We start from the raw sequence: 134,670 nt of genomic DNA, 5'->3' as shown, positions 1-134,670 counted from the left end.
CTGGATACTTTAAACACGAGTCATGGGGGTCCGCACAGGGCTTAAATTCCTGCGGGCCTGGCATCACCCTCCCCCGGAGGGGAAAGGAACGTTAATACTAAAACACCTACCTACGTAAGTGCGCCACAGACCACAACTGCGCTGGGCTGCGACATCAGAGAGACAAGGCGCTCCAGCTGTGTCACGGGCGGCAAGAGGGACCGGAGGGAGGGGAGGCCGGCGGGGGCACATTCACCATTGCGTCGGCGCCACTCCAAGGGGCTCCCTGCTGGCCTGACGGATCCCGCCGGGGAATCCGGGCGCACGTGCACATCTAATTCAAACACACGTGGGCAAGCATCCGAAGAAGAATTCTTCGTACAAAAAACAAACAAAAACAAACAATTCTTCACAAACACCCTTGGCTAGACAAAGCACAGAAATGTGAATTGTGAGCTGGCACAGAAAGCACCGCAACGTGTCACCGTGTTAGCACATCTTTTCCAAAAAACCATCGTTTTTCAACACAAATATATTAGGGGCGGGGCCCCGCTCTCCAGCCACGCCCCCTCCCCCAGGATAGACAACCCCAGCTGCTGGGTAAGACCAGGCTGAGGTGTGGCATTCCTGGCCTGCCCCAGCTCTCTCCCCTGGACGATGCCCCTCCTCCCCCCACCCCCACTATCAGAGGGTTGCGCCAGGCCACAGCCGGCCCAGCTCTCTCCCTCCACATGCCGGACGCCAGTGGGGTCATGCCGGGCCAGGGCAAGGACCGCGGCTCTCTTCCTCCGGACGCCGGTGGGGTCGTGCCGAGCCGGGGCCGCAGCTGGCCCTGCTCTCTCCCTCCGGATGCCGGTGGGGTCGTGTCCGGACGCCAGTGGGGTCGTGCCGGGCCGGGGCCAGGACCGCGGCTCGCTCCCTCCGGACGCCGGTGGGGTCGTGCCGGGCCGGGGCCAGGACCGCGGCTCGCTCCCTCCGGACGCCGGTGGGGTCGTGCCGGGCTGGGGCCAGGACCGCGGCTCGCTCCCTCCGGACGCCGGTGGGGTCGTGCCGGGCCGGGGCCAGGACCGCGGCTCGCTCCCTCCGGACGCCGGTGGGGTCGTGCCGGGCCGGGGCCAGGACCGCGGCTCGCTCCCTCCGGACGCCGGTGGGGTCGTGTCCGGACGCCAGTGGGGTTGTGCCGGGCTGGGGCCAGGACCGCGGCTCGCTCCATCCGGACGCCGGTGGGGTCGGGCCAGCAGCTGGGCGGGAGAGGAAGGGGGAAGAGCTGGAGCTGGCGTGGCCTCGGAGGGACTACCTACCCCCAGAGAGAGGAGGGCTGGCGAGTGTAGCGAGCAGGAGGCGCAGCCCCCTACTTATTCCTAAATAATGACAAAAAAGCTGCCATGGATCTAAACTGAAGCTCTCTGCCAAGTCCTGGCCCTCAGTGGCCGTTGCCAGCCCTCTTCCGAAACTAAACCCCTTCCCCTTCCCAGTGGCAAAGTGCCGGCCGCACTCCTGGGTCTGGAGCGAATCCCAAGGCCAATGTACAATCACTCCTAGGTACTCTTCAGAGCGATCTAGCGGGGGGATTATTTTGGGGAGGGTCTGTGGCCTGTGCGATCCATCTAGATCAGCGCTCCCCAACGTGTGCTGTGGGCCCACCTAACGGGTCTGCAGCCACAAAGCCTCGCAGCTGCCGTGTCGGCCAAGAGGAGCTGCGGGAGGCGGCGTGGCCCAGGCCGCCGGACCTAGCAGTGAAATCGCAGCCCACGCTGAGCAACACTGATCAGGAGGATCACAGTGACCCCTCGTGGCCTGATTCCTTGGGCCTGTCCTGGTTCCCTATTTCGGAAGGGAAACGAGGCTGCCTTTGAACTGTCTGCGATGCGCAGTGGGTCACAGAACGGCCCAGAGCAGAAAGTGCCCTGCAGTGGGGACACCTGAGGCTCTGCCCTAGGGCCCCCAACACGGAGGGGGGGGTCGAGCCCAGCCTGGCTGGGGAGACAAGGACTGGCACCCAGGATAGTGGGAGCAAGGTCTCGGACCCTTTCCTTCCCCCATTTCGTGGGCTGGCACGGAAGCCGGAGAGCTCGCCGCCTGCCCAGGACCACTGGCCCACTTCGCTAGGTAACTAGTCTCACTTGTTCTGAGCACAATGGCTCATGCCCCCGCACAGGCAGGCGGCCCAGAGCATTCTGGGAATCTACGAGAGTTGCTTTGCTTGCCTGCTGAGCGCTGGCTGCACCCCGAAGGGTCAGCCATGGCTGGGAGACGTGGTCCCGTCCCCAGGCTAACACTTCGTACTATTCACAGCAATTGCTTAAAGAGCGGCACCAAATCCATAGCTGGGCAAATGACGGGCCAGCCTGACGCGGGCGTTTCCTGCCCACTCTGCTCTCTGCTGCGTATCGACAGAAACTCGGCCCCCGCCCCACCTTGTTCTCCCGAGCGCCGGGCCGGGCCGCTCCCTGCTGCAGTGACACGTACCTTGGCGAGGCTGTCCCTTGGCTGTGGCAACGGCAGGCGATCCTGGTGCAGGCCTACGGCCATCACGGCGACGCCGGCGCCCGCGGGGACGTGCGGGGCCCGCTCGCCTCGGGTGGCTTCCGCGCGGGGCTGGGAACGCGGCCGCTGAAGAACACAAACATACAGAGGTGAAAGCTGCCCTGGCCCCTTCCCACGTTATTGGAGTCTAAAGCTCACTGCTGCGCCCATGGGGGGGGGTTGCCCCCAAAGTCTGTACAAAGGGGCCACGTGAGGTGACCCATGAAAGCTTCTGTTTACTGACGCTGTGTGTGCTACTCACAGGCTTGTACAGTATCTGTGTGTGGAGTGATACAGACGCACTCCGGGCTGGTGCTGGGGAATTCTGTCTGAGGCTGCGGGGGGCATGTGCACAGGAGAGCAGCCCCAGCTCCTCCCAGCAGGAGGCGCTGAAGGGAGGCCGGGGGGGGGGCGCCGCGCACAGGAGAGCAGCCCCAGCTTCTCCCAGCAGGAGGCGCTGAAGGGAGGCCGGGGGGGGGCGCCGCGCACAGGAGAGCAGCCCCAGCTCCTCCCAGCAGGAGGCGCTGAAGGGAGGCCGGGGGGGGGGGGGGCGCTGCGCACAGGAGAGCAGCCCCAGCTTCTCCCAGCAGGAGGCGCTGAAGGGAGGCCGGGGGGGGGCGCCGCGCACAGGAGAGCAGCCCCAGCTCCTCCCAGCAGGAGGCGCTGAAGGGAGGCCGGGGGGGGGGGGGGCGCCGCGCACAGGAGAGCAGCCCCAGCTCCTCCCAGCAGGAGGCGCTGAAGGGAGGCCGGGGGGGGGGGGGGGGGGCGCGCTGCGCACAGGAGAGCAGCCCCAGCTTCTCCCAGCAGGAGGCGCTGAAGGGAGGCCGGGAGGGGGGGGGGGGGGGGGGGGCGCCGCGCACAGGAGAGCAGCCCCAGCTCCTCCCAGCAGGAGGCGCTGAAGAGAGGCCGGGGGGGGGGGGGGGGGGGGGCACCGCGCACAGGAGAGCAGCCCCAGCTCCTCCCAGCAGGAGGCGCAGAAGGGAGGCCGGGGGGGGGGGGGGGGGGGGCACCGCGCACAGGAGAGCAGCCCCAGCTCCTCCCAGCAGGAGGCGCTGAAGGGAGGCCGGGGGGGGGGACACACCGCGCACAGGAGAGCAGCCCCAGCTACACCAGTCCCAGCCTACGGATAAAGGGAAGCAGCGCGCTCCGAGTCTCGTTTGTCCAGGACAGGCCGTGGCAGGGCGCTGCATGCGCCCCACCCCCTGCATGGGTTACCAAGAGGCGAGTAAATCTTGAAGGTCACCAGACACCAATGCCATTAAAAGAGTTACCGTGTCGCATCCCTAATGAGGGGCCGGAGACGGAAGCGGCGCTAGAATCATTAGAGTGCCAGACACTGGAGACTGCAGCCAGGAAAGTGCTGCACAAGGCTTTTCGCCTCAGTCCCCCTCCGCCCTGCGCACCCTTGGCAGAAAGCTCTCCTGCTGTAAATCAGTCCTTCCGAGTCTCAGATTGCAGGGAAAATCCCTTCAGCCAGCATCTTCCAGGGATGGCAGGGAGCGGTGCGGCAGCGCCTGTCCCCTCTGCGGGCGGCTGAGAGGCTGCTCGGAGCTGTACCACAAAGGTGAGACTGGACTCCAGGGAGCGCCCTAAAGCCCCACGTAGATCAGCATGGCCTTACGTAGACAGCCTGCCTTGTAAGGACTCGGGACAGAACACAAATCTGCCCCAAAGAACTTCTCTAACCACATATGTATATCACCTATCAGGCCCACCCAGGAGGGGGAGATGGGCTCATCGCCTCCGGGCCCAGAGACTGCAGCAGCAGTGGCAGCTGGAGCTGAGGGCCCTTTAAATCACCCCACATGGCACATGCTGGGTGGCAGAGGGCTGGGGAGAGGGGGGCAGTGCAGCATGGTCTAGGTGGCACTAAGAGCTGGCTGCTCCCAGCATCCTTGTTAAAGTCCTGGCCTTCACATCCTCTGGCAAGGAGTTCCACAGGTTGACTGCACTGTGTGAAAAATACTTCCTTTTGTTTTAAACCTGCTACCTACTCATTTCATTTAGTGACCCCTAGTTCTTGTGTTATGGGAACAAGTCGATAACTTTTCCTTAGTCACTTTCTCCACACCCATCATGATTTTATGGACCTCTATTCTAGCCCCTCCATGGACTCCTCTTTTCTACGCTGAACATTCACAGTTTTATTCAACTCACCTCCTACAGCAGCCATTCCAAACCCCGTTTCTGAACAATCCCGAGATCTCTTTTTTGAGCTATCCCAGCATAGGCACTTTTATGCAGGAGTAATATCGCCCCTTGGGGTGGGGTGTGTACGGCTTTCACCATACTGGGCCACAATGACAACACTTAATCCGTGCCTTCGATGCAACCCATGGAATTACTGAACACACCTCACAAGCCCCTGCTTCATCTTTAAACAGGGCGCTTGGCTGCGGAAGCACCAACATCTACAGAGTTGCGGGGTTTTTAAAGCAGCGCCCAGCCCTTGCAATAGCGAAGACAACCCTGCAAACATGGACAGACTGCAGCCCATCCGTGGTGTTTTGCTGAGTCAGCAGACAGCTTCAGTGCCTTTGCAGTTGCTCAGACTGTGTCAAGCTGCAGCCGAGGGACGAGAGGAGCCCCAGCCCTCGGCAAACGTCTCGTTTGACGGATTTCACTGAATGCAGACAAGCACTTCTTGGGCACTTTCTCCTGCAATATTTCACCAACTACTTTGGCCAGATACTCAGCACAGATTTTGTTCAAACACCACGGATGCAGTGCGTCCAACCGTTCCATAGACAGCTTCCAGCCACGTGGCCAGCCCTAGGGACAGGTTACACTTTTCAAATGCATTAACCAGAGCAGGTAGTGCCACAAGCAGCACCCACACTCTGCAGCTAGGCCGTGGATGTGCGGAGGTTTTAAATACAGTCATTATGACAACGAACAGTGCCTTCGTTCACTCACCCCACGTTCTCCGCTCCCGAGGAGCTGCACAGACCTGCCCCGACGACACGCGACAGCGCTAACGGCGCTGAGACCTGGGAGGGGGAGGAGGACGCTTGGGGCTGTAGAGGCTTTCTGCAGACTCAACTCTGCAGCAGCAGCTCCACTCCCTCACATTCCCAAGGGCACCCTTGCCACCATGAGAGCTAGAGGAGAAGTACATTAGCTGGTGCCTCCACACAAATACAGCTTGGACCGCCCTGGTCCGGCACTGAAATAATTACCAAGTAGGCTATTTCAGAATCAACCCCACGACGAGACGAGCGGGAGCTCACATCTGTGCAACTCTTGTGTCAGGCTCTCTGCAGACTCAACACCGCTGCAGCAGCTCCACTCTCTCACATTCCCAAGGGCACCCTTGCCACCCGAGAGCTAGACACACAGACAGGCAATGAAAGTGGAGATCCCGGGGCAAAGGACTGACTTGGAAACAAACCCTGCAGCTGTGGAATCGCAGGCCCTTACCAATGCCTCGTGATTACACACAGTGCACAACCGCTCCACTCCTGCCAACGGAAAGGGCTGAGGGAGGAGAACGCAGCACAGGTATCTGTCACTATTCAAGCCCTATTTTTATCAAGGGAAAAAGTGGGGCGTGCGCCCCGTTTGGTTCCTTTAAGACGTTTAAAGAACACGTGAAAGGAGGTTCCGTATACATTTTTCTGCTTGTTTTTTGAGACAATGCAAAAGTATCTTATACCTTCAAAATAGCAGGAATATCAAGTTTCATCCTCCTTGTTTTCACTAAAGGATTCCATTGATGACTCAGCATGCCTCGGTTCGACTTCCTCGGGCAATGTTTCACCGCTGCGGGATCTATGCTGTCGTACGTCTGCTAGTCCTCTCCTCGGCCGTCCAGTCCCATGGCAAGGCCTGCATTTCTAATGGAGAAAAGACACTTGTTTTTAATCGGTCATGCTTTAACAACAAAAGGAGCCCAGCATGTTTTCCTTTCCCATGAGCTGTGTCTGCAGCTCCCAGCGCACCTAACCACAGTGGGCCTTCATCAAGAGACAGGCGCTCCACAAAACTCAGCCAGCCAGCTGCTCCCTCCACGCGTGGCAGCTCCAGACAAGAGCATGGCCTGCTGGGATCATCTGTCTGTGTCCCTCACTCCTCCGTACTAAAGACGATGGGCAACTGCAATTGGTTTCACTTCATGCGTGTCTGCAGAGGCTCTTGGACACTGTGGGCACAACTGACTTCATTAGTCTAGCGCACGATTGCATAAGAACATGAGAACGGCCGTACTGGGTCAGACCAAAGGTCCATCCAGCCCAGTATCCTGTCTGCCCACAGTGGCCAGCACCAGGTGCCCCAGAGAGGGTGGACTGAAGACAATGATCAAGCGATTTGTCTCCTGCCATCCCTCTCCAGCCTCTGACAAACAGAGGCCAAGGACACCATTTTATCCCCTGGCTAAAAGCCTTTTATGGACCTAACCTCCGTGAAATTATCTAGCTTCTCTTTAAACTCTGTTCTAGTCCTAGCCTTCACAGTCTCCTCCGGCGAGGAGTTCCACAGGTTGACAACACGCTGTGTGAAGAAGAACTTTCTTTTATTAGTTTTAAACCTGCCACCCATTCATTTCATTTGGTGTCCTCTAGTTCTTCTATTATGGGAACTAATAAATAACTTTTCTTTATCCGCCCTCTCCACACCACTCATGATTTTATAGACCTCTTATCATATCCCCCCTCAGTCTCCTCATCTGTGACGTAGTGGGGGTACCTTGCTGGTTGCTATGCTGGGCAGTGAGCTGTGGGTGACCTCCACTGGCTGCTGGCTGTAGCACGGCCCAGCAGGGCAGGGGATGAGTCATTATGCAAAGGGGTCAAGTATCAGAGGGGTAGCCGTGTTAGTCTGAATCTGCAAAAGCGACGAGGAGTCCTGTGGCACCTTATAGACTAACTGAAGTGTAGGAGCATAAGCTTTCGTGGGCAAAGACACATGCATCTGACGAAGTGGGTCTTTGCCCACGAAAGCTTATGCTCCTACACTTCAGTTAGTCTATAAGGTGCCACAGGACTCTTCGTCGCTTATGCAAAGGAGGTCTCTCAACCTGTCAGACCAGCTACCCCCAGGGAGAGGAACAAAGGAAGGTGGAATGCTGCCCTGGCTGGGGGGCAAGGCTGGAAGAGAGTTGGTTAGTTTCTGTCTGGGAGCATGGAGGAGACAGCCTAGGGAAAGGGGCTGGAATTTAGGGGCCCAGTCTCCCCCATCTCAAAGGGGACTGAGGCATCCTGGGGTACAGGAGACGGGAAAACCCGATGCGCCGTCACAGCATCTCCAGCAGGACTGGCAAAAGACACCCCCAAAATGAAAATCACCACCGAATAAACGCAAGCAAATAACCTGCAGCTGCTCAGTTAATGCCTCACACACCTAAGCAGCGCTCCCGCTGCTGTACGACATGGCCAGATCCGAGGCAGTGACTAAGCAGCAGCTGGTGTGCACGCAGCTACTCCCTGTGTGCTGCAGTCACTGCTCCCGCTAAGTCCGGGGACAGCAACCTCTGGCTCTCAATTCTGCAGCTCGAGCTCAGCACCTCGTTGCTTCCCCCCACAGCAGGTAACTCGCGCTGGTGCTCGAGCCTCGCAGCCCCTCACAAGATTCAAGAGCCAAAACGAGGTTCCTGGGGGGGGAAGGAAGAAGGCAGAAAGCCCTGAGCCCCCCGCCGGATCCGGCTCGCAGGGAAGAAAGGGCCGTGTGCTGCAGCTTTCCTTTCCCCTCCCTCAGCTGGGGGAACAACAGTGCAGACACGCACTTCATGGAGGCTTGTCCTGCCGTTCCCACTGGTCGGAATCCAGCCAATGGGAGCAGCAGGAGGCCGTGCCAGGGATGCCAGGCACGTGAAACCAAGTGCCCTGAGGCTAAGACCCTGCACCCCCCAGCCCACTCACTAACGGCCCTGCCGAGACCCGACACCCCCCAGCCCACCTCATCAACGCCCTGCCGAGACCCGACACTCCCCAGCCCCCCTCACTCACCGCCCTGCCGAGACCCCCCCAGCCCCCCTCACTCACTGCCCTGCCGAGACCCGACACCTCCCAGCCTCTCTCACTCACCGCCCTGCCGAGACCCGACACCCCAGCCCCCCTCGCTCACCGCCCTGCCGAGACCCGACACCCCAGCCCACCGCATCAACGCCCTGCCGAGACCCGACACCCCAGCCCACCGCATCAACGCCCTGCCGAGACCCGACACCCCAGCCCCCCTCACTCACCGCCCTGCTGAGACCCATCACCTCCAACTCGCCTCACTCACCGCCCTGCCGAGACCCTACATCCCAGCTCCCTTACTCACACCCCCGAAGCCGAGACCCACACCCCCAACTCTCTCTCACACACTGGGGATGTTAAATTTTGATTCATTAACTACTCAAATAGTTCATGGGATTCCCCTCGACTATTCAGTTAGTCCCACGTTTCTCAAACTGTGGGTCCCAACCCTCCAGGGGGTTGCGAGCAACTTAGAGGGGGGTCGTGGTATCACAAAGTTTGAGAACCTCTGAATTAGTCAATAAGGACTAGCACAGCGTTCTGCCTTGAAATGTACCAGACCCCCCAGCAGGAACTCTTGTACATTCCAAAGCTGGAATACCAGGGCTGCACCCCTGCCCTCTCCCACAGAGCTGAAGCTGATAGAGGCAGCAAGGAGGGGGAAGCAACTAGTCGATTAGTGTGTCAACTATCGGATAAGCTTTTGCTTACTGGATAGTGGACTAATCAGTCTGGGGGGGCCCCACAAAATCCACTAACCCACGAACCCCAGAAGAGTCAATTTGGCCTGAGGCCTTGAACATCAGACCACCCAGCACAGGGGAGTGAGGTGTTTCAGTTGGGGGGGGGGGGCACATTAGTGAGGGTTGGGGGTTTTTCCTTTTGCTTCTCACTTGTGTGGTCCCCAAACCTGCCATAAAGACAGTTGAAACCTTCTGTGTTGGGCATAAGATTTTACTTTGAAGCCTGGCCACAACACTCCTGCCCCCCCCGCACGTCCCTGCCCTGAGCTCCCCACCCCCCAGCACCCCCCACCCTCCTGCCACAACACTCCTGCCCCCCCCGCACGTCCCTGCCCTGAGCTCCCCGCCCCCCAGCACCCCCCACCCTCCTGCCACAACACTCCTGCCCCCCCCCGCACGTCCCTGCCCTGAGCTCCCCGCCCCCCAGCACCCCCCACCCTCCTGCCACAACACTCCTGCCCCCCCCGCACGTCCCTGCCCTGAGCTCCCCGCCCCCCAGCACCCCCCACCCTCCTGCCACAACACTCCTGCCCCCCCGCACGTCCCTGCCCTGAGCTCCCCGCCCCCCAGCACCCCCCACCCTCCTGCCACAACACTCCTGCCCCCCCCCGCACGTCCCTGCCCTGAGCTCCCCGCCCCCCAGCACCCCCCACCCTCCTGCCACAACACTCCTGCCCCCCCCCGCACGTCCCTGCCCTGAGCTCCCCGCCCCCCAGCACCCCCCACCCTCCTGCCACAACACTCCTGCCCCCCCCGCACGTCCCTGCCCTGAGCTCCCCGCCCCCAGCACCCCCCACCCTCCTGCCACAACACTCCTGCCCCCCCCGCACGTCCCTGCCCTGAGCTCCCCGCCCCCCAGCACCCCCCACCCTCCTGCCACAACACTCCTGCCCCCCCCGCACGTCCCTGCCCTGAGCTCCCCGCCCCCCAGCACCCCCCACCCTCCTGCCACAACACTCCTGCCCCCCCCGCACGTCCCTGCCCTGAGCTCCCCGCCCCCCAGCACCCCCCACCCTCCTGCCACAACACTCCTGCCCCCCCCCCGCACGTCCCTGCCCTGAGCTCCCCGCCCCCCAGCACCCCCCACCCTCCTGCCACAACACTCCTGCCCCCCCCCCGCACGTCCCTGCCCTGAGCTCCCCGCCCCCCAGCACCCCCCACCCTCCTGCCACAACACTCCTGCCCCCCCCCGCACGTCCCTGCCCTGAGCTCCCCGCCCCCCAGCACCCCCCACCCTCCTGCCACAACACTCCTGCCCCCCCCGCACGTCCCTGCCCTGAGCTCCCCGCCCCCCAGCACCCCCCACCCTCCTGCCACAACACTCCTGCCCCCCCCGCACGTCCCTGCCCTGAGCTCCCCGCCCCCCAGCACCCCCCACCCTCCTGCCACAACACTCCTGCCCCCCCCCGCACGTCCCTGCCCTGAGCTCCCCGCCCCCCAGCACCCCCCACCCTCCTGCCACAACACTCCTGCCCCCCCCGCACGTCCCTGCCCTGAGCTCCCCGCCCCCCAGCACCCCCCACCCTCCTGCCACAACACTCCTGCCCCCCCCCACGTCCCTGCCCTGAGCTCCCCGCCCCCCAGCACCCCCCACCCTCCTGCCACAACACTCCTGCCCCCCCGCACGTCCCTGCCCTGAGCTCCCCGCCCCCCAGCACCCCCCACCCTCCTGCCACAACACTCCTGCCCCCCCCGCACGTCCCTGCCCTGAGCTCCCCGCCCCCCAGCACCCCCCACCCTCCTGCCACAACACTCCTGCCCCCCCCGCACGTCCCTGCCCTGAGCTCCCCGCCCCCCAGCACCCCCCACCCTCCTGCCACAACACTCCTGCCCCCCCGCACGTCCCTGCCCTGAGCTCCCCGCCCCCCTGCCACAACACTCCTGCGCCCCGCACGCGCCGGCCCAACCGCCGCCCAGGAGCCGTTGGCGCCACTAACGGTCTCCGCGCGGACCGCTTACCAGCGCTGCCTGCAGCGCGCGGAGATATCCCAGCATGCCCTACGGCACGTCTCCCAGCATGCACCGGGCGCCTCCGGGCTCGCTCGGGCGGCTTCGGCAACGCTCGGTCCTTTCCGCCTCCTCCCCTCGGGCGGCTTCGGCAACGCTCGGTCCTTTCCGCCTCCTCCCCTCGGGCGGCTTCGGCAACGCTCGGCCCTTTCCGCCCCCTCCCCTCTGGAGGCTTCGGCAACGCTCGGCCCTTTCCGACCCCTCCCCTCGGGCGGTTTCGGCAACGCTCGGCCCTTTCCGACCCCTCCCATCTGGAGGCTTCGGCAACGCTCGGCCCTTTCCGCCTCCTCCCCTCTGGAGGCTTCGGCAACGCTCGGCCCTTTCCGACCCCTCCCATCTGGAGGCTTCGGCAACGCTCGGCCCTTTCCGCCCCCTCCCCTCTGGAGGCTTCGGCAACGCTCGGCCCTTTCCGACCCCTCCCCTCGGGCGGTTTCGGCAACGCTCGGCCCTTTCCGACCCCTCCCCTCGGGCGGCTTCGGCAACGCTCGGCCCTTTCCGCCTCGCTCGGGTCAGAGAGGCTCAAAACAGCCTTGGGAGCTTCGGCAAGTTCCGGCTGCACGCGGAGCAGTCCGGCTGCTCATGGGGCCATCCAGACTGAGCCAGGCCCGTCCATGGGGCCTGCGGGGGCAAGTTGGCAAGGTCCAGGCAGAAGTGGCCCCCCAGGAGGAGGCTAAGGGGCTGTGAAAGAGTGAGAGTGGGGACCCAGGAGAGGACTCTTGACTTCTTCCCAGCACACAAGAACCAGGGTCACCCAATGACATTCATGGGCAGCAGGTTTTAAACAAACCAAGGGGAGTTTTTCGTCACTCAGCGCGCAGCCAACCTGTGGAACTCCTCGCCAGAGGATGTGGTGAAGACCAAGACCTTAGCAGAGCTCAAAAAAGAGCTAGATAAATTCATGGAGGTTAGGTCCATCAATGGCTATAGGCCAGGGTGGGTAGGAAGCGTGTCCCTGGCCTCTGTTTGTCTTGAGGTGGGTGGCAGGGGAGGGATCACGTGAGGGTGTCCCTGTTCTGTTCCCTCCCTCTGGGACACCTGGCCTTGGCCACTGTGGGCAGACGGGACACTGGGCTGGACGGACCTTTGGTCTGACCCAGTCTGGCCATTCCTATATTCACATCCCAGGTCCCCCTTAGCCCCAGCCCCCAAACTCCACACCCGTTTCCCACCTAGTCCCAGAGCCCCAAAGCCCAATGCCAGGCCCAAGACCCCCAGCCTCCCATCTAATCCCAGCCTCAGCTCCCAACACAGGCTGGGTTGGACTGTACTGATTAGGTCTTACACAGCAGCTGGACAAAGGATTATGCCCTTCTCAGTGCAGGCCAGCCCCTAGGCTGCTCCATTCTCCACCAGCATTTCCTGCACAAGGTTGAGCATAGGCAGCGTGCCCTGACTTGTGTGGATTAACCCGCCCCCCTACCCCCACGCTCAGCCAGAGCCCCTGTCCCATTCACAACCCCTGCACTGCAGAGCCACGGGCCTCCCAGCCACCAGCCCGCACCCCCCCCAGCGCACTGCAGAGCCACGGGCCTCCCAGCCACCAGCCAACACCCCCCCTGCACACTGCAGAGCCACGGGCCTCCCAGCCACCAGCCCGCACCCCCCCCTGCGCACTGCAGAGCCACAGGCCTCCCAGCCACCAGCCAACACCCCCCCTGCACACTGCAGAGCCACGGGCCTCCCAGCCACCAGCCAACACCCCCCCTGTGCACTGCAGAGCCACGGGCCTCCCAGCCACCAGCCCGCACCCCCCCCAGCGCACTGCAGAGCCACGGGCCTCCCAGCCACCAGCCAACACCCCCCCTGCACACTGCAGAGCCACGGGCCTCCCAGCCACCAGCCCGCACCCCCCCCTGCGCACTGCAGAGCCACGGGCCTCCCAGCCACCAGCCAACACCCCCCCTGCACACTGCAGAGCCACGGGCCTCCCAGCCACCAGCCAACACCCCCCCTGTGCACTGCAGAGCCACGAGCCTCCCAGCCACCAGCCCGCACCCCCCCCCTGCGCACTGCAGAGCCACAGGCCTCCCAGCCACCAGCCAACACCCCCCCTGCGCACTGCAGAGCCACGAGCCTCCCAGCCACCAGCCCGCACCCCCCCCCGCGCACTGCAGAGCCACGAGCCTCCCAGCCACCAGCCAACACCCCCCCTGTGCACTGCAGAGCCACGGGCCTCCCAGCCACCAGCCAACACCCCCCCTGTGCACTGCAGAGCCACGAGCCTCCCAGCCACCAGCCAACACCCCCCCTGTGCACTGCAGAGCCACGGGCCTCCCAGCCACCAGCCAACACCCCCCCTGCGCACTGCAGAGCCACGGGCCTCCCAGCCACCAGCCAACACCCCCCCTGCACACTGCAGAGCCACGGGCCTCCCAGCCACCAGCCCGCACCCCCCCCAGCGCACTGCAGAGCCACGGGCCTCCCAGCCACCAGCCAACACCCCCCCTGCATACTGCAGAGCCACGAGCCTCCCAGCCACCAGCCCGCACCCCCCCCCCTGCGCACTGCAGAGCCACGGGCCTCCCAGCCACCAGCCAACACCCCCCCTGCGCACTGCAGAGCCACGGGCCTCCCAGCCACCAGCCAACACCCCCCCTGCACACTGCAGAGCCACGGGCCTCCCAGCCACCAGCCCGCACCCCCCCCCAGCGCACTGCAGAGCCACGGGCCTCCCAGCCACCAGCCAACACCCCCCCTGCACACTGCAGAGCCACGAGCCTCCCAGCCACCAGCCAACACCCCCCCTGCACACTGCAGAGCCACGGGCCTCCCAGCCACCAGCCAACACCCCCCCTGCGCACTGCAGAGCCACGGGCCTCCCAGCCACCAGCCAACACCCCCCCTGCACACTGCAGAGCCACGGGCCTCCCAGCCACCAGCCCGCACCCCCCCCAGCGCACTGCAGAGCCACGGGCCTCCCAGCCACCAGCCCGCACCCCCCCCCAGCGCACTGCAGAGCCACGAGCCTCCCAGCCACCAGCCCGCACCCCCCCCCTGCGCACTGCAGAGCCACGGGCCTCCCAGCCACCAGCCAACACCCCCCCTGCGCACTGCAGAGCCACGGGCCTCCCAGCCACCAGCCAACACCCCCCCTGCACACTGCAGAGCCACGGGCCTCCCAGCCACCAGCCCGCACCCCCCCCCAGCGCACTGCAGAGCCACGGGCCTCCCAGCCACCAGCCAACACCCCCCCTGCACACTGCAGAGCCACGGGCCTCCCAGCCACCAGCCCGCACCCCCCCCAGCGCACTGCAGAGCCACGGGCCTCCCAGCCACCAGCCAACACCCCCCCCCCGCGCACTGCAGAGCCACGAGCCTCCCAGCCACCAGCCAACACCCCCCCTGTGCACTGCAGAGCCACGGGCCTCCCAGCCACCAGCCAACACCCCCCCCCGCGCACTGCAGAGCCACGAGCCTCCCAGCCACCAGCCCGCACCCCCCCCCTGTGCACTGCAGAGCCACGGGCCTCCCAGCCACCAGCCAACACCCCCCCCCGCGCACTGCAGAGCCACGAGCCTCCCAGCCACCAGCCCGCACCCCCCCCCTGTGCACTGCAGAGCCACGGGCCTCCCAGCCACCAGCCCGCACCCCCCCCCAGCGCACTGCAGAGCCATGGGCCTCCCAGCCACCAGCCAACACCCCCCCTGTGCACTGCAGAGCCACGGGCCTCCCAGCCACCAGCCCGCACCCCCCCCCCCGCGCACTGCAGAGCCACGGGCCTCCCAGCCACCAGCCAACACCCCCCCCCTGCGCACTGCAGAGCCACGAGCCTCCCAGCCACCAGCCCGCACCCCCCCCTGTGCACTGCAGAGCCACAGGCCTCCCAGCCACCAGCCCGCACCCCCCCCCCCGCGCACTGCAGAGCCACGGGCCTCCCAGCCACCAGCCAACACCCCCCCCCTGCGCACTGCAGAGTCACGGGCCTCCCAACCTGCCTCTTGTCAAAGGGGTTTTCCCTCCCAGCCGCACCCTGCTCCCTCCCCCGCAGCAGCGCCAGACCAGCCTGGCAGGTTGGACGCTCCTGGCCCGGCTCTCTAGGGCCTGGTCCGAGATGTGCTGAGCGAGTGCAGCTGCCATTGGCTTCTGCTGGGGTCTGGCCCGGGGCCCCTGTGCTGGGGGGGGGGGGGCACAGCGCCTGCTCCGGACTGGGCCGCAGGCAGGAGGGGCGGGGCCAGGGGCAGCTAGCCCAGAGCGCACCGCCCGGAGCCAGGGCGCTCCCCAGCCCTTGGCACCGCCTGCAGCAGCGCAGGGCTCCGGCTTGGCCCGTCGGCGCTTCCGCCCAGCAGCCGGGGGTCTAGGGAAAGGCTGGCTCCTGTTCGGCTGGGCTGGGTCAAACCAACGCCAGAGTCTTACGCTGCCGCTCCGTGTCCCGGGAATGGGCCCCGGCCCCGGCCCCGGGGACACTTGTGTCTGAGCAGGACGCTGCTGCGAGCCAGGGCGGGGGCTGGAGAGGAGGCCTGGCCGCAGCGAGCGGGCTCTGCGCTCTGGGCCAGAACCAGGCCAGCGCCCAGAGCCCCTGCCTGGCGGGGACCGGGGCTCCCCGGGCTCTCGGGCCAGAGTGAACCGCCGCCTCGCTCGCCAGGCGCTGCAGCGCGGGGCTGGGCAAACTCCCCTCGCCTGGGGACGGCCCAACGCGCTTCTCCGGGGCCCGCGGGAATCCCCACCCAGGGGCCCGCCAAACCAGCGCTGACCTCGGCCGCCCCGCCCCGGGACTGAACCAAGCAGCCCGGCCCCGAGCCCCCCCGGCCCGCCAGAGCCCCCGGCGCTGCCTTTCCACGGCCCCCTCCACCCCACCTCCCCCGAACCCTCGGCACCGCCCCGACCCCTAGAGCCCCCCCCCCCCCGCAGAGTTCCCAGCGCCTCCCCGACCCCCAGAGCCCCCGGCCACCCCGACCCTCCACCAGAGCCCCCGGCGCAGCCCTGCCCTGGCGCTCGGCTGCGGCTCAGCCCGGCTGTGAGGGCTGCACGAGCCCCGACAGCCCCCCCCCCCCAATCCCTGTCCCTGGGGCTGAAAGCGGCCGCTGGCCGTGGGTCCAGCCGCGGGCGGGGTAGAAATGCAGAGCCGGGCGCTGGGGCGGACCGAGGGAGGCTGCCCCTGGCCCGGGCCACGCCTGAGTCTTTCCCTAGGGCTGCTGAGTCCCAGCGCCCCTCTGCGGCAGCTCCCGCCGGCTCCGGGGTGCGCGGAGTTTGCGAGTCCTCGGGCCTGCCGCGCGTCCCCGCGGGGTGACCCCGGAGCGGCCGCAGCCCCCCGGTCCATTTGCGCTGCGCCCAGGGAGCCGGGGGGAAGGAGGGTGCGTCACACTCCGGGGCCACGGGAGGGAACCCGGCGGGGGCAGGCTCACACCCCTGCAGAGCCGGGGCACTGGCCAGGAGTCGCACCCGGGAGGAGGAGCGGCCCCTCCCCTGCCCGTCCCTATATAAGCGGCGGCTCCGCGCCGCTGCCGCAGTGCCTGGCCCGCCCGCCCGCGCCATGCTGAGCTACAGCGCCGAGGCGCTCCTGGGCGCCAGCGCCCTGCGCAAGGAGCGCGCCCCGCGCTCGGCCGCCTCCAGCGGCTTCCACTCGCAGGCCGGCTCCTGGCTGCGCTCGGCCGCCGGCTCCCCGCTGCGGCGCGGCTACAGCGCGGGGCTGGGCTCGCGGGCCGAGAGCCTGGAGTCGCTGGAGGCCGAGCCGCGGACGCGCTCGGAGCGCGAGGTGCTGCAGGCGCTCAACGAGCGCTTCGCCGGCTACATCGACCGGGTGCGGCAGCTGGAGGCGCGCAACCGGCAGCTGGAGGAGGAGGCGGCGGCGCTGCGGCGGCAGCAGGAGGGGCGCGCCGCGCTGGGCGAGCTCTGCGAGCGGGAGCTGGGCGAGCTGCGCGCCGGGGCGCTGCGCCTGGGCAGCGAGCGCGGGCAGCTGCAGCTGGAGCTGGAGCGGCTGGAGGAGGACACCCAGCACCTGCGGCAGCGGCTGGAGGACGAGGCGCGGCAGCGGCAGGAGACCGAGGCGGCCGCCCGCGCCCTGGGCCGCTACGCGGAGGAGGCGAGCCGGGCCAAGGGCGAGCTGGAGAAGAAGGCGCAGGCGCTGCAGGACGAGGCGCTCTTCCTCCGCCGAGCGCACGAGGAGGAGCTGAGCGAGCTGCTGCTGCAGATCCAGGGCAGCCCGGCCTCGCCCGAGTTCCGCCAGGCCAAGCCCGACGTCACAGCGGCCCTCAGGGAGATCCGAGCCCAGCTGGAGGGGCACACGGCGCAGAACGTGCTGCAGTCCGAGGAGTGGTTCCGAGGTGAGACCCGCTGCGCTGTGGGCACGGGGGGAGGGTATCCCCGATCCCTAGCCGGCAGGGAGGAGTGGGCTGGGGAGACCCCGCTGCGCTGTGGTCACGGGGGGGGGGTATCCCCGATCCCTAGCCGGCAGGGAGGAGTGGGCTGGGGAGACCCCGCTGCGCTGCGGGCACGGGGAGGGCGGTATCCCCGATCCCTAGCCGGCAGGGAGGAGTGGGCTGGGGAGACCCCGCTGCGCTGTGGTCACGGGGGGGGGGTATCCCCGATCCCTAGCCGGCAGGGAGGAGTGGGCTGGGGAGACCCCGCTGCGCTGCGGGCACGGGGGGGGCGGTATCCCCGATCCCTAGCCGGCAGGGAGGAGTGGGCTGGGGAGACCCCGCTGCGCTGTGGTCACGGGGGGGGGGTATCCCCGATCCCTAGCCGGCAGGGAGGAGTGGGCTGGGGAGACCCCGCTGCGCTGTGGTCACGGGGGGGGGGTATCCCCGATCCCTAGCCGGCAGGGAGGAGTGGGCTGGGGAGACCCCGCTGCGCTGCGGGCACGGGGGGGGCGGTATCCCCGATCCCTAGCCGGCAGGGAGGAGTGGGCTGGGGAGACCCCGCTGCGCTGTGGTCACGGGGGGGGGTATCCCCGATCCCTAGCCGGCAGGGAGGAGTGGGCTGGGGAGACCCCGCTGCGCTGTGGTCACGGGGGGGGTATCCCCGATCCCTAGCCGGCAGGGAGGAGTGGGCTGGGGAGACCCCGCTGCGCTGTGGTCACGGGGGGGGGGGGTATCCCCGATCCCTAGCCGGCAGGGAGGAGTGGGCTGGGGAGACCCCGCTGCGCTGTGGGCACGGGGGGAGGGTATCCCCGATCCCTAGCCGGCAGGGAGGAGTGGGCTGGGGAGACCCCGCTGCGCTGCGGGCACGGGGGGGGCGGTATCCCCGATCCCTAGCCGGCAGGGAGGAGTGGGCTGGGGAGACCCCGCTGCGCTGCGGGCACGGGGGGGGCGGTATCCCCGATCCCTAGCCGGCAGGGAGGAGTGGGCTGGGGAGACCCCGCTGCGCTGTGGTCACGGGGGGGGGTATCCCCGATCCCTAGCCGGCAGGGAGGAGTGGGCTGGGGAGACCCCGCTGCGCTGTGGGCACGGGGGGAGGGTATCCCCGATCCCTAGCCGGCAGGGAGGAGTGGGCTGGGGAGACCCCGCTGCACTGTGGGCACGGGGGGAGGGTATCCCCGATCCCTAGCCGGCAGGGAGGAGTGGGCTGGGGAGACCCCGCTGCGCTGTGGGCAGGGGGGGGGGGGGCGGTATCCCCGGCTCTCCAGGAAGGAGGAACGTGGGGCACTGCCTGGAGGGAAGGGGTCGGGGCTTTGGGAGAATGGAGCATGCAGAACGGCATTCCCATTGCTCTGCGGGGCTGGGGTGCTGCTCCGCCAATCGCTTGCAGGAGGCTGGGGCGCCCGGTTCCCTGCAGCAGAGCGCGGAGAGGCCGGGGCGGGGGAGCAGCCTCCGTAGTCGGTGCTGAGTCAAGACAGTCCTTTCTCAAGCTCAGCCCCGCAGCGCCCCGGCCTGTCCGCCGCCCGCCCACCAGCGGAGCCCGGCTGGGGCGGGGCCAGAGAAAGGGCGGCTCGCGCCGACCCTGCACGGACCATCTGGTCCGGCCCCCGCCCGGTTGCAGGGAGCCTGCCCGACTCCTCCCTGGCCCAGGCGCTCCCGGACGAAGCCAGAACCCTGCAAGGCGAGTCCATGGCCATAAGGCAGCAGCGCTCAGACCCGCCCCCACCACGCAGCCTCCCCGTACCGGCCCTGAGCTGCCGAGGGCCCGCATGGCGGAGCAGTCCCACCCCTCCCGGCAACCCTGGCCAGCACCTTGGCCTTCAGCACCCTGGCCAGCGCCTCCCGCCCCAGTGTCTCAGCACCCTGACCAGCGCCTCCCGCTGCCAGTGGCTCAGCCTTCAGCACCCTGGCCAGCGCCTCCCGCCCCCAGTGGCTCAGCACCCTGACCAGCGCCTCCCGCTGCCAGTGGCTCTGCCTTCAGCACCCTGGCCAGCGCCTCCCGCTGCCAGTGGCTCTGCCTTCAGCACCCTGGCCAGCGCCTCCCGCTGCCAGTGGCTCAGCCTTCTGCACCCTGGCCAGCGCCTCCCGCTGCCAGTGGCTCAGCCTTCAGCACCCTGGCCAGCGGCTCCCGCTGCCAGTGGCTCAGCCTTCAGCACCCTGGCCAGCGCCTCCCGCTGCCAGTGGCTCAGCCTTCAGCACCCTGGCCAGCGCCTCCTGCCCCCAGTGGCTCAGCACCCTGGCCAGCGCCTCCCACTGCCAGTGGCTCGGCCTTCAGCACCCTGGCCAGCGCCTCCCGCCCCCAGTGGCTCAGCACCCTGGCTAACGCCTCCCGCTCCTCCCAGCACCAATGGCTCAGCACTCAGCCCCTCCCACCCCCAGTGGCTCTGTGCTCAGCATCTTGGCCAGTGCCTCCCGCCCCACCAGCACAGCCCTAGCTCAGCCTGCCGTGCATGGGGCCGGGGCCAGTGCCAGACCCTGTCTGGGTTGCAGGTCGTGCTGGGGGACTCCAGACCCTGTGGCTGTGGCTGCTTTCCCACTGCCCAGGGCCTGAATGTGGCACGCCCGGCCCCAGGAGAGCAGCCCCCCTGGAGAGTCTCCCCCTCTCCCCGCTTCACCTCTTTCCACCACCGGCAGTGAGGCTGGACAAGCTGTCCGAAGCGGCCGCGGTGAACACGGACGCCATCCGCTCGGCCCAGGAGGAGATCTCGGAATACCGCCGGCAGCTCCATGCCAAGCTCACAGAGTGGGAAGCCCTGCAGGGGACCAAGGAGTCCTTGGAGAGGCAGAGAGCAGACACAGAAGACCGTCATCATGCTACCATCTTGTCCTATCAGGTAAGGGGCAGCAGAGGCCACCCACCAGGTGACACTGCCCACGGAGCAGGCCCGGCAGCCTCGCTGGGGGAAGGCAGAGCTACCTCCAGGCTTGGCCCAGAGCACACAGGCAGGGGGGAGCCAAGCCCACCCCTTTCCTTGGCACTTGGCACCAGATGCCCCCCAACTCTAATCTTCTTCCCTGGCTTGGCTGCTTCTAAGCCTGTCCTTGCAGAACAGCCTCCGGCGGCCCAGCCCCCCTTGGGTTTCACTCTGGGGCTAAGCACTGGACAGCGGAACAGCCCCAGGGGCCCCAGCTGAAATAAGCTGCCTCGCACAGGTTTGCTTCTGTGCTTGGGGACCCTGCACCTTGACTTACCCCACAGGGCAGCTGCGGCTCCGAGTGGGGGAGACTTCGTTCCCCGCCTGCTGTTTCCCCTAGACTCACAAACCCAGTCCCGCCCAGCGCCCCACATGCGTGAGGCTAAGCGGGAGAGCACGCAAAGACGGGAGTCTCAGCCCCGGGAGAGGCCGAGGCAGGAACGAGCCGCCGGCATGTGGCGCCCCGAGCGAGCTAGCACGGCAGCAATACCCGCACCCTGGGCACCTCTGCAGCTACTGCTGCCTTGCTCAGGGAAGCAGGGAGCCGGGGCCGCCCTGACCATGTTTCTGCCCCAGGAAACCATCCAGCAGCTGGACAACGAGCTGAGGAACACCAAGTGGGAGATGGCAGCCCAGCTCCGGGAGTACCAGGACCTGCTGAACGTCAAGATGGCCCTGGACATCGAAATTGCTGCTTACAGGTATGTGGGCCCAGTGCTTGAGATCAAGGAGGCAGCTCCCAGCACAGTCCAAGGAGCTAGGCAAAGCCAAGCCTGCCAAATAGACACCAGGTCCCCCCACCCTCCAATCCATGTCTTCCTGCTCTCAGCCCCAGCCCCCCGCCTCTCCCGGGCAGTCCTGCCAGGTGCCTCCACGCCCCCGGGCCTGGCTCAGGGAGACTTGGAAGCAGGGCTCAGCCGGGGGCTGGATCTCAGGCGGGGTTGTCTTTGCATGGCTGACTCAAGGCCCTGCCTGTGCTGCTGGGACCATTCTGCCTCCCCGGGCTGGCAGTCGCCCCTCCGGCTGCAGGGCTGATGCAGCTTGGGCAGGAGGGAGCCCAGAACTTGAGCCCAGGAGCCACACAGACGTGGTGCTCAAGTTCAGCGCCAGTGGGCATACGGAGGCTGGACACCAAGCTGCTCCACCCAGCTCCCTTGGGGCAATCCTGCAACAGTCCTGGTGCTGGAGGGGCCCAGAGAGAGCAGGGCCCCGGGGCAGCCCTTAGCCCATGGTGACTACCTGCGCCCGGGGCTCAGACCCGAGAGCCACAAAAGCAAAGGGAAGATTCCCCATCCTGTTGCCAGGGCTGCACGGTGGACTCTGACTTGCTTGCTCTGTCTCTCGCCCACACCAGAAAGCTGCTGGAAGGCGAGGAGTGCCGCATCGGGTTTGGAATCGGCCCTTTCCCCTTCCCCGAGCCTCCCCCGAAGCCCCCCAGCATTCCCACCCGTGTAAAGGTGAAACGTGAGGAGAAAGGCCAAGTGGTGGAGAAGTCCGATAAGGAAACCGTGATTGTGGAGAAGCAGACAGAGGAAATCCAGGTGACTGAAGAGGTAACTGAGGAAGAGGAGGCCGAGAAGAGAGAGGAAGCGGACGGGGAGGAAGAAAAGGCCAAGTCCCCAGAAAAGGAGAGGGCAGCGTCTCCAGAGAAGGAGGAAGCCAAATCTCCAGAGGAGGCCAAGTCTCCTGGGAAGGATGAGGCCAAGCGACCAGACAGAGAACCTGCCCCCCCAAAAGAAACCAAGGCAGCTGTAAAAGAAGAGCGACCCGCAGAGGGTGGGGAGAGAGCCCCAGGCAAACCACAAGTGGAGACAGAAGAAAGCAAGAAAGAGGAGGGGCCGAAAAAGGAAACCCCAGCCAAGGAGCCCCACAAACCAGAGCCAAAGGCAGAAGAGGAGAAAGCTGCCACGCCTGAGCCCCCTGCCCCCGAGAAGGAGCCTGCCAAACCAGCCCCCAAGCCTGCCAAAGAGCAGGGGGAGGAGGAAGCTGCCAAGCAGAAGCCTGAGCTGAAGCCTCAGGTAAAGGAAGGCAAAGCCAAGGAGCCTGAGAAGCCAAAGCCTGAGGAAAAGGAAGAACCTAAAAAGGAGACGGCTGAGCCCCACGTGGAGGAGACACCCAAAGCCGAAGCTAAACCCAAAGAGGCGCCCAAGGCTGCCAAGCCAGAGCCCAAGGAGACCCCCAAGGCGGAAGAACCCAAAGAGGCGCCCAAGGCTGCCAAGCCAGAGCCCAAGGAGACCCCCAAGGCGGAGACACCCAAAGAGGCGCCCAAGGCTGCCAAGCCAGAGCCCAAGGAGACCCCCAAGGCGGAGACACCCAAAGAGGCGCCCAAGGCTGCCAAGCCAGAGCCCAAGGAGACCCCCAAGGCGGAAGAACCCAAAGAGGTGCCCAAGGCTGCCAAGCCAGAGCCCAAGGAGACCCCCAAGGCGGAGACACCCAAAGAGGCGCCCAAGGCTGCCAAGCCAGAGCCCAAGGAGACCCCCAAGGCGGAGACACCCAAAGAGGCACCCAAGGCTGCCAAGCCAGAGCCCAAGGAGACCCCCAAGGCGGAGACACCCAAAGAGGCGCCCAAGGCTGCCAAGCCAGAGCCCAAGGAGACCCCCAAGGCGGAGACACCCAAAGAGGCGCCCAAGGCTGCCAAGCCAGAGCCCAAGGAGACCCCCAAGGCGGAGACACCCAAAGAGCCGCCCAAGGCTGCCAAGCCAGAGCCCAAGGAGACCCCCAAGGCGGAGACACCCAAAGAGGCGCCCAAGGCTGCCAAGCCAGAGCCCAAGGACACCAAGGAGACCCCCAAGGCGGAAGAACCCAAAGAGGCGCCCAAGGCTGCCAAGCCAGAGCCCAAAGACACCAAGGAGACCCCCAAGGCGGAGACACCCAAAGAGGCACCCAAGGCTGCCAAGCCAGAGCCCAAGGAGACCCCCAAGGCGGAAGAACCCAAAGAGGCGCCCAAGGCTGCCAAGCCAGAGCCCAAAGACACCAAGGAGACCCCCAAGGCGGAGACACCCAAAGAGGCACCCAAGGCTGCCAAGCCAGAGCCCAAGGAGACCCCCAAGGCGGAAGAACCCAAAGAGGCGCCCAAGGCTGCCAAGCCAGAGCCCAAAGACACCAAGGAGACCCCCAAGGCGGAGACACCCAAAGAGGCACCCAAGGCTGCCAAGCCAGAGCCCAAGGAGACCCCCAAGGCGGAAGAACCCAAAGAGGCGCCCAAGGCTGCCAAGCCAGAGCCCAAGGAGACCCCCAAGGCGGAGACACCCAAAGAGGCGCCCAAGGCTGCTCAGACCAAGGCAGAGAAGGTGGAGAAGTCCTCCGGCACAGACTCGAAAGAGGGCAAACCTGCGGAGAAGGCTGCTGCGGCAGGCAAACCCGAGAAGTGAAGAGACCGCTGGAGCTTGGCCACCAGAGAACCTGTGGTGCTCCCTGCCAGGCGGCCCACTGTCTTTGTTCCCCAAGGTGAGACTTGGCCTCGTTGCGGGTGCCTCCCCGCTGAGCCCCGGCTCAGAGGTTAGCAATACGTGCAGCGCCCGGCCGAGCCGTGGCTGTTATGATAGCTTCAGTAGCAGAATACAATATATGCAGAATGCCACATTTAAGCACCCGAATGATTAAGCACCCCCCCCAGTAAGAGCAGACATTCCCTGTCTGCAGCCGACGGATGGCAGTGCAGGGAGGTAGAAAGGCGGAGCTGACACAGCCACGGGCGAACCCCCGCGTAGCCCAGCCCGCTGCGGCTGCCAGCAGAGGGAAGCAGGCCTGACACGCTGAAATACAAAGTGCACTGTAGGGACTCAAGGCCACGTTCCACTGCTTCTGTGCAATCAGAAATAAACAGCTTATAGACAATGGCCTCGGCTCCTTCCGCTCGCCACGCACGAGGGAGGGGGTCCTGGAACGGTGCCCCGGTCAACGAGGGCCTTAGGCACCTAACTGCCATTGAACCAACGGGCGCTAGGCACCTCACTGCCCACGAGAACCTTGGCCTTCCTCTAAAGGAGGCGGCTCTGTGGGCGGATTAAAGGCCGTCCCCGCCCCAGCAGGGTCCAGCCAGCTCCAGCACTCCTGTGGCGTTACTCGTCCCCAATGCCAAGGCAATTCCCCGCGACAGCTGGCAAAGAGCGGGGCAAGTCGCTCTGTGCCGGCCGGCGGCCAGGGAGGAAGCCACCGGTGGGAGCGGTGCAGGCTGCTGAGGACCGCGGATGTTGCTAATCGAGGAGTTGCCGCGCCATGTAGCGACTGCCCGATCAGCTGCTAAGGGGAGGCATCCCGCAGAGCCACAGCAGGGCTGGCTCCCGGAGCTGCAGCGAGCCGGGGCTGAGCCGTTGCAGCTCACGCCGGCTCCGGGACTGCTGCACCTCTGCAGCCAAACGCAGGCGAGCCCAGCGGCTGTGACATTTCTAATGCAGCGGCGCAGAGCTCCCGGCTTGGGCCGGGGCCAGCCGCGAACTCGGACAGAGGGTAGGCGCTGCTGTGGGGCCGGCCGCAGGGAGAGGGAGGAATTGCTAGCAGCGAGACTCCAGGGCCGCACCGGCAGCAGCACAGCCCCACTGCAATGCAGAGCTGCTGCCCTGCCCCGGAGGTGATGCGGCGGATGCGGGGAGAAGCGAGAGCGGCCTGGGCCTGGGGGCGGGCGCAGGGCTGGCAGGCTCTTGCCATCTGCCTCACAGGCCACGTGGAGCAGAACAGAGAGCGGCTGGGGCTGCTGCTCCTGGCGGCGGCCAGAGACGGGGGAAGTGGAGGCGCTAGGCCCCTCCGCAGGTGGCCAGCCCTTCAGCAACAGGGGCGAGTCCTTCCAGGCAGCACTCGGGGTGGGCCCTGCCCAGAGCCACCCTGCCCCACTAACCATCTCCAAAGGCGGCTCAGAGCCATTCAACCCTCTTCCCCTGCACAGCTTACACATGGGGAAACTGAGGCCTGGAGCAATCCTGTCACTTGCCCAAGGTGCCAGCTGGCAGAAAAGGACAGGACCCGGGACTCCTGCTGCCCAGCCCTGAGCTGCTGTGACCACTGCTCCTTGCTCCCAGCGGCCAGGCGGCCGGCAGTGCAGACAGAGCTGGCCGGGGCACAGCTTCTCTCTCAAGAGGTTCAATGCACCATCTGCCTTCAACAGTGGACTGGGCGGTGCCCAGCTCTTGCGGGGGGCAGGCCACGGCACTGGAAAGCCAGCCGCCCGCCCAACCCCGCTCCCTGGGGGGTCAGACAGCGCCAGGCTGCTCTGTGGTCCCGGCCCTGGGCAGGGCCGCCAGCCACCTTGTGCCAGCTGCTCGCAGCCAGGACGGGGAACGCGCCGCCCCGGCGATACCAGCCTTCCCCAGCCCCTGCCCCTGCCTCGCTGGCTCCTCCCCTGGCCGCAGCCTTCCCCTGCCCCTGCCTGGCTGGCTCCTCCCCTGCCCCGCTGGCTCCTCCCCTGGCCGCAGCCTGCCCCAGGGCCCTCCTTGCAACAGCTCCTCTCACCCCCTGCAGCGCTCCCGTCCCTAAGCAGGCCAACCGGGGAGCCCCCTGCCCGGGCCAGCACCCTGAGCAGGTAACGGCAGCCCCGTGAGGAGTCAGGCCAGTCTCAGCCCAGGGCCGCAGAATTCTCTGGGCACAGAGCTGGGCAGAGCCGGCCTGAGAGCCGGGAAGGGCGGCGTGGGGGGCGACAGGCCCCGACTGCAGCAGAAGCAGCGTCTGGCGAGCAGCAGGCAGCACGGCCCACGCCTGCCGCACGTGTCTGGGAGGACGCAGCAGGACGGGCCCGGCTCCGAGTCCCGCCGCAGGCACACGGAGGCTGCCCCGCTCTCGGCCCAGGCCTCCCCCCACTGCGAGGGGGAGCAGCAGTGGTGCAGCGTGGGGCAGGGCCGGAGGGACAGGGCCGGCTGCTCTCACGCCCGTGGGAAAGGAGAGAGCTACGGGGCGATTCACCAGCCCAGCTGTGAGCGCTCCGGGAGCGCAGGCTCCACGTGCCAGGCCGGGGGAAGGCCAGCCGCAGGCCTCCTGCCCCGCCGCGGCCACGATCCCCTTTGCCTCCCTGGGCTGGGGGGCAGGCAGCGCTGCTCACTGGCAAGTCCCCAAGGACTCCGGAAGTGAGTTCAGACCCCCCCTTCCCCCGCCTGGCTACGAGGCTGAGACAGCGCCACGAAGGGCCCTAAACCCGGGGCGGGGTGGCCACGCCCGACCCGCCATCACACACTGGCCGCTCCCCGAGCTGCTGGGGCCTGGCCTGGCCCAGCCCGAAGACACCGGCGCAGGAGAGGGGGGGGCCCAGCTGGCCAAGGACACCAGGCACAGGCCGGTCACCGGCAGCACCGGGGCAGTGGCTTGGCGGGTGTCTAAGTGGCACTGAGCCCTCCCCCTCCCACTGTGGGAAGTGCCCAGTGCAGGCTGCACCCAAACTGAGCTGCACAGGCTATTTTTAGCCTCCGTCTCAATCGTGATCAGCGCAGGCGGTGAGGAGGGGAAGGACAGAGACAGAGGGCAGGCGAGACAGGCGGCGGGGAGGGGAAGGACAGAGAGACAGAGGGCAGGCGAGACAGGCGGCGGGGAGGGGAAGGACAGAGACAGAGGGCAGGCGAGACAGGCGGCGGGGAGGGAAGGACAGAGACAGAGGGCAGGCGAGACAGGCGGCGGGGAGGGGAAGGACAGAGACAGAGGGCAGGCGAGACAGGCGGCGGGGAAGGGAAGGACAGAGAGACAGAGGGCAGGCGAGACAGGCGGCGGGGAGGGGAAGGACAGAGACAGAGGGCAGGCGAGACAGGCGGCGGGGAGGGGAAGGACAGAGACAGAGGGCAGGCGAGACAGGCGGCGGGGAAGGGAAGGACAGAGAGACAGAGGGCAGGCGAGACAGGCGGCGGGGAGGGGAAGGACAGAGAGACAGAGGGCAGGCGAGACAGGCGGCGGGGAGGGGAAGGACAGAGAGACAGAGGGCAGGCGAGACAGGCGGCGGGGAGGGGAAGGACAGAGAGACAGAGGGCAGGCGAGACAGGCGGCGGGGAGGGGAAGGACAGAGAGACAGAGGGCAGGCGAGACAGGCGGCGGGGAGGGGAAGGACAGAGACAGAGGGCAGGCGAGACAGGCGGCGGGGAGAGAAGGACAGAGAGACAGAGGGCAGGCGAGACAGGCGGCGGGGAGGGGAAGGACAGAGAGACAGAGGGCAGGCGAGACAGGCGGCGGGGAGGGGAAGGACAGAGACAGAGGGCAGGCGAGACAGGCGGCGGGGAGGGAAGGACAGAGACAGAGAGCAGGCGAGACAGGCGGCGGGGAGGGGAGGACAGAGAGACAGAGGGCAGGCGAGACAGGCGGCGGGGAGGGGAAGGACAGAGAGACAGAGGGCAGGCGAGACAGGCGGCGGGGAGGGGAAGGACAGAGACAGAGGGCAGGCGAGACAGGCGGCGGGGAGGGGAAGGACAGAGACAGAGGGCAGGCGAGACAGGCGGCGGGGAGGGGAAGGACAGAGACAGAGGGCAGGCGAGACAGGCGGCGGGGAGGGGAAGGACAGAGACAGAGGGCAGGCGAGACAGGCGGCGGGGAGGGGAAGGACAGGGAGACAGAGGGCAGGCGAGACAGGCGGCGGGGAGGGGAAGGACAGAGAGACAGAGGGCAGGCGAGACAGGCGGCGGGGAGGGAAAGGACAGAGACAGAGGGCAGGCGAGACAGGCGGCGGGGAGGGGAAGGACAGAGAGACAGAGGGCAGGCGAGACAGGCGGCGGGGAGGGGAAGGACAGAGAGACAGAGGGCAGGCGAGACAGGCGGCGGGGAGGGGAAGGACAGAGAGACAGAGGGCAGGCGAGACAGGCGGCGGAGAGGGAAAGCACAGAGAGACAGAGGGCAGGCGAGACAGGCGGCGGGGAGAGAAGGACAGAGAGACAGAGGGCAGGCGAGACAGGCGGCGGGGAGGGGAAGGACAGAGAGACAGAGGGCAGGCGAGACAGGCGGCGGGGAGGGAAGGACAGAGAGACAGAGGGCAGGCGAGACAGGCGGCGGGGAGGGGAAGGACAGAGAGACAGAGGGCAGGCGAGACAGGCGGCGGGGAGGGGAGGACAGAGAGACAGAGGGCAGGCGAGACAGGCGGCGGGGAGGGGAAGGACAGAGAGACAGAGGGCAGGCGAGACAGGCGGCGGGGAGGGGAAGGACAGAGAGACAGAGGGCAGGCGAGACAGGCGGTGGGGAGGGGAAGGACAGGGAGACAGAGGGCAGGCGAGACAGGCGGCGGGGAGAGGAAGGACAGGGAGACAGAGGGCAGGCGAGACAGGCGGCGGGGAGGGGAAGGACAGAGAGACAGAGGGCAGGCGAGACAGGCGGCGGGGAGGGAAGGACAGAGACAGAGGGCAGGCGAGACAGGCGGCGGGGAGGGGAAGGACAGAGAGACAGAGGGCAGGCGAGACAGGCGGCGGGGAGGGGAAGGACAGAGAGACAGAGGGCAGGCGAGACAGGCGGCGGGGAGGGGAAGGACAGAGAGACAGAGGGCAGGCGAGACAGGCGGCGGGGAGGGGAAGGACAGAGAGACAGAGGGCAGGCGAGACAGGCGGCGGGGAGGGGAAGGACAGAGAGACAGAGGGCAGGCGAGACAGGCGGCGGGGAGGGGAAGGACAGAGAGACAGAGGGCAGGCGAGACAGGCGGCGGGGAGGGGAAGGACAGAGAGACAGAGGGCAGGCGAGACAGGCGGCGGGGAGGGGAAGGACAGAGAGACAGAGGGCAGGCGAGACAGGCGGCGGAGAGGGGAAGGACAGAGAGACAGAGGGGAGGCGAGACAGGCGGCGGGGAGGGGAAGGACAGAGACAGAGGGCAGGCGAGACAGGCGGCGGGGAGGGGAAGGACAGAGAGACAGAGGGCAGGCGAGACAGGCGGCGGGGAGGGGAAGGACAGAGAGACAGAGGGCAGGCGAGACAGGCGGCGGGGAGGGGAAGGACAGAGAGACAGAGGGCAGGCGAGACAGGCGGCGGGGAGGGGAAGGACAGAGAGACAGAGGGCAGGCGAGACAGGCGGCGGGGAGGGGAAGGACAGAGACAGAGGGCAGGCGAGACAGGCGGCAGGGAGGGGAAGGACAGAGACAGAGGGCAGGCGAGACAGGCGGCGGGGAGGGAAGGACAGAGAGACAGAGGGCAGGCGAGACAGGCGGCGGGGAGGGGAAGGACAGAGAGACAGAGGGCAGGCGAGACAGGCGGCGGGGAGGGAAGGACAGAGAGACAGAGGGCAGGCGAGACAGGCGGCGGGGAGGGGAAGGACAGATAGACAGAGGGCAGGCGAGACAGGCGGCGGGGAGGGGAAGGACAGAGAGACAGAGGGGCAGGCGAGACAGGCGGCGGGGAGGGGAAGGACAGAGAGACAGAGGGCAGGCGAGACAGGCGGCGGGGAGGGGAAGGACAGAGAGACAGAGGGCAGGCGAGACAGGCGGCGGGGAGGGGAAGGACAGAGAGACAGAGGGCAGACGAGACAGGCGGCGGGGAGGGGAAGGACAGAGAGACAGAGGGCAGGCGAGACAGGCGGCGGGGAGGGGAAGGACAGAGAGACAGAGGGCAGGCGAGACAGGCGGCGAGGAGGGGAAGGACAGAGAGACAGAGGGCAGGCGAGACAGGCGGCGGGGAGGGAAGGACAGAGACAGAGGGCAGGCGAGGGAGGCGGCGGGGAGGGAAGGACAGAGACAGAGGGCAGGCGAGACAGGCGGCGGGGAGGGGAAGGACAGAGAGACAGAGGGCAGGCGAGACAGGCGGCGGGGAGGGAAGGACAGAGAGAGAGGGCAGGCGAGACAGGCGGCGGGGAGGGGAAGGACAGAGAGAGAGGGCAGGCGAGACAGGCGGCGGGGAGGGGAGGACAGAGACAGAGGGCAGGCGAGACAGGCGGCGGGGAGGGGAAGGACAGAGACAAAGGGCAGGCGAGACAGGCGGCGGGGAGGGGAAGGACAGAGAGACAGAGGGCAGGCGAGACAGGCGGCGGGGAGGGGAAGGACAGAGACACAGGGGAGGCGAGACAGGCGGCGGGGAGGGGAAGGACAGAGAGACAGAGGGCAGGCGAGACAGGCGGGGAGGAGAAGGACAGAGAGACAGAGGGCAGGCGAGACAGGCGGCGGGGAGGGGAAGGACAGAGGGCAGGCGAGACAGGCGGCGGGGAGGGGAAGGACAGAGAGACAGAGGGCAGGCGAGACAGGCGGCGGGGAGGGAAGGACAGAGAGACAGAGGGCAGGCGAGACAGGCGGCGGGGAGGGGAAGGACAGAGAGACAGAGGGCAGGCGAGACAGGCGGCGGGGAGGGGAAGGACAGAGAGACAGAGGGCAGGCGAGACAGGCGGCGGGGAGGGGAAGGACAGAGAGACAGAGGGCAGGCGAGACAGGCGGCGGGGAGGGAAGGACAGAGAGACAGAGGGCAGGCGAGACAGGCGGCGGGGAGGGGAAGGACAGAGACAGAGGGCAGGCGAGACAGGCGGCAGGGAGGGGAAGGACAGAGACAGAGGGCAGGCGAGACAGGCGGCGGGGAGGGAAGGACAGAGAGACAGAGGGCAGGCAAGACAGGCGGCGGGGAGGGAAGGACAGAGACAGAGGGCAGGCGAGACAGGCGGCGGGGAGGGGAAGGACAGAGAGACAGAGGGCAGGCGAGACAGGCGGCGGGGAGGGGAAGGACAGAGAGACAGAGAGCAGGCGAGACAGGCGGCGGGGAGGGGAGGACAGAGACAGAGGGCAGGCGAGACAGGCGGCGGGGAGGGGAAGGACAGAGACAGAGGGCAGGCGAGACAGGCGGCGGGGAGGGGAAGGACAGAGAGACAGAGGGCAGGCGAGACAGGCGGCGGGGAGGGGAGGACAGAGACAGAGGGCAGGCGAGACAGGCGGCGGGGAGGGGAAGGACAGAGACAGAGGGCAGGCGAGACAGGCGGCGGGGAGGGGAAGGACAGAGAGACAGAGGGCAGGCGAGACAGGCGGCGGGGAGGGGAAGGACAGAGACAGAGGGCAGGTGAGACAGGCGGCGGGGAGGGGAAGGACAGAGAGACAGAGGGCAGGCGAGACAGGCGGCGGGGAGGAGAAGGACAGAGAGACAGAGGGCAGGCGAGACAGGCGGCGGGGAGGGGAAGGACAGAGAGACAGAGGGCAGGCGAGACAGGCGGCGGGGAGGGGAAGGACAGAGACAGAGGGCAGGCGAGACAGGCGGCGGGGAGGGGAAGGACAGAGAGACAGAGGGCAGGCGAGACAGGCGGCGGGGAGGGGAGGACAGAGACAGAGGGCAGGCGAGACAGGCGGCGGGGAGGGGAGGACAGAGACAGAGGGCAGGCGAGACAGGCGGCGGGGAGGGGAAGGACAGAGACAGAGGGCAGGCGAGACAGGCGGCGGGGAGGGGAAGGACAGAGACAGAGGGCAGGCGAGACAGGCGGCGGGGAGGGGAAGGACAGAGAGACAGAGGGCAGGCGAGACAGGCGGCGGGGAGGGGAAGGACAGAGACAGAGGGCAGGTGAGACAGGCGGCGGGGAGGGGAAGGACAGAGAGACAGAGGGCAGGCGAGACAGGCGGCGGGGAGGAGAAGGACAGAGAGACAGAGGGCAGGCGAGACAGGCGGCGGGGAGGGGAAGGACAGAGAGACAGAGGGCAGGCGAGACAGGCGGCGGGGAGGGGAAGGACAGAGACAGAGGGCAGGCGAGACAGGCGGCGGGGAGGGGAAGGACAGAGAGACAGAGGGCAGGCGAGACAGGCGGCGGGGAGGGGAGGACAGAGACAGAGGGCAGGCGAGACAGGCGGCGGGGAGGGGAAGGACAGAGACAGAGGGCAGGCGAGACAGGCGGCGGGGAGGGGAAGGACAGAGAGACAGAGGGCAGGCGAGACAGGCGGCGGGGAGGGGAAGGACAGAGACAGAGGGCAGGCGAGACAGGCGGCGGGGAGGGGAAGGACAGAGAGACAGAGGGCAGGCGAGACAGGCGGCGGGGAGGAGAAGGACAGAGAGACAGAGGGCAGGCGAGACAGGCGGCGGGGAGGGGAAGGACAGAGAGACAGAGGGCAGGCGAGACAGGCGGCGGGGAGGGGAAGGACAGAGACAGAGGACAGGCGAGACAGGCGGCGGGGAGGGAAGGACAGAGAGACAGACGGCAGGCGAGACAGGCGGCGGGGAGGGAAGGACAGAGAGACAGAGGGCAGGCGAGACAGGCGGCGGGGAGGGGAAGGACAGAGAGACAGAGGGCAGGCGAGACAGGCGGCGGGGAGGGAAGGACAGAGAGACAGAGGGCAGGCGAGACAGGCGGCGGGGAGGGAAGGACAGAGAGACAGAGGGCAGGCGAGACAGGCGGCGGGGAGGGAAGGACAGAGACAGAGGGCAGGCGAGACAGGCGGCGGGGAGGGGAAGGACAGAGAGACAGAGGGCAGGCGAGACAGGCGGCGGGGAGGGGAAGGACAGAGACAGAGGGCAGGCGAGACAGGCGGCGGGGAGGGGAAGGACAGAGAGACAGAGGGCAGGCGAGACAGGCGGCGGGGAGGAGAAGGACAGAGAGACAGAGGGCAGGCGAGACAGGCGGCGGGGAGGGGAAGGACAGAGAGACAGAGGGCAGGCGAGACAGGCGGCGGGGAGGGGAAGGACAGAGACAGAGGGCAGGCGAGACAGGCGGCGGGGAGGGAAGGACAGAGACAGAGGGCAGGCGAGACAGGCGGCGGGGAGGGGAAGGACAGAGACAGAGGGCAGGCGAGACAGGCGGCGGGGAGGGAAGGACAGAGACAGAGGGCAGGCGAGACAGGCGGCGGGGAGGGGAGGACAGAGACAGAGGGCAGGCGAGACAGGTGGCGGGGAGGGGAGGACAGAGACAGAGGGCAGGTGAGACAGGCGGTGAGGAAGGGCGTGCCCGAGGGAAGGCCAGTCCGGCGACACCCCCGCGCTAGGGACAGGCGCACACGGCGAGCCCCCCCCTCGGCCAGCGTGGGCAGAGCTCCCCCCCGGCGGCGGTGGCAGGGCCCAGCCTCTCCCCAATCACAGGCAGACTGCTCATCTGGCCTTTAATGCTCGGGAAGGGCCCGGGAGCCGGCCCAGCCCAGCAGCTGCACAGAGCTCCGGGCGGATGGGCTCAGCGGTGGCTGAAGAACCCCTGGGGATGGTTGTACTTGAACGGCTTCATCCGGCTGGGCCCCCTGCAAGAGGAGACGAGGGAGTCAGGCCTGTCCGGGGGGGCGCGAGCTGTCTGCAGGCCGCGGGGGGAGGGGCCAGCGCAGCGCCCGCCCAGCCCGGCCCTCACCTGGCGAGACGCAGGCACATCTTCTCCTGCGGGAACTCCTTGGGCCCCTCCACGCTGGTGTCGTGGCACTCGGTCTCCAGGTAGACGTCCAGCACCACGCACAGGCGCTGCAGCTGGTTGGTGAGCAGCTGGTAGCCAGGCCGCGGCCCGCACAGCTCCCTGTAGCGCACGTTGACCTCGCTCTCCATCGCCTGCCAGAACGGGGGCGGGGTCAGTCTCCCGGCTGCGGGGCCCTGCCCCCTGCAGCTCCACCCCCCGGTCCCGCCGGCTCACCCGAATGTTGTCGTCGTTGCTCCCGGTCCTCTCCCCCTTCCAGCTCAGACACAGGCTGAAGACGGGCGGCATGGAGGAGTAGCCCGGATTCAGCGCCACGGCTGCCTGCAGCTTGGCTGAGAGGCCAAGGGAAGACGTCAAGGGCTGCACAAGAGCCAGCAGCCTCCCGCCCCGGGGACGCCCCAGGCCCCCGTAGCAGCAGCCGGGAGCTGGGCTGGGCTGCCGGGGCGGATGGCCTGGGAGGCCCTGGAGTGACAAAGCCGGAGCTCGCCGGGGCCGGTCGGGGAGGGCTCTCAGGCGGGCAGCGGCTTTGCCTGGCCCCCGGTGGCAAGCCCAGGAGAGCCCACAAGGGCGCAACACGGCAGAGCTCCACGAGGCCCACGCCCACCGCCCGGGGCCCAGGCCCACCTGTCCCTCTCTCCACCAGCACCGTGTAATAGAGGTGAGTGTCTTCCGCCAAGCCGGCCTCCACCACGTCCTTGGTGTAGTGCAGCTCCTGCAGGGGGAGAGCAGAGCTGGGCCAGGCCCACCGGCGGGGAGCGGGCTGGGCTGGGCTGGGCAGCTCGCCCGGCTTGGCACCTACCAGGTAATCCTCGTAGGGGAGCGCAGCCCACTTCGCCAAGCGCGCCACCACCTTGGAAGGGAAGAGCTGCTGGCACTCGCTGGAGACCGGCACCACGCCGTGCTCTGGAGGGACAAAGCCTGGTGAGCAGCACTCGCAGGGGGGGCGCTCCGGTGCCGTCAGAGACTGGAGTCCCAGGGCGCCCGGCAGCCTCCCCAGCCTGCACTGTGGTCCCCCAGAGCCTCGCCGGGCAGGGACGGGAGGCACCTTGGCACCGCGCAGGCCGCGAGGCGAGCGACTCCCGGCAGAGGGCAGCACGAACGTAGGGAGCAGAGCACAGCCGGCCTCGGGCGCCTGCCGGGTCTCCAGGCCGAGGGAACGCAGGGAGCGAGCGAGCGGAGCACAGCCGGCTTCGGGCGCCTGCTGGGCCTCCAGGCTGAGGGAACGCAGGGAGCAAGGGAGCGGAGCACAGCTGGCCTCGGGTGACTGCCGGGTCTCCAGGCTGAGGGAACGCAGGGAGCAAGGGAGCGGAGCACAGCTGGCCTCGGGTGACTGCCGGGTCTCCAGGCTGAGGGAACGCAGGGAGCGAGCGAGCGGAGCACAGCTGGCCTCGGGTGACTGCCGGGCCTCCAGGCTGAGGGAACGCAGGGAGCGAGCGAGCGGAGCACAGCTGGCCTCGGGTGACTGCCGGGTCTCCAGGCTGAGGGAACGCAGGGAGCAAGGGAGCGGAGCACAGCCGGCTTCGGGCGCCTGCTGGGCCTCCAGGCTGAGGGAACACAGGGAGCGAGCGAGCGGAGCACAGCCAGCCTCGGGCGCCTGCCGGGTCTCCAGGCTGAGGGAACGCAGGGAGCGAGCGAGCGGAGCACAGCCGGCCTCGGGCACCTGCCGGGCCTCCAGGCTGAGGGAACGCAGGGAGCAAGGGAGCGGAGCACAGCCGGCCTCGGGCGCCTGCCGGGCCTCCAGGCTGAGGGAACGCAGGGAGCAAGGGAGCGGAGCACAGCTGGCCTCGGGCGCCTGCCGGGTCTCCAGGCTGAGGGAACGCAGGGAGCAAGGGAGCAGAGCACAGCCGGCCTCGGGCGCCTGCCGGGCCTCCAGGCTGAGGGAACGCAGGGAGCAAGGGAGCGGAGCACAGCTGGCCTCGGGCGCCTGCCGGGTCTCCAGGCTGAGGGAACGCAGGGAGCAAGGGAGCAGAGCACAGCCGGCCTCGGGCGCCTGCCGGGCCTCCAGGCTGAGGGAACGCAGGGAGCGAGCAAGCGGAGCACAGCCAGCCTCGGGCGCCTGCCGGGCCTCCAGGCTGAGGGAACGCAGGGAGCGAGCAAGCGGAGCACAGCCAGCCTCGGGCGCCTGCCGGGCCTCCAGGCTGAGGGAACGCAGGGAGCAAGGGAGCGGAGCACAGCCGGCCTCGGGCACCTGCCGGGCCTCCAGGCTGAGGGAACGCAGGGAGCAAGGGAGCGGAGCACAGCCGGCCTCGGGCGCCTGCCGGGCCTCCAGGCTGAGGGAACGCAGGGAGCAAGGGAGCGGAGCACAGCTGGCCTCGGGCGCCTGCCGGGTCTCCAGGCTGAGGGAACGCAGGGAGCAAGGGAGCGGAGCACAGCCGGCCTCGGGCGCCTGCTGGGCCTCCAGGCTGAGGGAACGCAGGGAGCGAGCAAGCGGAGCACAGCCAGCCTCGGGCGCCTGCCGGGCCTCCAGGCTGAGGGAACGCAGGGAGCGAGCGAGCGGAGCACAGCCGGCCTCGGGCGCCTGCCGGGTCTCCAGGCTGAGGGAACGCAGGGAGCGAGCAAGCGGAGCACAGCCGGCCTCGGGCGCCTGCCGGGTCTCCAGGCCGAGGGAACGCAGGGAGCGAGCAAGCGGAGCACAGCCGGCCTCGGGCGCCTGCCGGGCCTCCAGGCTGAGGGAACGCAGGGAGCGAGCGAGCGGAGCACAGCCGGCCTCGGGCGCCTGCCGGGCCTCCAGGCTGAGGGAACGCAGGGAGCGAGCGAGCGGAGCACAGCCGGCCTCGGGCACCTGCCAGGCCTCCAGGCTGAGGGCAGTGGGAATGACCGGGCTTCCCGAAGCCAGGCAGGACTGATGGCTTTCCCTGGGCTGCCCCTCAGACCGGGCCCAGCCAGGGGAGTGGCGCCAGGAGCCGAGCACGCTGCCACAGGAAGCAGGGGGGCCACGGATCCCTTCCCGAAACGAGCCGGCGACAGCCCTTACCCAGGGACGCAAACTGCTTGTGGAGCGCCAGGCGGGACTGCAGCCTCGTCCTCAGCAGCTTCATGGTCAGCTCCATGTGGCTGGCGCTCAGCGAGCTCTCGGCCGTCACCGTGTGCTGCGGGCAGGAAAGGCCGGCATGCAGCGGGGATGCGCCCGGCCCCACTGGGAGCCCGCCCCCCTGCTCGGTAGTGTGTCTCAGGCGAAGGACCCTTGGGCAGGGGAGCTCGGTTTGCTCCCCCCGCTGCGAGGCTGGGCCAGGCTGTGGCAATACACCTCCCGTGCCAGGAAGCGGCGCCGAGAGGAGCCCCTTCTCCCTGCCGCAGTCCCACCCCCGCCAGAGGCCCCATCCCCCCACCGCCCGACCTGCCCCACGCCGGTGCCCGTGTGGCTGGGACCGTGGCTCTCAGCGGCCCACGTACCTGAGGCTGGTCTTTGGGGAAATGCAGGCCGCCCAGCTTCTGCACCCACACGTAGGGGTGGCCCAGGTCTGCCACGTAGTCACTCAGGCTCAGGATGCTGAGGAGACACAGGCCGGTCGCTGCCACGGAGGCCGGAGCCAGAGCGCGTGCCGGGCACTGCAGACAGACCCACCACACCACAGCGCCCCCACACGGACCTAGGGCGCCCGCCGGGGCTCCTGGCCAGCCTGGCGGGCACCACACAGGCAGCTAGCTGGAGCAGCCCAGGCCCGGAAAGCTCCCACAATGCCACGGGGCAAGCGCCCGGCTCTGCTCTGGGCTGCCCGGGCGGCGCTGGCTCACCCAACTTTGTCGAACTGGAACTGGTTGGCGGGGTTGGGCGTTCTCTTCCCGTGGTCCCCTGGGTACAGGCAGCTGAGCAGGCAGCCCGGCGACAGCAGGTCTCTGTGGAGAGGGAGGCTGACGTCAGGCCCAGAGCAGCATGGCCTGACCTCCCAGACGGCCCACATCCAGCGGGACCCCGCGGCCGCGGAGCCAGGATCTGCCCGTGAGACCCCTGCTGCAGGGCGGGCGCCAGAGACCAGGCGGCTGTCTCCCCGCGGACGAGGGGCTGGCTGGGCCCGGGGAAGGGCCGGGGGAAGCAGCCGCAGGGCGGGCGCCAGAGACCAGGCGGCTGTCTCCGTGCGGACGAGGGGCTGGCTGGGCCCGGGGAAGGGCCGGGGGAAGCAGCCGCAGGGCGGGCGCCAGAGACCAGGCGGCTGTCTCCCCGCGGACGAGGGGCTGGCTGGGCCGGGGAAGGGCCGGGAGAAGCAGCCGCAGGGCGGGCGCCAGAGACCAGGCGGCTGTCTCCCCGCGGACGAGGGGCTGGCTGGGCCCGGGGAAGGGCCGGGGGAAGCAGCCGCAGGGCGGGCGCCAGAGACCAGGCGGCTGTCTCCGTGCGGACGAGGGGCTGGCTGGGCCCGGGGAAGGGCCGGGGGAAGCAGCCGCAGGGCGGGCGCCAGAGACCAGGCGGCTGTCTCCCCGCGGACGAGGGGCTGGCTGGGCCGGGGAAGGGCCGGGAGAAGCAGCCGCAGGGCGGGCGCCAGAGACCAGGCGGCTGTCTCCGTGCGGACGAGGGGCTGGCTGGGCCCGGGGAAGGGCCGGGGGAAGCAGCCGCAGGGCGGGCGCCAGAGACCAGGCGGCTGTCTCCCCGCGGACGAGGGGCTGGCTGGGCTCGGGGAAGGGCCGGGGGAAGCAGCCGCAGGGCGGGCGCCAGAGACCAGGCGGCTGTCTCCCCGCGGACGAGGGGCTGGCTGGGCCCGGGGAAGGGCCGGGGGAAGCAGCCGCAGGGCGGGCGCCAGAGACCAGGCGGCTGTCTCCCCGCGGACGAGGGGCTGGCTGGGCCCGGGGAAGGGCCGGGGGAAGCAGCCGCAGGGCGGGCGCCAGAGACCAGGCGGCTGTCTCCGTGCGGACGAGGGGCTGGCTGGGCCCGGGGAAGGGCCGGGGGAAGCAGCCGCAGGGCGGGCGCCAGAGACCAGGCGGCTGTCTCCCCGCGGACGAGGGGCTGGCTGGGCCGGGGAAGGGCCGGGAGAAGCAGCCGCAGGGCGGGCGCCAGAGACCAGGCGGCTGTCTCCCCGCGGACGAGGGGCTGGCTGGGCCCGGGGAAGGGCCGGGGGAAGCAGCCGCAGGGCGGGCGCCAGAGACCAGGCGGCTGTCTCCGTGCGGACGAGGGGCTGGCTGGGCCCGGGGAAGGGCCGGGGGAAGCAGCCGCAAGGCGGGCGCCAGAGACCAGGCGGCTGTCTCCGTGTGGACGAGGGGCTGGCTGGGCCCGGGGAAGGGCCGGGGGAAGCAGCCGCAGGGCGGGCGCCAGAGACCAGGCGGCTGTCTCCGTGCGGACGAGGGGCTGGCTGGGCCCGGGGAAGGGCCGGGGGAAGCAGCCGCAGGGCGGGCGCCAGAGACCAGGCGGCTGTCTCCGTGCGGACGAGGGGCTGGCTGGGCCCGGGGAAGGGCCGGGGGAAGCAGCCGCAGGGCGGGCGCCAGAGACCAGGCGGCTGTCTCCGTGCGGACGAGGGGCTGGCTGGGCCGGGGAAGGGCCGGGAGAAGCAGCCGCAGGGCGGGCGCCAGAGACCAGGCGGCTGTCTCCCCGCGGACGAGGGGCTGGCTGGGCCGGGGAAGGGCCGGGGGAAGCAGCCGCAGGGCGGGCGCCAGAGACCAGGCGGCTGTCTCCCTGCGGACGAGGGGCTGGCTGGGCCCGGGGAAGGGCCGGGGGAAGCAGCCGCAGGGCGGGCGCCAGAGACCAGGCGGCTGTCTCCGTGCGGACGAGGGGCTGGCTGGGCCGGGGAAGGGCCGGGGGAAGCAGCCGCAGGGCGGGCGCCAGAGACCAGGCGGCTGTCTCCGTGCGGACGAGGGGCTGGCTGGGCCCGGGGAAGGGCCGGGGGAAGCAGCCGCAGGGCGGGCGCCAGAGACCAGGCGGCTGTCTCCGTGCGGACGAGGGGCTGGCTGGGCCCGGGGAAGGGCCGGGGGAAGCAGCCGCAGGGCGGGCGCCAGAGACCAGGCGGCTGTCTCCCCGCGGACGAGGGGCTGGCTGGGCCCGGGGAAGGGCCGGGGGAAGCAGCCGCAGGGCGGGCGCCAGAGACCAGGCGGCTGTCTCCGTGCGGACGAGGGGCTGGCTGGGCCCGGGGAAGGGCCGGGGGAAGCAGCCGCAGGGCGGGCGCCAGAGACCAGGCGGCTGTCTCCGTGCGGACGAGGGGCTGGCTGGGCCCGGGGAAGGGCCGGGGGAAGCAGCCGCAGGGCGGGCGCCAGAGACCAGGCGGCTGTCTCCGTGCGGACGAGGGGCTGGCTGGGCCCGGGGAAGGGCCGGGAGAAGCAGCCGCAGGGCGGGCGCCAGAGACCAGGCGGCTGTCTCCGTGGGGACGAGGGGCTGGCTGGGCCCGGGGAAGGGCCGGGAGAAGCAGCCGCAGGGCGGGCGCCAGAGACCAGGCGGCTGTCTCCGTGCGGACGAGGGGCTGGCTGGGCCCGGGGAAGGGCCGGGGGAAGCAGCCGCAGGGCGGGCGCCAGAGACCAGGCGGCTGTCTCCGTGCGGACGAGGGGCTGGCTGGGCCCGGGGAAGGGCCGGGGGAAGCAGCCGCAGGGCGGGCGCCAGAGACCAGGCGGCTGTCTCCCCGCGGACGAGGGGCTGGCTGGGCCCGGGGAAGGGCCGGGGGAAGCAGCCGCAGGGCGGGCGCCAGAGACCAGGCGGCTGTCTCCCCGCGGACGAGGGGCTGGCTGGGCCCGGGGAAGGGCCGGGAGAAGCAGCCGCAGGGCGGGCGCCAGAGACCAGGCGGCTGTCTCCGTGGGGACGAGGGGCTGGCTGGGCCGGGGAAGGGCCGGGAGAAGCAGCCGCAGGGCGGGCGCCAGAGACCAGGCGGCTGTCTCCGTGGGGACGAGGGGCTGGCTGGGCCCGGGGAAGGGCCGGGAGAAGCAGCCGCAGGGCGGGCGCCAGAGACCAGGCGGCTGTCTCCGTGGGGACGAGGGGCTGGCTGGGCCCGGGGAAGGGCCGGGGGAAGCAGCCGCAGGGCGGGCGCCAGAGACCAGGCGGCTGTCTCCGTGCGGACGAGGGGCTGGCTGGGCTCGGGGAAGGGCCGGGGGAAGCAGCCGCAGGGCGGGCGCCAGAGACCAGGCGGCTGTCTCCGTGCGGACGAGGGGCTGGCTGGGCCCGGGGAAGGGCCGGGGGAAGCAGCCGCAGGGCGGGCGCCAGAGACCAGGCGGCTGTCTCCGTGCGGACGAGGGGCTGGCTGGGCTCGGGGAAGGGCCGGGGGAAGCAGCCGCAGGGCGGGCGCCAGAGACCAGGCGGCTGTCTCCGTGCGGACGAGGGGCTGGCTGGGCCCGGGGAAGGGCCGGGGGAAGCAGCCGCAGGGCGGGCGCCAGAGACCAGGCGGCTGTCTCCGTGCGGACGAGGGGCTGGCTGGGCCCGGGGAAGGGCCGGGGGAAGCAGCCGCAGGGCGGGCGCCAGAGACCAGGCGGCTGTCTCCGTGCGGACGAGGGGCTGGCTGGGCCCGGGGAAGGGCCGGGGGAAGCAGCCGCAGGGCGGGCGCCAGAGACCAGGCGGCTGTCTCCCCGCGGACGAGGGGCTGGCTGGGCCCGGGGAAGGGCCGGGGGAAGCAGCCGCAGGGCGGGCGCCAGAGACCAGGCGGCTGTCTCCGTGTGGACGAGGGGCTGGCTGGGCCCGGGGAAGGGCCGGGGGAAGCAGCCGCAGGGCGGGCGCCAGAGACCAGGCGGCTGTCTCCGTGTGGACGAGGGGCTGGCTGGGCCGGGGAAGGGCCGGGGGAAGCAGCCGCAGGGCGGGCGCCAGAGACCAGGCGGCTGTCTCCGTGCGGACGAGGGGCTGGCTGGGCCCGGGGAAGGGCCGGGAGAAGCAGCCGCAGGGCGGGCGCCAGAGACCAGGCGGCTGTCTCCGTGTGGACGAGGGGCTGGCTGGGCCCGGGGAAGGGCCGGGGGAAGCAGCCGCAGGGCGGGCGCCAGAGACCAGGCGGCTGTCTCCGTGCGGACGAGGGGCTGGCTGGGCCCGGGGAAGGGCCGGGGGAAGCAGCCGCAGGGCGGGCGCCAGAGACCAGGCGGCTGTCTCCGTGCGGACGAGGGGCTGGCTGGGCCCGGGGAAGGGCCGGGGGAAGCAGCCGCAGGGCGGGCGCCAGAGACCAGGCGGCTGTCTCCGTGCGGACGAGGGGCTGGCTGGGCCCGGGGAAGGGCCGGGGGAAGCAGCCGCAGGGCGGGCGCCAGAGACCAGGCGGCTGTCTCCGTGCGGACGAGGGGCTGGCTGGGCCCGGGGAAGGGCCGGGGGAAGCAGCCGCAGGGCGGGCGCCAGAGACCAGGCGGCTGTCTCCCCGCGGACGAGGGGCTGGCTGGGCCCGGGGAAGGGCCGGGGGAAGCAGCCGCAGGGCGGGCGCCAGAGACCAGGCGGCTGTCTCCCCGCGGACGAGGGGCTGGCTGGGCCCGGGGAAGGGCCGGGGGAAGCAGCCGCAGGGCGGGCGCCAGAGACCAGGCGGCTGTCTCCCCGCGGACGAGGGGCTGGCTGGGCCCGGGGAAGGGCCGGGAGAAGCAGCCGCAGGGCGGGCGCCAGAGACCAGGCGGCTGTCTCCGTGGGGACGAGGGGCTGGCTGGGCCGGGGAAGGGCCGGGAGAAGCAGCCGCAGGGCGGGCGCCAGAGACCAGGCGGCTGTCTCCGTGGGGACGAGGGGCTGGCTGGGCCCGGGGAAGGGCCGGGAGAAGCAGCCGCAGGGCGGGCGCCAGAGACCAGGCGGCTGTCTCCGTGGGGACGAGGGGCTGGCTGGGCCCGGGGAAGGGCCGGGGGAAGCAGCCGCAGGGCGGGCGCCAGAGACCAGGCGGCTGTCTCCGTGCGGACGAGGGGCTGGCTGGGCTCGGGGAAGGGCCGGGGGAAGCAGCCGCAGGGCGGGCGCCAGAGACCAGGCGGCTGTCTCCGTGCGGACGAGGGGCTGGCTGGGCCCGGGGAAGGGCCGGGGGAAGCAGCCGCAGGGCGGGCGCCAGAGACCAGGCGGCTGTCTCCGTGCGGACGAGGGGCTGGCTGGGCTCGGGGAAGGGCCGGGGGAAGCAGCCGCAGGGCGGGCGCCAGAGACCAGGCGGCTGTCTCCGTGCGGACGAGGGGCTGGCTGGGCCCGGGGAAGGGCCGGGGGAAGCAGCCGCAGGGCGGGCGCCAGAGACCAGGCGGCTGTCTCCGTGCGGACGAGGGGCTGGCTGGGCCCGGGGAAGGGCCGGGGGAAGCAGCCGCAGGGCGGGCGCCAGAGACCAGGCGGCTGTCTCCGTGCGGACGAGGGGCTGGCTGGGCCCGGGGAAGGGCCGGGGGAAGCAGCCGCAGGGCGGGCGCCAGAGACCAGGCGGCTGTCTCCCCGCGGACGAGGGGCTGGCTGGGCCCGGGGAAGGGCCGGGGGAAGCAGCCGCAGGGCGGGCGCCAGAGACCAGGCGGCTGTCTCCGTGTGGACGAGGGGCTGGCTGGGCCCGGGGAAGGGCCGGGGGAAGCAGCCGCAGGGCGGGCGCCAGAGACCAGGCGGCTGTCTCCGTGTGGACGAGGGGCTGGCTGGGCCGGGGAAGGGCCGGGGGAAGCAGCCGCAGGGCGGGCGCCAGAGACCAGGCGGCTGTCTCCGTGCGGACGAGGGGCTGGCTGGGCCCGGGGAAGGGCCGGGAGAAGCAGCCGCAGGGCGGGCGCCAGAGACCAGGCGGCTGTCTCCGTGTGGACGAGGGGCTGGCTGGGCCCGGGGAAGGGCCGGGGGAAGCAGCCGCAGGGCGGGCGCCAGAGACCAGGCGGCTGTCTCCGTGCGGACGAGGGGCTGGCTGGGCCCGGGGAAGGGCCGGGGGAAGCAGCCGCAGGGCGGGCGCCAGAGACCAGGCGGCTGTCTCCGTGCGGACGAGGGGCTGGCTGGGCCCGGGGAAGGGCCGGGGGAAGCAGCCGCAGGGCGGGCGCCAGAGACCAGGCGGCTGTCTCCGTGCGGACGAGGGGCTGGCTGGGCCCGGGGAAGGGCCGGGGGAAGCAGCCGCAGGGCGGGCGCCAGAGACCAGGCGGCTGTCTCCGTGCGGACGAGGGGCTGGCTGGGCCCGGGGAAGGGCCGGGGGAAGCAGCCGCAGGGCGGGCGCCAGAGACCAGGCGGCTGTCTCCCCGCGGACGAGGGGCTGGCTGGGCCCGGGGAAGGGCCGGGGGAAGCAGCCGCAGGGCGGGCGCCAGAGACCAGGCGGCTGTCTCCCCGCGGACGAGGGGCTGGCTGGGCCCGGGGAAGGGCCGGGGGAAGCAGCCGCAGGGCGGGCGCCAGAGACCAGGCGGCTGTCTCCGTGCGGACGAGGGGCTGGCTGGGCCCGGGGAAGGGCCGGGGGAAGCAGCCGCAGGGCGGGCGCCAGAGACCAGGCGGCTGTCTCCCCGCGGACGAGGGGCTGGCTGGGCCGGGGAAGGGCCGGGAGAAGCAGCCGCAGGGCGGGCGCCAGAGACCAGGCGGCTGTCTCCCCGCGGACGAGGGGCTGGCTGGGCCCGGGGAAGGGCCGGGGGAAGCAGCCGCAGGGCGGGCGCCAGAGACCAGGCGGCTGTCTCCGTGCGGACGAGGGGCTGGCTGGGCCCGGGGAAGGGCCGGGGGAAGCAGCCGCAAGGCGGGCGCCAGAGACCAGGCGGCTGTCTCCGTGTGGACGAGGGGCTGGCTGGGCCCGGGGAAGGGCCGGGGGAAGCAGCCGCAGGACGGGCGCCAGAGACCAGGCGGCTGTCTCCGTGCGGACGAGGGGCTGGCTGGGCTCGGGGAAGGGCCGGGGGAAGCAGCCGCAGGGCGGGTGCCAGAGACCAGGCGGCTGTCTCCCCGCGGACGAGGGGCTGGCTGGGCCGGGGAAGGGCCGGGGGAAGCAGCCGCAGGGCGGGCGCCAGAGACCAGGCGGCTGTCTCCCCGCGGACGAGGGGCTGGCTGGGCCCGGGGAAGGGCCGGGGGAAGCAGCCGCAGGGCGGGCGCCAGAGACCAGGCGGCTGTCTCCGTGCGGACGAGGGGCTGGCTGGGCCCGGGGAAGGGCCAGGAGAAGCAGCCGCAGGGCGGGCGCCAGAGACCAGGCGGCTGTCTCCGTGTGGACGAGGGGCTGGCTGGGCCCGGGGAAGGGCCGGGGGAAGCAGCCGCAGGGCGGGCGCCAGAGACCAGGCGGCTGTCTCCGTGCGGACGAGGGGCTGGCTGGGCCCGGGGAAGGGCCGGGGGAAGCAGCCGCAGGGCGGGCGCCAGAGACCAGGCGGCTGTCTCCGTGCGGACGAGGGGCTGGCTGGGCCCGGGGAAGGGCCGGGGGAAGCAGCCGCAGGGCGGGCGCCAGAGACCAGGCGGCTGTCTCCGTGCGGACGAGGGGCTGGCTGGGCCCGGGGAAGGGCCGGGGGAAGCAGCCGCAGGGCGGGCGCCAGAGACCAGGCGGCTGTCTCCCCGCGGACGAGGGGCTGGCTGGGCCGGGGAAGGGCCGGGAGAAGCAGCCGCAGGGCGGGCGCCAGAGACCAGGCGGCTGTCTCCCCGCGGACGAGGGGCTGGCTGGGCCCGGGGAAGGGCCGGGGGAAGCAGCCGCAGGGCGGGCGCCAGAGACCAGGCGGCTGTCTCCGTGCGGACGAGGGGCTGGCTGGGCCCGGGGAAGGGCCGGGGGAAGCAGCCGCAGGGCGGGCGCCAGAGACCAGGCGGCTGTCTCCCCGCGGACGAGGGGCTGGCTGGGCCGGGGAAGGGCCGGGAGAAGCAGCCGCAGGGCGGGCGCCAGAGACCAGGCGGCTGTCTCCGTGCGGACGAGGGGCTGGCTGGGCCCGGGGAAGGGCCGGGGGAAGCAGCCGCAGGGCGGGCGCCAGAGACCAGGCGGCTGTCTCCGTGCGGACGAGGGGCTGGCTGATCGCGGCAGGCCGCCAGAGCCTTCCTGCATGCCCGCAAAGCCCGCCCCACGGGGCACAGCGCTGGCTCCTGCAGAGCACACAGGCGCTTTGGGAACAGCGGTGGGGCCGCCCGCTGCCAATGGGGACTCCAGCCCAGGAAGCTACGCAGCCCCCCATGGCGTGCAAACGCCCCTCCCGGGGAGTCAAGGGGCACTGCCTAGAGCCCTCCAGCACGGCCCTGCCCCCGCCCCATCTCAGCCCTAGAGCTCCCTGAGCGTGGGGCCTGGCCTGCCCCATTCATGCCCGACAGGCTGCCGAGTCTGCCCTGCCCCGGGCCGCCAGCAGGAGGCGTCCTGCCGGCCTCAGGCCAGGGGCTCAGCAGAGCCGGGGCGGAGGGGCGGAGGCTGCCAGACAGGCCTGGGAAGAGGCGTCTGCCAGCTGGTAAGTAAATGCAGCAAGCAGAGGAGATGATCCACCTCCGCCTGGGCGCTGCGCCACTCCCGGGGCTGCCGGCCACTCTCGGCAGGCGCTCCAAGGGCAGCAGCGGGGTCCTGGCCCTGCCCCTCCCTCCGCCCCGAGCCCTCGCTGCCGGGGGACGTGGGGAATGAGAAAGGCCCTGGCCCTGCCCCTCCCTCCGCCCCGAGCCCTCGCTGCCGGGGGACGTGGGGCCGGAGAAGGGTCCTGGCCCTGCCCCTCCCTCCGCCCCGAGCCCTCGCTGCCGGGGGACGTGGGGCCGGAGAAGGGCCCTGGCCCTGCCCCTCCCTCCCCCCCGAGCCCTCGCTGCCGGGGGACGTGGGGCCGGAGAAGGGCCCTGGCCCTGCCCCTCCCTCCCCCCCGAGCCCTCGCTGCCGGGGGACGTGGGGCCGGAGAAGGGCCCTGGCCCTGCCCCTCCCTCCCCCCCGAGCCCTCGCTGCCGGGGGACGTGGGGCCGGAGAAGGGCCCTGGCCCTGCCCCTCCCTCCCCCCCGAGCCCTCGCTGCCGGGGGACGTGGGGCCGGAGAAGGGCCCTGGCCCTGCCCCTCCCTCCCCCCCGAGCCCTCGCTGCCAGGGGACGTGGGGCCGGAGAAGGGTCCTGGCCCTGCCCCTCCCTCCGCCCCGAGCCCTCGCTGCCGGGGGACGTGGGGCCGGAGAAGGGCCCTGGCCCTGCCCCTCCCTCCGCCCCGAGCCCTCGCTGCCGGGGGACGTGGGGCCGGAGAAGGGCCCTGGCCCTGCCCCTCCCTCCCCCCCGAGCCCTCGCTGCCGGGGGACGTGGGGCCTGAGAAGGGTCCTGGCCCTGCCCCTCCCTCCCCCCCGAGCCCTCGCTGCCGGGGGACGTGGGGCCGGAGAAGGGCCCTGGCCCTGCCCCTCCCTCCCCCCCGAGCCCTCGCTGCCGGGGGACGTGGGGCCTGAGAAGGGCCCTGGCCCTGCCCCTCCCTCCCCCCCGAGCCCTCGCTGCCGGGGGACGTGGGGCCGGAGAAGGGTCCTGGCCCTGCCCCTCCCTCCGCCCCGAGCCCTCGCTGCCGGGGGACGTGGGGCCGGAGAAGGGCCCTGGCCCTGCCCCTCCCTCCCCCCCGAGCCCTCGCTGCCGGGGGACGTGGGGCCGGAGAAGGGCCCTGGCCCTGCCCCTCCCTCCCCCCCGAGCCCTCGCTGCCGGGGGACGTGGGGCCGGAGAAGGGCCCTGGCCCTGCCCCACCCCGGCCGGAGCCGAGCGAGCCCACACCCCGCTGGCGGCCGGCTGACGAAGGGCTGTGGGAAGGAGGCTGCCTGAGCCACTGGCCAAGTGCCTCTGGGCGGGTGTGGAGGCCAGTGCTGTCCCTGCTAGCAGCCCCCCCTCCCGAGGCAGCGCAGGCCCACGCTCAGCACCAGCCCAGCCCGTGGCGGGGGTCCCCCAACCCAGCACCGCGCCCCAGGACCCAGCCGCTTACCCCGCGCTGACGGGCGAGCTCAGCTCCGCAGCCGTGCTCACCCTGCTCTTCACGGTCAGCACGTTGAGGTTCAGCAGGTAGTAGAAGACCAGGTGCAGCTCGCTGTCGTCTGCAGCGCCAGGCCGCGGCCGCGGGCCCGAGGGGCGGAGAAGGACACGTCAGCCAGCGGGCACAGCCCCCCCTTGTGCTTTCACTGGCTGCAGTGGGCACAGCCCCCCCCTGTGCTTTCACTGGCTGCAGTGGGCACAGCCCCCCCCTTGTGCTTTCACTGGCTGCAGTGGGCACAGCCCCCCCTTGTGCTTTCACTGGCTGCAGTGGGCACAGCCCCCCCTTGTGCTTTCACTGGCTGCAGTGGGCACAGCCCCCCCTTGTGCTTTCACTGGCTGCAGTGGGCACAGCCCCCCCTTGTGCTTTCACTGGCTGCAGTGGACGCAGCCCCCCCTTGTGCTTTCACTGGCTGCAGTGGGCACAGCCCCCCCTTGTGCTTTCACTGGCTGCAGTGGGCGCAGCCCCCCCTTGTGCTTTCACTGGCTGCAGTGGGCGCAGCCCCCCCTTGTGCTTTCACTGGCTGCAGCGGGCACAGCCCCCCCTTGTGCTTTCACTGGCTGCAGTGGGCACAGCCCCCCCCCCTTGTGCTTTCACTGGCTGCAGTGGGCACAGCCCCCCCCTTGTGCTTTCACTGGCTGCAGTGGGCGCAGCCCCCCCCTTGTGCTTTCACTGGCTGCAGTGGGCACAGACCCCCCCCCTTGTGCTTTCACTGGCTGCAGCGGGCACAGCCCCCCCCTTGTGCTTTCACTGGCTGCAGTGGGCACAGCCCCCCCCTTGTGCTTTCACTGGCTGCAGTGGGCACAGACCCCCCCCTTGTGCTTTCACTGGCTGCAGTGGGCACAGCCCCCCCCTTGTGCTTTCACTGGCTGCAGTGGGCACAGACCCCCCTTGTGCTTTCACTGGCTGCAGTGGGCACAGACCCCCCTTGTGCTTTCACTGGCTGCAGTGGGCACAGCCCCCCCTTGTGCTTTCACTGGCTGCAGTGGGCACAGCCCCCCCTTGTGCTTTCACTGGCTGCAGTGGGCACAGCCCCCCCTTGTGCTTTCACTGGCTGCAGTGGGCACAGCCCCCCCCTTGTGCTTTCACTGGCTGCAGTGGGCACAGCCCCCCCTTGTGCTTTCACTGGCTGCAGTGGGCACAGCCCCCCCTTGTGCTTTCACTGGCTGCAGTGGGCACAGACCCCCCTTGTGCTTTCACTGGCTGCAGTGGGCACAGCCCCCCCTTGTGCTTTCACTGGCTGCAGTGGGCACAGCCCCCCCCTTGTGCTTTCACTGGCTGCAGCGGGCACAGCCCCCCCCCTTGTGCTTTCACTGGCTGCAGTGGGCACAGCCCCCCCCTTGTGCTTTCACTGGCTGCAGTGGGCACAGCCCCCCCCTTGTGCTTTCACTGGCTGCAGTGGGCGCAGCCCCCCCTTGTGCTTTCACTGGCTGCAGTGGGCACAGCCCCCCCCCTTGTGCTTTCACTGGCTGCAGTGGGCACAGACCCCCCTTGTGCTTTCACTGGCTGCAGTGGGCACAGCCCCCCCTTGTGCTTTCACTGGCTGCAGTGGGCACAGCCCCCCCCTTGTGCTTTCACTGGCTGCAGCGGGCACAGCCCCCCCCCTTGTGCTTTCACTGGCTGCAGTGGGCACAGCCCCCCCTTGTGCTTTCACTGGCTGCAATGGGCACAGCCCCCCCCCTTGTGCTTTCACTGGCTGCAGTGGGCGCAGCCCCCCCTTGTGCTTTCACTGGCTGCAGCGGGCACAGCCCCCCCTTGTGCTTTCACTGGCTGCAGTGGGCACAGCCCCCCCCCTTGTGCTTTCACTGGCTGCAGCGGGCGCAGCCCCCCCTTGTGCTTTCACTGGCTGCAGCGGGCGCAGCCCCCCCTTGTGCTTTCACTGGCTGCAGTGGGCACAGCCCCCCCTTGTGCTTTCACTGGCTGCAGCGGGCACAGCCCCCCCCTTGTGCTTTCACTGGCTGCAGCGGGCGCAGCCCCCCCTTGTGCTTTCACTGGCTGCAGCGGGCACAGCCCCCCCCCCCTTGTGCTTTCACTGGCTGCAGTGGGCACAGCCCCCCCCTTGTGCTTTCACTGGCTGCAGCGGGCACAGCCCCCCCTTGTGCTTTCATTGGCTGCAGCGGGCACAGACCCCCCCCTTGTGCTTTCACTGGCTGCAGCGGGCGCAGCCCCCCCTTGTGCTTTCACTGGCTGCAGCGGGCACAGCCCCCCCCTTGTGCTTTCACTGGCTGCAGCGGGCACAGACCCCCCCCTTGTGCTTTCACTGGCTGCAGCGGGCGCAGCCCCCCCTTGTGCTTTCACTGGCTGCAGCGGGCGCAGCCCCCCCTTGTGCTTTCACTGGCTGCAGTGGGCACAGCCCCCCCCCTTGTGCTTTCACTGGCTGCAGTGGGCACAGCCCCCCCCTTGTGCTTTCACTGGCTGCAGTGGGCACAGACCCCCCCTTGTGCTTTCACTGGCTGCAGTGGGCACAGCCCCCCCTTGTGCTCTCGCTGGCTGCAGTGGGCACAGCCCCCCCCTTGTGCTTTCACTGGCTGCAGTGGGCGCAGCCCCCCCCTTGTGCTTTCACTGGCTGCAGTGGGCACAGCCCCCCCCTTGTGCTTTCACTGGCTGCAGCGGGCACAGCCCCCCCCTTGTGCTCTCGCTGGCTGCAGTGGGCACAGCCCCCCCCTTGTGCTTTCACTGGCTTCAGTGGGCACAGCCCCCCCCTTGTGCTTTCACTGGCTGCAGCGGGCACAGCCCCCCCTTGTGCTTTCACTGGCTGCAGTGGGCACAGCCCCCCCCCTTGTGCTTTCACTGGCTGCAGCGGGCACAGCCCCCCCCCTTGTGCTTTCACTGGCTGCAGCGAGCACAGCCCCCCCCTTGTGCTTTCACTGGCTGCAGTGGGCACAGCCCCCCCCTTGTGCTCTCGCTGGCTGCAGTGGGCACAGCCCCCCCCTTGTGCTTTCACTGGCTGCAGCGGGCACAGCCCCCCCCTTGTGCTTTCACTGGCTGCAGTGGGCACAGCCCCCCCTTGTGCTTTCACTGGCTGCAGTGGGCACAGCCCCCCCTTGTGCTTTCACTGGCTGCAGTGGGCACAGCCCCCCCCTTGTGCTCTCGCTGGCTGCAGTGGGCACAGCCCCCCCCTTGTGCTTTCACTGGCTGCAGCGGGCACAGCCCCCCCTTGTGCTCTCGCTGACTGCAGTGGGCGCAGCCCCCCCCCTTGTGCTTTCACTGGCTGCAGTGGGCACAGACCCCCCCTTGTGCTTTCACTGGCTGCAGTGGGCGCAGACCCCCCTTGTGCTTTCACTGGCTGCAGTGGGCACAGCCCCCCCCTTGTGCTTTCACTGGCTGCAGTGGGCACAGCCCCCCCTTGTGCTTTCACTGGCTGCAGCGGGCACAGCCCCCCCTTGTGCTCTCGCTGGCTGCAGTGGGCACAGCCCCCCCTTGTGCTTTCACTGGCTGCAGTGGGCACAGCCCCCCCTTGTGCTCTCGCTGGCTGCAGTGGGCACAGCCCCCCCTTGTGCTTTCACTGGCTGCAGTGGGCGCAGCCCCCCCTTGTGCTTTCACTGGCTGCAGTGGGCGCAGCCCCCCCCTTGTGCTTTCACTGGCTGCAGTGGGCGCAGCCCCCCCCTTGTGCTTTCACTGGCTGCAGTGGGCACAACCCCCCCCTTGTGCTTTCACTGGCTGCAGTGGGCACAGCCCCCCCCTTGTGCTTTCACTGGCTGCAGTGGGCACAGCCCCCCCTTGTGCTTTCACTGGCTGCAGTGGGCACAGCCCCCCCTTGTGCTTTCACTGGCTGCAGTGGGCACAGCCCCCCCCCTTGTGCTTTCACTGGCTGCAGCGGGCACAGCCCCCCCTTGTGCTTTCACTGGCTGCAGCGGGCACAGACCCCCCCTTGTGCTTTCACTGGCTGCAGTGGGCACAGCCCCCCCCTTGTGCTTTCACTGGCTGCAGTGGGCACAGCCCCCCCCTTGTGCTTTCACTGGCTGCAGTGGGCACAGCCCCCCCTTGTGCTTTCACTGGCTGCAATGGGCACAGCCCCCCCCTTGTGCTTTCACTGGCTGCAATGGGCACAGCCCCCCCCTTGTGCTTTCACTGGCTGCAGTGGGCACAGCCCCCCCCTTGTGCTTTCACTGGCTGCAGTGGGCACAGCCCCCCCCCTTGTGCTTTCACTGGCTGCAGTGGGCACAGCCCCCCCCTTGTGCTTTCACTGGCTGCAGTGGGCACAGCCCCCCCCTTGTGCTTTCACTGGCTGCAGTGGGCACAGCCCCCCCTTGTGCTCTCGCTGGCTGCAGCGGGCGCAGCCCCCCCCTTGTGCTTTCACTGGCTGCAGTGGGCGCAGACCCCCCTTGTGCTTTCACTGGCTGCAGTGGGCACAGCCCCCCCCTTGTGCTTTCACTGGCTGCAGTGGGCGCAGCCCCCCCCTTGTGCTTTCACTGGCTGCAGCGGGCACAGCCCCCCCCTTGTGCTTTCACTGGCTGCAGCGGGCACAGCCCCCCCCTTGTGCTCTCGCTGGCTGCAGTGGGCACAGCCCCCCCCTTGTGCTTTCACTGGCTGCAGTGGGCACAGCCCCCCCTTGTGCTCTCGCTGGCTGCAGTGGGCACAGCCCCCCCCTTGTGCTTTCACTGGCTGCAGTGGGCACAGCCCCCCCTTGTGCTCTCGCTGGCTGCAGTGGGCGCAGACCCCGCGCTGTCCTGAGCAGGAGGCGAGGGAGGAGCGTGGCGATGTGGCAAGCCGGGGGCGGCTCACAATGACCCCACTGGGCTCTGGCCAGGCCCTGGGGCTAACGGCCCTGCACCGAGGAGCGGACACGGGGGACTCGCTGCTCACGCCCACTGGGAAGCGGCTCTCGGCGCCCCGGGCTGGTACCTTTGCACTTGAGGTCGATGGTAACAGACAGCGGGTGTCTCTTCAGCATCTCCTTGCGCTTGTCGTCCAGCTGCACCCCCAGCGTGGGGCGGCGGCGCTTCTGCGGGAGAGCACGGTCACAGCGCCAGGACGCGGGTCGCGCGAGCCCAGGGGCAGGCCGGGCTGTCTCCTGCAGCGCTGGGCACGTTCGCCGGGCACTGAGGTCTCTGCGGCGCTCTGCCCCCGGCGGCTCTGCCGGCCGCACCCCACACGCCCTGCTCGCAGGCTGCTGTTCTGAACACCGCCCCCGCCCTGCGCCCCGCTGCGCAGGGATACAAAGCTGCTCCCGGACGGGGGCAGGGCCTGCTGGGGCGGGCTGCAACCGAGCCACGTCCGTGTGGGGCCCGGTGGCCAAGAGGGAGCCGACTCCTCTCCCCACTCCCCCGAGCCAAGGCCCAGGCCTGGAGAGCGCAAGGCTGGCCTCTGGAGACAGACGGACAGGCAGACAGACGGCAGTGCAGGCCAGGCCAGCCGACCCACGCCTGTCTCTCCACACCGGGGCAGAGAAGACGCAGCGGTGGTTTTGAACACACACCCAGCTTTGATTTCGGATCAGAGTGCTTTGGCTGCGGCGTGGAGGGGACCAGAGCGAGGCGGCTAGTCTGGAGGACAGCCCGAGGGACGCAGGCAGCACCCTCCTCTTCATGAGACTTAGGCAAGCAGGAACGGGCGCTCCAGCCACTTTCCCAGGCTGGCCTTGGAGCAGAGTGTCCTTCCCTGACGGCGGCCAAGCCCACGGAGCAGCAAGCGTGGAACACATTTAGATACGCGCTCACGGAGCCACAGTTAAACGCTGCTCGGCTGGACAACAGGAAACCCGACGCTGCTCTTCTGTGTGGCCATTAGTTGCCGCCCTGCGGCGGCGCCACACATCAGAAGCAGAAAACGAGCCGCAATGCAGCGTCCGTCCGCTCCTAACAGGCAGCGCACGCGCGGGACGCAAGAACGGGAACGGCTTCGGCGACGGAATTACTCCCGTTCCTACGGCCACGCCACAAACAGATCTCCCAGGTCTAGGGAGCTGTACACCCGCCTCTGCTGTGGCTCCAGCAGCCGCGACAGGGCCCTTTGCTCTAGCCAAGTCAGAGTGCGGCAGGAAGAGCGGGTTTCCCGCCCCGCTCCTGCCGCGGAAGGAGGCCGGAGCAGCAGAGGGAGCCATCGCTACCTGGCGCCGCGGATGCTCTAGGACAGCAGCTCTCACCTGTTCAGCGGGTTACATGGGAACCACACCAGCCTCCCTGGCCCCTGCCAGAGCTGGGCCTGAGTCAGACCCCGGACCTACTGCACAGGGCTGAGCAGCTGGGACCAGGCCGCTAGGGCCCCGGCAACAAGCCCAGAGCGGAGCACCAGGCACAGGCCAGGAGCAGGGCCCCACCTGCAACCAGGCAGCACTACAGCACCCCAGTGCCCCCCAACCTACCCATGGACCCCTCCCCCGTCCCCTGCTGGCAGGAGCGCTGCGTCCCGTGCCAGCCCAGCGCCACTCACGCCCTCCCGATGAGCCGCGGGCAGGCGCGGAGCGGGCCCCGGGTGCGCAAGTCCCTTACCGTGGTCTGCTCCTCTTCCGCATCCGAGTCACTCTCGTCATCTGCACGTTGAAAGAGAGCCGTAAGCACGAGCCAGGCGTGGGATCCCTGGAGCCGAGAGCCCTCCTGCCAAGGGAGCCCGGGGACCCGCCGCGGGGCACCTAGCACAGCTCACGCCCTCGCTGCCTTGACGCGTGGCCCCTTCAGAGCCGAGAGCCCCTCCTGCCAAGGGAGCCCGGGGACCCGCCGCGGGGCACCTAGCACAGCTCACGCCCTCGCTGCCTTGACGCGTGGCCCCTTCAGAGCCGAGAGCCCCTCCTGCCAAGGGAGCCCGGGGACCCGCCGCGGGGCACCTAGCACAGCTCACGCCCTCGCTGCCCTGACGCGTGGCCCCTTCAGAGCCGAGAGCCCCTCCTGCCAAGGGAGCCCGGGGACCCGCCGCGGGGCACCTAGCACAGCTCACGCCCTCGCTGCCTTGACGCGTGGCCCCTTCAGAGCCGAGAGCCCCTCCTGCCAAGGGAGCCCGGGGACCCGCCGCGGGGCACCTAGCACAGCTCACGCCCTCGCTGCCTGGACGCGTGGCCCCTTCAGAGCCGAGAGCCCCTCCTGCCAAGGGAGCCCGGGGACCCGCCGCGGGGCACCTAGCACAGCTCACGCCCTCGCTGCCTTGACGCGTGGCCCCTTCAGAGCCGAGAGCCCTCCTGCCAAGGGAGCCCGGGGACCCGCCGCGGGGCACCTAGCACAGCTCACGCCCTCGCTGCCTTGACGCGTGGCCCCTTCAGAGCCGAGAGCCCCTCCTGCCAAGGGAGCCCGGGGACCCGCCGCGGGGCACCTAGCACAGCTCACGCCCTCGCTGCCTTGACGCGTGGCCCCTTCAGAGCCGAGAGCCCCTCCTGCCAAGGGAGCCCGGGGACCTGCCGCGGGGCACCTAGCACAGCTCACGCCCTCACTGCCTTGACGCGTGGCCCCTTCAGAGCCGAGAGCCCCTCCTGCCAAGGGAGCCCGGGGACCCGCCGCGGGGCACCTAGCACAGCTCACGCCCTCGCTGCCCTGACGCGTGGCCCCTTCAGAGCCGAGAGCCCCTCCTGCCAAGGGAGCCCGGGGACCCGCCGCGGGGCACCTAGCACAGCTCACGCCCTCGCTGCCTTGACGCGTGGCCCCTTCAGAGCCGAGAGCCCCTCCTGCCAAGGGAGCCCGGGGACCCGCCGCGGGGCACCTAGCACAGCTCACGCCCTCGCTGCCTTGACGCGTGGCCCCTTCAGAGCCGAGAGCCCCTCCTGCCAAGGGAGCCCGGGGACCCGCCGCGGGGCACCTAGCACAGCTCACGCCCTCGCTGCCCTGACGCGTGGCCCCTTCAGAGCCGAGAGCCCCTCCTGCCAAGGGAGCCCGGGGACCCGCCGCGGGGCACCTAGCACAGCTCACGCCCTCGCTGCCCTGACGCGTGGCCCCTTCAGAGCCGAGAGCCCCTCCTGCCAAGGGAGCCCGGGGACCCGCCGCGGGGCACCTAGCACAGCTCACGCCCTCGCTGCCTTGACGCGTGGCCCCTTCAGAGCCGAGAGCCCCTCCTGCCAAGGGAGCCCGGGGACCCGCCGCGGGGCACCTAGCACAGCTCACGCCCTCGCTGCCCTGACGCGTGGCCCCTTCAGAGCCGAGAGCCCCTCCTGCCAAGGGAGCCCGGGGACCCGCCGCGGGGCACCTAGCACAGCTCACGCCCTCGCTGCCCTGACGCGTGGCCCCTTCAGAGCCGAGAGCCCTCCTGCCAAGGGAGCCCGGGGACCTGCCGCGGGGCACCTAGCACAGCTCACGCCCTCGCTGCCTTGACGCGTGGCCCCTTCAGAGCCGAGAGCCCCTCCTGCCAAGGGAGCCCGGGGACCCGCCGCGGGGCACCTAGCACAGCTCACGCCCTCGCTGCCTTGACGCGTGGCCCCTTCAGAGCCGAGAGCCCCTCCTGCCAAGGGAGCCCGGGAACCCGCCGCAGGGCACCTAGCACAGCTCACGCCCTCGCTGCCTTGACGCGTGGCCCCTTCAGAGCCGAGAGCCCCTCCTGCCAAGGGAGCCCGGGGACCCGCCGCGGGGCACCTAGCACAGCTCACGCCCTCGCTGCCTTGACGCGTGGCCCCTTCAGAGCCGAGAGCCCCTCCTGCCAAGGGAGCCCGGGGACCCGCCGCGGGGCACCTAGCACAGCTCACGCCCTCGCTGCCCTGACGCGTGGCCCCTTCAGAGCCGAGAGCCCCTCCTGCCAAGGGAGCCCGGGGACCCGCCGCGGGGCACCTAGCACAGCTCACGCCCTCGCTGCCTTGACGCGTGGCCCCTTCAGAGCCGAGAGCCCCTCCTGCCAAGGGAGCCCGGGGACCCGCCGCGGGGCACCTAGCACAGCTCACGCCCTCGCTGCCTTGACGCGTGGCCCCTTCAGAGCCGAGAGCCCCTCCTGCCAAGGGAGCCCGGGGACCCGCCGCGGGGCACCTAGCACAGCTCACGCCCTCGCTGCCTTGACGCGTGGCCCCTTCAGAGCCGAGAGCCCCTCCTGCCAAGGGAGCCCGGGGACCCGCCGCGGGGCACCTAGCACAGCTCACGCCCTCGCTGCCTTGACGCGTGGCCCCTTCAGAGCCGAGAGCCCCTCCTGCCAAGGGAGCCCGGGGACCCGCCGCGGGGCACCTAGCACAGCTCACGCCCTCGCTGCCTTGACGCGTGGCCCCTTCAGAGCCGAGAGCCCCTCCTGCCAAGGGAGCCCGGGGACCCGCCGCGGGGCACCTAGCACAGCTCACGCCCTCGCTGCCTTGACGCGTGGCCCCTGCGTCCCTGGGCAGCGCTGGAGGGAGCCGAGCAGCTCGTCCCTCCAGGGGTCGGGCGCGAGGGAGGAGCCCAGCGATTTCAGCAGCCACGGCGCCACTACAAGCCGAGCGATATGTCAGCTCCGCCCAAGGAACACCCCAGTGGGAAAGGCGGGAGGGTGCCACGCGGTGCCTTACCTTGGGAGTCCTCCGGCGGCTTGTAGAGGGCTTTGGCGTCTTCCACACTCCCGTCGATGGCCACGGCCAGCTTCTGATCTGGGAGGGCAAAGCGCCGGTCAGCACGCCCTGCGGAGGGGAGCCAGGCAGCCCGCCGCCCAGAGGCAGCCCGCCGGGAAGCAAGGGAGGTACTTCTGCAGCCCCGCCCCGGCGCGGCGGCGGGTTCAGAGCGGCGGAGGCAGCGGCTCGGGCGCAGCAGCGAGGCGAGTGCGGTCCTCCGGGCTTCCCGCCAGGCAGCGTTTCACTGGGGCCCGGGGTTACGTCGCCCCAAACGCAGGCGCACAACGCCGCCTGGGCGCGAGCCGGCCTCACGCGGATTCTGCGCAGCGCTGCAGGGAACCGCGGCCAGCAGACAGCCCGGAAAGGGCTGCAGGGAGGAGAGGAGAGCCGGCCGGCGGCGCAGCACCACGGGACGAGCGGCCGAAGGGACGAGGAAACGGGCGGCCCTGTCGCACCCCCTTCCTCAGGCTGGAGCGGGACGTTGCTGGCCAGGCCACCAAACGGGCACGTCCGTGGGCGCCACGAGTATGCAGGGCCGGGTGCTTGGGGGGACAGGCAGAGACCTACTATGGGGGCACATTCTACCCAGGTGCTAACCCCTTCCCTGCTCTGAGACAGGGTGATGGAGCTGACTGGCGGGCAATCCCGGAGCAGGCTCAGCTTTCCAGACTGCGCTCAGAGCGCTGTCCGAGCACTGCCCACAGCAGCCATGCTGGGCGTTGCCTGGGTCCAGCAAGCTCTGAACTCGCCACCTGCGAAGGGGACAGATACAAAGGCGCTGGGGCGGGTGGGGTGGGCCGGCAGAGGACAGGAGGGAGGGCCGGGTGCGCTGAGAGGCGGGTCTCAGCGACAGGCAGATGAAGTTACAGGCGGGCACGGAGTCGGAGTGCAATCGGCTGGCACGGATGGGAGAACCCCTTGCATGGCTCCACCCCACAGCTGGGCCGCGGCTGTCCCAGTGCACAGGGGCACCCACCCAGCCCTTCCCAACGGCCTCGTGCCACTCCCTCCGAGCGAGGCTGCTGGCTTTGCGCCGCCAACGCCTGAGCAGGCCCAGCTCTGAGGGCGCCCTCAGCTGCTCTCCCGGGAGAGGCGAGGGACCAGCCGCAGCAGCCAGTCTCTCAGGGTGTGTCCCTCGACGGAGCCATGTAGACGAGTTTACTAGACATCGGGCAATGAAGCTGCGATGTAAATAATCGCCGCTTCATTTACATCACAATGGCCGCCGCGCTGCGCCGATCAGCTGTTTGGCGGCCCAGCGGGGCAGTCGACGAGGGAAGCCTTTGCCCACCGCTCCAGTAAACCTCCTTTCACAAGGCATACCGGAGCGGCCCACAAGGGTTTCCCGTCGACCGCGGCGCATCCGGACTGCCCCGCTGTGCCACCAACAGCTGATCGGCACAGCGCAGTGGCCATTGTGATGTAAATGACGCAGCGATTATTTAAATTGCCGCCTCATTTTCCTACGTCTAGTAAACTCGTCTACATGGCTCCACCGACGGCCCTCAGACAGCTGTGAAACGTGGCCCAGGGGCGGAGCCGACTCGGCTCCCATTCGGCCCCCGGCAGTCGGCTACACAGCCTCTGCCACCCCTCCCCCTGCCCCGACTACTCACCACAGGCTTGGCCGTAGGCATTGGCTTGCACAAAGAGCACGTAGAGCGGCGGGGGCAGGTGCCTGGCTGTCTCGGACTGCTTGTGAGCCTGGTCGAAAGGCATGAAGAGATACTCCTGCACGGGGAGGGAGGCCTGGCGGGACACAAAGCACACAGGGACTGCTTGTGAGCCTGGTCGAAAGGCATGAAGAGATACTCCTGCACGGGGAGGGAGGCCTGGCGGGACACAAAGCACACAGGACTGCCTGTGCGCCTGGTCGAAAGGCATGAAGAGATACTCCTGCACGGGGAGGGAGGCCTGGCGGGACACAAAGCACACAGGACTGCCTGTGAGCCTGGTCGAAAGGCATGAAGAGATACTCCTGCACGGGGAGGGAGGCCTGGCGGGACACAAAGCACACAGGACTGCCTGTGTGCCTGGTCGAAAGGCATGAAGAGATACTCCTGCACGGGGAGGGAGGCCTGGCGGGACACAAAGCACACAGGACTGCCTGTGCGCCTGGTCGAAAGGCATGAAGAGATACTCCTGCACGGGGAGGGAGGCCTGGCGGGACACAAAGCACACAGGACTGCTTGTGAGCCTGGTCGAAAGGCATGAAGAGATACTCCTGCACGGGGAGGGAGGCCTGGCGGGACACAAAGCACACAGGACTGCCTGTGAGCCTGGTCGAAAGGCATGAAGAGATACTCCTGCACGGGGAGGGAGGCCTGGCGGGACACAAAGCACACAGGACTGCCTGTGAGCCTGGTCGAAAGGCATGAAGAGATACTCCTGCACGGGGAGGGAGGCCTGGCGGGACACAAAGCACACAGGACTGCTTGTGAGCCTGGTCGAAAGGCATGAAGAGATACTCCTGCACGGGGAGGGAGGCCTGGCGGGACACAAAGCACACAGGACTGCCTGTGAGCCTGGTCGAAAGGCATGAAGAGATACTCCTGCACGGGGAGGGAGGCCTGGCGGGACACAAAGCACACAGGACTGCTTGTGAGCCTGGTCGAAAGGCATGAAGAGATACTCCTGCACGGGGAGGGAGGCCTGGCGGGACACAAAGCACACAGGGACTGCTTGTGAGCCTGGTCGAAAGGCATGAAGAGATACTCCTGCACGGGGAGGGAGGCCTGGCGGGACACAAAGCACACAGGACTGCCTGTGCGCCTGGTCGAAAGGCATGAAGAGATACTCCTGCACGGGGAGGGAGGCCTGGCGGGACACAAAGCACACAGGACTGCCTGTGAGCCTGGTCGAAAGGCATGAAGAGATACTCCTGCACGGGGAGGGAGGTCTGGCGGGACACAAAGCACACAGGACTGCTTGTGCGCCTGGTCGAAAGGCATGAAGAGATACTCCTGCACGGGGAGGGAGGCCTGGCGGGACACAAAGCACACAGGACTGCTTGTGAGCCTGGTCGAAAGGCATGAAGAGATACTCCTGCACGGGGAGGGAGGCCTGGCGGGACACAAAGCACACAGGACTGCTTGTGCGCCTGGTCGAAAGGCATGAAGAGATACTCCTGCACGGGGAGGGAGGCCTGGCGGGACACAAAGCACACAGGGACTGCTTGTGAGCCTGGTCGAAAGGCATGAAGAGATACTCCTGCACGGGGAGGGAGGCCTGGCGGGACACAAAGCACACAGGGACTGCTTGTGAGCCTGGTCGAAAGGCATGAAGAGATACTCCTGCACGGGGAGGGAGGCCTGGCGGGACACAAAGCACACAGGGACTGCTTGTGAGCCTGGTCGAAAGGCATGAAGAGATACTCCTGCACGGGGAGGGAGGCCTGGTGGGACACAAAGCACACAGGGACTGCTTGTGAGCCTGGTCGAAAGGCATGAAGAGATACTCCTGCACGGGGAGGGAGGCCTGGCGGGACACAAAGCACACAGGACTGCTTGTGAGCCTGGTCGAAAGGCATGAAGAGATACTCCTGCACGGGGAGGGAGGCCTGGCGGGACACAAAGCACACAGGACTGCTTGTGAGCCTGGTCGAAAGGCATGAAGAGATACTCCTGCACGGGGAGGGAGGCCTGGCGGGACACAAAGCACACAGGGACTGCTTGTGAGCCTGGTCGAAAGGCATGAAGAGATACTCCTGCACGGGGAGGGAGGCCTGGCGGGACACAAAGCACACAGGGACTGCTTGTGAGCCTGGTCGAAAGGCATGAAGAGATACTCCTGCACGGGGAGGGAGGCCTGGCGGGACACAAAGCACACAGGACTGCTTGTGCGCCTGGTCGAAAGGCATGAAGAGATACTCCTGCACGGGGAGGGAGGCCTGGCGGGACACAAAGCACACAGGACTGCCTGTGCGCCTGGTCGAAAGGCATGAAGAGATACTCCTGCACGGGGAGGGAGGCCTGGCGGGACACAAAGCACACAGGGACTGCTTGTGAGCCTGGTCGAAAGGCATGAAGAGATACTCCTGCACGGGGAGGGAGGCCTGGCGGGACACAAAGCACACAGGACTGCTTGTGCGCCTGGTCGAAAGGCATGAAGAGATACTCCTGCACGGGGAGGGAGGCCTGGCGGGACACAAAGCACACAGGACTGCCTGTGCGCCTGGTCGAAAGGCATGAAGAGATACTCCTGCACGGGGAGGGAGGCCTGGCGGGACACAAAGCACACAGGACTGCCTGTGCGCCTGGTCGAAAGGCATGAAGAGATACTCCTGCACGGGGAGGGAGGCCTGGCGGGACACAAAGCACACAGGACTACCTGTGCGCCTGGTCGAAAGGCATGAAGAGATACTCCTGCACAGGGAGGGAGGCCTGGCGGGACACAAAGCACACAGGGACTGCCTGTGCGCCTGGTCGAAAGGCATGAAGAGACACTCCTGCACGGGGAGGGAGGCCTGGCGGGACACAAAGCACACAGGACTGCTTGTGAGCCTGGTCGAAAGGCATGAAGAGATACTCCTGCACGGGGAGGGAGGCCTGGCGGGACACAAAGCACACAGGACTGCCTGTGCGCCTGGTCGAAAGGCATGAAGAGATACTCCTGCACGGGGAGGGAGGCCTGGCGGGACACAAAGCACACAGGACTGCCTGTGCGCCTGGTCGAAAGGCATGAAGAGATACTCCTGCACAGGGAGGGAGGCCTGGCGGGACACAAAGCACACAGGACTGCCTGTGCGCCTGGTCGAAAGGCATGAAGAGATACTCCTGCACGGGGAGGGAGGCCTGGCGGGACACAAAGCACACAGGACTGCTTGTGAGCCTGGTCGAAAGGCATGAAGAGATACTCCTGCACGGGGAGGGAGGCCTGGCGGGACACAAAGCACACAGGGACTGCTTGTGAGCCTGGTCGAAAGGCATGAAGAGATACTCCTGCACGGGGAGGGAGGCCTGGCGGGACACAAAGCACACAGGACTGCCTGTGCGCCTGGTCGAAAGGCATGAAGAGATACTCCTGCACGGGGAGGGAGGCCTGGCGGGACACAAAGCACACAGGACTGCTTGTGCGCCTGGTCGAAAGGCATGAAGAGATACTCCTGCACGGGGAGGGAGGCCTGGCGGGACACAAAGCACACAGGACTGCTTGTGAGCCTGGTCGAAAGGCATGAAGAGATACTCCTGCACGGGGAGGGAGGCCTGGTGGGACACAAAGCACACAGGGACTGCTTGTGAGCCTGGTCGAAAGGCATGAAGAGATACTCCTGCACGGGGAGGGAGGCCTGGCGGGACACAAAGCACACAGGACTGCTTGTGAGCCTGGTCGAAAGGCATGAAGAGATACTCCTGCACGGGGAGGGAGGCCTGGCGGGACACAAAGCACACAGGACTGCCTGTGAGCCTGGTCGAAAGGCATGAAGAGATACTCCTGCACGGGGAGGGAGGCCTGGCGGGACACAAAGCACACAGGACTGCCTGTGAGCCTGGTCGAAAGGCATGAAGAGATACTCCTGCACGGGGAGGGAGGCCTGGCGGGACACAAAGCACACAGGACTGCTTGTGAGCCTGGTCGAAAGGCATGAAGAGATACTCCTGCACGGGGAGGGAGGCCTGGCGGGACACAAAGCACACAGGACTGCCTGTGAGCCTGGTCGAAAGGCATGAAGAGATACTCCTGCACGGGGAGGGAGGCCTGGCGGGACACAAAGCACACAGGACTGCCTGTGCGCCTTGTCGAATGGCATGAAGAGATACTCCTGCACGGGGAGGGAGGCCTGGCGGGACACAAAGCACACAGGACTGCCTGTGAGCCTGGTCGAAAGGCATGAAGAGATACTCCTGCACGGGGAGGGAGGCCTGGCGGGACACAAAGCACACAGGACTGCCTGTGCGCCTGGTCGAAAGGCATGAAGAGATACTCCTGCACGGGGAGGGAGGCCTGGCGGGACACAAAGCACACAGGGACTGCTTGTGAGCCTGGTCGAAAGGCATGAAGAGATACTCCTGCACGGGGAGGGAGGCCTGGCGGGACACAAAGCACACAGGACTGCTTGTGAGCCTGGTCGAAAGGCATGAAGAGATACTCCTGCACGGGGAGGGAGGCCTGGCGGGACACAAAGCACACAGGACTGCTTGTGAGCCTGGTCGAAAGGCATGAAGAGATACTCCTGCACGGGGAGGGAGGCCTGGCGGGACACAAAGCACACAGGACTGCTTGTGAGCCTGGTCGAAAGGCATGAAGAGATACTCCTGCACGGGGAGGGAGGCCTGGCGGGACACAAAGCACACAGGACTGCTTGTGCGCCTGGTCGAAAGGCATGAAGAGATACTCCTGCACGGGGAGGGAGGCCTGGCGGGACACAAAGCACACAGGACTGCTTGTGAGCCTGGTCGAAAGGCATGAAGAGATACTCCTGCACGGGGAGGGAGGCCTGGCGGGACACAAAGCACACAGGACTGCTTGTGCGCCTGGTCGAAAGGCATGAAGAGATACTCCTGCACGGGGAGGGAGGCCTGGCGGGACACAAAGCACACAGGACTGCCTGTGCGCCTGGTCGAAAGGCATGAAGAGATACTCCTGCACGGGGAGGGAGGCCTGGCGGGACACAAAGCACACAGGACTGCCTGTGAGCCTGGTCGAAAGGCATGAAGAGATACTCCTGCACGGGGAGGGAGGCCTGGCGGGACACAAAGCACACAGGACTGCCTGTGCGCCTGGTCGAAAGGCATGAAGAGATACTCCTGCACGGGGAGGGAGGCCTGGCGGGACACAAAGCACACAGGACTGCTTGTGAGCCTGGTCGAAAGGCATGAAGAGATACTCCTGCACGGGGAGGGAGGCCTGGCGGGACACAAAGCACACAGGGACTGCTTGTGAGCCTGGTCGAAAGGCATGAAGAGATACTCCTGCACGGGGAGGGAGGCCTGGCGGGACACAAAGCACACAGGACTGCCTGTGCGCCTGGTCGAAAGGCATGAAGAGATACTCCTGCACGGGGAGGGAGGCCTGGCGGGACACAAAGCACACAGGGACTGCTTGTGAGCCTGGTCGAAAGGCATGAAGAGATACTCCTGCACGGGGAGGGAGGCCTGGCGGGACACAAAGCACACAGGACTGCCTGTGCGCCTGGTCGAAAGGCATGAAGAGATACTCCTGCACGGGGAGGGAGGCCTGGCGGGACACAAAGCACACAGGACTGCCTGTGCGCCTGGTCGAAAGGCATGAAGAGATACTCCTGCACGGGGAGGGAGGCCTGGCGGGACACAAAGCACAAAGGACTGCCTGTGCGCCTGGTCGAAAGGCATGAAGAGATACTCCTGCACGGGGAGGGAGGCCTGGCGGGACACAAAGCACACAGGACTGCTTGTGAGCCTGGTCGAAAGGCATGAAGAGATACTCCTGCACGGGGAGGGAGGCCTGGCGGGACACAAAGCACACAGGGACTGCTTGTGAGCCTGGTCGAAAGGCATGAAGAGATACTCCTGCACGGGGAGGGAGGCCTGGCGGGACACAAAGCACACAGGACTGCCTGTGCGCCTGGTCGAAAGGCATGAAGAGATACTCCTGCACGGGGAGGGAGGCCTGGCGGGACACAAAGCACACAGGACTGCTTGTGAGCCTGGTCGAAAGGCATGAAGAGATACTCCTGCACGGGGAGGGAGGCCTGGCGGGACACAAAGCACACAGGACTGCTTGTGCGCCTGGTCGAAAGGCATGAAGAGATACTCCTGCACGGGGAGGGAGGCCTGGCGGGACACAAAGCACACAGGGACTGCTTGTGAGCCTGGTCGAAAGGCATGAAGAGATACTCCTGCACGGGGAGGGAGGCCTGGCGGGACACAAAGCACACAGGGACTGCTTGTGAGCCTGGTCGAAAGGCATGAAGAGATACTCCTGCACGGGGAGGGAGGCCTGGCGGGACACAAAGCACACAGGGACTGCTTGTGCGCCTGGTCGAAAGGCATGAAGAGATACTCCTGCACGGGGAGGGAGGCCTGGCGGGACACAAAGCACACAGGGACTGCCTGTGCGCCTGGTCGAAAGGCATGAAGAGATACTCCTGCACGGGGAGGGAGGCCTGGCGGGACACAAAGCACACAGGGACTGCTTGTGCGCCTGGTCGAAAGGCATGAAGAGATACTCCTGCACGGGGAGGGAGGCCTGGCGGGACACAAAGCACACAGGGACTGCCTGTGCGCCTGGTCGAAAGGCATGAAGAGATACTCCTGCACGGGGAGGGAGGCCTGGCGGGACACAAAGCACACAGGGACTGCTTGTGAGCCTGGTCGAAAGGCATGAAGAGATACTCCTGCACGGGGAGGGAGGCCTGGCGGGACACAAAGCACACAGGACTGCTTGTGAGCCTGGTCGAAAGGCATGAAGAGATACTCCTGCACGGGGAGGGAGGCCTGGCGGGACACAAAGCACACAGGACTGCCTGTGAGCCTGGTCGAAAGGCATGAAGAGATACTCCTGCACGGGGAGGGAGGCCTGGCGGGACACAAAGCACACAGGACTGCCTGTGAGCCTGGTCGAAAGGCATGAAGAGATACTCCTGCACGGGGAGGGAGGCCTGGCGGGACACAAAGCACACAGGACTGCTTGTGAGCCTGGTCGAAAGGCATGAAGAGATACTCCTGCACGGGGAGGGAGGCCTGGCGGGACACAAAGCACACAGGACTGCTTGTGAGCCTGGTCGAAAGGCATGAAGAGATACTCCTGCACGGGGAGGGAGGCCTGGCGGGACACAAAGCACACAGGACTGCCTGTGCGCCTGGTCGAAAGGCATGAAGAGATACTCCTGCACGGGGAGGGAGGCCTGGCGGGACACAAAGCACACAGGGACTGCTTGTGAGCCTGGTCGAAAGGCATGAAGAGATACTCCTGCACGGGGAGGGAGGCCTGGCGGGACACAAAGCACACAGGACTGCTTGTGAGCCTGGTCGAAAGGCATGAAGAGATACTCCTGCACGGGGAGGGAGGCCTGGCGGGACACAAAGCACACAGGACTGCCTGTGCGCCTGGTCGAAAGGCATGAAGAGATACTCCTGCACGGGGAGGGAGGCCTGGCGGGACACAAAGCACACAGGACTGCTTGTGCGCCTGGTCGAAAGGCATGAAGAGATACTCCTGCACGGGGAGGGAGGCCTGGCGGGACACAAAGCACACAGGACTGCCTGTGAGCCTGGTCGAAAGGCATGAAGAGATACTCCTGCACGGGGAGGGAGGCCTGGCGGGACACAAAGCACACAGGACTGCTTGTGAGCCTGGTCGAAAGGCATGAAGAGATACTCCTGCACGGGGAGGGAGGCCTGGCGGGACACAAAGCACACAGGACTGCTTGTGAGCCTGGTCGAAAGGCATGAAGAGATACTCCTGCACGGGGAGGGAGGCCTGGCGGGACACAAAGCACACAGGACTGCTTGTGAGCCTGGTCGAAAGGCATGAAGAGATACTCCTGCACGGGGAGGGAGGCCTGGCGGGACACAAAGCACACAGGACTGCCTGTGCGCCTGGTCGAAAGGCATGAAGAGATACTCCTGCACGGGGAGGGAGGCCTGGCGGGACACAAAGCACACAGGGACTGCTTGTGAGCCTGGTCGAAAGGCATGAAGAGATACTCCTGCACGGGGAGGGAGGCCTGGCGGGACACAAAGCACACAGGACTGCTTGTGAGCCTGGTCGAAAGGCATGAAGAGATACTCCTGCACGGGGAGGGAGGCCTGGCGGGACACAAAGCACACAGGACTGCCTGTGAGCCTGGTCGAAAGGCATGAAGAGATACTCCTGCACGGGGAGGGAGGCCTGGCGGGACACAAAGCACACAGGACTGCCTGTGCGCCTGGTCGAAAGGCATGAAGAGATACTCCTGCACGGGGAGGGAGGCCTGGCGGGACACAAAGCACACAGGGACTGCTTGTGAGCCTGGTCGAAAGGCATGAAGAGATACTCCTGCACGGGGAGGGAGGCCTGGCGGGACACAAAGCACACAGGACTGCCTGTGCGCCTGGTCGAAAGGCATGAAGAGATACTCCTGCACGGGGAGGGAGGCCTGGCGGGACACAAAGCACACAGGACTGCCTGTGCGCCTGGTCGAAAGGCATGAAGAGATACTCCTGCACGGGGAGGGAGGCCTGGCGGGACACAAAGCACACAGGACTGCCTGTGTGCCTGGTCGAAAGGCATGAAGAGATACTCCTGCACGGGGAGGGAGGCCTGGCGGGACACAAAGCACACAGGACTGCTTGTGCGCCATCCCCGTCCGGCCTGTGCGCGAGGCAGCCCTGCAGGCGCCCGTCCCGCTGGGTAGAGGCTCCTTGGGCTGGCATGCACCAGGCGTAACGCGGCTGGCCCAACGGCCCCACACACAGGGACCCCAGTTCCCTCCCCTGCTCTTCCCAGCCAAGCGAACCACGGGCAAGATCCCTTCCAAGGAGCTGGGTGCCAGCCCTCGGCAGGGCCGCACACGAACAGACTGCCCAGCAAACCTCAAGGAGGATCAGGAAGTGCAGGTGAAGCAGCAGGGGCAGCACCGTCCCCTCGCTACCCGCGCCCCAGCCCTACGCCACCTCGCTCCCCCAGCTGGGGGCACACCTCGCAGGCAGCCACTGCCCAGAAGTACCTGCATGATGCTGTTGAGCCGGGGTTGGAGGCTGCTCAGATATTCCCTCTTCACTTCTATCTCCTTCAGGATCTTCTCCTTGCTGGCCAGACACTCCTTGTACTTCTCCGCCAGCCTGCGCCAGAGAAGCTGTTACAGCCCTGCCCCTCGTCCAGAGGGAACCCAGAGGGCCTCACGTCCAAGCCCTGCACTCGTGGCAGGACCAAGCGCGGCGGATCAGACCCGCTGCCCCCGTTGGGGCATTTCGAAACCGCAGGGTACGGGGCTCCTGATTCCAGACGGGTCAGCCCAGGGCCTATGCTAATCCCATGGGACCTTGGGAGAAAGGCGGAGCTCATTCACGTCCGAGGGACAGGGCAGACGGCAAGACACGGGGAGCCGGAAAACATGCAGAGTTGGGAAGGGTTCGGAAGCGTCCAAGGCAGCGTGAAACTGGAAGTGCTGGGATCCTGTCAGAGCCAGCTGCCCAAGGCGGGTGGTAGCTGGTCCCTTCTGGCTTAGGAATAAAGACAACGCAGGAGAAGCTACTTGAGAGGCCTGAAGAGCAGGTGTCCCGCTTAGTGACCACCCCAGCAGATTGCGAGTGCTCGTCTACTTCGAAAAGACGCGCCGACGGCCCCTCCCGACTCCCCACACCCGCTCCTGCATCAGCGTCTCCTCACGCTGCTGCTGTGTTGTGCCTCTGTGGAAGAGAACAGCCTTTCACACAGCGCAGAGGGACTTCACATGGCCTAACGAACCCCTCCCACACACACACACACCCCATTTCTAATTACAAACCAAGGATAATTGCGGCTCAGAAAATGGATCTTGCCCCGGATTATTTCATCAAAATCCAGCAAGCTAGCGTCTGATGAGAGCTGTATTTTGGGTGCCTAATGCTCCCATTCTGTGCTGCACGGGCCCCTTGAGAGGACTACATCTCCCAGGATGCACCGCGGTCTCCCCTCTTGAAGAGGGATGACACTGATCGGCCGAGGAAGTCCTGCGGGGGAGACTGGCGCACAGAAAAGATGGAGGCGTGAGGCAGCCAAACTACAGCCCTGACCGCACCTCGCAGGAGCATTTCGGAATCAAATCAGTTCAGCTTTTGAGCATTCAGCCCTTCCCCCCAAACAAGCTGAGATTTCCCACAGAACGATCTTTTTGTGAAAACCGTTGCTTGTGGGGAAACCCCCTTTTCCACAGGGAACCAGTTTCGACAGACAGGCTTTCAGACACGGAGCTGCAGAGGCCAGCAGGCAACTCCACCAGGCCAGACTTACACAGGGCCCCTACACAGGTACAGCTCTGTCAGGGCGTAAGTATCGCACGCTGGCTCTCGCGGAGGGCGCTCTTCTGGCAGGACGCTCCTCCCGAGGCCACCGGACGGAGGAATGGTTCAGGGCCGGGCTGGCCGAGGCACTGGTAAGGACGGCCTTTGGAACGCAGCAGCCCACGGAGAATTGCTGGCTCTCGGCTCCACCCTGTGGTGCATTTCATGTGTGCAACCAAGCACCAGTCATCCCTTTGCTGCATGATCAGCCGCACCAAAAGGGCCACGGCCATTCCCCTCTAGTACATGATCATGTGTGGGTTCCACAGCCAGACTCCTGGGCGCTGAGACTCACGTGCACAGCTGAGCAAGCTACACGCCGCCACTCTGCTGCACGGCTGGCCCGCTCCTCCTTGCGTTGGAACTAAACGTTTGGTTCTTTTTATATTTGTATTTTAGGGTTAATCACGTAGCAACGCACGGTGACATACTAGCACATTAATATGTTATTAAACTAAGCCCTTTAGTAAGATGGATAGATAGACAGATTGTTTTAAAGTTTAGGAAGTCAAGAGACAGGATCTCATACTGTGTCTATGCCAATAAGATTAGAGGAGTGTTGAAGGCCCGAGCCTTCAGTGTGAATTCTTGTAATTAGAAAATTTAGCAAGGCAATTTACCACGCTGTTCACTTTTGTTCAACATAAAACTCTGCTGTTTGTAACTTTGTGAAAGACTGTTTGTATGAATAAGATACGGTGTTGTCACGCTATTGGATTGTGAAGGGAGCAGCCAGGTCACTGCTGCACCCATGGGGGGGGTGTTCGCCCCAAAAGTGGTACAAAGGGGCCATGTGAGGGGTGAAACAAAAGCTACTGTCTTCTGATTGTGTATGTGCTCTTCATAGATCTGTGTAATGTCTGGGTGTGGAGTTAGGGGTCTGTACTCTGTGTGGAGACTGGCCATCTCTCTGAATGGGCTTGAGTAATAGGCTAGGAATGTTTGCCCATGGACATGCTAATGAGCAAAGCTCTTGGGAACAATGGGTCTCTGAAGGCCAAAGACACACCTGGCCACTGGCCATGTGATTCCCTCCAGCTTGGAAGGAGCCAGGAAGGAGGGATAAACAGGCCATGTGGCCGACTCCATGTTGAATTCAGATCTGCTTCTGACCCCAGATGCGGCCTCGCAGGGATTCATGAGCCAGGAAGACCTGTGGACCCATCCTGACTTAGGATGTGCAACAAGGACTTTTAAACCAGCAGCTGTAACATCTCTGCTAGAGCCTGCATTGAGAACTGGGAGATTCGATGCATGTAACGTATGATACTTTAACAACCTCACTCTCGGGCTTTTCTTTATTGTAAGAATAAACCTTTAGATGTTAGATGCTCAAGGATTGGCTCAGCATGATTTGTGGGTAAGGTCCAGAGGGTAAATTGACCAGGGATCTGTGGCTGATTTCTTGGAACCGGACAGAACTTGTTCGGGGTAGGTGAGATTGGGTTCTAAGACCCCCCACTGGTGTATGAGGCCCAGTGCCATCTGGGGCACGGATATTGCTGGGGTGTCGGAGGGGTTTTGCTCGTGAGGTTTCAGGCAGGCAGCTGAAGCGCTCTGTGGCCTGGAAAGGTCCAGTCAGGGGCTGTAAGGAGCCCCGAGTTTGAGCAATTTGCCCTGAGTGGACGCCCTCAGCTGTGCCCAGACCCGGCCCGGTCCGTCACAGGCGTAGAGGTCATTGTTAGAGCCAAATGGTCAAGAGAGAAGGGGGAGAATGCGGGGTGAAGACAAGCTGTAAAACACAGACTGCGAAGAGACATATCCGCATCAGAGAAACGATCAGTATGTACCCCCAGTCAAGAACTGATCAGATTGGCAGACTGACAGCTCTAAAGGTGAAGGCATCCCTAAAAACAACTGATTAACAATCCACGACAGGATGAGCCTCTTGGAGATGTTTTGGGACATCAACAGGATAACAGTAACCGGTCACAGGCTGACACAGCGAAATCCATAGAGGGGAGGGTTATAAAAGCAGGGTGCCTGCTATGGAACTTTGGGTTCGTCTTGCCACCAACTCTAGGAGCATCGGCTCACGACCGCCAAAGGCCCTGCTCCCCCTGCGATCGATCTAACTGGCCACTAGGTCGATCCAGACTCTGGAGCGGTAACTAGAACATCGCCTGGCGAGACCGTTGTGTGCATGGTGTCTGTACGCGAGGGACTGGACAGCATGTACAACTCTTGCATTCTCGATCAGCGCGGCGTGCCGCCTTCTCCTCATAAGAGATCCCGCGCGCGTTTAAGCTGAACACCTGCTGCGAGAACCAACTGCTAGAGTCACTAAGTCGAGCTGCCCAAATCAATGACATCATCGCTCTATCCCTCATAATATAACCCCTGCCTTGGAATCGCTGCTCCTCTGGGACGAGACCCGGGTCAGCCACACGAGGGTAGGCTCCAGGGACGAGAAACAGGGTCGAGCCCCTGCTGGGATAAACCAGAATCTACCGTATGGTAGAAACCACTCAGAGGGGCCACCTGTGTGTCCGGGGCTCTACCGTTTGTCGTTTTGTCCCTAACTGAAACTGACCAGCCTCTCCGCACTGCCACCGTGGCGCTAGGTTCATTTACTGCCGACAAGGGAAACAAAGAGCAAGTCCCTGGACTGTGCGTATGAGCTGGCAAACCCTGGGTCCAGGCAGAGACAGGACCGATCTGACCGGTGGCCACGTGGCCCTGGACTGTGACGTATGAGCTGGCAAACCCTGGGTCCAGGCAGAGACAGGACCGATCTGACTGGTGGCCACGTGGCCCTGGACTGTGACGTATGAGCTGGCAAACCCTGGGTCCAGGCAGAGACAGGACCGATCTGACTGGTGGCCACGTGGCCTTGGACTGTGACGTATGAGCTGGCAAACACTGGGTCCAGGCAGAGACAGGACCGATCTGACCGGTGGCCACGTGGCCCTGGACTGTGTCCTATGAGCCGGCAAACACTGGGTCCAGGCAGAGACAGGACCGATCTGACTGGTGGCCACGTGGCCCTGGACTGTGACGTATGAGCTGGCAAACCCTGGGTCCAGGCAGAGACAGGTCTGACTGGTGGCCACATGGCCCTGGACTGTGACGTATGAGCCAGTAAATGCCGGGTCCAGGGAGAGACAAGACCGATCTGACTGGTGGCCACATGACCCTGGACTGTGACGTACGTGCCGGTAAATGCTGGGTACAGGCCGAGACAGGACCGATCTGACTGGATAAATTAATGGATTGGATAAATGGACGGTAAGATGGATAGAAAGCTGGCTAGAAGACCGGGCCAGCGGGTAGTGATCAATGGCTCGATGTCAGGATGGCGATTGGTTTCTAGCGGAGTGCCCCAAGGTTTGGTTCTAGGACCGGTCTTGTTCAATATCTTTATTAATGACCTGGATGAGGGGATGGATTGCACCCTCAGCAAGTTTGTGGATGACACTAAACTAGGGGGAGAGGTAGATACGCTTAAGGGCAGAGATAGGGTCCAGAGTGACTTAGACAGATTGGAGGATTGGGCCACAAGAAATCTGATGAGGTTCAACAAGGACAAGTGCAGAGTCCTGCCCTTGGGACGGAAGAATCCCAAGCATTGGTACAGGCTGGGGACCGACTGGCTAAGTAGCAGTTCTGCAGAAAAAGACCTGGGGGTTACAGTGGATGAGAAGCTGGAGATGAGTCAACAGGGCGCCCTTGTAGCCAAGAAGGCTAATGGCATATTAGGATGCATTAGGAGGAGCATTGCCAGCTGATCCAGAGGTGTCATTATTCCCCTTCATTCGGCTCTGGTGAGGTCACATCTGGAGTAGTGTGTCCTGTTCTGGGCCCCCCACTAAAAAAAAGATGTAGATGCATTGGAGAGGGTCCAGCGGAGGGCGACCAAAATGATAAGGGGGCTAGAGCACATGACTTATGAGGAGAGGCTGAGGGACTTGGGTCTGTTTAGTCTGCAGAAGCGAAGAGCGAGGGGGGATTTGAGAGCAGCCTTCAACTTCCTGCAGGGAGGTTCCAAAGAGGCTGGAGAGAGGCTGTTCTCAGTAGTGACAGATGGCAGAACAAGGAGCAATGGTCTCAAGTTGTGGTGGGAGAGGTCCAGGTTGGATATTAGGAAAAACTATTTCCCTAGGCGGGTGGGGAAGCGCTGGGCTGGGTTCCCTAGGGAAGTAGTGGAGTCTCCATCCCTAGAGGTGTTTAAGTCTCAGCTTGACAAAGCCCTGGCCGGGTTGATCTAGTTGGGATTGGTCCTGCCTAGGGCAAGGGGCTGGACTCAGTGACCTTCTGAGGTCTCTTCCAGCTCTATGGTTCTATGATTCTATGACCAATGGCTACGTGGCCCTAGGGTTTTATGTACACGTCGGCAAACACTGGGTCCAGGCAGAAACAGGACCGATCTGACTGGTGGCCATGTGGCCCTGGACTGTGACGTATGAGCCGGCAAACACTGGGTCCAGGCAGAGACAGGACCGATCTGACCGGTGGCCACGTGGCCCTGGACTGTGACGTATGAGCCGGCAAACCCTGGGTCCAGGCAGAGACAGGACTGATCTGACCGGTGGCCACGTGGCCTGCTGCTCACCTTTTGCGCTGCTCCAGCTCCCAGTCAAGGCGGGCCAGGGTCTGCTGGTGGGGCTCGTTGAGGGTGATGTTGGGCTTGCTGATTTCTGGAGGAGCCTCTTTGTAAAACTCATCCACGCTCACGAGCTCAATCTCCTCGTGCTTTGACCTGCAGAGACGGAGGAGGGATGAGGCTGGGAAGCCACGTGCAGGGCTGGGCCATCACGGGACATAAGCTGCCAAATGAGGAGACCTGCTGGCCACAGAAATTAGAGGCTCCACTGGGCTCCGGGTTCGTGTCTGAACTGGGCCAGTCCCTTCCTGGGTGCCCAGCCCAGGGACAGACTCGCCTTGCAGCAGCGCAGACGTGACTATGAAAGGCGCAGCCTCTGGACTAGCACCGCTGAGGCAGCGGAGAGACTCGTGTCAGAAGCTGCTCCCAAGAAAACTGCCTTAGACCAGCACATTCCTACCAAAACCTTCCCAGTCTTTATCCCGACTCTCCCCTGCCCGCCAGTCTCCCGCTCGCCCCAGGAACCTCCCGGACACCCAGAGCCCATGCCAGATTCACAGGGCTCGCGTGATCCTTCAGCGACTGGAACTAGGCTCTCCTTGCGACTCGAGGAATCGGACCCTCCCTAAGCCCCCTTGAGTACTCACTTAAACTCCAGGCATTTGGTGATCTCCTTCTGCAGATGCATCACCTCGTAGAGTAGGTTCTGGAGCTGCAGGTGATAGGCGTCTACCTTCTGCTTTGCCTGAAAGAACGTCAGCGGGGAGCATGAAAACCTCAGTGCAGATGAAGCCAAAAAGAAGAGCAACCAGGGATGGGAAATCCCAGTTAAAAGTCCACCAGTTCAATGGAACGTTTAACCGGCTAATCATGATCCCATGCAATGCGCAGGGGCTGCTGTGACGGGCCGGTCGCCCCGGGAAGCATGCCGGCAACACCACACCCCTCAGAGCAGATGGCAAGAGATCAAGGCTGCCAGCCAGAGAAGGCAGATTTTCGGGAATGGTGAAACCCAGGAGATTCAGGGACACTGGCTGGCACCCCACCCCCAGCCTGTGCACAATGGCCTTGTGGGGCGACCAGGAGGTGCCAGGTGAGAATCGAATCAAACTGGTGCCGCGTTTTCATTCATTGTGGCTATTACAGTGTCGGCAGCCGAGTTTCCCAGGAAGCCTCTGCTCCATAGACCTGTGGCTGGAACCCTGTGTGGACTCGGGTAGGCCCCTCCCAGCCAGGGGGCGGTCCTTTCAATCGCTGGCCTCACGGTACCTCATGGGTCTGATCTCGCCCCTTCTTCAGCCGAATATGAGCCAGACGGTTGAGTTTCTTCAGGGTCATGAAGTACATGCAGCTCTGGATCCGCCGCTCTTCGATGGCAGCTGCCTGAGAGGGGAGGAGGCAGCAGGTAAAGGAGCTGGGTCGCTGGCCACACAGACATGTATTCCCCCCCCCCCCCCACACACACACCCACTCTTCCTTAGCCCGGGAATCACCAAATCCCTCCTGGGCTCATTCTGGCTCCGGGGCCAGGTTCATGACATCCTTCTCTCGGGTTTAACCCTTTCAGCGACCAGAGCAGCCTGGCTATTATCAGGTGGCTCAACCCTGCGCTGGAGGCACAGAGTTTAGTCAATGGTGCACCCTCGTTTCCATCCTCTTAGGAGCAGTGATAGCTGCTAGCCCAATAGCCCGCGCTGAAGCTCTCCTTCCTGCTACAGAAAAGGCCCAGCGTGGGCAGCGGTGCCGCCAGCTTTCTGCAACAGAAAGCCTCCTGGGATGAGGCATACCTGGGAGGTCGACAAATGCCTTTGATGTCAACCCCCGCGCGTCCAGACTACCGCGCTGAGCCGACAAACAGCTGATCGACTCAGCACGGCAGCCATGTAAATTTAAATGAAGCGGCGATTATTTAAATTGCTGCTTCATTTTCCTATGCCTGGTAGTCTAATCTACATGCCTCTGTCGCCAGAGGCATGTAGTCTAGACGTACCCTAAGTCTCAGCGCTGATCTGACACGGCTGCCCCACGGCGGCAAGAGGGGAGTTCAAGCTCCATGCTCTTCGCTCATTACAGTCCACTTGCTATGGGAACACCTGCCGAACTAGACCCTGACTCGCTTCTCGCAGGCCCCCAAGCAAGCGCCAGGCAGGGGTAACCAATAACCTAGGCTGGATTCGCTCTCTGGGAGAAGGTCTCCTGTCCCCGCACCGCTCTCCTGAGCTATTCAGTCCTTACGTTTCATTGCTATTGCTGGGACCATTACAAACCCCTTCCCCGTTTGAGGACGCCATGTGGCTTTCAAACCCACTGCTTTCGCGCAGCAGCAGAAAGTGTTTGAAAGGGCTCGGGAGAAAAGCTCCTTCTTACGCTGTCTTTGCTGCCTTTGCTCTTCAGATCCTGGATTTCTGCCATGAGCCTCTGAAGCTCCTGGCAGGTTTGCTTGTACAGTTCATAGTCTTTGCTGGGATCTCGGAGTTCCACCTCCGCCTCCTCACTGTAATACTTCACATCCTGCAAAGAGCAGAAATACAGAGCGGCACTTAACACTGCAACAAACCCCCTGCTCGCCTCACTCCACCAGGGGCCTGCTTGTCTAGTGGGTTCACAGTAGCACTACAGTGTCCCCAGAGACCAGCATCAGGTCCCATCCCATATTGGTACTAGGCTGACAAGCAGGAGAGGAAAAAGAGCAGCGAGCAAAGTTCTTTCAATGAGCAGACAAGATGAAAGACAGGCTCCACCTACGCCCATTGCCCCTCAAGCTTTTCAGGGCTTCTAAAAACACCCCGAGAGCTTTGGGGGGCCAGTGCAAACTTGCAACAGTGATAAAATCACTCAGAGAGCATAAGATGCAACTCTGGTTCCCAGGGTCATAACCCTTCTTTGCTCGGGATGCTGGGGATCGGGCCTGGCATCTGGCTCACTGAAGCCAATGGTAATAACCTCATTGACTTGAGTACGAGCAGCGGAAAGCTAATCCCGGGTGCTTTTGAGATGCTCGCCCTTACAACAGAGCGGACGAACAGGGTGATGCTTTTGTGATGTCAAGAGCTTTCCGAACAAAGCACTGACGGCTTCGCCTCTGCACTCCTGCCAGCCCGACAGCATCTGATCCGCCGCAGGATTGCCACAGGCTGACAATCATTAGCCCACCTGATCAGGGTCCACCCTGCCCCGCTTGCTCTCCTGGGGGGCCCCGTCAGTGCGGATGACCTTGGGTTTCCTCTTCTTGCTCGAATCAGACGACATTCTTATTTCACGGGCTCTGGGACGGGAGAGCAGAAATAGCTGGTCTCCAAACGGGAGCCCCTCGAAGCCTCTGCAACAAATGGGAGCGACTGTCAGAGACCCCGTGCTGCCGTGGGAGGGGGCGACTCTGCCCTGCTTCCCCTCGGCACTGCGCCTCCTGCGCCGATCGATCGTCTCCCCTCCTCAAACCAACGTCACCCCCAGCGCAGAGGCTAGGAGGGGTCCCCTCCCGCGGTCCCCCCGCATCCCGGCCTCCCCGGCTCGGCCCCGAACCTCCCCCGCGCCCGGGAGAGGCCCCGGGACTCTGCCCTGCTCCCCACCAGGCCCGGCCCAGGGGCTCCCTGCCTCCCGGGGGCCTTGTCCCCGCAGCCTCCCCGGCCCCCCCCCCCGCCAACCCTCCTGCCCCGGCCCCCCCGCAGCCTCCCCTCCCCCCCCCGCCCCGGCCCCCCCCCGCAGCCTCCCCTCCCCCCCCCCGCCCCGGCCCCCCCCGCAGCCTCCCCGGCCCCCCCCACCAACCCTCCCTGCCCCGGCCCCCCCCCGCAACCTCCCCGGCCCCCCCCACCAACCCTCCCTGCCCCGGCCCCCCCCCCGCAACCTCCCCGGCCCCCCCCCGCCAACCGCCCTGCCCCGGCCCCCCCCGCAGCCTCCCCGGCCCCCCCCGCCAACCCCCCTGCCCCGGCCCCCCCCGCAGCCTCCCCGGCCCCCCCCCGCCAACCGCCCTCCCCCGGCCCCCCCCGCCCCGGCCCCCCCCGCAGCCTCCCCCGCCCCCCCCGCAACCTCCCCGGCCCCGGCCCCCCCCGCCAACCCCCGGCCCCCCCCGCAACCCGCCAAACGCCCCGGCAGCCCCAGGCCCCCCGCGCTCACCGGCCCGCCAGGCGCAGCGGAAATCCGGCGGCGGAGGAGACGAGCGCGGCCCGCGGGGCTAGAGCGTCCGGCGCCCAGCGCGCCCCCTGCCGGCCCGCCGCGGAGCTGCGAGGGGCGGGGCCGCAGGTCCCTCCACGCACCGGACACGCCCCCTACGCCTGGGGGCGGGGCCCGGGGCCGCTGTAGCCCTCCTCAGGGTGGTGTGGGCGGGGCCAGGCACTGCTGCACGTGGCGTTCCCAGCCGTGGCGGGAAGGGTGTCCCTTGTGGGGCTGACGCCACCCCCCTCAGGACAAGGAACCCCCCAGCTCCTGGAGGGAGCTACGGCGCTGGGACCCCCGACCCGGGCGCAGCGCTCAGCCCTGCCGGGGACTCGGCAAGGGCCCCCAGCCGTGCGCCCTGCGCCTGCCTACTCCTGGTCTAGCACGTGGACGGGTCTAAAATCAAACACGGGCCTGTGCAAGCCCCCCCCCGCTGCACGCAACAAGGACACTCAGGGTGCGTCTGCACAGCGCCCTGACCGCGAAATAAGCTCCCCAAATTGTGTGGCTGATTTGGAGGTTATTTCGAAATAGCCTGTGGCCAGAACGAGCACCGCGGAGGCCAGTATCTCTAATCGAGGCACATGGCGCTGGCCGGCAGGTCTAACGGACCTGGGGTGCGTAAGCAGTAGGACACCGTGCACGGCCTTCGCGCCGACATCTCGGTAGCTGCCTAGTCCTGGGGCCCAGGCTTCCGAAAGAACGTGGACACGTTGCAGAGGTGTCAGGCGAGAGCGAGAAGGAGGATCCGAGGTCAGGAGAGCCACCTCCCAATGGGAGATTAGAGACGCGCAGTCTGTGCGGCTTAGCCGAGAGAAGGTGAAGAGGGCAAGGTCTAGAACACCCTACTTGGGAAAGAGATTACTAAGTCGGGCAGCTTTAGGGTCTAGCAGACAAAGGCTCCGAGCAATCCAACGGCTGGAAGCCAAGGCTGAACAAACGAAAAGAAGAAACAAGGCACAGATTTTGTTTACTGTGCGGGTAATTAACCATTGGCACATTCTGTAGCCATGGAGCTAAAATGGAGCTTTATGCAAAGTCCTGGGCCTCGGTGTACTTTGCCAGCCACCCTCTCGAATGCAGAAAGGACCTTGACCTTACCGTTGGTAAAGGTGCACCAGCCAGAGCACTGTGTCCAGAGCTGGTTCCACCGCAGGAATAGAACCTGATGGACACGGTTCTGTTTTAGGCTTACAACAAACACCCTTCTTCAAATTGCAATGTAACGTCCTTGTTTGAATGTGCACACTGCTTCTCTACCAGAAACGCTGCTTCTCTGAACAACAATCAACCCTCTTTTCTAAAACTGAACAATGTGCACGTTAACAATGCACAGAAAAGCCAAATGCTCTGGAAAAAGCCAAACACAAATGGAAAAGCGCCAAAAATTGCTCCAGATCCCCTTCAAAATACAAGCAGCGAGCAAATCAACAGCTTGGAAAAAAACAAGCCCCTATCAATTAAAACAAAATATTTATAATCAAAACCAGCTAAAACAAAAAACCTCCCAAACCAACTACAAAAAACCAACTACAAATAACAAACACCCGTCAAAAAGCCCCAACAATTGAACAATGCAAAACCCACTAATCCCAATTCAAAAAAACAATGATAACAAAACCGTTCTGCTTGAAAAGGAAATCCGTCCTGCCATAACTAAAGCACTGATCCAAACCGATACAACCCTGCTCCTCCCATAATCAATCCACAAGCCATAAAGTAGTACACAGAACATAAAATAATAAAAGAACGTGTACACGGGGTGTGTCTGTCTATAACCCTTGTATGAGCATCTGCTAACCGCCGTGCCACTGCGTTCTCAATCAATGCGGCGCTTGGCCTTTTCTTCCGATACAAACCCTTTGTGCTTCTTATAAGCTAACAGCTTTACCACCTCTGACACCAGGGGTGGGCAATAATTTTTGCAGGGGGGCCAATCAATGAATGTGGTTTGCGGGCTGGCTCCACCCTCTGGAAGGGGCGGGGCCTGGGGTGCAAGGGGCGGGGCTGGGGACTAGCCTTCCCCCAGAGTTGTCCGGGGCCAGAGGCTTTGAATTCAACACACAGCAAAGGGCTTGTGGCTCCCGGCCGTGCCGCTATCGCGTTGCCTGGCAGCCGCCTCAGGTTGCTGCGGCTATTTAAAGGGCTCGCGGCTCCGGCCCCTTCCAGGGTAGCGCCGCGACTGGGAGCAGTGAGCCAGATCCAGCCATCTGAGCCACCGCTGGGAAATTCGGTGGCCTGGGCAGCCGGATCTAAATGGAAGGCGGCCATATGCCATCTGTGGGCCGGATCAAAGTGTTAGGCGGGCCGGATCCGGCCTCTGGGCCGCGTCTTGCCCAGCCCTGGCCTAAGGCCTTCGCCTGCAGCCAGATTGAAAGAGCGGCCACCACTAGCTGAGAGGCAGGAAACCACACCCTCATATCCCTGGAAACTGCATCCCAGGAGTGTCCCAGAGGCGGGCCCTGCTCCAGTGCCGCCAGTAGCACCAGGTGCAGACCCAGCTCTCAAGGTGACATTTCATCTGGCAAGAAACTCCTTGACAGGAGAGTGGGGAGCAAGACACGGGAAGCCGTTCTCCCGCTCGGCTCTGCGCTGATCAGGCCCCGCTGGAGTGCTGGGCCCCACATTTCAGAGCGAGGTGGAGAACTTGGAGAGGGTCCAGAGAAGGAGCTCCGAGGGCAGCCTGAAAGAACTGGGCTGGTTTCGTTTGGAAGGAGCAGACTGAGCGGGGCATGAGAGCGCTTTTCAAGTATCTCAAAGGGTGTCACGAGGAGGGGGAAATGGTGCTTGGCCTCTGAGGACAGGACAGGGAGCAAGGGGCTGAAGCTGCAGCGAGGGAGGTTGAGGTTGGACTTTCGGGAAAACGGCCAAGCACTGGGATACGTTGCCGAGGGAGGCTGCAGATACTGAAGGGCAGGCTGTCAGGGATGGGCTACACTGCCGGGAAGGCAGCGGACGGGACTCGATGCCTCTCGAATTCCCTTCCCGTTCTAGTGCGCTATGGCCCTTTGACACGAACCACGGGGAATCCTGGGGCCGCACAGACAGCGTGGAAGGTGCCCCCGCCCTGCTCCTTGTGGTTGCAGATACAGACTCCCCCGGGCAGCCCTCGGACGTCTCGGAGGTTGTGAACTCCTCGGTCGGATTCTCTCGCTGGGGTTCCCGTGTCCGATCTCTGCCTGTGTCCCCCAGAGGGCTCGAGTCTGACCGGCCCTCAAGCAAAGCGCGTGTCTCCCTAGAAGTGCGGCCCAGCTGACTAGCAGACACCCACAGCGAGGGGGCTTCCTACTGGTGGTGCACATTCCGGCGTGCATCAGTGCACATCACATTTATTCCACACATGCATGGGAACAATCTGCCCATGGCTGGGATCGATCGGAGGGCCCATTACCACAGAGCCGCAGAGAGAGGCTACGTCTGAGCCCTGGGAATGGCAGAGAATTGGATGCGGTACCAAGGGCCCTGCGCACCTCCGGCATCTCTTCCCCAGCCCGGCGCCCCTCCCGCACCTGGACCCCTCATGTCTGGCTGCACCCAGAGCCTTTCGCTGCTCCCCAAGGCCTAGTTTCTGGGCCCCCCCATCAGAGCCTTCCCTCCCCCTCCGCCCAACCCTTTGCCCCAGCGAGTGAGGGTGGGGGAGTGGAGCAGGGTCACTGGACACAGGGGTGTGGCAGTGACCTTACAGAGGGCGGGGGGCGGGACCACTGGACACGGGTGCAGCAGTGACCTCACAGGGGACAGGGTGGGATCACTGGACACAGGGGGGCAGTGACCTCACAGAGGGCGGGGCGGGGCGGAGTCACTGGACACAGGGGGGCAGTGACCTCACAGAGGGCAGGGCGGGGTCACTGGACACAGGGGGGCAGTGACCTCACAGAGGGCAGGGCGGGGTCACTGGACACAGGGGTGCGGCAGTGACCTCACAGAGGGCGGGGCGGGGTCACTGGACACAGGGGGGCAGTGACCTCACAGAGGGCAGGGCGGGGTCACTGGACACAGGGGTGCGGCAGTGACCTCACAGAGGGCGGGGCGGGGTCACTGGACACAGGGGTGCGGCAGTGACCTCACAGAGGGCGGGGCGGGGTCACTGGACACAGGGGGGCAGTGACCTCACAGAGGGCAGGGCGGGGTCACTGGACACAGGGGTGCGGCAGTGACCTCACAGAGGGCGGGGCGGGGTCACTGGACACAGGGGTGCGGCAGTGACCTCACAGGGGACAGGGTGGGTTCACTGGACACAGGGGTGCGGCAGTGACCTCACAGAGGGCAGGGCGGGGTCACTGGACACAGGGGTGCGGCAGTGACCTCACAGAGGGCGGGGCGGGGTCACTGGACACAGGGGGCAGTGACCTCACAGAGGGCGGGGCAGGGTCACTGGACACAGGGGTGCGGCAGTGACCTCACAGAGGGCGGGGCGGGGTCACTGGACACAGGGGGGCAGTGACCTCACAGAGGGCGGGGCGGGGTCACTGGACACAGGCAGTCCCCTCAGAGGCCTGGACTAGGGAAGGAGCCGTTCTGGACATGGGGTGAGGCAGTGACATTAGGGTTACTCCTCTTTTCCCACTGCCTCTGCGACCCCCCAGCTGGGAGCACCCCCCAACTGCGGCCAGCCTGTGGCTGAGCCTCCCCATCCCACGCACCACGTGGTCAGAAAATAATACAAAAGGCAAAGTGCCGTGTTTGTGTAAAAAACCAGAAAACACGTCTTTGCACTTTTTGGCCAGCCCTGCCCGCGACCCTCCTGCACCGGAAATGAAGAGGGAAACTGAGGCACGGAGTCTCAGTGACCTGCTCCGGGTTGCACAGCAAAGCTGTAGGCCACAGAGATCCACACTCTTTGGCCCTCCTGCTGCGCTTCCCTGTGGCCGTAGCCCAGCGCTGCAGGAGGGGGGAAGACTCGTAGCCAGTTGCCCCAGCCTGGCTGGCGCAGAGCCCGAGGCAGGGCCCCGAACGTGCAGCTCCCAGCACGGGGCCTGAGCATGGCTTTGATCTACTTGCAGCACCTCGGAACGCTGGCCCAGGATCGGGCCCTCTTGCGCCAGGCGCTGTACAGAGCAATGACGAGGAAGTCAGCTGCTGGCCTCGCGAGCAATCCCAGCCCGCAGCTCTGCCCAGCTCTGCCCAGAGCCGCTTGGCCGGGGATGCCGGGGACGGGGGCCTCCCAAACAGGAGGGGAGATCTCTGGCGGGGCAAAGGCAGCTGTGTCCGGGTCCCGCGGTCGACCCGCGGGCGCAGCAGGAAAGCGGGGTCACCGTCTCCCCTCTCTCCGCAGTGCCCACACGCTTGCGGAGGCCGCTGGGCCCAGGTGGGACGAGGCCAGTGACTGAGAGGACACCCCGGGCACAAGAGTGAGAGTCCAAGGGCCGTGGCCCGAACGGTAGCGGCGCTTTCCGCAGGTGGTCAAGGGGCAGGGGCCGTGCCAGCCACGCACGGGGGCAGGCGGGCTGCTCCCTGCCCGGCGCCTCGGCCCTGGCCTCTGGCTCCAATGCCCTCTCCTTCCAGCGAGCCTGCTCCGGCCCGGCCTGCCGCATGCTGCCGGCGTGTCTGAGGCCCGCCCGGGCGCAGTCCCCTTTAAGAGGTGGAGCCTGCAGCCTGGCACAGGAAGATCAGGGCTGGAGCGAGCTGCCGAGCTCGGAGGAGGGTGCCGCCAGCAGCCAGCTGATCGCCCCCGAGGAGACCATGAGCGGCCGGGTGGGAGACCTGAGCCCCAAGCAGGCAGAGGCGCTAGCCCAGGTAGGGTGCAGCCAGTCCCTGCCACGGGGGGAGGGGCACTGCCCCAAGGACCCTGCTGGGGATGCTGACACCGGGGAAGTGGGTTTGCCCACGGGAGCGCCCGACCCTGGACTCCTGGTGCCGTCGGCGCTCACTGGCTCGGAAGTGCCAGGCGAGCAGGGGGCGCTGCCGAGGGCTCAGAGCGGGGCCGGGCACTCGGAGCAGGGCCCCAGCGGTGCCAGCAGTGGCAGTGGGACCTGGCCCGGGAGGAGGGAGCTGGCATTGGCCCGGGGGATTCATGGCCGGAGCTGGCAGGGAAGGCGCCGGCGCTGGCGGATTAGCTGGGTCAGTGTTACCTAAGCAGCTTGTGAATGGAAGGTGATGAGTGCGCAGCGCCCGGCCCTCCCTGCGCGGAGGGAGCACCACAGCCCTGTGCCCCGGAGCTGCCACCCTCCGGCAGGACCGGCTGGGCCCTCGCGGGGAGCGCCTTCCCTGCTGCTCCTGGAGGGGAAGGATGGCACTGGAGCACTCTGAGCCCTCCACAGCCAGTGGCCTGCCTCACTGCCTGCAGCGCCCCCTACTGGGGGAGACTGGCACTGGAGCAGCTCTGAGCCCTCCACAGCCAGTGGCCTGCCTCACTGCCTGCAGCGCCCCCTACTGGGGGAGACTGCCACTGGAGCACTCTGAGCCCTACACAGCCAGTGGCCTGCTCCACTGCCTGCGGCGCCCCCTACTGGGGGAGAGCCAGTGGCCTGCTCCACTGCCTGCGGCGCCCCCTACTGGGGGAGAGCCAGTGGCCTGCTCCACTGCCTGCAGCGCCCCCTACTGGGGGAGAGCCAGTGGCCTGCCTCACTGCCTGCAGCGCCCCCTACTGGGGGAGATCGGCACTGGAGCAGCTCTGAGCCCTCCACAGCCAGTGGCCTGCCCCACTGCCTGCAGCGCCCCCTACTGGGGGAGCCTGATACTGCTTCGGTGTGTGTACTGGCAGGCAGGGTCAGGGATTTGTACAGAGGCAAACGGCACCCACCCCCACTGTGCTGCTCCTGAACCTGTTTCCCCACTTCCCAGAGCCAGGTGCAGCGGGCGTGGGAAGTGCCAACCCAGGAGTACATGGGGGCGGGATTTCCACCTGGGGTAGCATGCACTGGGCACGGGCGCCGGTGACGGCACAAGGGAGTGGAGAACCAGCTCCCCTGCATTTCCAGAGCTCGTGGGCCACTGGGGTTTAAACCTGGTCTTCTAGGATAAAGGACAGCTGTGTATGAGGTGTGCGAGTAAGTCCTGGCAGAGCTGGAGTCTGCTCCCAGCTCTAGCCACATGGACTTGGGCAAGTCACTTAACCTTTGCGCCTCGGTTTCCCCTGCTACAAAATAGGGACAGTCTGACTTGTCTGGGGAAGCCATGTGCGTTCATTTGTGCTTGGGGAGTGCTGGCAGCCCTAGGATTGCCGTCACCAGCAACAGCTGTGTTGCCGCCTTCTCAGCGGCTGGCTTTCATGACTCCTCCGCCAGGTTCAATGCAAAAAAAGCAAGAGAACTGGGCTGGCCGGGAAGCCTCTCCCTGCTCCCACATCCGGGCATGCAAGGGGGAAGGAGGCCCTGGGCTAAGCCGGGGGTATTCCAGGAGCTGTGGGGTGGGGCTGAGGGAGCGGTTGCAGCTCATCCGCGTGTACAAATCCAGGTCCGCCTGGGTATGGAGAAAGGAAGCGAGCGAGCGCTACCTAGCGCCAAACTGCACCCCTAGGGGGCGGCTGACGGGCCCCGCCCAGCAGCATGCCCAGGTGAAATCCAGCCTAGCCCTCCTCCCATGGTGGGGGGCGCTGGCGCGACCCCTCTCCCGTCCGGCTCGGCTGGGACCCAGGGAACGGCCGTACGCCCCCGCCCTCCGGCACCCCAGCTAGGCTGCATCTCCCAGGGTACGGACCAGAAGGTCGCGCGAGGCCGCGTCAAACGCCTCCCTCGATCACGGGCAAAGCCACAGGGGCCACGTGCACCTGACCTCGCTTGTGCAATCGCTGCGGTTCAGAGCCTCGCGTTAGCCCACCACGGAGCGTCGGAAGTGCTGCCCGGAGGCTGGCAGCCTGGCCCCTCGGCTCTGGGCTGCCGGGCGGGGGGGTCCCGGCCTGGCTCTGGGCTGCCGGGCGGTGGGGTCCCGGCCTAGCTCTGGGCTGGTGGGCGGGGGGGTCCCGGCCTGGCTCTGGGCTGGTGGGCGGGGGGGTCCCGGCCTGGCTCTGGGCTGGGGGGCGGTGGGGTCCCTGCCTGGCTCCGGGCTGAGGGGCGGGGTGGTCCCGGCCTGGCTCCGGGCTGCCGGCGGGGGGGGGGGGTCCCGGCCTGGCTCCGGGCTGAGGGGCGGGGTGGTCCCGGCCTGGCTCCGGGCTGCCGGCGGGGGGGGGGGGGGTCCCGGCCTGGCTCTGGGCTGGGGGGCGGTGGGGTCCCGGCCTGGCTCTGGGCTGGGGGGCGGGGGGGTCCCGGCCTGGCTCTGGGCTGGTGGGCGGGGGGGTCCCGGCCTGGCTCTGGGCTGCCGGGCAGGGGGGTCCCGGCCTGGCTCCGGGCTGGGGGGCGGTGGGGTCCCGGCCTGGCTCCGGGCTGGGGGGCGGGGGGGTCCCGGCCTGGCTCCGGGCTGCCGGGCGGGGGGGGGGGTCCCGGCCTTGCTCTGGGCTGCTGGGGGGGGGTCCCTGCCGTGGGACGCCCATGATGCTGCCCCCCCTCTTGTCCCTGCAGTTCCGGGAGAGTCTCCAGGATGTGCTGCCCCTGCTTCCCCATCAGGACGACTACTTCCTCCTGCGCTGGCTGCGAGGTAGCAGGGGGAGCCAGTGGGGCAGAGGGATGGGGGGGAGCCAGTAGGAGGCAGGGGGACAGGAGGAGCTAGTGGGGGGCGGGAGGATGAGGGGGAGCCAATGGGGTGTGCAGGGATGGGGGGGAGCCAGTGGGGGGCAGAGGGATGGGGGGAGCTAGTGGGGGGGTTGAGGGATGGGGGGAGGCAGTGGGGGGCAGAGGGATGGGGGGGAGCTAGTGGGGGGGTCGAGGGATGGGGGGAGGCAGTGGAGGATGGGGGATGGGGGCGTGGAGCCAAGCTGCCCCCGGGCCAGGCGGGGGGGAAAGGGAAGGGTGGTTTCCCTGGGCAGGTGGAGGGCTGCCCCGTGGAGGGCGTGGGGCTGTCTCCCCTGAGCACAGGGGGGCAATGCCTCCTTGGGCACAGGAGGAGGGGATGGGGGGGCCCCGAGGCCTGGGAGCAGGGGACCGGATGGCACCCAAGGGGGTGGGGCCCCAGCCGCCCTGCTTGGCCTGACAGGCAGCGGGCCCCACGCAGGCGGGTGCAGCCCGTGGAAGCTGGCCGGGGAGGGAGACGCTGCGGGGACCAGGCTGCCACGAGCCGGCCCCGCGTGGGGTCCCGAGCGAGAGGGGCCGGCCGGCCGGGGAGGGCAGCCGGGCCAGGCGCCGGGAGCCCCCTTATCTGGACGGGAGTGAACTGTGAGCTCTGCTATCTCCCAGAGCTCCTCCCGCCCTCTCCCCGCTATCTGCTCTGCAAAGTCCAAAATTCAGCCTGGCCCGGCCCCCCCGCGCCTGGCAGGCACCAGCTCGGCCCAGCCCCCAAACCGCGGCCGCTGGGGCCCGGTCTGCTTGGGGGCACCTGACCTCGGGGAGCTTCCAGGAGCTCGACGGCCCCCACCCATCCCACCTGAGCGTGCTCCCCGCCGGCTCCGGAGCAGCCCCAGGATCAGCTTGTGGTCTTGGCCCTGGGGGAGAGTCCAGCGCCCACAGAGGGCGGGCAGGGCTGGGGGTCGGCTCTGCAAGCGCCCAGCTGGGCCCCTGCGCCCAAGCCCCCGGCGGACGTCGTGCTGTCGTAAAAAGCCAGGACTTCCCGCCCCGGCACTACCGCACGGGCCCCCGGCTCCCCTGCACCCTGTGTGGCCCCCGGCTCCCCTGCGCCCTGTGGGGCCCCCGGCTCCCCTGCGCCCTGTGGGGCCCCCGGCTCCCCTGCGCCCTGTGGGGCCCCCGGCTCCCCTGCGCCCTACTGGCTGGGGCCCCCGGCTCCCCTGCGCCCTGTTGGCTGGGGCCCCCGGCTCCCCTGCGCCCTGTGGGGCCCCCGGCTCCCCTGCGCCCTGTGGGGCCCCCGGCTCCCCTGCGCCCTACTGGCTGGGGCCCCCGGCTCCCCTGCGCCCTACTGGCTGGGGCCCCCGGCTCCCCTGCGCCCTGTTGGCTGGGGCCCCCGGCTCCCCTGCGCCCTGTTGGCTGGGGCCCCCGGCTCCCCTGCGCCCTGTGGGGCCCCCAGCTCCCCTGCGCCCTGCTGGCTGGGGCCCCCGGCTCCCCTGCGCCCTGCTGGCTAGGGCCCCCGGCTCCCCTGCGCCCTGCTGGCTGGGGCCCCCGGCTCCCCTGCGCCCTGCTGGCTGGGGCCCCCGGCTCCCCTGCGCCCTGTGGGGCCCCCGGCTCCCCTGCACCCTGTGGGGCCCCCGGCTCCCCTGCACCCTGTGGGGCCCCCGTCTCTCCTGCACCCTGTTGGCTGGGGCCCCGCTCTCCTGGCCGGGGCCTCAGGGCGCAGGCGGAGGCTGGGCTCGCAGAGACAGGGAGCGATCTGCGGGAGACAGTGGCAGAGCGTCTCCTTGGGACTGGGCCCCGCCAGGCCTGTGGGACTTGACGCCTTTAACCGGCGCCGGGGCTTTCCTGCTGCGGGGGGCTGGCCTGGCTGGGCCCTTTCCCGCTTCCCCGCGGCTCTTCCAGGGGACCCCTGTTCCGGCTCAGCTGTCTGCCCTTAACCCAGGCTGCCTCAGCCCGTAGAGGGGCAGGCCGGCCCACGCTGGGCCCCGGCGGCTCCCTCGGGGCTCCCGGCTTCCCCAGAAGCGCGTCGGCTCCTGCCAGCTCGGCTAGGGAGCGGGAGCTGGCAGCGTCTGGGCCCTCGGCCCCAGGCCCAGCAGCCCAGAGGCTGCTGCAGGGTGATGGGCCCGGCGCAGGGAGCTGGGGGACGGGGCTTTTCCTGCCAGGCTCCGGCTGGGGGCAGCCGGGGCGCGGGGCGGGAGTGACACTCTGGGCTGTTCTCCTGCAGCTCGCTGCTTCGACCTGCCGAAAGCCGAGGCCATGGTCCGAAAGGTAAGAGAGCCCCCGCCCCCCTGGGCTTGCTGCCCCCCCACCCCGCTTCCCAGGGGCTCGGACTCCTCAGGGACCCTCAGCCATTCGCGACCCTGCCCAGCCCCCGAGCCACAGGGACGTGCGTTCCCAGCCTTGCTCCAGCGCCTGAGTCACTGGACGGACCCCTGCTTGTCTTGTAGTCAGACCCCCCAGTCCCCCCCGGGCTGTTCTCCCAGAGCCACCGGGGGTTAAGGCCAGAGGGCCCCCGGCCAGTCTGTGCCCAGCACGGCGGGTGCACGCTGCCCCTGCCCGCCGCACCCTCCGCCCACGCGCTCAGCTGATGCGCAGCCCCTGTCGCCTCACGCCCGCCCCGGATCTTTCCTGGCGCTGTGGCTGGGTGATTCATTCCTCCGGGTCTGTCTACACTACTGTCCTAGTTCGAACTAGGAGGGTAATGTAGGCATACCGCACTTGCAAATGAAGCCCGGGATTTGAATTTCCCGGGCTTCATTTGCATAAGCAGGGCTCCGCCATTTTTAAATCCCCGCTGCTTCGAACCCCGTGCCCGTGGCTACACGGGGCTCGAACGAGGTAGTTCGGACTAGGGTGCCTATTCCGAACTACCGGTACTCCTCGTGGAAGCCTAGTCCGAACTACCTAGTTCGTGCCCCGTGTAGCCGCGTTGCACGGGGTTCGAACCAGCGGGGTTTTAAAAATGGCGGCTCCCTGCTTATGCAAATGAAGCCCAGGAAATTCAAATCCCGGGCTTCATTTGCAAGTGCGGTATGCCTACATTACCCCGCTAGTTCGAACTAGGACAGTAGTGTAGACAGACCCTCCCTCCCTGCCCGGTTGTGGGATCCGCCCCTCGGCTCCTCCCCGTCCGGGTGATCCGCCCCTTGCCCAGGCAATCTGTCCATCCCTCCCCACCCACCTGGCTGAGCGATCCGTCCCTCCCTTCCCACCTGGCTGAGGGATCCGTCCCTCCCTTCCCACCTGGCTGAGGGATCCTTCCCTCCCTTCCCACCTGGCTGAGCGATCCGTCCCTCCCTTCCCACCTGGCTGAGGGATCCGTCCCTCCCTTCCCACCTGGCTGAGGGATCCGTCCCTCGCCCCCCCCGGCTGCGGTTGCTCCGCAGCATTCAGAGCACGGTGGAATTCCCGTCGCAGCCACTCCCCTCTGCTTTGCGTTGACAGTACGTGGAGATCCGGAAGCACATGGATGCTGACAACATCGTCCAGTGGCAGCCCCCGGAGGTGAGTCCCCGTCGCCCTCCGGCTCAGCCAGCGGCTGCGTGGGACGGGCACCACGGCCTGTGTCTCTCCCGTGCAGGTCATTCAGAAGTACATGTCGGGGGGCATGTGTGGGTACGACCGGGACGGCTGCCCCGTGTGGTACGAGATTATCGGGCCCCTCGACGCCAAGGGCCTCCTCTTGTCGGCCTCCAAACAGGACCTGCTGAAAAACAAGTACCGGGACTGCGAGGTGCTGCTGCAGGAGTGTGACAAGCAGAGCCAGAAGGTGAGTGCTCTGCCCTGGGCCGGCACGCCGGGGGTCCTAGCCCCTCTGGGGTGGAGCGAGCAGCCGGGCGCCAGCGGGGTGCGGATCGCGGAGGCCGAATGGGCACTGCGGCCAGCGCTGGACGGTGCCCGGCCTTTGGGCGCTGCAGGGAAGTCCCCCCAAGGGCAGGCGCTCCGGCAGCGCCCCTTCACCATGCTGGGAAGGGGGAGCAGCCGCTGCTGCACCCCTCTGCAGGAGCCTGGGCCTGCTGGGGGCTCGGCCGGCCAGGGGCACGTGCAGTGGGGGCCCTGCCCAGAGCGCGAGAAGGCCCCCGTCCCCCGGCTGAGCCCTCCTGCTCCGCTCTCTTGCAGCTGGGGAAGAGGGTGGAGACGGTCATGATGATCTACGACTGCGAAGGGCTGGGCCTGAAGCATCTCTGGAAGCCGGCCGTGGAGGCGTATGGGGAGGTGAGCTCGGGGCGGCTCCCGCTGGCCCGGGGCTTGTTCCCGGAGAATCCCTCGCCGGGACGGGACCTCAGGAGCCATCGCGCCCAGCCCCCCAGGCAGGACCGGCCCCGACTCGAGCAGCCCGGCCGGGACGTCCCCACCTCTGGGGCTGGAGAATCCACCCGCCCCAGGGAACCCAGCCCAGCACTTCCCACCCGCCTCGGGAAATCGTGTGTCCTGATCTCCAGCCTCGACCGCCCCCACTAGGACTGGAGCCCGTTGCTCCCGGCTCTGCCCCCCGGCGCCCCGAGAACAGCCTCTCTGGAACCCCCTTCCGGGAGCTGCAGGCTCTCAGTGCCCCCGGCTCTGCCCCCTGGCGCCCCGAGAACAGCCTCTCTGGAACCCCCTTCTGGGAGCTGCAGGCTCTCAGTGCCCCCGGCTCTGCTCCCCGGCGCCCCGAGAACAGCCTCTCTGGAACCCCCTTCCGGGAGCTGCAGGCTCTCAGTGCCCCCGGCTCTGCCCCCCGGCGCCCCGAGAACAGCCTCTCTGGAACCCCCTTCCGGGAGCTGCAGGCTCTCAGTGCCCCCGGCTCTGCTCCCCGGCGCCCCGAGAACAGCCTCTCTGGAACCCCCTTCCGGGAGCTGCAGGCTCTCAGTGCCCCCGGCTCTGCTCCCCGGCGCCCCGAGAACAGCCTCTCTGGAACCCCCTTCCGGGAGCTGCAGGCTCTCAGTGCCCCCGGCTCTGCTCCCCGGCGCCCCGAGAACAGCCTCTCTGGAACCCCCTTCCGGGAGCTGCAGGCTCTCAGTGCCCCCGGCTCTGCTCCCCGGCGCCCCGAGAACAGCCTCTCTGGAACCCCCTTCCGGGAGCTGCAGGCTCTCAGTGCCCCCGGCTCTGCCCCCCGGCGCCCCGAGAACAGCCTCTCTGGAACCCCCTTCTGGGAGCTGCAGGCTCTCAGTGCCCCCGGCTCTGCCCCCCGGCGCCCCGAGAACAGCCTCTCTGGAACCCCCTTCCGGGAGCTGCAGGCTCTCAGTGCCCCCGGCTCTGCCCCCCGGCGCCCCGAGAACAGCCTCTCTGGAACCCCCTTCCGGGAGCTGCAGGCTCTCAGTGCCCCCGGCTCTGCCCCCCGGCGCCCCGAGAACAGCCTCTCTGGAACCCCCTTCCGGGAGCTGCAGGCTCTCAGTGCCCCCGGCTCTGCCCCCCGGCGCCCCGAGAACAGCCTCTCTGGAACCCCCTTCCGGGAGCTGCAGGCTCTCAGTGCCCCCGGCTCTGCCCCCCGGCGCCCCGAGAACAGCCTCTCTGGAACCCCCTTCCGGGAGCTGCAGGCTCTCAGTGCCCCCGGCTCTGCCCCCCGGCGCCCCGAGAACAGCCTCTCTGGAACCCCCTTCCGGGAGCTGCAGGCTCTCAGTGCCCCCGGCTCTGCCCCCCGGCGCCCCGAGAACAGCCTCTCTGGAACCCCCTTCCGGGAGCTGCAGGCTCTCAGTGCCCCCGGCTCTGCCCCCCGGCGCCCCGAGAACAGCCTCTCTGGAACCCCCTTCCGGGAGCTGCAGGCTCTCAGTGCCCCCGGCTCTGCCCCCCGGCGCCCCGAGAACAGCCTCTCTGGAACCCCCTTCCGGGAGCTGCAGGCTCTCAGTGCCCCCGGCTCTGCCCCCCGGCGCCCCGAGAACAGCCTCTCTGGAACCCCCTTCCGGGAGCTGCAGGCTCTCAGTGCCCCCGGCTCTGCCCCCCGGCGCCCCGAGAACAGCCTCTCTGGAACCCCCTTCTGGGAGCTGCAGGCTCTCAGTGCCCCCGGCTCTGCCCCCTGGCGCCCCGAGAACAGCCTCTCTGGAACCCCCTTCCGGGAGCTGCAGGCTCTCAGTGCCCCCGGCTCTGCCCCCTGGCGCCCCGAGAACAGCCTCTCTGGAACCCTCTTCCGGGAGCTGCAGGCTCTCAGTGCCCCCGGCTCTGCCCCCCGGCGCCCCGAGAACAGCCTCTCTGGAACCCCCTTCCGGGAGCTGCAGGCTCTCAGTGCCCCCGGCTCTGCTCCCCGGCGCCCCGAGAACAGCCTCTCTGGAACCCCCTTCCGGGAGCTGCAGGCTCTCAGTGCCCCCGGCTCTGCTCCCCGGCGCCCCGAGAACAGCCTCTCTGGAACCCCCTTCCGGGAGCTGCAGGCTCTCAGTGCCCCCGGCTCTGCCCCCCGGCGCCCCGAGAACAGCCTCTCTGGAACCCCCTTCCGGGAGCTGCAGGCTCTCAGTGCCCCCGGCTCTGCCCCCCGGCGCCCCGAGAACAGCCTCTCTGGAACCCCCTTCCGGGAGCTGCAGGCTCTCAGTGCCCCCGGCTCTGCCCCCTGGCGCCCCGAGAACAGCCTCTCTGGAACCCCCTTCCGGGAGCTGCAGGCTCTCAGTGCCCCCGGCTCTGCCCCCCGGCGCCCCGAGAACAGCCTCTCTGGAACCCCCTTCTGGGAGCTGCAGGCTCTCAGTGCCCCCGGCTCTGCCCCCCGGCGCCCCGAGAACAGCCTCTCTGGAACCCCCTTCCGGGAGCTGCAGGCTCTCAGTGCCCCCGGCTCTGCCCCCTGGCGCCCCGAGAACAGCCTCTCTGGAACCCCCTTCCGGGAGCTGCAGGCTCTCAGTGCCCCCGGCTCTGCCCCCCGGCGCCCCGAGAACAGCCTCTCTGGAACCCCCTTCCGGGAGCTGCAGGCTCTCAGTGCCCCCGGCTCTGCCCCCCGGCACCCCGAGAACAGCCTCTCTGGAACCCCCTTCCGGGAGCTGCAGGCTCTCAGTGCCCCCGGCTCTGCTCCCCGGCGCCCCGAGAACAGCCTCTCTGGAACCCCCTTCCGGGAGCTGCAGGCTCTCAGTGCCCCCGGCTCTGCCCCCCGGCGCCCCGAGAACAGCCTCTCTGGAACCCCCTTCCGGGAGCTGCAGGCTCTCAGTGCCCCCGGCTCTGCCCCCCGGCGCCCCGAGAACAGCCTCTCTGGAACCCCCTTCCGGGAGCTGCAGGCTCTCAGTGCCCCCGGCTCTGCCCCCTGGCACCCCGAGAACAGCCTCTCTGGAACCCCCTTCCGGGAGCTGCAGGCTCTCAGTGCCCCCGGCTCTGCTCCCCGGCGCCCCGAGAACAGCCTCTCTGGAACCCCCTTCCGGGAGCTGCAGGCTCTCAGTGCCCCCGGCTCTGCCCCCCGGCGCCCCGAGAACAGCCTCTCTGGAACCCCCTTCCGGGAGCTGCAGGCTCTCAGTGCCCCCGGCTCTGCCCCCCGGCGCCCCGAGAACAGCCTCTCTGGAACCCCCTTCCGGGAGCTGCAGGCTCTCAGTGCCCCCGGCTCTGCCCCCCGGCGCCCCGAGAACAGCCTCTCTGGAACCCCCTTCCGGGAGCTGCAGGCTCTCAGTGCCCCCGGCTCTGCCCCCTGGCGCCCCGAGAACAGCCTCTCTGGAACCCCCTTCCGGGAGCTGCAGGCTCTCAGTGCCCCCGGCTCTGCCCCCTGGCGCCCCGAGAACAGCCTCTCTGGAACCCCCTTCCGGGAGCTGCAGGCTCTCAGTGCCCCCGGCTCTGCCCCCTGGCGCCCCGAGAACAGCCTCTCTGGAACCCCCTTCCGGGAGCTGCAGGCTCTCAGTGCCCCCGGCTCTGCCCCCTGGCGCCCCGAGAACAGCCTCTCTGGAACCCCCTTCTGGGAGCTGCAGGCTCTCAGTGCCCCCGGCTCTGCCCCCCGGCGCCCCGAGAACAGCCTCTCTGGAACCCCCTTCCGGGAGCTGCAGGCTCTCAGTGCCCCCGGCTCTGCCCCCTGGCGCCCCGAGAACAGCCTCTCTGGAACCCCCTTCCGGGAGCTGCAGGCTCTCAGTGCCCCCGGCTCTGCCCCCCGGCGCCCCGAGAACAGCCTCTCTGGAACCCCCTTCCGGGAGCTGCAGGCTCTCAGTGCCCCCGGCTCTGCCCCCCGGCGCCCCGAGAACAGCCTCTCTGGAACCCCCTTCCGGGAGCTGCAGGCTCTCAGTGCCCCCGGCTCTGCCCCCCGGCGCCCCGAGAACAGCCTCTCTGGAACCCCCTTCCGGGAGCTGCAGGCTCTCAGTGCCCCCGGCTCTGCCCCCTGGCGCCCCGAGAACAGCCTCTCTGGAACCCCCTTCCGGGAGCTGCAGGCTCTCAGTGCCCCCGGCTCTGCCCCCTGGCGCCCCGAGAACAGCCTCTCTGGAACCCCCTTCCGGGAGCTGCAGGCTCTCAGTGCCCCCGGCTCTGCTCCCCGGCGCCCCGAGAACAGCCTCTCTGGAACCCCCTTCCGGGAGCTGCAGGCTCTCAGTGCCCCCGGCTCTGCCCCCCGGCGCCCCGAGAACAGCCTCTCTGGAACCCCCTTCCGGGAGCTGCAGGCTCTCAGTGCCCCCGGCTCTGCCCCCCGGCGCCCCGAGAACAGCCTCTCTGGAACCCCCTTCCGGGAGCTGCAGGCTCTCAGTGCCCCCGGCTCTGCTCCCCGGCGCCCCGAGAACAGCCTCTCTGGAACCCCCTTCCGGGAGCTGCAGGCTCTCAGTGCCCCCGGCTCTGCCCCCCGGCGCCCCGAGAACAGCCTCTCTGGAACCCCCTTCCGGGAGCTGCAGGCTCTCAGTGCCCCCGGCTCTGCCCCCCGGCGCCCCGAGAACAGCCTCTCTGGAACCCCCTTCCGGGAGCTGCAGGCTCTCAGTGCCCCCGGCTCTGCCCCCCGGCGCCCCGAGAACAGCCTCTCTGGAACCCCCTTCCGGGAGCTGCAGGCTCTCAGTGCCCCCGGCTCTGCCCCCCGGCGCCCCGAGAACAGCCTCTCTGGAACCCCCTTCCGGGAGCTGCAGGCTCTCAGTGCCCCCGGCTCTGCCCCCCGGCGCCCCGAGAACAGCCTCTCTGGAACCCCCTTCCGGGAGCTGCAGGCTCTCAGTGCCCCCGGCTCTGCCCCCCGGCGCCCCGAGAACAGCCTCTCTGGAACCCCCTTCCGGGAGCTGCAGGCTCTCAGTGCCCCCGGCTCTGCCCCCCGGCGCCCCGAGAACAGCCTCTCTGGAACCCCCTTCCGGGAGCTGCAGGCTCTCAGTGCCCCCGGCTCTGCCCCCCGGCGCCCCGAGAACAGCCTCTCTGGAACCCCCTTCCGGGAGCTGCAGGCTCTCAGTGCCCCCGGCTCTGCCCCCCGGCGCCCCGAGAACAGCCTCTCTGGAACCCCCTTCCGGGAGCTGCAGGCTCTCAGTGCCCCCGGCTCTGCCCCCCGGCGCCCCGAGAACAGCCTCTCTGGAACCCCCTTCCGGGAGCTGCAGGCTCTCAGTGCCCCCGGCTCTGCCCCCCGGCGCCCCGAGAACAGCCTCTCTGGAACCCCCTTCCGGGAGCTGCAGGCTCTCAGTGCCCCCGGCTCTGCCCCCCGGCGCCCCGAGAACAGCCTCTCTGGAACCCCCTTCCGGGAGCTGCAGGCTCTCAGTGCCCCCGGCTCTGCCCCCCGGCGCCCCGAGAACAGCCTCTCTGGAACCCCCTTCCGGGAGCTGCAGGCTCTCAGTGCCCCCGGCTCTGCCCCCCGGCGCCCCGAGAACAGCCTCTCTGGAACCCCCTTCCGGGAGCTGCAGGCTCTCAGTGCCCCCGGCTCTGCCCCCCGGCGCCCCGAGAACAGCCTCTCTGGAACCCCCTTCCGGGAGCTGCAGGCTCTCAGTGCCCCCGGCTCTGCTCCCCGGCGCCCCGAGAACAGCCTCTCTGGAACCCCCTTCTGGGAGCTGCAGGCTCTCAGTGCCCCCGGCTCTGCCCCCCGGCGCCCCGAGAACAGGCTCTCTGGAACCCCCTTCTGGGAGCTGCAGGCTCTCAGTGCCCCCGGCTCTGCCCCCCGGCGCCCCGAGAACAGCCTCTCTGGAACCCCCTTCCGGGAGCTGCAGGCTCTCAGTGCCCCCGGCTCTGCCCCCCGGCGCCCCGAGAACAGCCTCTCTGGAACCCCCTTCCGGGAGCTGCAGGCTCTCAGTGCCCCCGGCTCTGCCCCCCGGCGCCCCGAGAACAGCCTCTCTGGAACCCCCTTCCGGGAGCTGCAGGCTCTCAGTGCCCCCGGCTCTGCCCCCCGGCGCCCCGAGAACAGCCTCTCTGGAACCCCCTTCCGGGAGCTGCAGGCTCTCAGTGCCCCCGGCTCTGCTCCCCGCAGCCCGAACAAGCCCAGGTCTCGCTCCGGCCCAGGGCCCTGTCTTGAGCCCCGCTGGGACCGGACGGCGTCACGCGTAGGCCTGTGACGGCCGAGGGGCTTGCGCTTTAACGCCCTGGCGTGGAGCTGAGCTTGGGGGTTCCCCGAGAGTCCAGACGGGCAGCGCTGCTGTTTGCATTGCCTGCCTGGGCTCTCACGGCCGGCCCTCGCACGGCACGCTCCGTGGCTCTCTTTGGACTCGGCCGGCGCTCGGCCGGGGGGCCCTCTCCCAGGGCGTGGGGGAGCGAGGTCCCGGCCCCGGCCCCACTGACGCTCTGACTCCACAGCTCCTGTCCATGTTTGAGGAGAACTACCCCGAGACCCTGAAGCACCTGTTTGTAATTAAAGGTGGGTTAGCCGCCAGGCAGGGCAAGGCTGCCCGCTTCCCCGCACTGCACACGGATGGGCCCGGACACGCGCACGGACACATGCGCATACAGACGCACAGACGTGTGTGGACACAGACGTGCACATGGACACAGACACATACGCATGGACACACGCACGCGGACACAGACACATGCCATGCTGCACACACACGCGCACAGACACAGACACCTGTGCGGACACAGACACACACGCACAGACACAGTCACCCGTGCGGACACAGACACACGCGCACACGGACACACGCACAGACACAGATACCTGTGCGGACACAGACACACACGCACAGACACAGTCACCCATGCGGACACAGACACACGCGCACACGGACACACGCACAGACACAGATACCTGTGCGGACACAGACACACACGCACAGACACAATCACCCGTGCGGACACAGACACACGCGCACACGGACACACGCACATGGACACAGACACCCGTGCGGACACAGACACACGCGCACACAGACACACGCACAGACACAGATACCTGTGCGGACACACACGCACAGACACAGTCACCCGTGCGGACACAGACACCCGCGCACACGGACACACGCACAGACACAGATACCTGTGCGGACACAGACACACAGGCACAGACACAATCACCCGTGCGGACACAGACACACGCGCACACGGACACACGCACATGGACACAGACACCCATGCGGACACAGACACACGCGCACACGGACACACGCACAGACACAGATACCTGTGTGGACACAGACACACACGCACAGACACAGTCACCCGTGCGGACACAGACACACGCGCACACGGACACACGCACATGGACACAGACACCCGTGCGGACACAGACACACGCGCACACGGACACACGCGCACAGACACAGATACCTGTGCGGACACAGACACACACGCACAGACACAGTCACCCGTGCGGACACAGACACACACGCACAGACACACACGCACAGACACAGTCACCCGTGCGGACACAGACACACGCGCACACTGACACACGCGCACAGACACAGATACCTGTGTGGACACAGACACACGCACAGACACAGTCACCCGTGCGGACACAGACACACGCACAGACACACACGCACAGACACAGTCACCCGTGCGGACACAGACACACGCGCACACTGACACACGCGCACAGACACAGATACCTGTGCGGACACAGACACACGCACAGACACAGTCACCCGTGCGGACACGGACACACGGACACACAGGCACACGGACACAGACACCGGTGTGCACACAGACACACACGCACATGGACACGCAGGCGGGAGCTGGGACTGCTGAGGTGCTGCATGCATGACTCTGCCCCAGGGGGCAGACACACGGACACACAGGCGGGAGGGGCACTGTGCAGCCCCTCGGCCTTTGCCACCTGGGGCTCGGTGCTAGTAGGCAGCAGGAGACCCCAAGTCAGCCAGGAGATGCACCATGTGCCAGCGTGGGCATGCCCAGCAGGGCGAGGCGGCCGCGGGGCGGGGCTCCTAGCCAGAGGTGGGAGGCCAGGATGAGAGGCTGGCGGGGGGGAAGGCTGCTGAGTTCTCGCTCTCCCACCCCTGCAGCTCCCAAGCTCTTCCCTGTGGCCTACAACCTCATCAAGCACTTCCTGAGTGAAGACACCCGCAAGAAGATTGTTGTCCTGGGGGGTGAGTGGGCCCTGCCCTCTGTCCCTGCACGGGTCTGTGCCCCCGCCAGCGGGGCTCTGCGCGCGGCCCCATCCCTCCGGCTACCGAAATGCTGCCCGCGTGGGCCACGGCCAGTCCTGCAGCGCGGCCCAGGGGTGCTGCGAACGATGAACCCGGGCCAGCAGGGCTCCCGGCCGGGCACCGCGGACCCGCTGGGCGAAGTGGGGCAGCCCCACGGTACCCGGAGAGAGGAAGGGGGGCTCATGAGCCCGTTGCCCGGAAAGGTGAATGGTTGGGTAGGGGGCGCCTTCATGCGGGGACCTGGGCGCTCCCTGCGCCACTTGCCTTGTTCTCCCAACACAACCTGGTGCGGGAGCGCCCCCTGCTGGTGGGCGGCTGACACCGGCTAACACACCCTGTGCGGGAGCGCCCCCTGCTGGCGGGCAGCTGGCACCGGCTAACACACCCAGGGCGGGAGCGCCCCCTGCTGGCGGGCGGCTGACACCGGCTAACACACCCTGTGCGGAAGCGCCCCCTGCTGGCGGGCAGCTGACACCGGCTAACACACCCTGTGCGGGAGCGCCCCCTGCTGGCGGGCAGCTGACACCGGCTAACACACCCTGTGCGGAAGCGCCCCCTGCTGGCGGGCAGCTGACACCGGCTAACACACCCTGTGCGGGAGCGCCCCCTGCTGGCGGGCGGCTGACACCGGCTAACACACCCTGTGCGGGAGCGCCCCCTGCTGGCGGGCGGCTGACACCGGCTAACACACCCTGTGCGGGAGCGCCCCCTGCTGGCGGGCAGCTGACACCGGCTAACACACCCTGTGCGGGAGCGCCCCCTGCTGGCGGGTGGCTGGCACCGGCTAACACACCCTGTGCGGAAGCGCCCCCTGCTGGCGGGCGGCTGACACCGGCTAACACACCCTGTGCGGAAGCGCCCCCTGCTGGCGGGCGGCTGACACCGGCTAACACACCCTGTGCGGAAGCGCCCCCTGCTGGCGGGCAGCTGACACCGGCTAACACACCCTGTGCGGAAGCGCCCCCTGCTGGCGGGCAGCTGACACCGGCTAACACACCCTGTGCGGGAGCGCCCCCTGCTGGCGGGTGGCTGGCACCGGAGAACACACCCTGTGCGGGAGCGCCCCCTGCTGGCGGGCGGCTGACACCGGCTAACACACCCTGTGCGGAAGCGCCCCCTGCTGGCGGGCAGCTGACACCGGCTAACACACCCTGTGCGGGAGCGCCCCCTGCTGGCGGGTGGCTGGCACCGGAGAACACACCCTGTGCGGGAGCGCCCCCTGCTGGCGGGCGGCTGACACCGGAGAACACACCCTGTGCGGGAGCGCCCCCTGCTGGCGGGCGGCTGACACCGGAGAACACACCCTGTGCGGAAGCGCCCCCTGCTGGCGGGCGGCTGAGACCGGAGAACACACCCTGTGCGGGAGCGCCCCCTGCTGGTGGGCGGCTGACACCGGAGAACACACCCTGTGCGGGAGTGCCCCCTGCTGGCGGGCGGCTGACACCGGAGAACACACCCTGTGCGGAAGAGCCCCCTGCTGGCGGGCGGCTGACACCGGAGAACACACCCTGTGCGGGAGCGCCCCCTGCTGGCGGGCGGCTGGCACCGGAGAACACACCCTGTGCGGGAGCGCCCCCTGCTGGCGGGCGGCTGACACCGGCTAACACACCCAGGGCGGGAGCGCCCCCTGCTGGCGGGCGGCTGACACCGGCTAACACACCCTGTGCGGGAGCGCCCCCTGCTGGCGGGCGGCTGACACCGGCTAACACACCCTGTGCGGGAGCGCCCCGTGCTGGCGGGCGGCTGACACCGGCTAACACACCCTGTGCGGGAGCGCCCCCTGCTGGCGGGCGGCTGACACCGGAGAACACACCCTGTGCGGGAGCGCCCCCTGCTGGCGGGCGGCTGACACCGGCTAACACACCCTGTGCGGGAGCGCCCCCTGCTGGCGGGCGGCTGACACCGGAGAACACACCCTGTGCGGGAGCGCCCCCTGCTGGCGGGCGGCTGACACCGGAGAACACACCCTGTGCGGGAGCGCCCCCTGCTGGCGGGCGGCTGACACTGGAGAACACACCCTGTGCGGGAGCGCCCCCTGCTGGCGGGCGGCTGACACTGGAGAACACACCCTGTGCGGGAGCGCCCCCTGCTGGCGGGCGGCTGACACCGGCTAACACACCCTGTGCGGGAGCGCCCCCTGCTGGCGGGCGGCTGACACCGGCTAACATACCCTGTGCGGAAGCGCCCCCTGCTGGCGGGCGGCTGGCACCGGAGAACACACCCTGTGCGGGAGCGCCCCCTGCTGGCGGGCGGCTGGCACCGGAGAACACACCCTGTGCGGGAGCGCCCCCTGCTGGCGGGCGGCTGGCACCAGAGAACACACCCTGTGCGGGAGCGCCCCCTGCTGGCGGGCGGCTGACACCGGCTAACACACCCTGTGCGGGAGCGCCCCCTGCTGGCGGGCGGCTGACACCGGAGAACACACCCTGTGCGGGAGCGCCCCCTGCTGGCGGGCGGCTGACACCGGAGAACACACCCAGGGCGGGAGCACCCCCTGCTGGCGGGTGGCTGACACTGGAGAACACACCCAGTGCGGGAGCGCCCCCTGCTGGCGGGCGGCTGACACCGGAGAACACACCCAGTGCGGGAGCGCCCCCTGCTGGCGGGCGGCTGGTTCTCTCTGGTTCCCCACCCCGGGGAGAGGCGTACCGGTGGTACCTGCGTTCCTGCTGCGCCGGGATGCCAGCGGAGCAGAGGGTCCTGGCCTGCAGCTGTAATCTCGCTGCTCTCTCTCTTCCCAGCCAACTGGAGGGAGGTCCTGCAGCAGCACATCGCCCCTGAGGAGATCCCGGTGGTGTACGGGGGAACCCTCCAGGACCCCGACGGGAACCCCAAGTGTGTGACCAAGGTACATGGCCCCACCTGCGTGCCAGGCCCAGCTGCTGCTCTGAGACCAGCCCAGGGAGAGGCCTCTGGGCCCAGGAGCCCAGGGTGAGGGGGCCGGGCCCACGCCCTCGAGGCTCAGGGCCTGCCTTTCGCCCCTTGCAGATCAACTACGGCGGCGACATCCCCCAGCGGTACTACGTGCGGGACCAGCTGAAGCAGCAGTACGAGCACTTGGTGGTGGTGAACCGGGGCTCCTCCCACCAGGTGGAGTGTGAGATCCTCTTCCCGGGCTGCGTGCTCAGGTAGGGAGCTGGTGCGGAGCCGCCCCCGGGGCGGGCCGAGGTGAACGAGGGGGGTACCCCAGCCCTGAGCCAGCCCAGACACAGGTGGGCAGCAGGGGCAGGGTCTGACCAGCCACGAACGGTTTCGAGCGCCACGGCACGAGGGGAGGGGCCCGGATCTGGCTGAGGTCCGGGGGGGCGCCCTGGCGGAGGGAGCCCTCGCTAAGGCCCGGGTCCCACAGGTGGCAGTTCATGTCCGACGGGGCCGACGTGGGCTTCGGGGTCTACCTGAAGAAGAGGCTGGGGGAGCGGCAGCGGGCCGGCGACATGGTGGAGGTGCTCCCGACCCAGCGCTACAACGCCCACCTGGTGCCCGAGGACGGCTCCCTCACCTGCTCCACGCCCGGCGTCTGTAAGTGGCTCCCTCGCCCGCCCGCTGGCCGCCGGGACCGTGGGGAGGCAGGGTTCGGGGACGCCGAGCCCCCAGGCGCTGCAGCCTCTGCCCTCTGCCCGCAGACGTCCTGCGCTTTGACAACACCTACAGCTACCTGCACGCCAAGAGGGTCAGCTACACGGTGGAGGTCCTGCTGCCCGACAAGCGGTCGGAGGAGATCCAGCGGCTAGGAGAGACCACGAACGAGGCGGACCTCCGTGACACCAGCCAGTGACAGCTCCCGTAGCCCCCGCGCCCCCCACCGCCAGCCCCGCTCCCGGCGCCTCTCCCAGGCCCCGCCCGCCCCACCTGGGAGTGAAACTGGCATGCAGGCAGCGTCTCCGGAGTCTTCCTTCAGCGATCCCCAGGCCTGGGCGGGTACGGGAGGGGCGACTGGGCCAGGGAGCGCCAGGGCTTCCTTGCAGCTGTGCCCGTGTCTGCATGGCCAGGGCCCGGGTCCAGCTCACTGCGCCCAGCCCTGCCCCGTCCAGCCACCCCTGGCAGGCTACTCTGGGCCAGGTCTGAGGGGCCTTGGGGGCATGGAGCGAAGCCCCAGGGTTCCCCCCCTGCTGGGTTGAGGAGCCCCCTTTGGACCCTGGGTGAGGAAGGGCCCTGGCATCCCGACGCTTTGCCCCTCCCTCCCCACCCCTGCAAAAGCGTCCCCAGCACCGGCCTGTGTCATTCCCTCTGCTCGTTAACAGCCACACCTTGCAAAGGCCTGGGCCACGAGGCTCTATGTCACTCCCTGGCCCCGGGACGCTGCCAAGGGCAGGAAGGGGCAACCCAGAGAAGCAAGCACGTCCCAGCGGCCTGGAGAGCGGAGCGCACAGACGGGGAAGGGGAGACAGGACACAGGGACGGGTCGGGGCTGCTCCCCTGCCAGCCCGCAACAGACCCAATGGCGGAGACCGCGACAGCCCCATGCCCGCTCCTGCCCCTGCCGGGCACACGAGCACCTGGCCCAGGGCGACCTGCTCCCAGGAGGCTCCCACCCAGCCCCGCCTGCAGCGCCAGGGCCATGGCATCCCCCCCCCGTGCGACGAGGACGCTGGGTCTGAACGCGGCTGGTGCCCAGGTCACTGAATTCCCGGCCCAGGGCGCGGGCAGGGGGACAGCGAGACGCAGACGCTGTGCGACGGGCCGGAGCCCCGCGGGACAGAACCGGGAGAGCTGCTGCAGGGCGCTCTGAGCACGGAGCAGCCGCACGGGCAGGGGCCCCGGGCAGCCTAGGCCCCCTCGGGAGAGCCCAGCGCGGGGCGGCGGGAGAACGCTGCTGGCAAAGGGGAGCCGATGGCTTCGGGGGGGAAGCCGCCCCCGTGGGGAACCCATCGGTGGGGAAAGGGCCCGGCCCTCCGCATTCCTCGGCGCGGGGCAGCAGGAGATCGGTTACTGTGTGTGGGGGGCAGCCTGGCCTGGCGGACCAGCCCCGCCCGTGCCAGGGGCTCTCCTGGGCCACGCAGCCCAGCAGACGCCAGGCTCAGAGCTCACCTCCTGCAGGGCCGCCTGCCTAGGAGGGGCCTTCCCAGCGGGTGCGGAGAGGGGGCTGGCCGCAGGGGCAGCACAAAGCAGGGTCCCATAGGAGAGGAGAAAGGATGGAGCCGCCAGGAGCCTCTGCCCCGGCCCGGCTCTTTCAGCTGGAGCTTTGCAACGGGGGCGGGGGGCTTCTAAGCGGGAACAACAGACTCTTGTGCTAGCTGCAGTAAATGGAGCAATGGACCCTCGCCTCTTCTCTCTGCTTAGCGCCCCCGCCCCGAGGCCTCCCCACCCCTGCAGGCTGAGCCAGTCCCTTGGCCTGGAGGCCTGATCTACGAGTGGACTTAGCAACACTAACACCTGCCTCCCCCATGGCCAGTGTCACCCCGCCCCCGCCAGAGTCACTGCATCCAGCCCTTCCCCCCCACTGCCACACGCCCAGTGTCACCCCACCCCTGCCAGAGTCACTGCATCCAGCCCTCCCCCCCACTGCCACACGCCCAGTGTCACCCCACCCCCGCCAGAGTCACTGCATCCAGCCCTTCCCCCCCACTGCCACACGCCCAGTGTCACCCCGCCCCCGCCAGAGTCACTGCATCCAGCCCTTCCCCCCCACTGCCACACGCCCAGTGTCACCCCACCCCCGCCAGAGTCACTGCATCCAGCCCTTCCGCCCCACTGCCACACGCCCAGTGTCACCCCGCCCCCGCCAGAGTCACTGCATCCAGCCCTTCCCCCCCACTGCCACACGCCCAGTGTCACTCCACCCCTGCCAGAGTCACTGCATCCAGCCCTTCCCCCCCACTGCCACACGCCCAGTGTCACCCCGCCCCCACCAGAGTCACTGCATCCAGCCCTTCCGCCCTACTGCCACACGCCCAGTGTCACCCCACCCCCGCCAGAGTCACTGCATCCAGCCCTTCCCCCCCACTGCCACACGCCCAGTGTCACCCCGCCCCCGCCAGAGTCACTGCATCCAGCCCTTCCCCCCCACTGCCACACGCCCAGTGTCACCCCACCCCCGCCAGAGTCACTGCATCCAGCCCTTCCCCCCCACTGCCACACGCCCAGTGTCACCCCACCCCCGCCAGAGTCACTGCATCCAGCCCTTCCGCCCCACTGCCACACGCCCAGTGTCACCCCACCCCCGCCAGAGTCACTGCATCCAGCCCTTCCCCCCCACTGCCACACGCCCAGTGTCACCCCACCCCCGCCAGAGTCACTGCATCCAGCCCTTCCCCCCCACTGCCACACGCCCAGTGTCACCCCACCCCCGCCAGAGTCACTGCATCCAGCCCTTCCCCCCCACTGCCACACGCCCAGTGTCACCCCACCCCCGCCAGAGTCACTGCATCCAGCCCTTCCCCCCCCACTGCCACACGCCCAGTGTCACCCCACCCCCGCCAGAGTCACTGCATCCAGCCCTTCCCCCCCACTGCCACACGCCCAGTGTCACCCCACCCCCGCCAGAGTCACTGCATCCAGCCCTTCCCCCCCCACTGCCACACGCCCAGTGTCACCCCACCCCCGCCAGAGTCACTGCATCCAGCCCTTCCCCCCCCACTGCCACACGCCCAGTGTCACCCCACCCCCGCCAGAGTCACTGCATCCAGCCCTTCCCCCCCACTGCCACACGCCCAGTGTCACCCCACCCCCGCCAGAGTCACTGCATCCAGCCCTTCCGCCCCACTGCCACACGCCCAGTGTCACCCCACCCCCGCCAGAGTCACTGCATCCAGCCCTTCCGCCCCACTGCCACACGCCCAGTGTCACTCCACCCCTGCCAGAGTCACTGCATCCAGCCCTTCCGCCCCACTGCCACACGCCCAGTGTCACCCCACCCCCGCCAGAGTCACTGCATCCAGCCCTTCCGCCCCACTGCCACACGCCCAGTGTCACCCCACCCCCGCCAGAGTCACTGCATCCAGCCCTTCCGCCCCACTGCCACACGCCCAGTGTCACCCCACCCCCGCCAGAGTCACTGCATCCAGCCCTTCCGCCCCACTGCCACACGCCCAGTGTCACCCCACCCCTGCCAGAGTCACTGCATCCAGCCCTTCCCCCCCACTGCCACACACCCAGTGTCACCCCACCCCCGCCAGTCACTGCATCCAGCCCTCCCCCCCCCACTGCCACACACCCAGTGTCACCCCACCCCTGCCAGAGTCACTGCATCCAGCCCTTCCCCCCCACTGCCACACACCCAGTGTCACCCCACCCCCGCCAGTCACTGCATCCAGCCCTTCCCCCCCACTGCCACACACCCAGTGTCACCCCACCCCCGCCAGTCACTGCATCCAGCCCTTCCCCCCCCACTGCCACACGCCCAGTGTCACCCCACCCCCGCCAGGGTCACTGCATCCAGCCCTTCCCCCCTCACTGCCACCCGGCCAGAGTCACTGCATCCAGCCCCTCCCCCATGGCCAGTGTCACCCCGCCCCCGCCAGAGTCACTGCATCCAGCCCTTCGCCCCCCACTGCCACACGCCCAGTGTCACCCCCCCAAGCCTGTGGGCTCAATAAGCAGCCCGTGCACACGCGCAGGCGCACTCCAGGGAGGGCGGGGCTATGCACTGGCGGCCCTTTAAGGGGAGGAGTCACGGGAGAGGTGGGGTGGGGCTAGCGCAAGCGCAGAGCTATGCGAGGGGCCCTCGGTGCGAAAATGGTAGCGCATGCGCATTCCCAATATCCGCGGCCGTTCCACGTCCCGTTTCCCGTCACCTGACAGAGGACCGGAACTCGCCACGGACATCTTTATTCGGGGCGGAAGTGCCCCGCAGTCAGGCTAGGCAGAGCCCCGGGCGGGGGAGGGCGATTAAGAGACCGTCTGAAAATTCCTATCTCCGACCTGGGCATCAGCCCTGCCCCTACCGGCTCTTGGGCTCCTCCCTGGCCAGCCGCCCCGCCTCGCCCGCCGGCTCCAGCGCCCTGTCCGCCTGCAGCCCCCCACCGCCTCGCCCGCCGGCTCCAGCGCCCTGTCCCCCTGCAGCCCCCCCACCGCCCCCGCCCGCCGGCTCCAGCGCCCTGTCCCCCTGCAGCCCCCTCAACCGCCTCGCCCGCCGGCTCCAGCGCCCTGTCCCCCTGCAGCCCCCTCAACCGCCTCGCCCGCCGGCTCCAGCGCCCTGTCCCCCTGCAGCCCCCCCACCGCCTCGCCCGCCGGCTCCAGCGCCCTGTCCCCCTGCATCCCCCTCAACCGCCTCGCCCGCCGGCTCCAGCGCCCTGTCCCCCTGCATCCCCCCACCGCCTCGCCCGCCGGCTCCAGCGCCCTGTCCCCCCTGCAGCCTCCCGACCGCCTCGCCCGCCGGCTCCAGCGCCCTGTCCCCCTGCATCCCCCCACCGCCTCGCCCGCCGGCTCCAGCGCCCTGTCCCCCTGCATCCCCCCACCGCCTCGCCCGCCGGCTCCAGCGCCCTGTCCCCCTGCAGCCCCCCACCGCCTCGCCCGCCGGCTCCAGCGCCCTGTCCCCCTGCAGCCCCCCACCGCCTCGCCCGCCGGCTCCAGCGCCCTGTCCCCCTGCAGCCCCCCACCGCCTCGCCCGCCGGCTCCAGCGCCCTGTCCCCCTGCGGCCCCCCCCACCGCCTCGCCCGCCGGCTCCAGCGCCCTGTCCCCCTGCAGCCCCCCCACCGCCTCGCCCGCCGGCTCCAGCGCCCTGTCCCCCTGCAGCCCCCCCACCGCCTCGCCCGCCGGCTCCAGCGCCCTGTCCCCCTGCAGCCCCCCCACCGCCTCGCCCGCCGGCTCCAGCGCCCTGTCCCCCTGCAGCCCCCCCACCGCCTCGCCCGCCGCCTCCAGCGCCCTGTCCCCCTGCAGCCCCCCCACCGCCTCGCCCGCCGGCTCCAGCGCCCTGTCCCCCTGCAGCCCCCCCACCGCCTCGCCCGCCGGCTCCAGCGCCCTGTCCCCCTGCAGCCCCCCCACCGCCTCGCCCGCCGGCTCCAGCGCCCTGTCCCCCTGCAGCCCCCTCAACCGCCTCGCCCGCCGGCTCCAGCGCCCTGTCCCCCTGCAGCCCCCCCACCGCCTCGCCCGCCGGCTCCAGAGCCCTGTCCCCCTGCAGCCCCCCCACCGCCTCGCCCGCCGGCTCCAGCGCCCTGTCCCCCTGCAGCCCCCCCACCGCCTCGCCCGCCGGCTCCAGCGCCCTGTCCCCCTGCAGCCCCCCCACCGCCTCGCCCGCCGGCTCCAGCGCCCTGTCCCCCTGCAGCCCCCCCACCGCCTCGCCCGCCGGCTCCAGCGCCCTGTCCCCCTGCAGCCCCCCCACCGCCTCGCCCGCCGGCTCCAGCGCCCTGTCCCCCTGCAGCCCCCCACCGCCTCGCCCGCCGGCTCCAGCGCCCTGTCCCCCTGCAGCCCCCCCACCGCCTCGCCCGCCGGCTCCAGCGCCCTGTCCCCCTGCAGCCCCCTCAACCGCCTCGCCCGCCGGCTCCAGCGCCCTGTCCCCCTGCAGCCCCCCCAACCGCCTCGCCCGCCGGCTCCAGCGCCCTGTCCCCCTGCAACCCCCGACAGCCTCGCCCGCCGGCTCCAGCGCCCTGTCCCCCTGCAGCCCCCCCACCGCCTCGCCCGCCGGCTCCAGCGCCCTGTCCCCCTGCAGCCCCCTCAACCGCCTCGCCCGCCGGCTCCAGCGCCCTGTCCCCCTGCAGCCTCCCCACCGCCTCGCCCGCCGGCTCCAGCGCCCTGTCCCCCTGCAGCCTCCCGACCGCCTCGCCCGCCGGCTCCAGCGCCCTGTCCCCCTCAACCGCCTCGCCCACCGGCTCCAGCGCCCTGTCCCCCTGCAGACCCCCACCGCCTCGCCCGCCGGCTCCAGCGCCCTGTCCCCCTGCAGCTCCCCACCGCCTCGCCCGCCGGCTCCAGCGCCCTGTCCCCTGCGGCCCCCTCAACCGCCTCGCCCGCCGGCTCCAGCGCCCTGTCCCCCTGCAGCCCCCTCACCGCCTCGCCCGCCGGCTCCAGCGCCCTGTCCCCCTGCAGCCCCCCACCACCTCGCCCGCCGGCTCCAGCGCCCTGTCCCCCTGCAGCCCCCTCAACCGCCTCGCCTGCCGGCTCCAGCGCCCTGTCGCCCTGCAGCCCCCTCACCGCCTCGCCCGCCGGCTCCAGCGCCCTGTCCCCCCCTGCGGCCCCCTCAACCACCTTGCCCGCCGGCTCCAGCGCCCTGTCCCCCTGCAGCCCCCCCCACCGCCTCGCCCGCCGGCTCCAACGCCCTGTCCCCCTGCAGCCCCCTCAACCGCCTCACCCGCCGGCTCCAGCACCCTGTCCTCCTGCAGCCCCGTCAACCGCCTCGCCCGCCGGCTCCACCGCCCTGTCCCCCTGCAGCCTCCCGACCGCCTCGCCCGCCGGCTCCAGCTCCCTGTCCCCTTGCAGCCTCCCGACCGCCTCGCCCGCCGGCTCCAGCGCCCTGTCCCCCTGCGGCCCTCCCACCGCCTCGCCCGCCGGCTCCAGCGCCCTGTCCCCCTGCAGCCCCCCCACCGCCTCGCCCGCCGGCTCCAGCGCCCTGTCCTCCTGCAGCCCCGTCAACCGCCTCGCCCGCCGGCTCCAGCGCCCTGTCCCCCTGCAGCCTCCCGACCGCCTCGCCCGCCGGCTCCAGCGCCCTGTCCCCCTGCGGCCCTCCCACCGCCTCGCCCGCCGGCTCCAGCGCCCTGTCCCCCTGCAGCCCCCCCCACCGCCTCGCCCGCCGGCTCCTGTGCCCTGTCCCCCTGCAGCCCCCTCAACCGCCTCGCCCGCCGGCTCCAGCGCCCTGTCCCCCTGCGGCCCTCCCACCGCCTCGCCCGCCGGCTCCAGTGCCCTGTCCCCCTGCAGCCCCCTCAACCGCCTCGCCCGCCGGCTCCAGCGCCCTGTCCCCCTGCAGCCCCCCCACCGCCTCGTCCGCCAGCTCCAGCGCCTGTCCTCCTCCAGCCCCCTCACCGCCTCGCCCGCCGGCTCCAGCTCCCTGTCCCCCTGCAGCCCCCTCAACCGCCTCGCCCGCCGGCTCCAGCGCCCTGTCCCCCTGCAGCCCCCTCAACCTCCTCGCCCGCCGGCTCCAGCGCCCTGTCCCCCTAAAGCCCCCTCAACCGCCTCGCCCACCGGCTCCAGCGCCCTGTCCCCATGCAGCCCCCCCACCGCCTCGCCCGCCGGCTCCAGCGCCCTGTCCCCCTGCAGCCCCCTGCAACCACCTCACTTGCTGGTTCCAGCGCCCAGTCTCCATGCCAGCCAGTCCCAGGCACTTCCCCCCACCAGCTCCAGCACCCTGACTCCATGCCAGCCCATCCGAGCCGCCACGCCCACCAGTTCCCTCTCTCCATGCCAGCCCGCCCCACTGGCCTTGCCCCACCAGCTCCAGCGCATCCCAGCCGCCTCTCCTGCCAGCTCCAGGTCCCTGTCTCCATGCCAGCCAGCCCCAGTCTGCCCGCTAGCTCCAGGTCCCTGTGTAATGGCCTTCAACCGAGGCTTCCACCAAGGGGCCACTGCAGGCAAGCGGCAGGTGCCAGGAGCGGCTGGGCCCCCTTGTCCATGGCTCCCCAGCTACTGAGCGTGTGTATTTGTGCTCAGGGGGGCCCACAGCCCTGCCGCCCGGGCCAGGTGGGGGAAGGGGGGCGCTGGGGCAAAAGGGACAGGGGGAGGAGCAGCCAGCCCTCAGTGCGCCTGCGGGCGGGGCTAGAGACTATCGGGCGGGGGGGGCTAGAGAGTATCGGGGGGGGCGCAGTGTCCCGGGCGGGGGGGCTAGAGAGTATCGGGGGGGCGCAGTGTCCCGGGCGGGGGGGCTAGAGAGTATCGGGGGGGGCGCAGTGTCCCGGGCGGGGGGGGCTAGAGAGTATCGGGGGGGCGCAGTGTCCCGGGCGGGGGGGGCTGGAGAGTATCGGGGGGGGGCGCAGTGTCCCAGGCGGGGGGGGCTAGAGAGTATCGGGGGGGCGCAGTGTCCAGGGTGGGGGGGGGCTAGAGAGTATCGGGGGGACGCAGTGTCCCGGGCGGGGGGGGCTAGAGAGTATCGGGGGGGGGGCGCAGTGTCCCGGGCGGGGGGGCTGGAGAGTATCGGGGGGGCGGAGTGTCCCGAGCGGGGGGGGCTGGAGAGTATCGGGGGGGCGCAGTGTCCCGGGCGGGGGGGGCTAGAGAGTATCGGGGGGGCGCAGTGTCCAGGGTGGGGGGGGCTAGAGAGTATGGGGGGGGCGCAGTGTCCCGGGCGGGGGGGGCTAGAGAGTATCGGGGGGGGCGCAGTGTCCCGGGCGGGGGGGCTAGAGAGTATCGGGGGGGGGGCGCAGTGTCCCGAGCGGGGGGGGCTGGAGAGTATCGGGGGGGCGCAGTGTCCCGGGCGGGGGGGGCTGGAGAGTATCGGGGGGGCGGAGTGTCCCGGGCGGGGGGGGCTAGAGAGTATCGGGGGGCGCAGTGTCCCGGGCGGGGGGGGGCTAGAGAGTATGGGGGGGGGCGCAGTGTCCCGGGCGGGGGGACTAGAGAGTATCGGGGGGCGCAGTGTCCCGGGCGGGGGGGCTAGAGAGTATCGGGGGGGGCGCAGTGTCCCGGGCGGGGGGGGCTGGAGAGTATCGGGGGGCGCAGTGTCCCGGGCGGGGGGGGCTGGAGAGTATCGGGGGGGCGCAGTGTCCCGGGCGGGGGGGGGCTAGAGAGCATCGGGGGGGGGCGCAGTGTCCCGGGCGGGGGGGGCTGGAGAGTATCGGGGGGCCGCAGTGTCCCGGGCGGGGGGGCTAGAGAGTATCGGGGGGGCGCAGTGTCCCGGGCGGGGGGGGGGCTAGAGAGTATCGGGGGGGCGCAGTGTCCCGGGCGGGGGGGCTAGAGAGTATCGGGGGGGCCGCAGTGTCCCGGGCGGGGGGGGCTGGAGAGTATCGGGGGGGCGCAGTGTCCCGGGCGGGGGGGCTAGAGAGTATCGGGGGGGCCGCAGTGTCCCGGGCGGGGGGGGGGCTAGAGAGTATCGGGGGGGCCGCAGTGTCCCGGGCGGGGGGGGCTAGAGAGTATGGGGGGGGGCGCAGTGTCCCGGGCGGGGGGGCTAGAGAGTATCGGGGGGGGGCGCAGTGTCCCGGGCGGGGGGGGCTAGAGAGTATCGGGGGGGCCGCAGTGTCCCGGGCGGGGGGGGGGCTAGAGAGTATCGGGGGGGCCGCAGTGTCCCGGGCGGGGGGGGGGCTAGAGAGTATCGGGGGGGCGCAGTGTCCCGGGCGGGGGGGGGCGCAGTGTCCCGGGCGGGGGGGGCTAGAGAGTATCGGGGGGGGCGCAGTGTCCCGGGCGGGGGGGGGGCTAGAGAGTATCGGGGGGGCCGCAGTGTCCCGGGCGGGGGGGCTAGAGAGTATCGGGGGGGCCGCAGTGTCCCGGGCGGGGGGGGGCTAGAGAGTATCGGGGGGGCGCAGTGTCCCGGGCGGGGGGGCTAGAGAGTATCGGGGGGGGCTAGAGAGTATCGGGGGGGCGCAGTGTCCCGGGCGGGGGGGGCTAGAGAGTATCGGGGGGGGCTAGAGAGTATCGGGGGGGGCGCAGTGTCCCGGGCGGGGGGGGCTAGAGAGTATCGGGGGGGGCTAGAGAGTATCGGGGGGGGGCGCAGTGTCCAGGGCGGGGGGGGGGCTAGAGAGTATCGGGGGGGGCTAGAGAGTATCGGGGGGGGCGCAGTGTCCCGGGCGGGGGGGGGGGCTGGAGAGTATCGGGGGGGGCGCAGTGTCCCGGGCGGGGGGGGGCCGCAGTGTCCCGGGCGGGGGGGCGGAGCCGGGGGCGGGCTCTGCGCTGTGACGCGCCCCGGGCTGGAGGCGCCGGGCCCGGAGCCCGCGGGCGCTGCGCCATGGGAGGCCCCGCGGAGCCCGACCTGTACCGGGACACGTGGGTGCGCTACCTGGGTGAGTGCGGGGGCCTGGCCGGGCAGTGCGCGGGGAGGGGGGGGGGGTGTAGCCACCCGGGTGCGGGGGGGGCTGTGTGCACCCCTGCCCACGTGCGCTGGGGAGCGGACCCGTGCCCCTTCCGCCCAGGGGATCCCCTGGGGTGCTGGAGCCGCCCGGCCTGGCTGCTGCTCCCAGGGTGACCTTCCTACCGTCAGCTACCCCCGGCCTCTGGGATCCCGCCCCAGCCTGCAGCACAGGGAGGCCGCTGGGCTAACACCTCTGGGCACGGCCGTCCTACAGCCCCCCTGCGGAGAGCCCCAGCGCAGCAGCGGCGCCCCTCCCGCCTGCCCCTGCCCCTGCCCCACGGGGGAGCCGCCCTGTGCGGTCCGGCCCAGCCCTGCTCTCCCAGGGTCGCTCTGACCTGGGCGACTGGGCAGCTGAAGGCCAGTGTTAATACATGCAAAGTCATGCACATTGGAAACCACCCACCGGCTGGACTCAGAGAACCAAGGAACCTGCAGGGGCCTCCTGTCCCTCCCCTGCCAGCCCCAGCCCCAGCCGCCATCCGTCCACCCTGCCCTTCAGTATCTCCAGCAATAGAGATTCCACAACCTCCCCAGGCAACTCATCCCAGTGTTTGACCCCCCGCCAGGCGGGAAGTTTCTCCTAATGTCCAACCTCAACCTCCCTGGCTGCAGTGTAAGCCCCTTGCTTCTTGTCCTGTCCTCAGAGGCCAAGGAGAATTTTTCTCCCCCTCCTCTTAAATACTTGAAAGCCGCTCTCATGGCCCCGCTGAGCCTTCTCTTTTCTGAACTACACAAGCCCGATTCTTTCAGTCTTCCCGCCTAGCTCATGTTCGAGACCTTGCATCATTTTTATTGCTCTTCTCTGGGCCTTCTCCAATTTCTCCACATCTTTCTTGAAGTGTGGCTCCTGGAATTGGACACGAGGCCAACTGGGGCCTAACCAGCGCAGAGTAGAGCGGAAGAATGACTTCCCGTGTCTTGCTCACAACACGCCTGTTAAATCGGCTTTGCTTTTTTTTTTTTGGCAAGCATCACAATGTGGCCTCATTTAGCGTGTGGTTCACTCTGCCTTCTAGGTCCCTTTCTTCCTAGACAGTCACTTCCGATTCGGTGTGTGTGAAACTGATTGGTGCTTCCTAAGTGGAGTATTTTGCATTTGTCCTTATTAAATGTCATCCTGTTGACCTCAGAGCGTTTCTTCCTTTTGTCCAGGTCATTTTAAGTTATGGCTCTGTCTTCTAGAGCAGTTGTTACCTCTCCCAGCTTGGTATCAGCTGGGAACTAGACTGGTATGATTTTGCAGAAATACTTAATGGAAAAACTGTTTTCCATTAAAAGTATTTCCGCAAAAGAGCATCTAGATTGGCAAGTGCCTTTGCGCAAAAGCATCTGTGCCCAGTATAGACGCATTTTGCGCAAGAAAGCTCCGGTGGCCATTTTTGCCATCAGGACTTTATGCAAAAAATTCCTGTCCCTACGTACACTGACCTCTTGCGCAAGGGGGCTTTTTCCCTGACCAGGAGCGTCAGAGTTCTTGCGCAAGAACACAGCCAATCTTACATTGTCATCAGTGCTCTTGCGCAAATTCAAGCGGCCAGTGTAGACAGGCGGCAAGTTTTTGTGCAAACTCTTGCCAGTCTAGATGCACCCAACAAGCGTCCTCTGTATGCTAGCATCTAAATTGTCCATGATGGGGTCTAAATTACCTGTTACCACCCAAGACAGAGATCTTGGAGTCACTGTGGCGAGTTCTCTGAAAACATCCCCGCAGTGCGCAGCGGCCGTCAGAAAGCAAACCCAATGTTAGGAGGCATTCCAGGCGGGATCGAGAATGAGACGGAATACCTTCCTGGCACCGTATAGATCCATGGCACAGCCACACATCTAAAAAATAAAACCATCTTGGCCTGGGAAGAGAGTCAGAAACAGGCCACACGGGCGGGTAAGGGCTTGGATCGGCTTTCGCCTGAGGAGACATGTAAGATCGGGACGTTCCCCTGCGCCACAGGGACGGCTCAGGGGGACGATGGAGTCTAGAACGGCGCCGGGTGCGAAGAACCGAGAGCAGGAAGTGGCATGTGGCTGGTGACGCCTCTTCTGGCGCCAGCCCCGCCCCTGCTGAGCTGTGCCCTTCCTTGCAGGCTATGCCAATGAGGTTGGCGAGTCCTTCAGAGCCATCGTGCCTGTCTCGCTGGTCTGGGCAAGCTACGGGGTGGCCACCTCCTACGTGGCGGCCGATGCCATCGACAAGGGCCGGAAGGCAGCTGCTGTGAGTGTCCTGGGCTCTCCCACCCCCTGTATACCATCACCCCCCCATGCACACTGCTATACACCCCCAACATGCACAGCTGTGCGGGCACAGCGCTGTACACCCGCCATGCACACACCCGCACATGTGCAGTCACAGCTGTGTACACCCCCAACCTATACCCCTGTGCATTCACAGCTTTACACCCAACCCGCAAACAGGTGTACGTGTGCATGTACACAGGCCTCCACACCGTCCCTGCACCTGCAGAGCTGCACCGTCTCACCCCCCCAGAGCTGTACATGCCCAGAGCTGTACATCCACAACTGGCACACACTGCTGTACTTGTGCACACCCACAACCAGCACCCACCCCTGTACACACCCCCAGGGCTGTACACTCACAACTGGCGTACACAGGTGTACTCATGCACACCCACAACTAGCACCCACCCCTGTACACACCCCCAGGGCTGTACACTCACAACTGGCACACACTGCTGTACTCATGCACACCCACAACCAGCACCCACCCCTGTACACGCACCCAGGGCTGTACACTCCCAACTGGCACACACTGCTGTACTCATGCACACCCACAACCAGCACCCACCCCTGTACACGCACCCAGGGCTGTACACTCCCAACTGGCACACACTGCTGTACTCATGCACACCCACAACCAGCACCCACCCCTGTACACGCACCCAGGGCTGTACACTCCCAACTGGCACACACTGCTGTACTCATGCACACCCACAACCAGCACCCACCCCTGTACACGCACCCAGGGCTGTACACCCACAACCAGCACCCACCCCTGTACACACACCCAGGGCTGTACACCCACAACCAGCACCCACCCCTGTACACACCCCCAGGGCTGTACACTCACAACTGGCGTACACAGGTGTACTCATGCACACACATTGCCTCTGCTGAACATGTTCTCACTCCTCCCGTGCAGCTGCAGTCTGTTCCCAGTCCCATAGCGGATCCTGTGCCCTCTTCCCCCACCATGCGCACCCTGCCCCACGCACTCTGTGCTCCCCCGCAGGTGCACCAGCAGGACGCAGGCCGGACAGCGCGGGTGGCCGTGGCAGTGGGGGACACCTTTGTGTGGCAGGCACTGGCCTCCGTGGCCATCCCAGGCTTCACCATTAACCGGATCTGTGCAGCCTCCCTCTACCTCCTGGGCACCGCCACCCGCTGGCCCCTCCCCGTCCGCAAGTGGGCGACCACGGCCATCGGCCTCTCCGCCATCCCCCTCATCATCAAGCCCATCGACAGGTAAGGCTGCGCCGGGGCCGAGGCAGATGCTGGCGGATCTGAGCTGCTGCTTACTAGCCTCCCCCAGCACCTGTGGCAAAGCCACCAGCTGGTATCAGAGCTGGAGGGGCGGGGCCCATGCATGGCCCTCAGGGCAGGTACCAGCTGGGAGGGGAGAGAGCCGGGCACAGACGCCGCCCTCCAGCCCCTGCCCACAGGCCCCGGCGGGGCCGTAACCCCAGCCTCTCCTCGCTGCAGGTCCGTGGATTTCCTGATGGACGCCAGCCTGCGCAGGCTCTACGGCAGGGAAGAGAAAGGGCCCTCGTCCTAGCACAGCCGGCGCCACGGCCGCCCTCACCTCCTGCTGCCCCCAGCCCGCTGCTGGGATCGCAGCTCTTCAGCCCGATTCAGGAGACGTTGGCGCGGGCCGGGCTGGCACCGAAGCCACGGGATCGGGATTCACTGTGAACCCTGGCGGCAGGCCAGCTGCACTCACTCCCCCGCCCAGCGCCGGCCGCCAGTGCCCCCTCCCCCAATAAACCAGTTCAGCCTGAACTCGCTCCATGGCCAGGCCAGTGACTGAGCTGTCGTGCGGTGCAGGAGGGTGAGGAGCCGAGGACCGGCCAGGCCCCAGCCGACGCAGGGTGTCCCTGGCAGGCCCGGCTCCGGGCAGCAGGAGGCTGACCAGCAGCGCCCCCCTCGCTCCAGCTGCTGTCCCGTAGCCCTCGGTCCCTGGGCACTTGCCCTGCAGGCCAATAGGGTGTTACCCCAGTGATCCCTCAGCCGCTTGGGCTCTTGTCACCCCCCACGGGCAATGCCCGTCGGCCAGCGCTGGAGCCAGAGGTGCCCAAGGCACCAGCCACGGCTTGGGCTGGGCTGAGGCAGTGGTGGAGGAGGAAGACGGGCGGCGTGAGGGACCCCACGTGCTCCAGGGCCATGGCCGGCCCGTTGGAAAGCCGCGAGCCAGGAAACCCCACCTGCTCCAGGGCCCATCCCTCCCCTCCCCCCGCGACGCTGGCCGAGGGAAGGACGAGCCAGGAGCCGGCCGTTCGCCAAAAGGAGCCTTTATTGCCGCAGGCGGGCGGCTCAGGCCTTCTCCGCGGCCTCCGCGCTCGAGGTGCCGTCGGCGCCGCTCTCCCTCTCCGGCTCGGCCGCGCCCAGAGCGCTCACCACGGTCTGCAGCTCGGTGTGGAAGGGGTACTCCTTCCGCTCGCGCAGCCGGCCCCCGGCGCCGCGCCGCCACAGCCGCAGCCAGGCCAGGCCCAGGCCCAGCGCGCCGCCCACGAACAGGGCTCCCACCAGGCAGCTGCCCGCGAACGCCACGCCCACCAGCAGCAGGTGCTTCAGGCTGCGGCAGCGCTCTGGGGAGAGACATCGGGGTGAGCCCGGGGCCGCTGCTTCTGCTCCAGGACCCCCCCCCCCCCCCAGGATAGGCCCGCAACGGCTGCTCCAGGACCCCCCCCCCCAGGATAGGCCCGCAACGGCTGCTCCAGGACCCCCCCCCCCGGATAGGCCCGCAACGGCTGCTCCAGGACCCCCCCCCCAGGATAGGCCCACAACGGCTGCTCCAGGACCCCCCCCCCCCCCGGATAGGCCCACAACGGCTGCTCCAGGACCCCCCCCCCCCGGATAGGCCCGCAACGGCTGCTCCAGGACCCCCCCCCCCCCGGATAGGCCCGCAACGGCTGCTCCAGCCGCCCCCCCAGCGGGGGGTCTGAGCCCTTCCCCGCTGCCCCCGCCCCCCCGGGCCCTGGCACCTACCTTCGTACCACGGAGCCTGCGCCTGGTGCACCGCCACGGGGCCAGCCACCGTCCTGTGCAGCAGCCCCTCGCCCACGAGCGCTGGAGGGAAACAGACCTTGGAGCCAGGCTGGCCGAGCGCCCCCCAGCCGTGGGGCAGCGCCGTGGGGCAGCTGCAGCCACCTTGCTCCAAGGAGCCGGGCGTGGAATTCGCAGCACGCAGACCCCCCGTGCCGGGCCTCGCTCCACACCAGGGGCAGCTCGCAGGGGTAACCCCGGCTGAGGTAGCTCCGTGCCCCCAGGCACCCCCAGCCAAGTGGGTGGAGGGAACCACTGGCTGCTCTTGCTGGGGCCTTGGGGCCCACGGGAGCAGCGACCGACTCCTCTCGGAGCTGAACCCCCCTTACACCGAGGGGCCCGTCGAGCGCAGGTTCCCTCTAGACTCTGCTCCCCTGTTGGCTGTTGCTGCCTCGAGCCCCCCCCCCCCCAGGCTCACGGGTGCCCTGAGCAGAGCCCCAAACTCCCCCCTTGGGACTGCTGCCAGGCCCTGCCCGCGGAGAGCAGCCTGGCCAGGGCCCCCCGCACGGATCCGCACGCGGGGCCCTGGGCCCGGTACCTCTCGGTCCTGGGGGCGCAGGGTCAGCAGGGCAGTGGCTGGTACAGCAGCTGCACTTCCAGTCCTGGGAAGGGTCCTCCAGGTCCTGCCAGCTGGAGGGGGAGGGGAGTCACTGGGCCTGCCGACGGGGTGCCCAGCAGCCCCAAGTGCTGCGGGGGCCCAGCAGCCCCAGACCCTCTGGCCACTAGAACCCAGTGGAACCTGCCGCCCCCACCTCCGCGCTCACGGATCAGAGCCGGGCTCCGGCAGCTCCCAGGGGGACACGGGCGCCACCGGAGCCCCAGCACCCCAGGGGGTCACGTGAGCCAGGCAGAGCCCCACCCCCTTTGCGGCGGGCAGGACACGGGCGCCACCGGAGCCCCAGCACCCCAGGGGGTCACGCGTGGCCAGGCAGAGCCCCACCCCCGCGGCGGGCAGGACACGGGCGCCACCGGAGCCCCCAGCACCCCAGGGGGTCACGCGAGCCAGGCAGAGCCCCACCCCCTTTGCGGCGGGCAGGACACGGGCGCCACCGGAGCCCCAGCACCCCAGGGGGTCACGTGAGCCAGGCAGAGCCCCACCCCCTTTGCGGCGGGCAGGACACGGGCGCCACCGGAGCCCCAGCACCCCAGGGGGTCACGCGAGCCAGGCAGAGCCCCAGCACCCCAGGGGGTCACGCGAGCCAGGCAGAGCCCCCAGCACCCCAGGGGGTCACGCGAGCCAGGCAGAGCCCCCAGCACCCCAGGGGGTCACGCGAGCCAGGCAGAGCCCCCAGCACCCCAGGGGGTCACGCGAGCCAGGCAGAGCCCCAGCACCCCAGGGGGTCACGCGAGCCAGGCAGAGCCCCAGCACCCCAGGGGGTCACGCGAGCCAGGCAGACCTGAGCGCCGTGCGGTTGTAGTAGCAGGACTTGCTGGCCCGGCGGGCGCGGCTCCCCGGGCCCCAGGCCGCCAGCTGGCAGTGGATGTAGACCTGGAAGAGCGCGTGAGCTCAGAGCCTGGGCCGCCGCCAGGGAAGCCGCAGGCCCAGCGCCCCACAGGCCCAGCGCCCCATGTCCGGCGGGGCCCAGAAGCAGCCGGGATGGGGCAGGGCCCGATTGCTGCACCCCTCCCACCCATGGGGCGCAGGCCGGGCCGAGGAGCCGGCACGGAGGCAGAACGGTTCTGGACCGAGCCAAGCGCCAGCCTGTGGCCAGGCCTGTGCCGGGCCGAGGGGCAGCCCCAGGGACCCCCCGCCAGCCCCCAGCTCCACGGAGGCCGTGCCGGGTGCCCCACCAGGGCTCGGAGGGGCAGCTTGGAGCCCGGGCAGGAGGCCAGGCGCTGCCTAGATCCCCAGGCATGGCCAGGGCAGAGCGCCCAGCAGGGGACACTGCAGGCTGAGGCAGGGCAGGTGGCTTTCAGCTGGCTCAGCCCGGGCTGGGGGAGACAGATGCCTCCCCAGCCCCCCCTTTGTCCCTGGCCGAGCCCAGCCCCCCGGGCCTCACCTCTTCCTCCGCGTCGGCAGCCAGCAGGAACGCCGGGACGGTGAACTGCAGGGCGGACTCCTCCGGCCGGCGCCAGGCAGCCGCGTCCAACCCGCCCCCGCGCAGACACCTGGAGCCGGCAGAGGGGTCAGCACAGGGTCCCCTTCTGGGGCGAGGCAGCCTGAACCCACCGGCCTTGGCGCCCCACTGCCCCGGGGATGGGCACGGCCCAGGAAGAGGGACGCCCCATGTGCCTTGTAGGGACACGTCTCCCCGTTCGAGCAAGGGAGCCCGACTCCCAGGTCTCGAGCCCCAGGGCGTTAAAGGGCCCTGCATTGGGCGCAGGGGCCCCGGCTCCTCAGCCCTCCCCCGGCTCAGGGCCCAGCGCAGCCTGGATGGGGTGTGCGCCGAGTCCTTGCGTGGGACCCGCCCCCGGCCCGCGCAGCGACCCACTCCCCTGCCCCGACTGACCCGTGCTCGTTCACCAGCACGTAGAGCCGCCGGGCCCGGCTCAGGCGCTTGGCCCGGGCCCCGTAGCACTCGTCCACGTAGATCCGGGGCGGGACGCCCCAGCTGGCCTCCACGCTGGCCTCCACGTGGATGGGGGAGCCCGGCACGTAGCTCAGGGGCTCGGGCGCGGCGCTGAAGTGCTCTGGGGAGGGAGGACAGGCGTTATGGGCGCCAGCTGGTGCACCGACACCCCCTCCCAGCACCCAGGGGTGGGCAAGGCCCGTCAGGCACAGCTACTGCTCCTCACCAGCACCAGCCGCCCTCCCCAGGCCAGGCCCGCGCCGATGGCAGCAGCCCGGCACTCCTGCTGCCCCGGAGCCAGGGCTGGCCCCTCCCAAGCCAGCACGGAGCCGCTCAGACGTGCTCTGGGGCCGGGCCAGGGCGGCTGAGGGGAACAAGCTTCCCCACCCCCCAGTGGTGCACGGAGCAGCTCAGGACAGGAGCTACGGGCAGGGCTGGGGTCTCACCCCACGGCTCCGCTGCGGCCGGCCAGAGGCGGGAGCCCTGGGAGTAGCCTGGCAGGCCCATCCCGCCATTGGGGCCAGCGCCCCGGAGCTGGTCCCCCGACCCGAGGAGCCGGGCTGAGAACGGCAGTGGGCAGACTGGGGAGAGCCGACACTCCCTCGGGGGGCCCTGCTTCCCCGCACAGCATGGAGGACCGCACACGGCCACGCCCGCCGGCACCACCAGCCCCCCGGCTCGGTCAGGCTGGCGTGGGCGGGACGGCAGAAGGAGCCCCGGGCATGGGGCACGGAGAAGGCGGCTCTCGCCCCGTGCAGCCCCCGAGCGCGCAGGGACCCACCGTTCAGGATGCGGAGGTGGAAGCGGATCTCCGCAGACGCTCCGGAGAGGCCGCCGTGCAGGGCCTGGGTGCGAGTGGGAGTCCTGGCCAGCAGCCGGCCGGCCCTTGTGGTAGCCGAGGAGGGAGCCGCAGGGCTGCCGGTGCTGGGTGAGGGGTCGTCCCAGAAGGGGGACACCAGGTCCTTAGCAGCTGCGGGGGATGGAGAGCCAGGCTAGAACACCGTTCCTGGGAGTGCAGGCTACTGACGGGGCCCCAGTGCCGGCTGGAAACCCCCCAGGACTCTGCCGCCCATGGGGACCCTCCCCACTACGGAGCTGGCTCTGGGCCAGGGTGTTCCAGCCTTGGCACGGAGAGTTGTGGCAGCTCCTACAGCATCGCCCAGCCCCGCCGAGTTCTCACCTCTGCACTGCGGCGTGGAGTTCCACAGGTAGGCCAGTCGCGGCCGTTCCCAGTGGCCCCGAGCAGGCACATGGGAGCATCTCCGCCTCCCCGCCCCGGTCACGAGGCCGAGCCCTCGATTCGTCCATGCACCATGCAGGCACCTCCGCCCCCTCCCAGCACCCTGCCAACCAGGGCCATGGGACCTCCGCCACGGCAGGACCCACTGGGGGTGTTGGTTCTCTGGGTGGAGGGGCCGTTCGCCCGGCTGGGTCCCCAGGGGGCCGCTCTTGCCCCCACAAGAGGGTGGAAGGGCGTGGGTGGGTGCAACAGCCCTGCGGGGGGGGGGGGGGGGGGGAGCGGCTTCCTTTGGGCCGTCCGGAGCGTAAGGGGGATGGTCCAGTCAGAAGCGGCCCCCAGGGGAGCCCCGCCCGGGCTGCCCGCGGAGAAGGGGCCGGGTGAGCCCCCAAGCCAGGAGGTGGCCGGCGTCAGCCTGGGGCTCGGCCGCCCCGGGGCAGGGGAGCGCTCACCCGTCAGGACCTTGTGGAAGAGGCTCATCTTGGCAGCCTGCGTGGCCGTGGCCTGTGGCTGTGGACCGGTGGTGGGGCGTGAGGAGCCGTTCCATGGGGCGGGAGCCAGCTCGGGGGCAGCTGGGGAAGGAAACGGCTGCTTATTGCCCCGACAGCCGGGGTCAGCAGCTAGAGGGAACCGCCCCCCCTCCGGCAAGGGAGCCAGGCGCCGCAGCACGTGTGGGGCTGCCCTTGGCCAGCCCCCCGCTGTCTCAGGGCACGGGGAGCGGGGTGGAGGCCTTGGGCCCCCACTGGGGTACAGCTGGGCTGCCCCAGACCCCCCGCCCCGCAAGCTCCAGCTGTAGCGGAGGCGCGTGGGGCTCAAGCCAGGGACCAGCCCCACCCCAGCGTCGCCTTCCGGCCTCCACAGCCAGGAGCGCAGACGGAGCAGGCCAGGCGCTCGCAGCCAGGCAGGGCCAGCAAGGAGACCCCCCCGCCCCCCCAAACAGCAGCCTCTGCCCTGCACAGACAGCAGCCGGGGCACGACAAGGTGCCCCACGGGGCGCCCCACGCTGGGCCGGCGCGTCGCAGGGCGTCCCTGTTGGGCACCTCGGCCGGCAAGGCTCCGACCCGGGGGGACAGCCCAGCTGCACGCCAGCCCCTGTGCTTCAGGGCACAGCTCTCCCCCGTGCCCCACGCCGGCTGCAGCTGGGCCCCTCTCAGCGCCCCACTGCCGGCCAGCAGGCCCAGGGCACCCACAGCAGAGCCCCCGACAGCCCTGCCCCGCCCCAGCCACCCCACAGCAAGAGGCCGGAGGCCAGGCCTGCCAAGCAAGGGCCTTGCCTGGGGAAAGCCCCCAGCTGCTCTGACTGCCCAGGAAGAGGGGAGAGCAGGCAGGGTGCCCAGCCCGGCCGTAGCATTTCCCCCCCCCCCACACACACACCCAGCCTAGCAGCACTGCACCCCCCTTACCTGGCACCCCCCTTACCTGGCACCCCCCTTACCTGGCACCCCCCCCCCACACACACTGCACACCCAACCTAGCAGCACTGCACCCCCATTACCTGGCACCCCCCCACACACACCCAGCCTAGCATCACTGCACCCCCATTACCTGGCACCCCTCTGCACACCCAACCTAGCAGCACTGCACCCCCCTTACCTGGCACCCCTCTGCACACCCAACCTAGCAGCACTGCACCCCCCTTACCTGGCACCCCCCTGCACACCCAACCTAGCAGCACTGCACCCCCCTTACCTGGCACCCCCCACACACACCCAGCCCAGCAGCACTGCACCCCCCTTACCTGGCACCCCCCCACACACACCCAGCCCAGCAGCACTGCACCCCCCTTACCTGGCACCCCCCCACACACACCCAGCCCAGCAGCACTGCACCCCCCTTACCTGGCACCCCCCACACACACCCAGCCCAGCAGCACTGCACCCCCCTTACCTGGCACCCCCCACACACACCCAGCCCAGCAGCACTGCACCCCATTACCTGGCACCCCCCACACACACCCAGCCCAGCAGCACTGCACCCCCATTACCTGGCACCCCCCACACACACAGCCCAGCAGCACTGCACCCCCATTACCTGGCACCCCCCCCACACACACCCAGCAGCTCTGCACCCCCATTACCTGGCACCCCCTGCACACCCAGCCCAGCCACTCTGCACCCCATTACCTGGCACCCCCCACACTGCAGCACACAGCACAACAGCCAGGGCCACCCTCCAGGGAGCCATCCTGGAGCAGAAGTGATTCAGGGCAGGGCTGCCCCAGCCCCTGGAAATAGCCCGGCCGCAGGTGCTCGGGGCGGGGCGGACGAGCCCCACCTGCTCCCTGGGGGCGGGCGGGGCTGCAGCTGGCGGAGATGCCCTGGGCACCTGGAGCCGGGACGGGCTGAGGGGAGGCCCCTGTAGCTCCCGGGCTAAGGGCCCAGTGTCCCTGGGACGCCCGAAGGCCCCCTGACTTCGTCTCGCTGCCAGCGGCTGCTCACGGCCCCGGGAACTCAGCAAGGGGCTCCGCTTGGGTCCTGCCCGAGGGGAGCCAGGCGCCCCGTCCCGACCGGGCTCTTTCCAGGGTTCAGGTGCCCGGCTCAGCGCCTGGCCCCCAGCCGGCCAGTCCTTATGGGGAGCCCCGCTGGCTTTGGCCCTTGCTCCTGCCACCGCCGGTCCCCTGCCGCCCCCGCTTGCTCGGTGGCTGGAAACCACCCTCGTTCCCTTCTGTGACGTAGTGGGGGTACCTGGCTGGTTTCTATGCTGCTGGCTCTGGGGGAACCCCCACTGGCTGCTGTGGGTACCACGACCCAGCAAAACAGGATGAGTCACTATGCAAACCAGTGGCCAGACACCCCCCATGGAGAGGAACAAAGGAAGGTGGAATGCTGCCTTGGCTGGGGGGCAGGGCTGGAAGTTAGGGAGTTGGTTGCTGGCTGTCGGAGGGCATGGATGGGACAGCCTAGGGAGAGGAGCTGGAGTTTAGGGGCCCAGTCTCCCCCATCTCAAGGGGGCCTGAGGCATCCTAGCCCAGTTCCTGTGACCAGATTACATCTGTGCTGCGCTGTGCTGGAGGAGCAATAAACCACCCTCAATTCCACTGGCTGGTGCAGTCTGTTTGTGCCATTTCGGGGTGCAGGAGATGGGGAACCCCCAACGTGCCGTCACACTGGTGTCAGAAGTGGGATGCACTGCACCCCGTGGATGAAGCTCCCAGCGGCAAGCGACAAGGCGCAGTAGAAGCAAGAGCCCTGGAGCCAGGCGTGCTGGAGACAGAGCGAAGCGGTTCCTGGGAATCGTGGGGCGCTGCAGCACTAGACTGGTGAGTCTGCACCGAGGGGCCCAGCGGGCAGATGGCCTACGCCCGACTCTTGAAGGCAGAGCTGGTGGGGCTGTGCAGAGAGAGGGGCTTGCCTGTGCGGAAAGCAGCCAAGGCCCAGCTGATTGCCCAGCTGGAAGATAATGACCAGCCACAGGGCCAGGATCTTGTCCCCAGGGGAAGCAGCCAGACCCCCCCTGAGAGTGTGTCAGGCTCAGAGAGGGGGAGGAGCGCTGGAACCCAACGGAGAGATGAGACAGCGTCTCCCGGGAGGCCTGCAAGCCGTAGCCCATCTAGGGCAGGGGCCAGCCCAGCGGAGCTGCGGCGGCTGGAGATCCAGCTGCGGATCAGGGAATTGGAAGTAGAGGACCGAGAGAAGGAGCGCCAAGACCAAGAGAGGGACCGCCAGGACCGAGAGAGGGAGCGCCAGGACCGAGAGAAGGAGCGCCAAGATCGAGAGAGGCAGCGACAGCATGAGCTGGCCATGGCAGAGCGGAGAACCAGCGGGGCACCGGCTGCGCCAAGTGCGGATGGGCCCCAAGGTCCCAGGGCTGCCAGCCACTTGGAGAGGCTCGTGGTGGCCCAATTGAAGGACATGGGTGACATAGACGGGTTCCTCAGCTCCTTTGAGAGGGCCTGTGGACTGCAACGGGTTCCCCCAGCTGACTGGCTGCAGGAGCTCATCCCCGCACTGAGCCAGGAGGCGGCCGGAGTGCTCAGTCAGCTGGAGGACCTACAGCCAGGGGATTACAACCGAGTCAAGGAGGCCCTGCTGCACAAGTTCGGGCTGACCCCCGAGATGTACAGGAAGAAGTTCCGGGGGGTACAGAAAGGGCCACGGGAGACCTATGTGGACCTGGCCTCCCGCCTGGCGCAATACTGCCGCAAGTGGGTGTCTGGAGTTGGAGCCCAGACCGCAGAGGAGCTGCTCAAGCTGGTCATGATGGAGCAGTTCTATGAAGCGTGCCCACCCAAACTGAGGCTGTGGCTCAAGGACCGGAGACCAGAGAACCCCCTGGAGGCCGGGAGACTGGCGGATGAGTTCACGGAGAGCCGGTCCGGGTGTGAACGGGAGTCCCGGAGAGAGAGGGAACCGCGCAGAGACCGGATCTCGGCTGAGCGACGGAGGGAGTCAACTACGGGGCGAGACCAAGGAACAGGTCGTCTGCGCCCCAGAGAACCAGCCAGGGCCTGGACAGAGACAGCCCAAAGCCTAACTTGCCATCGCTGTGGGCAAAAAGGCCACAAGAGGGCTCAGTGCACCAGGTCCCAGGACCGGGGACTGTCCAGGGTTAACTGGCTGGGGCGGGAGGAAGGGCAGGCTGCCCCAGAGGCAGGGGCTGGCAGGCAAACCTCAGCTCAGAGAGAGGGGAAGGATGCTCAGTGCACCTCCCCTGGGAGGTCTGATTCTCAGGAGGCGGATTCCTCCGTGTACCGGGTGGGGGCAGGACGGCCCCTGCGGAGCGAGTGCCTCATACCCCTGGAGGTGGATGGTAGGAAGGTGACGGGCTTCTGGGACACGGGGGCGGAGGTGACTCTGGCCCGATCTGACATAGTGGCCCAGGAGCGGATACTACCCCACGCGCAGCTGACCCTGAAGGGCATAGACGGGTCCCCGTTTAAGGTGCCTGTAGCCAGGGTGCATCTGAAATGGGGGGCGAAGGAAGGCCTCAAGGAAGTGGGGGTGCACCCGCACTTGCCCACCGAGGTGCTGATGGGGAACGACCTAGAGGAGTGGCCCCATGAATCCCAGCGGGCTCTAGTCACTACCCGGAGCCAGAGCCAGCGGGGGGCTGACAACGTGGGTCCAGGGAAGGACTCCTGGCAGCGTCCTCAGGGTCCCATCCCAGCGGACACGGGGCCCAGCCAGGCTGGGACTCCGGACCTAGGCAAAGGTGGGGAACAGGTCCCGATCCCTGCCTCAGCAGCTGAATTCCAGGCTGAGGTGCAGGCAGACCCCTCCTTGCAGAGGCTGAGGGACCAGGCTGGCCTCCGTGCAGCTCAGCCCCGGGGGAGAGGTGGCCAGGAGAGATTCCTGCGGGAGCGTGGGCTCCTGTTCCGTGAGTGGCTCCCCCCCAGGAAGGCGAGGGCATGGAGGGTCCAGCGGCAGCAGGTCGTCCCCCGAAAGTATCGCCTCAAGCTGCTGTATTTGGCCCACGATGTCCCCGTTGGGGGCCACCGGGGGATCCGGAGCACCCGGCTGAAGCTGCTCCAGCACTTCTATTGGCCGGGAATCTTTACAGCCGTGCAGCGGTACTGCCGGTCCTGTGACTCCTGCCAGAGGGGCGGGAAGGCCCAAGACAGGAGGAACGCGGCTTGGGGGTCTCTACCCCAGATAGAGGACCCTCTGGGCTTGCTGAGAGAGTTATGGGAGGGGAAGACCCTCCTGGATGGAGCTTCGGGGGTGGAAGCCGCCCTGGCTGTCCAGAGAAGGCTCGCTGGGCTCATGGCCCTGGCCCGAGAGACCCCGGCCAGAGATCAAGGCCAGCGGAAGGGTGGGTGTGACCCCCGAGGACAGGCCTGTGCCAGTCACCCTGGAGCGGGGCGGCGAGTGGACAGAGGGAAGCCAATTCATGTGGGGCCTCGCCACGGCCGGCCCGAGTCAAGGGGAGCACCCATGTCCCCAGGGCGGGTTCCCACGCAGAGGACCCGAACTTCCCTAGGTCACGAGCGGAGTGACCCTGCTCAGTTCGCTCTCGGAGGGGGGAGAACTGTGACGTAGTGGGGGTACCTGGCTGGTTTCTATGCTGCTGGCTCTGGGGGAACCCCCACTGGCTGCTGTGGGTACCACGACCCAGCAAAACAGGATGAGTCACTATGCAAACCAGTGGCCAGACACCCCCCATGGAGAGGAACAAAGGAAGGTGGAATGCTGCCTTGGCTGGGGGGCAGGGCTGGAAGTTAGGGAGTTGGTTGCTGGCTGTCGGAGGGCATGGATGGGACAGCCTAGGGAGAGGAGCTGGAGTTTAGGGGCCCAGTCTCCCCCATCTCAAGGGGGCCTGAGGCATCCTAGCCCAGTTCCTGTGACCAGATTACATCTGTGCTGCGCTGTGCTGGAGGAGCAATAAACCACCCTCAATTCCACTGGCTGGTGCAGTCTGTTTGTGCCATTTCGGGGTGCAGGAGATGGGGAACCCCCAACGTGCCGTCACACCTTCCTCAGCCCTCGCCCCCCCGAACTCAGCCAGCCGCAGCGGGGGCGCTGCAGCTGCACCCCTCTGCCGCTGCAGCTGCACCCCTCTGCCGCAGCCTGTTCAGGGCCTCACCCAGCCGCGTGGCTGGCCAGGGCGGCCCCTTCTCGGCAGCAGCTGGAGTTTGCTTTGCCAGCGACTGATTGAGCTGGGGCTGGTCTGATACCTCCAGCAGCCTCTTCCAAACCTCCCCCTTCCCCCCGTGCCCATTCCTCTTCTTGTGGAGGCTAGAGGTGTAAAACTCATGAGTGGCTGGAGAAAGTGAAGAAGGAAAAGTTACTTGTTCCCATCATATAACTGGGTGTCACCAGCTGAAATGGACAGGAAGCAGGTTTCAAACAAACCAAAGAAACTTTTTCTTTACTCAGCGCACAGTCAACCTGTGGAACTCCTCGCCGGAGGGTGTGGTGAAGACCAGGCTGTTAACAGGGCTCAAAAGAGACCCAAACACATTCATACTCATTAACCAGGCTGGGCAGAGGCTGGGAATGGGCAACAGGAGAGAGATCACGCCCGATTGTGTCCCTCGCTCTGGGCACCTGGCACTGGCCGCTGGCGGCCGACACGCACCGGCTGGATGTAGCTCAGCTCTGACTGTTCCGATGCTCACAATGCGGCAGGCCTCAGCAAACACGGAGGGGTCATGCTGTGGGGGGGGGCGTCTGCTCTGTGACCCGGGGCCCCCTGCGCTGGGCTGTATGATTCCCACTGACTCACCCACGTGTGTATGGCCCAGACACCCCGGCCCAGCCTGAGCAGATAACAAGGCTCTTGGGGGGGGAGGCAAAGATGAACATCAGGGTTTGGGGGGGAGGTGTGACGTAGTGGGGGGTACTTGCTGGGCTGTGGTGACCCCTGCTGTCTGGAGCAAGACCCAGCAGGGAAAACCTCGCTAGGCAGAGGTAAGGCCAAACTTGTTGAACCAGTGGCCAGACACCCCCCATGGAGAGGAACAAAGGAAGGTGGATGCTGCCCTGACTGGGGGGCAGGGCTGGAAGAGGGTTAGTTAGTTGCTGGCTGGAAGGCAAGGTATAAGGAGCTGGGGAGGGGGCTGGGACTCCCCTATCTCAAGGGGGGCATTGAGACCTCTTAGCCCCCAGTTCGTGTAACCAGATTACATCTGTGCTGCGCTGTGCTGGAGGAGCAATAAACCACCCTCAATTCCACTGGCTGGTGCAGTCTGTTTGAGCCATTTCGGGGTGCAGGAGATGGGGAACCCCCAACGCGCTGTCACAGGAGGGGCAGTTACTGGCTGGGAAACATGAAGGAAACAGCCTAAGCTGAGGGCCTAGGGGGCCAAGGGACCCCCCCCAGCCAGGTGACCTACTGCAGCCAAGGAGAGGCCAGGGAGGGGGTGTAAATAGGCCATGCGGCCGATGCCATTTTGTTCTCAGCTCAGCACTTCATCCCAGAGGCAGCACTGCAGGGATTGAAGAGCCCGGAAGACCTGTGAACCCATCCTGATCGTAGGATGTGCAATAAGAACTTTTAAACCAGCAGCCGCAACATCTCTGCTAGAGCCTGCATCGAGGACTGGGAGAGTCGGTGCATGTAACGTACTGTACTTTAATAACCTTACTCTCAGGCTTTTCTTTCCTGTAATAATAAACCTTTAGCTGTTAGATGCTCAAGGATTGGCCCAGCGTGATTTGTGGGCAAGGTCCAGAGGGTAAATTGACCAGGGATCTGTGGCTGGTTTCTTGGAACCGGACAGAACTTGTTCGGGGTAGGTGGGATTGGGTGCTAGGACCCCCCACCTGTGTATAGGCCCGGGGCCATCTGGGGCACGGATATTGCTGGGGTGTCGGAGGGGTTTTGCTCGGGAGGCTTCAGGCAGGCTGCTGAAGCGCTCTGTGGGACTGGTTTGTGGCCTGTTTGGAGAGGTCGCCAGTCTGGGGGCTGTAAGTAGCCCCGGATTTGAGCAATTCGCCCTGAGCAGACGCCCTCAGTTGTGCCCAGACCCGGCCCAGGCAGACACCCCAGCACTGGCATGGCCAAGGGCTGGCACAAAAGCAAGGGGAGTTAACCAGGGACTGGTGCGCCAGAGCCAAGAGCACAGTCCCTGCAAGCTGCGTGGGAATGTTCCCAAGCCCCACCCCCTGTACGCCCCACCTCCCCCTAGCCGAGAGGGCAAGGGCGTGGCACAGCCACAGCAGCAGCAGGGAAGCAGCCACCCCGGGCTGTAGCCATGCAGGCGCCCACCTAAGCTGGGTTCATGCTGCAGCCGGCCGCGTTTCCCTCCCCTGTACTGAGCAGGCTGGTCTGCAGGAGCTCAGACCCCCGCACCCACGGGCTGCTGCCACCCTGCCACTGCACCGCAGCCGAGAGCAGCCTGGGGGGGCAGGGGGCTCGCTGGGAGTGGGGCCAGAGCACACTAGGTCCCCCCCCCCCCCCCGAGAGCAGCCTGGGGGGGCAGGGGGCTCGCTGGGAGTGGGGCCAGAGCACACTAGGTGCCCCCCCCCGAGAGCAGCCTGGGGTGGCAGGGGGCTCCCTGGGAGTGGGGCCAGAGCACACCAGGTCCCCCCCCCCCCCCCCCCCGAGAGCAGCCTGGGGTGGCAGGGGCTCCCTGGGAGTGGGGCCAGAGCACACTAGGTCCCCCCCCCTCCCCGAGAGCAGCCTGGGGTGACAGGGGGCTCCCTGGGAGTGGGGCCAGAGCACACTAGGTGCCCCCCCCCCCCCCCCCCGTAGAATGGTCACCTAACTGCTAGGAGTTCCTGAGGTTACTGGACCGGCCAGTTCCCGGCTACGGCCCAGCCCTGGACCACACAGGGGAGCAGCTGTGAGGCCTGCTAGAGGCAGCCGGATGGGACGGTGGAGACCCTGGTGCCTTCAGAAAACCCACCAGATGCTTTGCCAGCACAACCCCCAGGCAAGGGGGGGAGGCAAGGGGGCTGGCCAGCTGGGAACGGGGCTCTTCATGGCCCCTCCTGCCTAGCTAGAGGGGCAGGGCTCAGTGCAGCACCCGCTGCAGGGCCAGGCTAAGGGGCTTGTGCCAGGCCGTTGCCAGGGCGGGTCCTAGCCTGAGCCCAGGCCCTGCCCTGTGTCCTTGGTGGGCCCAGCGGGGCGCCTGGCCCTCACACCCGCAGCCTGCTAGACATGGGGGGTCCTGCCCTCAGGCATCTGGGAACCAGGGCCCCTCCCCCCTACTGACGGATCCGTGGCTCCCAGCAGGGCCTCCTGTCTGGCAGGGGAGCCCAGGGGCCAAGCCAGGAGCTGCCAGCCCAGAAAGGGGCCAGCCCAGCGCCCCCCCACCGCTCCGGTTCCCGGCCCCGCGGAAGGAGGGAGGCCCAGCGCCCCCCCCACCGCTCCGGTTCCCGGCCCCGCGGAAGGAAGGAGGGAGGCCCAGCGCCCCCCCCACCGCTCCGCTTCCCGGCCCCGCGGGAGGAAGGAGGCCCAGCGCCCCCCCCACCGCTCCGGTTCCCGGCCCCGCGGGAGGAAGGAGGCCCAGCGCCCCCCCCACCGCTCCGGTTCCCGGCCCCGCGGAAGGAAGGAGGCCCAGCGCCCCCCCCCCCCGCTCCGGTTCCCGGCCCCACGGAAGGAAGGAGGCCGGCCCAGCGCCCCCCCCACCGCTCCGCTTCCCGGCCCCGCGGAAGGAAGGAGGCCCAGCGCCCCCCCCACCGCTCCGCTTCCCGGCCCCGCGGAAGGAAGGAGGCCCAGCGCCCCCCCCACCGCTCCGGTTCCCAGCCCCGCGGAAGGAGGCCCAGCGCCCCCCCCACCGCTCCGGTTCCCGGCCCCGCGGAAGGAGGGAGGCCCAGCGCCCCCCCCACCGCTCCGCTTCCCGGCCCCACGGAAGGAGACACAGCGCCCCCCACCGCTCCGGTTCCCGGCCCCGCGGAAGGAGGCCCAGCGCCCCCCCCACCGCTCCGGTTCCCGGCCCCGCGGAAGGAAGGAGGCCCAGCGCCCCCCACCGCTCCGGTTCCCGGCCCCGCGGAAGGAGACACAGCGCCCCCCACCGCTCCGGTTCCCGGCCCCACGGAAGGAGGCCCAGCCCCCCCCACCGCTCCGGTTCCCGGCCCCCCGGAAGGAGGCCCAGCGCCCCCCACCACTCCGGTTCCCGGCCCCGCGGAAGGAGGCCCAGCGCCCCCCACCACTCCGGTTCCCGGCCCCCCGGAAGGAGGCCCAGCGCACACCACTGCTCTGGTTCACGGTTTATTGATTCAGGCCACGTCCGCGTTGATGCTGGCGAGGGGCTCGGCCGGGACCAGGGCCTCAGTCCAGGAGTCGCCCGGCCCGTGGGCGCGGGGGCAGAGCCACCTGTGGCGCCCGTTGTAGAGGCAGAAGCCCAGGGACACGGCCGCGATGACAGCCACTTCCAGCAGCAGGGCGCCCACGGGAGGCGGCAGCGCGCCGGGTTTGCCTCCTGCCGGCAGAGAGGGGAGGCAGTGGACACGTCTGGGCCCCCCAGGCTGGCGCCGAGTCCTGCCACAGAGCAGGGGCCTGGCTCCACCTCTAGGTCCCTGCCAGTTCTGATCCCCCGGCCTGGCTCAAGAAGCTGCCCCCCCCATGGCATTCAGGGCAGGGTCCTCAGCCCTGCACCCCAGCAGCCGAGCCGAGCCCCCGCACGGACTCCCTGGGGCTCCACCAAGGGCAGATCAATAGGAGCATGTAACCAGGCTTACGAGTGGGGCTGAGGCAGCCCTGCCCCCCAGCCCAAGAGACACCTGCCAGCTCCAGACGAGGCTGGGGGAGCAGGGCTCTGGGCCGCCAGCCCCCACCTGCCAGGCAAGCAGACACTGGGGCAGGCCAGGCAGCCGGCAGCTCGGCCTCCGCTCCCCTTCTGCTGGGGTCTGGGCGTGGTCCCGGGTTCCCCCGCACAGCCACCCCCGGAGGGCCAGTACCTGCGTGGCTCTGGATGGCCCGGGAGCCGTTGGCGTGCCACTCGGCGCTTCCCGTCCCTGCAGGCGCTCTGCGGATCTTCAAGGGCCCCACCACGACGGCATGGACGAGGGCCCCTTGCCCTGCAGCGCCAGGAGAGATGGGCCCCATTGGCACCGGGCCAGACAGGCCCAGGCCCCTCCGCAGCCCCCCAAAAGGCTAGCGGCTCGGGACGTGCCCAGCCCTGCTCCCAGGGCCACGGCGGCCTCACTGCAATGCCGCAGGCAGCCGGACCCCCCCCTCCCCCCGGCTAAGGGCCCTGCAGCACGTCGGCTGCCCGCCCTCGTACCTTCCAGGTCCCTCTTGCGGCGAGAGCCTGCCGCTGGGCACCGGGAGTCACAGCAGCTGCAGGCGGAGCTCAGCGCGGGGTCGTCCAGGAGCTCCCACCTGTCGGGCAGAGCAGGGAGGCCGCGTCTCAGACCCTGCGAGTCCCAGGAGGGCCCCAGGCAGCACCTACCTCCCCTGGGCAGAGCCAGTGGGGCTGGGAGCTGCGTTAGGCAGGGCCCCTGCAGAGGGGCTGGGAGTCGGAGGGGCGAGCCCTGCCTTGGAGCGCGAGGCGCAGGACGTGCCGCTGCCGGGCGAGAGCCACGCTCCAACCCACCTGACTGGCCACGTCCCCACGGTGAGCCCAGTGGCTGCCGGCCCTAGCTGTGCCAAAGCAGGACTCCCGCAGAGCGCGGCTGTAGCCCACCCCAGGCTGGCTTGCCAGGTGCTGCCCCGTAGCCCGCTTCAGCCGGACAGCTGCTCCCACCGAGCCCGGGTCTCCGCAGGCCTAGACCGCAGGGTCGTCCCCGCCGTGAGGGCTGGCCGAGCCGCCCAGGACCATGGAGGTGCCGGGGTCCCCAGGGCACGACCCGCAGGCCTAGACCGCAGGGTCGTCCCCGCCGCGAGGGCTGGCCGAGCCACCCAGGACCATGGAGGTGCCGGGGTCCCCAGGGCACGACCCGCAGGCCTAGACCGCAGGGTCGTCCCTGCCGCGAGGGCTGGCTGAGCCACCCAGGACCATGGAGGTGCCGGGGTCCCCAGGGCACGACCCGCAGGCCTAGACCGCAGGGTCGTCCCCGCCGTGAGGGCTGGCTGAGCCGCCCAGGACCATGGAGGTGCCGGCGTCCCCAGGGCACGACCCGCAGGCCTAGACCGCAGGGTCGTCCCTGCCGCGAGGGCTGGCCGAGCCACCCAGGACCATGGAGGTGCCGGGGTCCCCAGGGCAGGACCCGCAGGCCTAGACCGCAGGGTCGTCCCCGCCGCGAGGGCTGACCGAGCCACCCAGGACCATGGAGGTGCCGGGGTCCCCAGGGCAGGACCCGCAGGCCTAGACCGCAGGGTCGTCCCCGCCGCGAGGGCTGACCGAGCCACCCAGGACCATGGAGGTGCCGGGGTCCCCAGGGCAGGGCCCGCAGGCCTAGACCGCAGGGTCGTCCCCGCCGCGAGGGCTGGCCGAGCCACCCAGGACCGTGGAGGTGCCGGGGTCCCCAGGGCAGGGCCCGCAGGCCTAGACCGCAGGGTCATCCCCGCCGCGAGGGCTGGCCGAGCCGCCCAGGACCGTGGAGGTGCCGGGGTCCCCAGGGCAGGGCCCGCAGGCCTAGACCGCAGGGTCGTCCCCGCCGCGAGGGCTGGCTGAGCCGCCCAGGACCATGGAGGTGCCGGGGTCCCCAGGGCAGGGCCCGCAGGCCTAGACCGCAGGGTCGTCCCCGCCGCGAGGGCTGGCCGAGCCGCCCAGGACCATGGAGGTGCCGGGGTCCCCAGGGCAGGACCCGCAGGCCTAGACCGCAGGGTCGTCCCCGCCGCGAGGGCTGGCTGAGCCGCCCAGGACCATGGAGGTGCCGGGGTCCCCAGGGCAGGGCCCGCAGGCCTAGACCGCAGGGTCGTCCCCGCCGCGAGGGCTGACCGAGCCACCCAGGACCATGGAGGTGCCGGGGTCCCCAGGGCAGGGCCCGCAGGCCTAGACCGCAGGGTCGTCCCCGCCGCGAGGGCTGGCCGAGCCGCCCAGGACCGTGGAGGTGCCGGGGTCCCCAGGGCAGGGCCCGCAGGCCTAGACCGCAGGGTCGTCCCTGCCGCGAGGGCTGGCCGAGCCACCCAGGACCATGGAGGTGCCGGGGTCCCCAGGGCACGACCCGCAGGCCTAGACCGCAGGGTCGTCCCTGCCGCGAGGGCTGGCCGAGCCGCCCAGGACCATGGAG

The 134,670-nt window shown here is 68.1% G+C and overlaps 6 protein-coding genes across 8 annotated transcripts in view; 3 read left to right on the top strand and 3 right to left on the bottom strand.

Annotated features, from left to right (window-relative positions):
• Nucleotides 1-16,131: 16,131 nt before the first annotated feature.
• NEFH (neurofilament heavy chain) lies at nt 16,132-23,809 on the top strand. Its single transcript, XM_075897914.1, has 4 exons — nt 16,132-17,472; nt 20,140-20,339; nt 20,997-21,121; nt 21,775-23,809. The coding sequence occupies exons 1-4, from the start codon at nt 16,683-16,685 to the stop codon at nt 23,789-23,791; spliced, it is 3,132 nt and encodes a 1,043-aa protein (XP_075754029.1). The 5' UTR covers nt 16,132-16,682; the 3' UTR covers nt 23,792-23,809.
• A 9,517-nt stretch (nt 23,810-33,326) lies between these two features.
• Nucleotides 33,327-76,825, bottom strand: THOC5 (THO complex subunit 5). 2 transcript variants are annotated; one of them, XM_075897911.1, is made up of 19 exons: nt 76,353-76,825; nt 75,567-75,710; nt 74,469-74,582; nt 73,847-73,944; nt 73,209-73,355; nt 67,342-67,456; nt 58,331-58,463; nt 56,676-56,753; nt 53,728-53,768; nt 52,142-52,238; nt 47,252-47,360; nt 37,372-37,473; nt 37,030-37,126; nt 36,611-36,725; nt 34,436-34,539; nt 34,261-34,348; nt 33,853-33,968; nt 33,580-33,770; nt 33,327-33,475 (listed from the first exon to the last, which is right to left on the bottom strand). In XM_075897911.1, the coding sequence occupies exons 1-19, from the start codon at nt 76,446-76,448 to the stop codon at nt 33,412-33,414; spliced, it is 2,049 nt and encodes a 682-aa protein (XP_075754026.1). In that variant the 5' UTR covers nt 76,449-76,825; the 3' UTR covers nt 33,327-33,411. The 2 variants fall into 2 exon arrangements, with proteins under 2 accessions (XP_075754026.1, XP_075754025.1); XM_075897910.1 differs by having other exon boundaries at nt 52,142-52,241; nt 76,353-76,823.
• Nucleotides 76,826-81,733: 4,908 nt separating this feature from the next.
• SEC14L2 (SEC14 like lipid binding 2) lies at nt 81,734-102,164 on the top strand. 2 transcript variants are annotated; one of them, XM_075897913.1, is made up of 14 exons: nt 81,734-81,880; nt 82,627-82,750; nt 82,857-83,087; nt 85,787-85,862; nt 88,107-88,150; nt 89,327-89,386; nt 89,463-89,651; nt 90,002-90,097; nt 96,479-96,539; nt 98,149-98,232; nt 101,034-101,140; nt 101,281-101,420; nt 101,642-101,811; nt 101,916-102,164. In XM_075897913.1, exons 3-14 carry the CDS (start codon nt 82,884-82,886, stop codon nt 102,065-102,067), a joined length of 1,383 nt encoding a protein of 460 aa, XP_075754028.1. In that variant the 5' UTR covers nt 81,734-81,880; nt 82,627-82,750; nt 82,857-82,883; the 3' UTR covers nt 102,068-102,164. The 2 variants fall into 2 exon arrangements, with proteins under 2 accessions (XP_075754028.1, XP_075754027.1); XM_075897912.1 differs by having other exon boundaries at nt 82,627-83,087.
• A 9,766-nt stretch (nt 102,165-111,930) lies between these two features.
• MTFP1 (mitochondrial fission process 1) lies at nt 111,931-116,158 on the top strand. The gene is made up of 4 exons (XM_075897909.1): nt 111,931-112,079; nt 114,229-114,356; nt 115,392-115,624; nt 115,862-116,158. The coding sequence occupies exons 1-4, from the start codon at nt 112,025-112,027 to the stop codon at nt 115,932-115,934; spliced, it is 489 nt and encodes a 162-aa protein (XP_075754024.1). The 5' UTR covers nt 111,931-112,024; the 3' UTR covers nt 115,935-116,158.
• A 493-nt stretch (nt 116,159-116,651) lies between these two features.
• On the bottom strand, nt 116,652-123,441 carry LOC142818455 (uncharacterized). Its single transcript, XM_075897908.1, has 9 exons — nt 123,292-123,441; nt 121,621-121,740; nt 120,713-120,901; nt 119,872-120,052; nt 119,422-119,530; nt 118,819-118,910; nt 117,960-118,051; nt 117,365-117,445; nt 116,652-116,964 (listed from the first exon to the last, which is right to left on the bottom strand). Exons 1-9 carry the CDS (start codon nt 123,350-123,352, stop codon nt 116,690-116,692), a joined length of 1,200 nt encoding a protein of 399 aa, XP_075754023.1. The 5' UTR covers nt 123,353-123,441; the 3' UTR covers nt 116,652-116,689.
• Nucleotides 123,442-131,751: 8,310 nt separating this feature from the next.
• LOC142818454 (zona pellucida sperm-binding protein 3-like) overlaps nt 131,752-134,670 on the bottom strand; it is a 7,538-nt gene continuing 4,619 nt past the window's right edge. Inside the window, exons 8-10 of the mRNA XM_075897907.1 lie at nt 132,780-132,877; nt 132,454-132,573; nt 131,752-131,975 (exon numbers count right to left, since the gene is read on the bottom strand). Of these exons, the coding sequence (XP_075754022.1) occupies nt 131,773-131,975; nt 132,454-132,573; nt 132,780-132,877 (421 nt within the window). The 3' untranslated portion in view covers nt 131,752-131,772. The remainder of the gene's footprint in view (nt 131,976-132,453; nt 132,574-132,779; nt 132,878-134,670) is intronic.

The sequence above is a fragment of the Pelodiscus sinensis genome, chromosome 15, assembly GCF_049634645.1.
Source record: "Pelodiscus sinensis isolate JC-2024 chromosome 15, ASM4963464v1, whole genome shotgun sequence".
NCBI classification, from domain to species: Eukaryota; Metazoa; Chordata; order Testudines; family Trionychidae; genus Pelodiscus; species Pelodiscus sinensis.
Note: the sequence above shows the minus strand (reverse complement) of the source record. Positions and strands in the feature narration are given on the sequence as shown.

Coding starts and splice junctions, on each gene's coding strand:
- NEFH (XM_075897914.1), top strand. CDS start 16,683: ATGCTGAGCTACAGCGCCGAGGCGCTCCTGGGCGCCAGCGCCCTGCGC. Junction 17,473..20,139: donor GTCCGAGGAGTGGTTCCGAG/GTGAGACCCGCT, acceptor CACCACCGGCAG/TGAGGCTGGACAAGCTGTCC. Junction 21,122..21,774: donor ATCGAAATTGCTGCTTACAG/GTATGTGGGCCC, acceptor CGCCCACACCAG/AAAGCTGCTGGAAGGCGAGG.
- THOC5 (XM_075897910.1), bottom strand. CDS start 76,448: ATGTCGTCTGATTCGAGCAAGAAGAGGAAACCCAAGGTCATCCGCACT. Junction 73,356..73,846: donor ACCAAATGCCTGGAGTTTAA/GTGAGTACTCAA, acceptor CCGTCTCTGCAG/GTCAAAGCACGAGGAGATTG. Junction 33,771..33,852: donor GCAACGACGACAACATTCGG/GTGAGCCGGCGG, acceptor CCGTTCTGGCAG/GCGATGGAGAGCGAGGTCAA.
- SEC14L2 (XM_075897913.1), top strand. CDS start 82,884: ATGCTGCCGGCGTGTCTGAGGCCCGCCCGGGCGCAGTCCCCTTTAAGA. Junction 101,141..101,280: donor ACCCCAAGTGTGTGACCAAG/GTACATGGCCCC, acceptor CGCCCCTTGCAG/ATCAACTACGGCGGCGACAT. Junction 101,812..101,915: donor CTGCTCCACGCCCGGCGTCT/GTAAGTGGCTCC, acceptor CTCTGCCCGCAG/ACGTCCTGCGCTTTGACAAC.
- MTFP1 (XM_075897909.1), top strand. CDS start 112,025: ATGGGAGGCCCCGCGGAGCCCGACCTGTACCGGGACACGTGGGTGCGC. Junction 112,080..114,228: donor CACGTGGGTGCGCTACCTGG/GTGAGTGCGGGG, acceptor CCTTCCTTGCAG/GCTATGCCAATGAGGTTGGC. Junction 115,625..115,861: donor ATCATCAAGCCCATCGACAG/GTAAGGCTGCGC, acceptor TCCTCGCTGCAG/GTCCGTGGATTTCCTGATGG.
- LOC142818455 (XM_075897908.1), bottom strand. CDS start 123,352: ATGGCTCCCTGGAGGGTGGCCCTGGCTGTTGTGCTGTGTGCTGCAGTG. Junction 119,531..119,871: donor GTGCTGGTGAACGAGCACGG/GTCAGTCGGGGC, acceptor TGCCGGCTCCAG/GTGTCTGCGCGGGGGCGGGT. Junction 118,052..118,818: donor TACAACCGCACGGCGCTCAG/GTCTGCCTGGCT, acceptor CTCCCCCTCCAG/CTGGCAGGACCTGGAGGACC.